The sequence below is a fragment of the Mus musculus genome, chromosome 19 (genome assembly GCF_000001635.26).
Source record: "Mus musculus strain C57BL/6J chromosome 19, GRCm38.p6 C57BL/6J".
Lineage (NCBI taxonomy): Eukaryota > Metazoa > Chordata > Mammalia > Rodentia > Muridae > Mus > Mus musculus.
Genome location: NC_000085.6, coordinates 39,094,206 through 39,238,384, shown reverse-complemented (window position 1 = coordinate 39,238,384; position 144,179 = coordinate 39,094,206). Strand labels below are relative to the sequence as shown.

Sequence of the window (144,179 nt, the reverse complement as noted above, 5' to 3'; positions counted from 1 at the left end):
CTTCTATAAGGCAAAGGAAACTATCAATAGGACAAAACAGCAACCAACAGATAGGGAAAAGATCTTTACTAATCCTACATCTGATGGAGAGCTAATATCCAATATATTCAAAGAACTGAAGAAGTTAGACTTCAGATAACCAAATAACCCTGTTAAAAATGGGTTACAGATCTAAACAAAGAATTCTCAACTGAGAGATACTGAATGGCTGAGAAGCACCTTTAAAAAGTTCAACATCCTTAATCATCAGGGAAATGCAAATCAAAACAACCCTAAGATTTCACCTCACAGCAGTCAGAATGGCTAAGATCAAAAACTCAGGTGCCAGCAGATGCTGGTGAGGATGTGGAGAAAAAGGAGCACTCCTCCACTGCTGGTGGGATTGCAAGCTGATACAACCACTCTGGAAATCACTTTGGTGGTTCATAAGAAAATGGACATAGTACTACCTGAGGACATAGATGTTTTATTTTAATAAAATATCAATTATTCAGAGAAATTCATTAACAAATGCTAATGCCAATAAAAAATACATCTCTAAATTATTACCTCACTTGGTGGAAGATGTGATGTGCCCTTTCCCAGAGACTTATGGCCAAAAACTGTTGGAAGCAGGAATAAAATAAATATGGGAAGAAGTATACACAAGTTTGGAATTTTGCATATTATTATAGTCAAAGAACCAAAATTTCTCTAATTCACAATAGAAATAGCTTTTTCCTGAATTTCTGATGTAGGCAACAAAAACAACTTTACAGGTTTTAACTTTATGATCATTGATGACAATACTGTTTTGGCCAGTCCTGAAAATGTATGCAGAAATAACATTATATAGACTATACAGGTTATATCTAAGAACATATGTATATAAATGTACATAAATGCATATAATAACAATTAATAAATAATAGGCCATACATTTTTAAAAAAGAACCAGAGGGACTATATGAGAGGGTTTGGAGAGAGAAGAGGGAAGGATGAATATATTATAATCTCAAAATAATAATTATGTAATTATAACCTCAATATTGTCAAGAGCCATAATGGGGCAAGCTAATAATGAGCAGGTTATCTTCCTGAGATGGTCTGCTTCAGATTATTATATAATCTACAACAGATTCATTCTTATTGGGCAAGGCAATAAGAGAATTTAGTTTAGGAAAGATTCCTGCTATTAATATGCTTTTCCTGTTACTATTAAATATGCATAACAATACCTATGTGTTAGCCCACCACTTTGGAGCAACTGTCTCCATATCTATGAAGATGTACTGTCTAGCAGTGATGCTACATAGACAAATAGATGACTTAAGTCTTAATGGTGATCCTATAGCATTCCTAAAATTATATCAGTGATTATTAGGCTCTTTTATAGTGAGACTACTATTAGGTACTTTTCTGATAGTCAAAATTGCAATGAGAACTCTGCCAATTTCCCTAGTATTTCCAGTTAATTGCACTTAGATACTAACCAGACTTTCTCCTACTCAGAGCACATTCCAAGAGGTTGTAAAACAATTAACCAAAGGTCATAAAAAGGGAACTAACCATTTATTATAGGTGCTAGAACAGAAGATAAAATATTGACTGATTTTATTTGTATAAAACTTCACGGTATTCTTTACAGGCCCCAGACATCCGGCCACCTTCCTGGACAGAGGAAAGGGGTCCGAGCGGAGAGGGAGCGCTTTGCCTGAGCATCGGCAGTAGACATCTTGGTTCTGAGACCCCGTTGAGTGTATTCTGCACAGGTGAGAGTACAGAATACATGAGCTAAAAGCTTCTGGGACAAGGGGGAGCCACAGAGCTTCTAAGGTAGCCCCCTTTTCAGGTGCCAGACAGCTGGCCACTTTCCCAGCCAGATGTTAGGGATCCAACCCGCCCGGGAAAGATTTGCCTGAGCATCAGCAGCAGACATCTTGGTTCCAGACCCCGCCGAGTATATTCTGCACAGGCCCCAGAGATTACCAGATGGCAAAAGGCAAATGCAAGAATCCTACTAACAGAAATCAAGACTACTCACCATCATCAGAACTCAGCACACCCACCCCACCTACTCCTGGGCACCCCAACACAACTGAAAAGCTACACCCGGATTTAAAAGCATATCTCATGATGATGGTAGAGTACATCAAAAAGGACTTTAATAACTCACTTAAAGAAATACAGGAGAACACTGCTAAAGAGTTACAAATCCTCAAAGAAAAACAGGAAAACACATCCAAACAGGTGATGGAAATGAACAAAACTATACTAGACCTAAAAAGGGAAGTAGACACAATAAAGAAAATCCAAAGTGAGGCAATGCTGGAGATAGAAACCCTAGGAAAGAAATCTGGAACCATAGATGCGAGCATCAGCAACAGAATACAAGAGATAGAAGAGACAATCTCAGGTGCAGAAGATTCCATAGAGAACATCGGCACAACAATCAAAGAAAATACAAAATGCAAAAGGATCCTAACTCAAAACATCCAAAAAATACAGGACACAATGAGAAGACCAAACCTACGGATAATAGGAATTGATGAGAATAAAGATTTTCAACTTAAAGGGCCAGCAAATATCTTCAACAACATTTTAGAAGAAAACTTCCCAAACCTAAAGAAAGAGATGCTCATGAACATACAAGAAGTGACAGAACTCCAAATAGACTGGACCAGAAAAGAAATGCCTCCCGACACATAATAATCAGAACAACAAATGCACTAAAAAAAGATAGAATATTAAAAGCAGTAAGGGAGAAAGGTCAAGTAACATATAAAGGCAGGCCTATCAGAATTACACCAGACTTTTCACCAGAGACTATGAAAGCCAGAAGAGCCTAGACAGATGTTATACAGACACTAAGAGAACACAAATGCCAGCCTAGGCTACTATACCCGGCCAAACTCTCAATTACCATAGATGGAGAAACCAAAGTATTCCATGACAAAACCAAATTCACACATTAACTTTCCACGAATCCAGCCCTTCAAAGGATAATAATAGAAAGAAAAAACAAAACAAAACAAAACAATACAAGGACAGAAATCACACCCTAGAAAAAGCAAGAGAGTAATCCCTCAATAAATCAAAAAGAAGACAGCCACAAGAACAGAATGCCAAATCTTACAACAAAAATAAAAGGAAGCAACAATTACTTTTCATTAATATTTCTTAATATCAATGGACGCAATTCCCCAATAAAAAGACATTGACTAACAGACTGGCTACACAAACAGGACCCAACATTATGCTACTTACAGGAAACCCATCTCAGGGAAAAAGACAGACACTACCTCAGAGTGAAAGGCTGGAAAACAATTTTCCAAGCAAATGGTCTGAAGAAACAAGCTGGAGTAGCCATTCTAATATCGAATAAAACCGACTTCCAACTCAAAGTTATCAAAAAAGACATGGCAGGACACTTCATACTCATCAAAGTTAAACTCTTCCAAGAGGAACTCTCAATTCTAAATATCTATGCTCCAAATGCAAGGGCAGACACATTCATTAAAGACACTTTAGTAAAGCTCAAAGCACACATTGCACCTCAAACAATAATAGTGGGAGACTTCAACATACCACTTTCATCAATGGACATATCATGGAAACAGAAACTAAACAGGGACACAGTGAAACTAACAGAAGTCATGAAACAAATGGACTTATCAGATATCTATAGAACGTTTTATCCTAAAACAAAAGGATATACCTTCTTCTCAGCACCTCACGGGACCCTCTCCAAAATTGACCATATAATTGGTCACAAAACAGGCCTCAACAGATACAAAAATATTGAAATTGTCCCATGCATCCTATCAGACCACCATGGACTAAGGCTGATCTTCAATAACAATATAAATAATGGAAAGCCAACATTCACGTGGAAACTGAACAACACACTTCTCAATGATACCTTGATCAAGGAAAGAATAAAGAAAGAAATTAAAGACTTTTTAGAGTTTAATGAAAATGAAGCCACAACATACCCAAACCTATGGGACACAATGAAAGCATTTCTAAGACGGAAACTCAGCTCTGAGTGCCTCCAAAAAGAAACTGGAGAGAGCACACACTAGCTGCCTGACACAACATCTAAAAGCTCTAGAAAAAAAGGAAGCAAATACACTGAAGAGGAGTAGACAGCAGTAAATAATCAAACTCAGGTATGAAATCAACCAAGTAGAAACAAGAAGAACTATTCAAAGAATTGACCAAAGGAGGAGTTGGTTCTTTGAGAAAATCAACAAGATAGATAAACCCTTAGCTAGGCTCACTAGAAGGCACAGGGACAGCATCCTAATTAACAAAATCAGAATTGAAAAGGGAGACATAGCAACAGATCCTGAAGAAATCCAAAACACCATCAGATCCTTCTGGAAAAGGCTATACTCAACAAAACTGGAAAACCTGAACAACATAGACAAATTTCTAGACAGATACCAGGTACCAAAATTAAGTCAGGAACAAGTTAATGATCTAAACCGTCCCATATCCCCCAAAGAAATAGAAGCAGTCATTAATAGTCTCCCAGCCAAAAAAAAAAAAAAAAAAAAAGGCCAGGACCAGATGGGTTTAGTACAGAGTTCTACCAGAATTTCAAAGAAGATCTAATTCCAGTTCTGCACAAACTATTCCACAAAATAGAAGTAGAACGAACTCTACCCAACTCATTCTATGAAGCCACAGTTACTCTCATACCTGAACCACAGAAAGATCCAACAAAGATAGAGAACTTCAGACCAATTTCCCTTATGAATATCGATGCAAAAATACTCAATAAAATTCTCCCTAACAGAATCCAAGAACACATTAAAGCAATCATCCATCCTGACCAAATAGGTTTCATTCCAGGGATGCAGGGATGGTTTAATATACGGAAATCCATCAACATAATCCATTATATAAACAAACTCAAAGACAAAAACAACATGATCATCTCGTTAGATGCAGAAAAAGCATTCGACAAGATCCAATACCCATTCATGATAAAAGTCTTGGAAAGATCAGGAATTCAAGGCCCATACCTAACCATAATAAAAGCAATCTACAGCAAACCAGTAGCCAACATCAAAGTAAATGGTGAGAAGCTTGAAGCAATCCCACTAAAATCAGGGACTAGACAAGGCTCTCCACTCTCTCCATACCTATTCAACATTGCATTTGAAGTCCTAGCCAGAGCAATTAGACAACAAAAGGAGATCAAGGGGACACAAATTGGAAAAGATGAAGTTAAAATATCACTTTTTGCAGATGATATGATAGTATATATAAGTGACCTTAAAAATTCCACCAGAGAACTCCTAAACCTGATAAACAGCTTCAGTGAAGTAGGTGGATATAAAATTAACTCAAACAAGTCAATGGCCTTTCTCTACACCAAGAATAAACAGGCTGAGAAAGAAATTAAGGAAACAACACCCTTCTCAATAATCACAAATAATATAAAATATCTTAGCATGACTCTAACTAAGGAAGTGAAAGATCTATATGATAAAAACTTCAAGTCTCTGAAGAAAGAAATTAAAGAAGATCTCAGAAGATGGAGAGATCTCCCATGCTCATGGATCGGCAGGATTAACATTGTAATAATGGCTATCTTGCCAAAACCAATCTACAGATTCAATGCAATCCCCATCAAAATTCCAACTCAATTCTTCAACGAATTAGAAAGAGCAATTTGCAAATTCATCTGGAATAACAAAAAACCTAGGATAGCAAAAACTCTTCTAAGGATAAAAGAACCTCTGGTGGATTCACCATGCCGGACCTAAAGCTTTACTACAGAGCAATTGTGATAAAAACAGCATGGTACTGGTATACTGACAGACAAGTCAAAATGGAATAGAATTGAAGACCCAGAAATGAACCCACACACCTATGGTCACTTGATCTTCCACAAGGGAGCTAAAACCATCCAGTGGAAGAAAGACAGCATTTCGACAACTGGTGCTGGCACAACTGGTTGTTATCATGTAGAAGAATGTGAATTGATCCATTCCTATCTCCTGATACTAAGGTCAAATCTAAGTGGATCAAGGAACTTCACATAAAACCAGAGACACTGAAACTTATAGAGGAGAAAGTGGGGAAAAGCCTTGAAGATATGGGCACAGGGGAAAAATTCCTGAATAGAACAGCAATGGCTTGCACAGTAAGATCAAGAAGATCATGAAACTGCAAAGCTTCTGCAAGGCAAAAGACACCCTCAATAAGACAAAAAGTGCACCAACAGATTGGGAAAGAATCTTTTCCTATCCTAAATCAGATAGGGGACTAATAACCAACATATATAAAGAACTCAAGAAGGTGGACTTCAGAAAATCAAATAACCCCATTAAAAAATGGGGCCCAGAACTGAACAAAGAATTCTTACCTGAGGAATACCAAATGGCAGAGAAGCACCTGAAAAGAATGTTCAACATCCTTAATCATCAGGGAAATGCAATCAAAACAACCCTGAGGTTCCACCTCACACCAGTCAGAATGGCTAAGATCAAAAATTCAGGTGACAGCAGATGCTGGCGAGGATGTGGAGAAAGAGGAACACTCCTCCATTTTTGGTGGGATTGCAGGCTTGTACATCCACTCTGGAAATCAGTCTGGTGGTTCCTTAGAAAATTGGACATAGTACTACCGGAGGATCCACCAATACCTCTCCTGAGCATATATCCAGAAGATGTCCCAACCAGTAAGAAGGACACATGCTCCACTATGTTCATAGCAGCCTTATTTATAATAGCCAGAAGCTGGAAAGAACCCAGATGCCCCTCAACAGAGGAATGGATACAGAAAATGTGGTACATTTACACAATGGAGTACTACTCAGCTATTAAAAAGAATGAATTTATGAAATTCCTAGGCAAATGGTTGGACCTGGAGGGCATCATCATGAGTGAGGTAACACAATCACAAAGGAACTCACACAATATGTACTCACTGATACGTGGATATTAGCCAAAAACTTAGGATATCCAAGTTATAAGATACAATTTGCTAAACGCATGAAACTCAAGAAGAATGAAGACCAAAGTGTGGACACTGTGCCCCTTCTTAGAATTGGGAACAAAACACCCATGGAAGGAGTTACAGAGACAAAGTTTGGAGCTGTGACGAAAGAATGGACCATCTAAAGACTCTCATATCCAGGGATCCACCCCATAATCAGCTTCCAAACGCTGACACCATTGCATACACTAGCAAGATTTTGCTGAAAGGACCCTGATATAGCTCACTTCTGAGACTATGCCGGGGCCTATCAAACACAGAAGTGGATGCTCACAGTCAGCTAATGGATTGGATCACAGGGCCCTCAATGGAGGAGCTAGAGAAAGTACCCAAGGAGCTAAAGGGATCTGCAACCCTATAGGTGGAACAACATTATGAACTAACCAGTACCCCAGAACTCTTGACTCTAGCTGCATATGTATCAAAAGATGGCCTAGTCGGCCATCACTGGAAAGAGAGGCCCATTGGACACGCAAACTTTATATGCCCCAGTACAGGGGAACGCCAGGGCCAAAAAGGGGGAGTGGGTGGGTAGGGGAGTGGCGGTGAGTGGGTATGGGGGACTTTTGATATAGCATTGGAAATGTAAATGAGCTAAATACCTAATAAAAAAATGGAAAAAAAAGACTGTCATATCCAGGGATCCACCTTATAATCAGCTTCCAAACGCTGACACCATTGCATACACTAGCAAGATTTTGCTGAAAGGACCCAGATATAGCTGTCTCTTGAGAGACTATGCCGGGGCCTATCAAACACAGAAGTGGATGCTCACAGTCAGCTATTGGATGGATCACAGACCTCCCAATGGAGGAGCTAGAGAAAGTACCCAAGGAGCTAAAGGGATCTGCAATCCTATAGGTGGAACAACATTATGAACTAACCAGTACCCTGGTGCTCTTGACTCTAGCTGCATATGTATCAAAAGATGGCCTAGTCGGCCATCACTGGAAAGAGAGGCCCATTGGACACACAAACTTTATATGCCCCAGTACAGGGGAACGCCAGGGCCAAAAAATAGGAATGGGTGGGTAGGGAAGTGGGGGGGGGGGTATGGGGGACTTTTGGGAGAGCATTGGAAATGTAATTGAGGAAAATATGTAATAAAAAAATATAGAAAAAAAAACTTCACTAATAACTTAGTTATGGCTTTAAACCCTCAGTGAACCCATGGAGCTAAGACAGGTGGTGGATGTTTAGCCAGATAATTACTCCTAATGGATATGCATGTAAACATTCTCTATTGTAAACTTCTATTTCAATCTATGATTTGATATTTTTGTGTGAACTTGTGATAAACTTTGTTGCATGTGATCAAGCATCTTGAAAGATGTATAAGTACTGAGGTCAAAGAGATGAGAAGAACTATTTTTCCCTTTCTCCAATTAGCACCTTTCCACTTTTTCCCTTAGATAGGTTTCATAGGAAACTTTTTACAACTTATTATTAAGTCCTGCAATCACTTTTCTAAGTACCCCTTTTTCTTCCTGTGAGTTCTGACTGACAAACTGTAAGTTAGAGCTGTGCAATTCCTACTGAGATAGTGCAAAGGCTATTTACTTAATACTTTGCTGTTTGAGGAAGAGGTGCTAAAGGCCAGAAACTGCAGTTTCTGGCCTCAGAAGATCACAGAAGGCAAGTCAGCTACAGAAGCATAATAACTTGGGTGTAGATAAGTAAATCAGCTACAGTAGCAAGGTAACTTCAACTTAGATAAGTAAACCTTTTATTATACAGCAACCCTAAATATCTCATAAGACCAAGTTTTACCCTCCACCAACACTCTTCCACCTCTGCTGCCTCAAGAAGAACTGGCAAGAACGAAGAACCCTGCTGAAGCTGTCCAACAGCACAATATGAAAACAACTTTAAAATAAATTTTATATTTATCTTTCTTTGCAGGGTGCTAGAAGAGCATAAGGGATACTTACACATATTTACATTGGTTGAGGATTGGGTGATGTTCTTCACATCTAGCTGGAGTAAACTGACAATATCGGAACAGGAGTGGGGCCAGGAGGGAGCTTCCCTCTCCCAGAGCTCTGACTCCAGAGTGAGAGGAGAATAAGACAGAAGAGAGTGAGCATCAGGAATGAGATCAGATCCATTGAGATCCTCTTAGTTTCACAGCTATGATCAGAAAGCACAGAGCTTTTATCTTGTGGCTGCAGAATCAATATTACAGCATAATTGACTAATCAGCTAACTGCTACTCTTTAATCTGTCTTTTACATGGACTTTATCCTAGTGATAATGACAAAAATAAGCTGTTCTTCATGATTAAATGTCTCATGATGTAGCTCAAACTATCTACTCATCTGCTTTATCTTCCCAAGTTTAGGAGTCTATACATGAGCAACCATGTCCAGGTGTAACTATATATTTAACTGTATACTTTACTGTACATTTAAAACATTTGTTACCTTAAACATTTACATATGCATTCGCAAAAAATGTAGCTTTATAAGTATTTAATAGACTCTGACAAATATAACTAAGTAAATAAAGTGTGTTTAGTGTTAATCAGACATCTTGAATAAGAGATTATATATTATCCTGTCCTGTAACACGTTATGGAAAATCAAGACTATCGTTATTTATTCTAACAGTAAAAAGACTAACAGAATATCTGTAAGTATCAAACAGTTCATACAAAGAAAATATAAATTCAATGAGATTTTCTTGTTGCCGAAGTAATTCATCGTGGTTTTATTACAAGATTTTTATTTAAAATAGATTTTTGTCTGATACTGTATATCCAGGGCACTCCTCCATCCAATCCTCCCTGTTCTTCCCATCTCTCCTTGCTCACACCCCAGGTTTACTTCTCCTTCTGATTTCTGTTCAACAAAGTACAGGCCTCCAAGAGATGACAGTCAAACTGGGCAAATCAAGATACAGTAAGACAAGAGCCCTCATATTGAGGCTCGATAAAACAACACAGTAGGAAGGAAAAGATTATCAAGATCAAGCAAAAGAGACACTTTCACTGTTAGGAGTTCCACAAAAACATCAAGCTAACAGCTACATGACTACATAAGAAAAGGATTGGAATTGCCCTCCTCATATTACTCTAGAAGTGAATCTATCTCAGTATAACTGACCACAGAGAAATCACATAACTGAGCATAAAGTGTTTGAGGAACTGTGAGTCCTTGACTGTATTGTCTTCGCAGAAAAGGTGTTTTGTATTTTTTTATTCTTGTCTAAATTAGAGTTACTATTGTTTTGATGAAATAGCATGACCAAAAGCCAATTGGTGAAGAAAAGCTTTAATTGGTTTACAATTCCACATTGTTCATTATTGGAAGAAGTTAAAAAAAGAAACTCAAGCAGGACAGAGTTCAGGAAGCAGGAACTGATGCAGGGGTCATGGAGAGGTGCTACTTACTGGTTTGTTTCCCATGGCTTGCTCATCCTGCTTTTTCCTAAATCCTAGGACCACCATCCCACTGAAGGCCCCAGCAGTCATGAGCTGGTGGTCTCTCTTCAATGAATCACTAATTAAGGATAGGGACCTCATGAAACTGGAAAGCTTCTGTAAGGCAAAGAACATAGTTAATAAGAAGATTGGACAACTTACAGATTGGGCAAAATCTTCACTAACCCCACATCTGATAGAGGACTAATATACAAAATATTAAAAAATTCAAAAAGGTAATAGCCAAAAACTCCAAACAACCCAATCAAAAAAATGGAGTATAGAACTAAACTGAGAATTCACAACTGAGGAATCTTGAATGGCTGAGAAGCACCTAAAGAAATGTTCAGCCCACTCAGGAGTGCACAGGCCACAGAAGCGCAGAGCAGCTGGAACAGGGTCCTATGGGCCAATATCTGCAGCCAGGAGGTGTGGCTGCTTGGCAGCCCTCTGTGCAATGGTCTTGCCAGGAGAGAGCCAATGTTCCAGGAATGCTGAAAGAGGCTAGCATAATCAAAGAAGGAACAAGTACCAGCCACAGACAGCTAGAACATCTAACAGCACAGATTACCACAGGGTGAAAGGAAAATGCAAGAATCTTACTAACAGAAACCAAGACCACTCAGCATCATAGGAACACAGTACTCCCACCACAGCAAGTCCTGGATACCTCAACACACCCAAAAAGCAACATTGGGATTTAAACTCATATCTCATGATGCTGGTAGAGGATCTTAAGAAGGACATTAGTAACTCACTTAAAGAAATACAGAGAACACTGCAAAAGAGGTAGAAGTCCTAAAAGAGGAAGCACAAAACTCCATTAAAGAATTACAGGAAAACACTGCTAAACAGGTAGAAGTCCTTAAAGAGGAAACACAAAAATCCTTTAAAGAATTACAGGAAAACACAACCAAACAGGTGATGGAATTGAACAAAACCATCCAAGATCTGAAAATGAAAGTAGAAACAATAAAGAAAACCCAAAAGGAGACAACTCTGGAAATAGAAATCCTAGGAAAGAAATCAGGAACCAGAGATGTGAACATCACCAACAGAATATAAGAGATAGAAGAAAGAATCTCAGGTGCAGAAGATTCCATTGAAAACATGGACACAATAATCAAAGAAAATGCAGTAACAAAGAAAATAAGTAACAAAGAGAATAAAGATTTTCAACTTAAAGAGCCAGTAAATATCTTCAACAAAATTATAGAAGAAAACTTCCCAAACCTAAAGAAAGAGATGCCCATGAACATATAAGAAGCCTGCAGAACACAAGATTTACTGGCCCAGAAAAGGAATTCTTCCCGCCACATAATAATCAAAACACAAAATTAACTGAACAAAGATAGAATATTAAAAGCAGTAAGAGAAAAAGGTCAAGTAAAATATAAAGGCAGACCTATGAGAATTACACCAGACTTCTCACTAAAGTCTGTGAAAGCCAGTAGATCCTAGACAGGTGACATACAGACCCTAAGAGAACACAAATGCCAGACCAGGCTACTATACCTAGAGAAACTCTAAATTACCATAGCTGAAGAAACCAAAGTATTACATGACAAAACCAAATTTACACAGTATCTTTCCATAAATGCAGCTCATCAAAAGAGTAAAGAGAAAAGTCCAAAACAAAGAGGGAAACTATGCCATAAAAAAGGCAAGAAAGTAATCTTTCAAAAAAACCTAGAGAAAGATAGCCACAAAAACAGAATCGCAACTCTAATAACAAGAAATAACAGAAAGCAACAATTACTTTTCCTTAATTTCTCTTAATATCAATGGACTCAATTCCCAATAAAAAGACATAGACTAACAGACTGGCTACGTAAACAAGACCCAACATTTTGCTCACACAGGAAACCTACCTGAGGGACAAAGACACTACCTCAGAGTAAAAATCTGGAAAACAATTTTTCAATTAAATGGTCCAAAGAAACAAGATGGAGTAGCCATTCTAATATCGAATGAAATCAACTAACAACCTAAAGTTATCAAAAAAGACAAGGAGAGACACTTCATACTCATCAAAGGTAAAATATACCAAGATGAACAGTCAATTCGGAACGTTGATGCTCCAAATCGCAAGGGTATCCACATTCATTAAAGAAACTTTACTAAAGTTCAAAGCACATATTGCACCACACAAAATAAGAGTAGGAGACTTCAACACCCCAATCTCATCAATGGACAGATCATGGAAACAGAAACTAAACAAAGACACAGTGAAACTAACAAAAGTTATGAAACACCTGGATTTAACACATATCTACAAAACATTTTATCCTAAAACAAAAGGATATATCTTCTTCTAAGCAACTCATGGTACCTTCTCCAAAACTGACCATATAATAAGTAAAAAATCAGGCCTCAACAGATACAAAAATATTGACATAACCCTATGCACCCTATCACATCACCATAGACTAAGGCTGATCTTCAATAACAATATAAGTAATAGAAAGCCCCCATATACAAGGAAGATGAACACTCTACTCAGTGATAACTTGGTCAAGGAAGAAATGAAAAAAGGAATTAAAGACTTTTTAGACTTTAATGAAAATGAAGCCACAATATAACCAAACTTATGGGACACTATGAAAGCAGTCCTAAGAGGAAAACAAATACTTCTGAATGCCTCTGAAAAGAAACTGGAGAGAGCATACACTAGCATCTTAACAGCACACATAAAAGCTCCATAAAAAAAAAAGCAAATTAGCCCAAGAGGAGTAGATGGGAGAAAAAATTCAAACTCAGGGCTAAAATCAACCAAGTGGAAAAAAAAAAAGAACTATTCAAAGAATCAACCAAACCAGGAGCTGGTTCTTTGATAAAATCGTCAAAATAAACAAACCTTTAGCCAGACTAACTAGAGGGCACAGGGACAGTATCCTAATTAACAAAATCAGAAATGAAAAGGGAGACATAACAACAGAATGTGAGAAAACCAAAAAATTATCAGATCCTACTACAAAAGCCTATACTCAACAAAACTGGAAAACCTGAATGAAATGGACAAATTTCCAGACAGATACCAGGTACCAAAGTTAAATCAGGATCAGATTGACAATCTAAACAGTCCCATTTACCCGAAAGAAGTAGAACCCATCATCAATAGTCTCCCAACCAAAAAAAGCCCAGGACCAGATGGGTTTAGTGCAGAGTTCTATCAGACCTCAAAGAAGACCTAATTCCAACTCTTCTCAAACTATTCCACAAAATAGAAACAGAAGATACTCTGCCCAATTCATTCTATGAAGCCACAATTACTCTGACACCTAAACCACACAAAGACTCAACAAAGAAAGAGAAATTCAGAACAATTACACTTCTGAATATCGATGAAAAAATACTCAATAAAATTCTTGCAAACCGAATCCAATAACACATCAAAATTATCATCAATCATGATCAAGTAGGCTTCAATGCAAGGATGCAGGGATCATTCAATACACAGAAATCAATCAATGTAATCCACTATATAAACAAACTCAAAGATAAAAACCACATGATCATCTATTTAGATGCTGAGAAATCATTTGACAAAATCCAACACTCGTTCATGATAAAAGTCTTGGAAAGATCAGGAATTCAAGACCCACACTTAAACATAATAAAAATCATTATACAGAAAACGTGTAGCCAACATCAAACTACATGGAGAGAAACTTAAAACAATCCCACTAAAATCAGGGACTAGGCAAGGCTACCCTCTCTCTTCTTCCCTAATACTTGAAGTACTAGCCAGAGCAAATTGACAACAAAAGGAGATGAAAGGAAATCAAATTGGAAAGGAAGAAGTCAAAATGTCACTATTTGCAGAGGATATGAAAGTATACATAAGTGACCCCAAAAATTCCACCAGAGAACTTCTAAACCTGATAAACAACTTCAGTGTAGTAGCTGGATATACAATAAACTCAAACAAATAAATGGCCTTACTCTACACAAAGGAACAGCAGACTGAGGAAGAAATTAGGAAACAACACGCTTTACAATAGACACAAATAATATAAAATGCCTTGGTATGACTCTCATAAAGCAAGTAAAAGTTCTGTATGCTAAGAACTTCAAGTTTCTGAAGAAAGAAATAGAAGATCTCAGAAGATGGAAAGATCTCCCATGCTCGTGGATTGGCAGGATTAATATAGGAAAAGTGACCATTTTACTGAAAGCAATCTGCAGAATCAATGCAATCCCTATCTAAATTCCAACTCAATTTTTCACAGTTAGAAAGGACAATTTGCAAATTTAACTGGAATAACAAAAAAAAAAAAACCTAGAAAGGCAAGAACTATTCTCAACAATAAAAGAACCTCTGGGGGAATCACCATGCCTGACCTCAAGCTGTAGTACAGAGCAATTGTGATAAAAACAAAAACAAAAACAAAAAAACCTGCATGGTACTGGTACAGCAACAGACAGGTAGATCAGTGGAATAGAATTGAAGACCCATAAATGAACCCACTCACCTATGGTCACTTGATCTTTGACAAAGGAGCTAAAACCATCCTGTAGGAAAAAAGACAGCATTTTCAACAAATGGTGCTGGCTCAACAAGTGGTTAGCTTGTACAAGAATGCAAAGTGATCCATTCTTTTCTCCTTGTACAAAGCTCAAGTCTAAGTGGATCAAGGACCTCTACATAAAACCAGAGACACTGAAACTTATACAGGAGAAAGTGGGGAAGATCCTCAAACATATAGGAAAAGAGGAAATTTTCATGAACAGAACAGCAATGGCTTGTGCTATAAGATCAAGAATCACCAAATGGAACCTCATAAAATTGCAAAGCTCTGTAAGACAAAGAACACCGTCAATAAGACAAAAAGGCAACAAACAGATTAGGAAAACATCTTTACCAATCCCACATCTGATACAGGGCCAATATCCAGTATACAAAGAACTCAAGAAGTCAGACTCCAGAAAACCGAATAAAACTATTAAAATTGGGGTACAGATCTAAATGAAGGATTCTCAACTGAGGAATACCGAAGATCAGAGAAGCACCTAAAAAATTGTTCCTAGGTCCCGGAGCCCTCAGAGACTAATCTGCGCAGGTGAGAGTGCAGTCTACAGAAGCAACACAGCTTCGGGGACAGGCAGAAGTGATACAGCTACTGGGACAGGCCCCATTTTGGTGTCCAGATAGTCTGGCACCTTCCCCACCAGAGGAGAGGTATCTGCCTGGGAGGGCTCTGACCACCAGAGCAGGTGAGAAAGCCATCTTGTGTCCCCTGTCACTCAGAGACCAGTCTGTGCAGGTAAGCATGAATACTGAGAGGCAACACATCATCTGGGACGGTCCATGTTTTGGGCCTTCATCTTCAGCCAGGAGGCAGGTCTGAATGCCAGATGTCTATGCACATTCCCTGCAAGAGGAGAGTTTGCCTGCAGAGAATACTCTGACCACTGAGACTCAGGAGAGATCTAGACTCCCAGGTCTGCTGAGAGAGGCTAGCAAAATCACAGGAGTACCAAGCTCCAACCAGAGACAACTATAACAACTAACTCCAGAGATTACCAGATGGCAAAAGGCAAATGTAAGAATCTTACTAACAAAAACCAAGACCACTCACCATCATCAGAACTCAGCACTCGCACCTCAGCCAGTCCTGGATACACCAACAAACCCAAAAAGAAAGACTCGGATTTAAAATCATATCTCATGATGCTGGTAGAGGACATCAAGAAGGGCTTTAATAACTCATTTAAAGAAATACAGGAGGGCAGGAGCATCCGCGGGAGGCATCATCCTTCCCGGATCCCACCAAGACTAGTCTGAAGAGGTGAGAGTGTGGACTACAGAAACTAACAGCTTCTGGAACAGGCGGGAGCCACAGAGCTTCTGTGGCAGACCCCGTTTCACGCTCCAGACATCCAGGCACCTTCCCTGCCAGAGGAGAGGCGTCCGCACGGCCCAGAAAGCTGTTGCCTGAACATCTGCCAGAGACATCTTGGTTCCCGGATACTGCCAAGACTAGTCTGCACAAGTGAGATTATGGACCACAGAAGCTAACAGCTTCTGAGACAGACCTTGTTAAAGGCCTTCATTATCTGTAGGGAGGCAGATCAAACAACAGATGTCTGTGCACCTTCTCTGCAAGAGGAGAGCTTGCCTGCAGAGAGTGCTCTAACCACTGAAACTCAGGAGAGATCTAGTCTCCCAGGTCTGCTGGTAGAGGCTAACAGAATCATGAGAGGAACAAGATCTAACCAGAGACAAATATGACAACTGACTCCAGAAATTACCAGATGGCGAAAGGCAGACATAAAAATCTTATTAACAGAAACCAAGACCACTCACCATCATCAGAACCCAGCACTCACAATTGAGCCAGTTCTGGGTACCTCAACACGCATGAAAAGCTAGACACGGATTTAAAGGCATATCTCATGGTAGAGGACATCAAGAAGGACTTTAATAACACACTTAAAGAAATTCAAGAGAACACTGCTAAAGAGTTACAAGTCCTTAAAGAAAAACAGGACAACACATCCAAACAGATGACATAAATGAAAAAAACCATACTAGACCTAAAAAGGGAAGTGGACACAATAAAGAAAACCCAAGGTGAAGCAACGCTGGAGATAGAAACACAAGAAAATAATCTGGAAATGTAGATGACAGCATCAGCAACAGAATACAAGAGATGGAAGAATCTCAGGTGCAGAAGATTCCATAGAGAACATCGGCACAACAATCAAAGAAAAATTGAAAATGCAAAAAGATCCTAACTCAAAATATCCAGGAAATCCAGGACACAATGAGAAGACCAAACCTACGGATAATAGGAGTAGATGAGAATGAAGATTTTCAACTTAAAGGAACAGCAAATATCTTCAACAAAATTATAGAAGAAAACTTCTCAAATCTAAAGAAAGAGATGCCCATGAACATACAAGAAGCCTACAGAATTCCAAATAGACTGGACCAGAAAAGAAATTCCTGCTGACACTTAATAATCAGAACAACAAATGCACTAAATAAAGAGAGAATATTTAAAGCAGTAAGGGGAAAAAGTCAAGTAACATATAAAGGCAAGCCAATCAGAATTACACAAGATTTTTCACCAAAGACTATGAAAGCCAGAAGATCCTGGACAGATGTTATACAGACACAAAGAGAACAAAAATGCCAGCCCAGGCTAGTATACCCAGCCAAACTTTCAATTACCATAGATGGAGAAACCAAAGTATTCCACGACAAAACCAAATTCACCTATTATCTTTCCATGAATCGAGAACATCAAAGAATAATAACAGAAAAAAACCAATACAAGGACGGAAACCACCTCCTAGAAAAAGCAAGAAGGTAATCCCTCAACAAACCTAAAAGAAGACAGCCACAAGAAAGGAATGCCACCTTTAACAACAAAAGTAATAGGAAGAAACAATTACTTTTCCTTAATATCAATGGACTCAACTCCCCAATAAAAAGGCATAGACTAACAAACTGGCTACACAAACAGAACCCAACATTTTGCTGCTTACAGGAAACCCATCTCAGGGAAAAAGATAGACACTACCTCAGAATGAAAGGCTGGAAAACAATTTTCCAAGTAAATGGTCTGAAGAAACAACCTGGAGTAACCATTCTAATATCGAATAAAATTGACTTCCAACCCAAAGTCATCAAAAAAGAAAAGGAGGGGCACTTCATACTCATCAAAGGTAAAATCTTCCAAGAGGAACTCTCAATTCTGAATTTCTATGCTCCAAATACAAGGGCAGCCACATTCATTAAAGAAACTTTAGTAATGCTCAAAGCACACATTGCACCTAAAACAATAAGTGTGGGAGACTTCAACACATCACTTTCATCAATGAACAGATCATGGAAACAGAAACAAAATAGGGTCACAGTGAAACTAACAGACTTATGAAACAAATGGATCTAACAGATATCTACAGAACATTTTATCCTAAAACAAAAGGATATACATTCTTCTCAGGACCTCATGGTACCTTCTCCAAAATTGACCACATACTTGGTCACAAAAAAAGCCTCAACATATAGAAAAATATTGAAATTGTCCCATGCATCCTATCAGATCACCATGGACTAAAGCTGATCTTCAATAACAAAATAAATAATAGAAAGCCAACTTTCACGTGGAAACTGAATGACACTCTTCTCAAAGATAACTTAGTCAAGGAAGAAATAAAGAAAGAAATTAAGGACTTTTTGGAGTTTAATGAAAATGAAGCCACAACATACCCAAACTTATGGGACATAATGAAAGTATTTCAAAGAGGAAAACTCATAGCTCTGAGTGCCTCCAAAAAGAAACTAGAGAGAGCACTCATTAGCATCTTGACAACACACCTAAAAGCTCTAGAACAAAAAAAAGCAAATTCAGCCAAGAGGAGTAGATGGCAGGAAATAATCAAACTCAGGGGTGAAATCAACCAAGTGGAAACAAGAACTATTCAAAGAATCAACCAAAGGAGGAGCTGGTTCTTTGAGAAAATCAACAAGATAGATAAACCCTTAGCCAGACTCACTAGAGGGCACAGGGAAAGCATCCTAATTGACAAAATCAGAACTGAAAAGGGAGACATAACAACAGATCCTGAAGAAATCCAAAACGCCATCATATCCTTCAACAAAAGGCTATACTCAAAAAAACTGGAGAACCTAGATGAAATGGACAAGTTTCTAGACAGATACCAGGTATCAAAGTTAGATCAAGATCAGATTAATGATCTAAATAGTCCTATATCCCCTAAAGAAATAGAAGCAGTCATTAATTGTCTCCCAACCAAAACAAAGCCCAGGACTAGATGGGTTTAGTGCAGAGTTCTATCAAACCTTCACAGAAGATCTAATCCCAGTTCTTCACAAACTATTCCACAAAAGAAACAAAAGGTACTCTACCCAACTTATTCTATGAAGCCACAATTACTCTGATACCTAAACCACAAAAAGACCCAACAAAGATACAGAACTTCAGACCAATTTCTCTTATGAATATTGATGCATAAATACTCAATAAAGTTCTTGCTAACAGAATACAAGAACACATCAAAACAATCATCCATCCTGACCAAGTAGGTTGCATCCCAGAGAGGCAGGCATGGTTCAATATACAGAAATCCATCAACGTAATCCATTATATGAACAAACTCAAAGACAAAAACCACGTGATCATCTTGTTGGATGCAGAGAAAGCATTTGACAAAATCCAACACCCATTCATGATAAAAGTCTTGGAAAGATCAGGAATGCAAGGCCCATACCTAAACATGATAAAAGCAAACTACAACAAACCAGTAGCCAACATCAAAGTAAATGGTGAGAACCTGGAAGCAATCCACAAAAATCAGGGACTAGACAAGGCTGCCCACTTTATCCCTACCTATTCAACATTGTACTTGAAGTCCTAGCCAGAGCAATTCGACAACAAAAGGAGATCAAGGGGATACAAATTGGAAAGGAAGAAGTCAAAATATCACTTTCTGCAGATGATGTGATAGTATAAATAAGTGACCCTAAAAATTCCACCAGAGAATTTTTTTTATCTAAACCAGAGAATGTTTATCCTAAACCTGATAAACAGCATCAATGAAGTACCTGGATATAAAATTAACTCAAACAAGTCAATGGCTGAGAATGAAATTAAGGAAACAACACCCTTCTCAATAGTCACAAATAATATCAAATACCTTAGCATGACTCTAACTAAGGAAGTGAAAGATCTGTATGATAATAACTGCAAGTCTCTGAAGAACGAAATTAAAGATCTCAGAAGATGGAAAGATCTCCCAAGCTCTTGGATTGGGGCGAACAATATAGTAAAAATGGCAATCTTGCCAAAAGCAATCTACAGATTCAACACAATCCCCATCAAAATTCCAACTCAATTCTTCAACGAATTAGAAAGAGCAATCTGCAAATTCATCTGGAATAACAAAAAACCTAGGATAGCAAAAACGCTTCTCAAGGATAAAAGAACCTCTGGTGGATTCACCATGCCTGACCTAAACCTTTACTACAGAGCAATTGTGATAAAATTTGCATGGTATTGGTATAGTGACAGACAAGTAGACCAATGGAATAGAATTGAAGACCCAGAAATGAACCCACACACCTATGGCCACTTGATCTTCCACAAGGGAGCTAAAACCATCCAGTGGAAGAAAGACAGCATTTTCAACAAATGGTGCTGGCACAACTGTCGGTTATCATGTAGAAGAATTCGAATTGATCCATTCCTATCTCCTGGTACTAAGGTCAAATCTAAGTGGATCAAGGAACTCCACATAAAACCCGAGACACTGAAACTTATAGAGGAGAAAATGAGGAAAAGCCTCGAAGATATGGGCACAGGGGAAAAATTCCTGAATAGAACAGCCATGGCTTGTGCTGTAAGATCGAGAATCAACAAATGGGACCTTATAAAATTGCAAAGCTTCTGTATGGCAAAAGACACTATCAATAAGACAAAAAGGCTACCAACAGATTGGGAAAGGATCTTTACCTATCCTAAATCAGATAGGGGACTAATATCCAATATATATAAAGAACTCAAGAAGGTGGAGTCCAGAAAATAAAATAACCTCACTAAAAAATGGGGCCCAGAGCTAAACAAAGAATTCTCACCTGAGGAATACCGAATGGTTGAGAAGCACCTGAAAAAATGCTTAGCATCCTTAATCATCAGGGAAATGCAAATCAAAACAACCCTGAGATTCCACCTCACACCAGTCAAAATGGCTAAGATCAAAAATTTGGGTGACAGCAGATGCTGGCGAGGATGTGGAGAAAGAGGAACACTCCTCCATTGTTGTTGGAATTGCAAGCTTGTACAACCACTCTGGAAATCAGTCTGGAGGTTCCTCAGAAAATTGGACATAATACTACTGGAGGATCCACCAATACCTCTCCTGGGCATATATCCAGAAGATGTTCCAACCGGCAAGAACGACACATGCTCCACTATGTTCATAGCAGCCTTATTTATAATAGCCAGAAGCTGGAAAGAACCCAGATGCCCCTCAACAGAGGAATGGATACAGAAAATGTGGCACATTTACACCATGGAGTACTATTCAGCTATTAAAAAGAATGAATTTATGAAATTCCTAGGCAAATGGATGGACCTGAAGGGCATCATCCTGAGAAAGGTAACCCAATCACAAAAGAACTCACATGACATGTACTCACTGATAAGTGGATTTTAGTCCAGAAACTTAAAGACCCAAGGTACAATATACAATTTGCAAAACACATGAAACTCAAGATTGAAGACCAAAGTGTGGACACTTTGCCCTTTCTTAGAACTGAGAACAAACAACCATGGAAGGAGTTACAGAGACAAAGCTTGGAGCTGAGACGAAAGAATGGACCATCTAGAGACTGCCATACCCGGGATCCATCCCATAATCAGCTGACACCATTACATACTCTAGCAAGATTTTGCTGAAAGGTCCCTGATATAGCTGTCTCTTGTGAGGCTATCCCAGGCCCTAGCAAACACATAAGTGGATGCTCACAGTCAGCTATTAGATGGATCCGAGGGCCCCCAAAGGAGGAGCTAGAGAAAGTACCCAAGGAGCTAAAGGGGTCTGCAACTGTATAGGTGGAACAACAATATTAACTAACCTTTACCCCCAGAGCTCAAGTCTCTAGCTGCATATGTATCAGAAGATGGCCTAGTCGGTCATCATTGGAAAGAGAGGCCCATTGGTCTTGCAAACTTTATATGCCCCAGTATAGGGGAATGCCAGGGCCAAGAAGTGGGAGTGGGGGTTGGAGGGGAGGAGTGGGTAGGGAGGGGCACTTTTGTGATAGCATTGGATATGTAAATGAAGGAAATATCTAATTAAAAAGATACAAAATAAGAAGGGGGAACAAAGTACCCATGGAAAGAGTTATAGAGACAAAGTTCAGAATAGAGACTGAAGGAAAGGCCATCCATAGACTGCCCTACCTGGGGAAACATTCCATATACAACCACCAAAATCTGACACTATTGTGGATGCCAACAAAGGGTTGCTGAAAGGAGCCTGATATAGCTGTCTCCTGAGAGGCTCTGTCAGTGCCTGACAAATACAGAAATAGATGCTCACAGCAATCTTTTGGATGGAGCACAGGGTCCCCAATGTAGGAGCTAAAGAAAGTACACAAGGAGCTAAAGGGTTTTGCAGCCCCATATGAGGAACAATATGAACTAATCAGTACCCCCAGAGCTCCCTGGGACTAAACCACAAATCAAACACATGATGGGACTCATGGCTCTAGCTGAATATGCAGCATAGGATGCCTTAGTCGGTCATCAATGGGAGGAGAGGCCCTTGGTCCTGTGAATATTATATGCCCCTGTATAGGGGAATGCAAGGGCCAGGAAGTAGGAGTGGGTGGTTTGGTGAGCGGGCGGGGGTAGGGGGGTGGGATAGGAGATTTTCACATGGGAAACTAAGAAAGGGTATAACATTCGAAATGTAAACAAAGAAAATATATAATAAAAAATTCTCTAAAAAAATAAATGTTCAAAATCCTTTATGATCAGAGAAATGCAAATCAAAAGGACCCTGAGATTCCACTTTACACCAACTAGAATAGCTAAGATCAGAACCTCAATTGACTATAGATGTTCGAGAGGATGTGGAGAAAGAGGACATTCCCCCATTACTAGTGGGATTGCAAACTGGTACAACCACTCTGGAAATCAATCTGGAAGTTCCTCAGAAAACTGGAAATATATCTACCTGAAGACCCAGTTATACCACTCTTGGGAATCTACTCAAAAGATGTCCTACAATGCCTCAAGGGCATGTATTTCACTATGTTCATAGACTTATTTGTGATAGACAGAAGCTGGAAACAGCCTAGATGTCCCACGACAGAAGAATGGATACAGAAAATGTGGTTCATTTACGCAATGGAATTCTACTCAGTTATGAAGAATGAGGACATCCTGAGTTTTTCAGGCAAATGGATGGAACTAGAAAATATAATCCTGAGTGTGGTAACTCAGACACAAAAGGACATGCATGGTATGTACTAATTAATAAGTGGATATTAGCAAAAAACAAAAAGCAAACAAACAAAAAGCAACAACAACAACAAAAACTACAGAATACCCAAGATACAGTCCACAAAACTCAAAAAGGTCACCAAGATGAAGTGCCTATGCCAGGATACTTCAGTCCACTTGGGAGAGAGAAGAAAGCAATCACAAGTGGGGAGGGAGGAAGGGACCTTGGTGGAAAAGTGGATGGGGCAGGGGAGAGGGGAGTAGAGGGGAGCCTGATCTGGTATTGAGTGAGGGAAAAGGACTGAAGCCCTGATGGCCAGCAGAAAGAATGGAAACAGGCAACCTTGGGAGTTTGGGGGGACCTTCCAGAATGTGCCAGAGACATAGGAGTTGAGAGTCTCTCAGGAATTAAAGAGAGGAACCTTAGATGGAACGCCCGACAGTAGGGAGAGGGAACTTATATAGTCCACCTCCAGCAGGAAGACAGGACATCAAATGGGGGAGGGGGGATGCATCCCAAAGTCACAACTCTGACCAATAATTATTTCTGTCTGAAAGAATTTCAGGGATGGAAATGGAAAGGACCCTGAGGAAAAGAAGGTCATGTGACAGGCCCAAAGGAGGACCCAGCTCAAGGGAAGGTCCCAAGGTCTGATATTATCACTGAGGCTATGGAGCACTCACAAAAAAGGGGCCTAGCATGACTGCAATCCAGAAGACCCAACAAGCAGCTGAAAGAGTCAGAAGCAGATAGTTGCACCCAACCAATGGACAGAAGCAGCTGACCCTGTTGTTGAATTAGGGAAAGACTGAAAGAAGCTGAGGAGGAGGGCAACCCTGTAGGAGGACCAGCAGTCTCAATTAATCTGGACTCCTGAAATCTCTCAAACACTGGACTACCCAAACAGGCAGCATACACCAGCTGATATGAGGCCACCAACACATACAGCAGAGGATGGCCGGATCTGTGTTCACTCACATGAAGCACCAAACCCTCAAGAGACTGGAAACCCCAGGGAATTTAAAGGTCAGGTGCCATGGGGGATGGGGACATTCACATGGAGACTGAACTGGGGAGGAGGTACGAGAGGGGAAAGCAGTAGAAGGGTGGATGGGGGTGAGTATAAAATATGAAGTGTTAAATAAATAAATAAATAAATATTTTTTTAAAAGAATATGCCTACAGCCAGATTTAGGGAGACATTTTCTCAATTGAGGCTTACTGTTTTTAAATGACTCCAGATTGGGTCAAGTTGACATAAAACTAGTCATAATTCTGTAATTGATAAGAATAAAAAATACTATATAATAAATAAGGAAGGCTAAATACAGAGCAGTTTCTGTGGCTTTAGTAAATCATCAGTGCTTGGGGAGGTTAGAAATCATAGTGTAAAATGACAAGACTGCTCCGAATGGAATGTGAGGACACAGACATCATAAAAATCCAAATATTAATGGAATAATGTGTGCTATTCTACTTATAATGGCAAAACTCTAGAAAGGGCTTGATTTGTACAAATAGCCTCATAGATGTAAATTGACTAAGCAGATATTACTATGCTCACGTAGCACAGAAAATTGTACTTTAAGACTATGTTATATAGTATTTCATAAATTATATTATATAAATTCTATATATATTGTCTTAAAAGGCTCACGTCAGTATTTCTTATGATTCCCTCTACTTTCTTTGTCTAAACCCAAATTATTCCCACTGGCGAGTGAAAGCTGAGCCTTGGAGATTCTGTCCTTTGGCTAGGCAGACAGAGACTATAGGTAATAGAGCCAGGGTTTGAGTCCTTATTTTGCCCTTTTGTCCTCCATATAGACATTCAGTTCTATTGCATTCACCAACCTTTACAGACTGTGCACTGTGATTCATTATCAATCTTAATCAGTCCTACTCAAAACAAACATGACTTTAGTTAATAATTCCATCACCATTTTTTTTACATAGAGGTCAGAAAAGATTGATCATAATGATCTTTCAAAACTAGTTAATAATTAGATCATCATTTTCTGACATGGGGGTCAGAAAAGTTCTATTTTAATAATCTTTAGACCTTTAGTGACTCAAAGACATCTTGTCCTGTTATCTTGTGTAAGGTAAACAGAGTTTATTGCCTGATTCATGTTCACCTAAAATCCCAAAGAAACAAAGTTCCATTTACTGAACATAGGCTAGACTAAAAAGCATGAGATTTATACTGAAATTAATATAGGAAATTGGAAAGCTCTTAAATTGGTGAGATCCTAATGTCGTCAATGCCCAGGGAACAGAACCTATGTAATAATTAGCGACATATGTCATAATATGTTGTATTTCCCACCAGAATGTGGGTGGCTGATAAAAACCTTGAGCTACACGTCACACTGGGAAGAATCAATAGTAGCATGAATTTGGTCCTTCCCCTTTACTGAACTGGTCTCAGAACTGGTCTGACCTATGGGTTCAGAATGAGGTGCAACATAAAGCATTGGTTTTCAAAGGGTTACCAATACCACCCTTCCCCCCAACATCAAGAAGCACAATAGAGAGTAATTGTCTTTATAGGAAAGAATATGGGAAGCAGGTAACAAGATGTACCATACAAGATTACTTTTGTAGTATATCTACCAAGGAAGACTTCTCAGACATAGGTTTAATCCAATAGAAAGATTATTAGCCAGCTGGTAAGTACATTGGTTGTTCTGGATTCCAGTGTAGCCCTGAGCCGTTCTCATGATGAGCTTTTAAGCATAAAATTCATATTCTATGTTGACATATTTCAGTTAAAAAGAATGATTAGCTAGAAGCAGAACTGGAGAAGACAAAATGCAAGGTTAGTACATTTAGAGACTTTCCCAGAACTGGACATTGATTACTAAGGACTTTTTTGCTTTTTGTTTTTTATAGTTTTGTTTTCATTTTGGCAGATAGTATTCTCTGAGCTCTGAGTTTTATATCCTAAATGGTACTTCTATCCTGAAGTCAGTTGTACTAAGCTGTGTGGACTTCAATTGAACAAACAGACCAATTCTATTTGCACACACACAAACATAAATGGGCTTCATGCCAGAAACCCCTACTTCCCCCTGGCTCAATTCAAAGGATAATAAAAACATGCTTCTCTTGTGCATTGTTTATTACCGTCATAGTTTTACAAACAAAGACACCAACCCTTGAGGACTCAAATCTAATGCCTTATTGCAAATTGATATTACCCACGTTTCTCAATTTGGTAGACAAAAGTATCGTTTTGCTACAACAGATACATACTCATATTTTATATAGGCTACAGCCCAAACAAGGGAAAACTCAAAAAGGTTAATTCACCATAGGATCTCCACCTTTGCCAACGTGATAATGGTCTTGCCTTCACTGGCTCTCAATTCAAAACCTTCTACACATACTGGGGAATCGTCCACCATACACGGATTCCTAACAACACTCAAGGAATAATAGAAAAAATACACCAAACCCTAAAAGTCCAACTGATAAAACAAAAGACAACCACCTAATGTACAACTAATAATATCTCTATCTACACTAAACATATTTAACATCTACAAAACCTACAAACACCCTCCTATCTCCCTCCATTGACACACACCAAAATTAACTCCCCCTACCCTAATAAGAGGGTATAATCTTTTGGATGGAATTTGGTAGGGACCAGACCCTCTCCTTACAACTAGAAGTGGCTTCACTTAGGTTTTTCCACAGGACCAGCCTAAGCCTATCTGAGTCCCTGCCAGAAAAGTCTGACACTACCCCACCAACCAAGAAGACTTCACCTCTCACAGGCAGATCAAGGACAAAGAAAGAGGCAGAGGAAACACCAAGCCCAGGGGAACAACGTGATCTCCTGGAAGGACATCCATGGTATGGTGACTGCTGCCCAGACCATGTTACCTCCACAAGCTCCTTCTCCTCTATTCTCTTGGCTCCTTTTGTCATTCTTCATACTAGCTCTGCTACTGTCCAGCCTCCCCCAAGCCTTCCCAACACCCACCACCAAAGATTCTTCACTAAGGAAACCTACAATAGACACAACAAATTCATAGGAATTCAAGATTGCCCACTTGAAGGATGCTGGATCAGGATTGAGATTCTCCCACACCTGGATTCCATCTCCACTACCCCCAGCCTGTGGGACAGTAAAACTATGCCAGAAATCTTGCTAAGGTAGAGCAGATTTGAGTCCTGAAGACTTGATGGGCACATCTGGAACTTAGGCAACTCCCCATTTCCTGCCAGATTTCCAGCCTGGAACACATGCCACACTCAGAGCATAACCAGTGATCATGTAAGCCCAAAACAGAGTTCTCCATGCTACTGAGATATCTAGGGACCTGAGGTGAAGGCTCAGCCAAAAAACTCCCCTCCCCAGATAGTCCTCCCTCCAAAAGGGAGGAATCTTGGATCGACCCTGAGAAGACAGTATGGTATGGTACAGTACGGTATGGTACAGTATGGTATGCTATGCATCTAGTTTCTGCCATGAACAGTCAATAAGAGTTTAGAACCATGAACTGTCTCCTTCATCGAGATCCACTGTGGGGAGCGATGAAGATGGTATTCAACTATTGAACCATGCCATGGACCACACCAGTTAGGTGTGGCGGTCCCTGGGATGAGGGTCCTCAAAGACTAGGTTGGTGAGGATTCAAACCAAAAACAAACACAGAGGCAGTTTGATTCTGAGTATATGTTGCAGCTCTCAAGCAAGAGTTTTTATACATAAAAAACAAGTATTACAACTCTGAAAAGATGTAGTCAGTGAAACAATCACGAATATAACAGATAACATAATTTTGCACAGTGAAGCACAAAAACCATCCAAGTAGTGCAATTCTAAAAAGATCTATTCAGTAAAGCAATCAAAATAGAACAAGTAGCATCATTGTTATTTGGCACAATAAGAGTCATCCAGCTAGTCGGTGCTACCCCAGCACCATCTTGGGCACTATCACTGCAGAGGGTCCCAAGGTCCCCAGAGGACTCTCCACCCTGCAGGCACCCTAGCACACCCAGGATCTTGAGATCACTGGTGAGTGGAATGCAACATCCGTTCCAAAAAAACCCAGAGGGTCTTGTGCTAGCGACAACAGGGTCCAAGGTCAAGGGCAGTCCTTAGCACACCCAGAATCTTGGGATCACTGAGACCAGTCTATGGAAGAGAGCAAGTGGGTGACAGAAGCAAAAGAGCTTCTTGGACAGGCCTTTGGACCTTCATCCTCAGCCAGGAGACAGAGCTGAGACTCAGACCCCTGGGCACGTTCACTGCCATAGGAGAATCAGCCTCCAGGGAGGGCTCTGACTCCAGGACTCAAGAGGTAGAACTTTCACTTCCTTAGTTAGAGTCACAAAAAGGTATTTTATATTATTTGTGACTATTGTGAAGAGTGTTGTTTCCCTAATTTCTTTCTCAGCCTGTTTATCCTTTGTGTAGAAAAAGGCCATTGACTTGTTTGAGTTTATTTTATTTTATTTTTTTATTAGGTATTTTCTTCATTTACATTTCCAATGTTATCCCAAAAGTCCCCCATACCCACCCCCCACTCCCCTACCCACCCACTCCCACTTCTAGGCCCTGTTGTTCCCCTGTACTGAGGCATATAAAGTTTGCAAGACCAATGGGCCTCTCTTTCCAATGATGGCCGACTAGACCATCTTCTGATCCATATGCAGCTAGAGACACAAGCTCTGGGGGGTACTGGTTAGTTCCTATTGTTGTTCCACCTATAGGGTTGCAGACCCCTTTAGCTCCCTTGGATACTTTCTCCATCTCCTCCATTGGAGGTCCTGTGATCCATCCAATAGCTGACTGTTAGCATCAACTTCTGTGTTTGCTAGACCCTCGCATAGCCTCACAAGAGACAGATACATCTGTGTCTTCTCACCAAAATCTTGCTAGTGTATGCAATGATATCAGCATTTGGAGGCTGATTATGGGATGAAACCCCAGGTATGGCAGTCTGTAGATGGTCCATCCTTTCGTCTCAGCTCCAAACTTTGTCTCTGTAACTCTTTCAATGGGTGTTTTGTTCCCAATTCTAAGAAGGAGCAAAGTATCCACACTTTGGTCTTCCAGGCAATGTCAATAAGACAAAAAGGCCACCAACATCTTGAGAAAGGATCTTTACCTATCCTAAATCAGATATGGGACTAATATCCAATATATATAAAGAATTCAAGAAGGTGGACTCCAGAAAATCAGATAACCCCATTGAAAAATGGGGTTCAGAGTTAAACAAAGAATTCTCACCTGAGAAATACTGAATGGCTGAGAAGCACCTGAAAAAATGTTCAGCATCCTTAATCATCAGTGAAATGCAAATCAAAGCAACCCTGAGATTCCACCTAACACCAGTCAGAATGGCTAAGATAAAAAAATTCAGGTGACAGCAGATGCTGGCAAGGATGAGCAGATGCTGGCAAGGATGAGCAGATGCTGGCAAGGATGTGGAGAAAGAGGAACACACCTCCATTGTTGGTGGGGATTGCAAGCTTGTACAACCACTCTGGAAATCAGTTGCTTGTTCCTCAGAAAATTGGATATAGTACTACCAGAGGATCCCTCAATACCTCTCCTAGGCATATTCCCAAAAGACGTTCCAACTGGTAATAAGGACACATGCTCTACTATGTTCAGAGCATTCTTATTTATAATAGCCAGAAGATGAAAAAAACCCAGATGCCCCTCAACAGAAGAATGGATACAGAAAATGTGGTGCATTTACAAAATGGAGCACTACTCAGCTATTAAAAAGAATGAATTTATGAAATTCCTAGGCATATGGATGGACCTGGAGGGCATCATCCTGAGTAAGGTAACCCAATCACAAAAGAACTCACATGATATATACTCACCGATTTCTGGATATTAGACCAGAAACTTAGAATACTCAAGATACAAGATACAATTTGAGTTAATTTTATATCCAGCTACATCACTGAAGCTGTTTATCAGGTTTAGGAGTTCTCTGGTGGAATTTTTAGGGTCACTTATATATACTATCTTATCATCTGCAAATAGTGATATTTTGACTTCATCTTTTCCAATTTGTATCCCCCTGGTCTCCATTTGTTGTCGAATTGCTCTGGCTAGGACTTCAAGTACTATATTGAATAAGTAGGAAGAATGTGGGCAGCCTTGTCTAGTCCCTGATTTAGTGGGATTGTTTCAGCTTCTCACCATTTACTTTGATGTTGGCTACTGGTTTGCTGTAGATTGCTTTTATCATGTTTAGGTATGGGCCTTGAATTCCTGATCTTTCCAAGACTTTTATCATGAATGAGTGTTGGATTTGTCAAATGCTTTTTCAGCATATAATAAGATGATCACGTGGTTTTTGTCTTTGAGTTTGTTTATATGGTGGATTACGTTGATGGATTTCCATATATTAAACCATCCCTGCATCCCAGGAATGAAACCTACTTGGTCAGGAAGGATGATTGTTTTGATATGTTCTTGGATTCGGTTAACGAGAATTTTATGGAGGATTTTTGCATCGATATTCATAAGGGGAACTGGCCTGAAATACTCTATCTTTGTTGGATCTTTCTGTGGTTTAGGTATCAGGGTAATTGTGGCTTCATAGAATGAATTGGGTAGAGTACCTTCTGTTTCTATTTTGTGGAATAGTTTTGAGAAGAACTGGAATTAGATCTTCTTTAAAGGTCTGATAGAAATCTGCACTAAACCCATCTGGTCCTGGGCTTTTTTTTTTTTTTGGTTGGGAGACTATTAATGATTGCTTCTATTTCTTTAGGGAATATAGGACCATGTAGATCATTAACCTGATCCTGATTTAACTTTGGTACCTGGTGTCTGTCTAGAGATTTGTCCATTTCATCTACGTTCCCCAGTTTTGTTGAGCACAGCATTTTGTACAAGGATCTGATGGTGTTTTGGATTTCTTCAGGATCTGTTGTTATGTCTCCCTTTTCATTTTCTGATTTTGTTAATTAGGATGCTGTCCCAGTGCCCTCCAGTGAGTGTGGCTAAGGGTGAATCTATCTTGTTGATTTTCTCGAAGAACCAGCTCCTCTTTGGTTGATTCTTTGAATAGTTCTTGTTTCCACTTGGTTGATTTTGCCCCTGAGTTTGCTTATTTCCTGCCCTCTACTCCTCTTGGCTGAATTTGCTTCCTTTTGTTCTAGAGCTTTTAGGTGTTTTGTCAAGCTGCTAGTGTGTGGTGTGCTCTCTCTAGTTTCTTTTGGGAGGTACTCAGAGCTTTGAATTTTCCTCTTAGGACTGCTTTCATTGTGTCCCATAAGTTTGGGTATGTTGTAGCTTCATTTTCATTAAACTCTAAAAATTTTTAATTTCTTTCTTTATTCCTTCCTTGACCAAGATATCATTGAGGAGTTTCTTGTTGAGTTTCCACGTGAATATTGGCTTTCTATTATTTATTTTGTTATTGAAGATCAGCCTTAGTCCATGATGATCTGATAGGATGCATGGGACAATTTCAATATTTTTGTATCTGTTGAGGCCTGTTTTGTGACCAATTATACGGTCAATTTTGGAGAAGGTAGCATGTGGTGCTGAGAAGAAAGTATATCCTTTTCTTTAGGATAAAATGTTCTGTAGATGTCAATTAACTCCATTTCTTTCATAACTTCTATTAATGTCCATGTTTCTTTCTTTAGTTTCTGTTTCTAGAATCTGTCCATTGATGAAAGTGGGGTATTGAAGTATCCCACTATTATTGTTTGAGGTGCAGTGTATGCTTTGAGCTTTACTAAAGTTTCTTTAATGAATGTGGCTGCCCTTGCATTTGGAGCATAGATATTCAGAATTGAGAGTTCCTCTTGGAAGATTTTACCTTTGAAGAGTATGAAGTGCCCCCTCATTGTCTTTTTGGATAACTTTGAATTGGAAGTCGATTTTATTCGATATTAGAATGGCTACTCCAGCTTGTTTCTTCAGACCGTTTGCTTGGAATATTGTTTTCCAGCCTTTTGCTCTGAGGTAGTGTCTGTCTTTTTCCCTGAGATGGGTTTCCTGTAAGCAGCAAAATGTTGTGTCCTGTTTGTGTAGCCAGTCTGTTAGTCTATGTCTTTTTATTGAGGAATTGAGTCCATTGATATTAAGAGATATTAAGGAAAAGTAATTATTGCTTCCTATTATTTTTGTTGTTAGTTGGCATTCTGTTCTTGTGGCTGTCTTCTTTTAGGTTTGTTGAAGAATTACTTTCTTGCTTTTTCTGGGGCATAGTTTCCATGCTTGTATTGTTTTTTTTTTTTCTGTTATTATCCTTTGAAGGGCTGGGTTCGTGGAAAGATATTCTGTGAATTGGTTTTGTCGTGGAATACTTTGGTTTCTCCATCTATGGTAATTGAGAGTTTTGTTGGGTATAGTAGCCTGGGCTGGCATTTGTGTTCCCTTAGTATCTGTATAACATCTATCCAGGATCTTCTGGCTTCATAGTATCTGATGAGTAGTCTTGAAGAATTTTAATAGGCCTGCCTATATATGTTACTTGATCTTTTTCCCTTGCTGCTCTTAATATTTTCTCTTTATTTAGTGCATTTGTTGTTCTGATTATTATGTGTTAGGAGGAATTTCTTTTCTGGTCCAGTCTATTTGGAGTTCTGTAGGCTTCTTGTATGTTCATGGACATCTCCTTCTTTAGGTATGGAAAGTTTTCTTCTATAATTTTGTTGAAGATATTTGCTGACCCTTTAAGTTGAAAATCTTCATTCTCATCTACTCCTAATATCCGTAAGTGTGGTCTTCTCATTGTGTCCTGGATTTCCTGGATGTTTTCAGTTAGGACCTTTTTGTATTTTGCATTTTCTGTGATTATTGTGTTCATGTTTTCTGTGGAATCTTCTGCACTTGAGATTCTCTCTTCCATCTCTTGTATTCTGTTGCTGATGCTTGTATCTGTAGTTCCTGATTTCTTTCCTAGGGTTTCTATCTCCAGAGTTGTCTCCTTTTGGGTTTTCTTTATTGTTTCTATTTCCCTTTTTAGATCCTGGATGGTTTTGTTCAATTCCATCTTCTGTTTGGTATTGTTTTCCTGTAACTCTCTAAGGCATTTTTTGTTTCCTCTCTAAAGGCTTCTAGCTGTTTACCTATGTTTTCCTGTATTTCCTTCTAAAAGTCCTCCATCATCATCATAAGAAGTGACTTTAGATCCATATCTTGCTTTTCTGGTGTGATGGTGTATCCAGGAATTGCTATGGTGGGAGAGTTTGGTTCTGCTGATGCCAAGTAACCTTGGTTTCTGTTGCTTCTGTTCTTATGCTTGCCTCCTGCCAACTGATTATCTCAAGTATTTGCTGTCCTCAATATATCTGATTGGAGCCTGTCCTTCCTATAATCCCAGTTGATTCAGGACTCCTCAGAGTCCAGCTTTCTCTGTGATTCTTTCCTTGTGGGGTCCTATGAACCTGAGATTCTGGGTGTGTCATCGTTCTTGGCAGTCAAGTTCCTCTGAGACCCTGAAATACTGGTGTGACCAAGCTCCTTTTATCCTGGGATCCTATTGTCAAAGATCCTGGGCATGTTACAGTGCCTGGAAGAGGTGTCTCCTTTGAGGATCGTGAAGCTATCTGGTCCGTGGTCCTAAGATCCTGTGGAGAGTCCTCTAGAGACCATGCAGGTGTCTGCCAACTCTGTGCGCAAGGTGCACAGGTACTGGCACCAAACGGAAGGGACTTGCGACCCTGGTCAGACCAGTTTTCTGCTTCCCTAATGCTGTCTCAGGTCTCACACAATTGGATTGAAACAGAAGTTGTGTTCCACTCACCAGTGGTCCTAAGATCGCATGGAGAGTCCTCTAGGGACCTTGGGGGTGTCGGCTGACTTCATGCCCAAGGTGACCCGGTGCTGGCACCGACTGGAAGGGACTTGTGACCCTGGTCAGGCCTGGTTTTGTGCTTCCCAAATGCTCGCTGGTAGAGAATTTTAAGAAGGGCATTAATAACTCCCTTGAAGAAACACAGGAGAACACTGCTAAACAGGTAGAAGCCTTTAAAGAGGAAACACAATCCCTCAAGGAATTACAGAAAAGTACTGCTAAATATATAGAAGACCTTAAAAAGAAAACACAAAAATCCCTTAAAGAATTACAGAAAAACACAACCAAACAGGTGATGGAAATGAACAAAACCATCCAAGATCTAAAAATGAAAGTAGAAACAATGAAGAAAACCCAAAGGGAGACAACTCTGGAGATAGAATCTCTAGGAAAGAAATCAGGAAACATAGATGCAAACATAAGCAACAGAATACAAGAGATGGAAGAGATAATCTCAGGTGCAGAAGATTCCATAGAGAAGATGGACACAACAATCAAAAACAATGCAAAATGCAAAATGATCCTAACTCAAAACACTCAGGAAACCCAGGACACAATGAGAAGACCAATCCTAAGGAAAATAGGTATAAATGAGAAGGAAGATTTTCAACTTAAAGGGCCAGTAAATATCTTCAACAAAATTAGATAAGAAAAAAATCTCCTATAGGATTTAGGATTGGGAAAAATTCTTTCCCAATCTCTTGGTGGCCTTTTTGCTTATTGATAGTATCTTTTGCCGTACAGAAGCTTTACAATTTTATAAGGTCCCATTTGCCGATTCTTGATCTTTACAGCACAAGCCATTGCTGTTCTATTCAGGAATTTTTCTCCTGTGCCCATATCTTCGAGGCTTCTCCCAACTTTCTCTATAAATTTCAGTGTCTCTGGTTTTATGTGGAGGTATTTGATCCACTTAGACTTGAGCTTTGTAAAAGGAGATAAGAATGGATCAATTTACATTCTTCTATATAATAACCACCAGTTCTGCCAGCACCATTTGTTGAAAATGCTGTCATTTTCCCACTGAATGGTTTTAGCTCCCTTGTCAAATATCAAGTGACCATAGGTGTGTGGGTTCATTTCTGGGTCTTCAATTCTATTCCATTAATCTACCTGTCTGCTGCTGTACCAGTACAATGCAGTTTTTATCACAATTGCTCTGTAGTACAGCTTGAGGTCAGGCATGGTGATTCCACCAGAGGTTCTTTTATCATTGAGAATAGTTTTTTTGCTATCCTAGGCTTTTTTGTTATTCCAGGTGTATTTGCAAATTGCCCTTTCTAACTCAGTAAAGAATTGAGTTGGAATTTTGATGGGGGTTGCATTGAATCTGTAGATTGCTTTTGGCAAGATAGCCATTTTGACTATATTAATCCTGCCAATTCATGAGCAGGGGAGATCTTTCCATCTTCTGAGATCTTCTTCAATTTGTTTCTTCAGAGACTTGAAGTTCTTATCATACAGATTTTTCACTTCCTTAGTTAGAGTAAGGTTTTTTTATATTATTTGTGACTATCCTGAAGGGTGTTGTTTCAATAATTTCTTTCTCATTCTGTTTATCATTTGTGTAGAGAATGGCCACTGGTATGTTTGAGTTAATTTTATATCGAGCTACTGCACTGAAGCTGTTTATCAGGTTTAGGAGTTCTCTGGTGGAATTTTTAGGGTCACTAATATATACTATCATCTGCAAATAGTGATATTTTCACGTCTTCCTATTCAATTTGTGTCCCTTTGATTTCCTTTGATCTCCTTTTGTTGTCTATTTGCTCTGGTTAGTATCCATGGAAGGAATTACAGAGACAAAGTTTGGAGCTAAGATGAAAGGATGGACCAACCAAGGACAACTCCACCCGAGGATCCATCCCATAATCAGCCACCAAACCCAGAAACTATTGCCGGCAAGATTTTATTGAAAGGACCCTGATATAGCTGTCTCATGTGAAGCTATGCCAGGGCCTGGCAAATACAGAAGCAGATGCTCACAGTCATATATTGGATGGAACACAGGGCCCCCAATGTAGGAGCTAGAGAAAGTACTCAAGGAGCTGAAGGGGTCTGCAACCCTATAGGTGGAACAACAATATAAACTAACCAGTACCTCCAGAGCTCATGTCTCTAGCTGCATATGTAGAAGAAGATAGCCTAATCTGCCATAATGGGGAAGAGAGGCCCCTTGCTCTTGCAAACTTTATATGCCCCAGTACAGGGGAATGTCAGGGCCAAGAAGTGGGAGTGGGTGGGTAGGAGAGCATGGCAGGGGGAGGGTATAGGGGGCTTTCAGGATATCATTTGAAATGTAAATGAAGAAAATATCTAATAAATTATTGGGAAAAAAAGGAAAAACAACAATATCAACCAACCAGACCAGTCCCCATCGCTCCCAGGGACTAAACCACCAACCAAAGAGAATATATGGAGGGACCCATAGCTCTAGCCACATATGTAGCAGAGGATGGCCTTGTCAAGCATCAATTAGAGGAGATGTCCTTGGTCCTGTGAAGGCTCAATGCCCCAGTGTAGGGGAATGCCAGAGTGGGGAGGTAGGAGTGAGTGGTTGGGTCAGGGAGCACCCTCATAGAATCAGGGGGAGGAGGAATGGGACAGGGAGTTTCCAGATGGTAACCAGTTAAGGGGATAACATTTGAAATGTCAATAAAGAAAACATCCAATAAAATAAAAGAAAGAATAAATGATTAAACTTAATTCAAACAAATCAGTTGCCTTCCTTTATACAAATGACAAATTGGCTAAGAATGAAATGAAGGAAACAACACCCTTCACAATAGTCACAAATAAATAAAATATCTTGGGGTAACTCTAACCAAACAAGTGAAAGATCTGTATGATAACAACTTCAAGCCTCTCAAGAACAAATTGAAGAAGACATCAGAAAATGAAGAGATCTCACATGCTCATGAAGTGGTAAGCTTAACACAGGAAAAAAATGGCCATCCCACCAAAATCAATCCACAGTCTCAAGGCAATCGCCATCAAAATTCCAACACAATTATTCACAGACATGGAAAATGCAATTCTCAATTTCATGTGGAAAAAAAAAACATGTATAGTAAAAACAATTCTGAACAACAAAGGAACTTCTAGGGAAACACCATCCCTAACCTCAAGCTGTACTACAAAGCAATAGTAATTTTTAAAAACTGCATGGGATTGGTACAAAAACAGTGAGATCGATCAATGGAATAAATTGAAGACCCAGAAATAAACACAAACACTTCTAGACACATGATCTTTGACAAAGATGCCAAACATACAATGGAAAAAAGAGAGAGAGAGAGAGAGAGAGAGAGAGAGAGAGAGAGAGAGAGAGAGAGAGAGAAGGAAGGAAGGAAGGAAGGAAGGAAGGAAGGAAGGAAGGAAGGAAGGAAGGAAGGAAGGAAGCATCTTCAATAAATGATACTGGTCTAATGCGCAGCTGGTGTGTAAAAAAAATGAAAATAGATCCATATGTGTCAGCTTACACAAAGCTAAATACTAAGTAGATCAAGGACCACAGCATACAATCAGATACACTGAATCCAATAAAAGAGATAGAGGGAACGAACCTTGAACACATCTACACAGAAAAAAATTGCCTGAACAGAACTGTAATAACTAAGGCACTAAGATCAAGAATTGATAAATAGGACCTCATGAAACCAAAAATCCTCTGTTGTCTGAAAAGAACAAATCAGCAAACTACAGATCGGAAAATATCTTCCCTAACCCGACAACTGATATTTCGCTTATATCCAAAACATATAAAGAATTCAAGAAGCTTACCTTCAAAAAAGAACTAAACAATTCAATCAAAAAAAAAAAAACTGAGGTATACATCTAAACAGGGTTTTCACAGAAGAGGGGTCTTGAATGGTTTGAATGGCCCTAGAAGCACACAGAGAAATGTTTAAGTACTTTTTTTTAATTTTTAATATTTTTTATTACGTATTTCCCTCAATTATATTTCCAATGCTATCCCAAAAGTCCCCCATACCCCCCCCCACTTCCCTACCCATCCATTCCCATTTTTTTGACCCTGGCATTCCCCTGTACTGGGGCATACAAAGTTTGTGTGTCCAATGGGTCTCTCTTTCCAGTGATGGCCGACTAGGCCATCTTTTGATACATATGCAGCTTGAGTCAAGAGCTCCAGGGTACTGGTTAGTTCATAATGTTGTTCCAACTATAGGGTTGCAGATCCCTTTAGCTCCTTGGGTACTTTCTCTAGCTCCTCCATTAGGAGCCCTGTGATCGATCCAATAGCTGACTGTGAGCATCCACTTCTGTGTTTGCTAGGCCCCTGCATAGTCTCTCAAGAGACAGCTATATCTGGGTCCTTTCAGCAAAATCTTGCTAGTGTATGCAATGGTGTCAGCGTTTGGAAGCTGATTATGGGGTGGATCCCTAGATATGGCAGTCTCTAGATGGTCTATCCTTTGCTCACAGCTCCAAACTTTGTCTCTGTAACTCCTTCCATGGATGTTTTGTGCCCAATTCTAAGAAGGGGCACAGTGTCCACAGTTTGGTCTTCATTCTTCTAGAGTTTCATGCATTTGGCAAATTGTATCTTATATCTTGAGCATACTAAGGTTTGGGCTAATATCCACTTATCAGTGAGTACATTTTGTGTGAGTTCCTTTGTGATTGGGTTACCTCACTCAGGATGATGCCCTCCAGGTCCATCCATTTGCCTAGGAATTTCATAAATTCATTCTTTTTAATAGCTGAGTAGTACTCCATTGTGTAAATGTACCACATTTTCTGTATCCATTCCTCTGTTGAGGGGCATCTGGGTTCTTTCCAGCTTCTGGCTAAATAAGGCTGCTATGAACATAGTGGAGCATGTGTCCTTCATACCGGTTCGGACATCTTCTGGATCTATGCCCAGAAGAGGTATTGCTGGATCCTCCAGTAGAACTATGTCCAATTTTCTAAGGAACCGCCGGACTGATTTCCAGAGTGGTTGTACAAGCTTGCAATCCCACCAACAATGGAGGAGTGTTCCTCTTTTGCACATCCTCGCCAGCATCTGCTGTCACCTGAATTTTTAATCTTAGCCATTCTGACTGGTGTGAGGTGGAATCTCAGGGTTGTATTGATTTGCATTTCCCTGATGATTAAGGATGTTGAATATTTTTTCAGGTGCTTATCTGCCATTTGGTATTCCTCAGGTGAGAATTCTTTGTTCATTTCTGAGCCCCATTTTTTAATGGGGTTATTTGATTTTCTGGAGTCCACCCTCTTCAGTTCTTTATATATATTGGATATTAGTCCCCTATCTGATTTAGGATAGGTAAAGATTCTTTCCCAAACTGTTGGTGGTCTTTTTGTCTTAATGAGGGTGTCTTTTGCCTTGCAGAAGCTTTGCAGTTTCATGAGGTCCCATTTGTCAATTCTCGATCTTAGTGAGCAAGCCATTGCTGTTCTATTCAGGAATTTTTCCCCTGTGCCCATATCTTCAAGGCTTTTCCCCACTTTCTCCTCTATAAGTTTCAGTGTCTCTGGTTTTATGTGAAGTTCCTTGATCCACTTAGATATGACCTTAATACAAGGAGATAGGAATGGATTGATTCGAATTCTTCTACATTATAACAGCCAGATGTGCCAGCACCATCTGTTGAAAATGCTGTCTTTCTTCCACTGGATGGTTTTAGCTCCCTTGTCGAAGATCAAGTGACCATAGGTGTGTGGGTTCATTTCTGGGTCTTCAATTCTATTCCATTGGTCTACTTGTCTGTCACTATACCAGTACCATGCAGCTTTTATCATAATTGCTCTGTAGTAAAGCTTTAGATCAGGCATGGTGATTCCACCAGAGGTTCTTTTATCCTTGAGAAGAGTTTTTGCTATCCTAGGTTTTTTGTTATTCCAGATGAATTTGCAAATTGCTCCTTCTAATTCGTTGAAGAATTGAGTTGGAATTTTGATGGGGATTGCATTGAATCTGTAGATAGCTTTTGGCAAGATAGCCATTTTTACAATGTTAATCCTGCCAATCCATGAGCATTGGAGATATTTCCATCTTCTGAGATCTTTAATTTCTTTCTTCAGAGACTTGAATTTCTTATCATACAGATCTTTCACTTCCTTAGTTAGAGTCATGCCAAGATATTTTATATTATTTGTGACTATTGAGAAGGATGTTGTTTCCCTAATTTTTTTCTCAGCCTGTTTATTCTTTGTGTAGAGAAAGGCCATTGACTTGTTTGAGTTAATTTTATATCCAGCTACTTCACCGAAGCTGTTTATCAGGTTTAGGAGTTCTCTGGTGGAATTTTTAGGGTCACTTATATATACTATCATATCATCTGCAAAAAGTGATATTTTTACTTCATCTTTTCCAATTTGTATCCCCTTGATCTCCTTTTGTTGTCGAATTGCTCTGGCTAGGAATTCAAGTACAATGTTGAGTAGGTATAGAGAGAGTGGAAAGCCTTGTCTAGTCCCTGATTTTAGTGGAATTGCTTCAAGCTTCTCACCATTTACTTTGATGTTGGCTACTGGTTTGCTGTAGATTGCTTTTATCATGTTTAGGTATGGGCCTTGAATTCCTGATCTTTCCAAGGCTTTTATCATGAATGGGTGTTGGATCTTGTCGAATGCTTTTTCCGCATCTAAGGAGATGATCATGTGGTTTTTGTCTTTGAGTTTGTTTATATAATGGATTATGTTGATGGATTTCTGTATATTAAACCATCCCTGCATCCCTGGAATAAAACCTACTTGGTCAGGATGGATGATTACTTTAATGTGTTCTTGTATTCGGTTAGCAAGAATTTTATTGAGGATTTTTGCATGTATATTCATAAGGGAAATTGGTCTGAAGTTCTCTATCTTGTTGGATCTTTCTGTGGTTTAGGTACCAGAGTAATTGGGAATTCATAGAATGAGTTGGGTAGAGTTCCTTCTACTTCTATTTTGTGGAATAGTTTGTGAGGAACTGGAATTAGATCTTCTTTGAAGGTCTGGTAGTACTCTGCACTAAACCCATCTGGTCCTGGGCTTTTGTTGGCTGGGAGACTATTAATGACTGCTTCTATTTCTTTAGGAGATATGGGACTGTTTAGATCGTTAATTTGATCCTGATTTAACTTTGGTACCTGGTATCTGTCTAGAAACTTGTCCATTTCATCCAGGTTTTCTAGTTTTGTTGAGTATAGCCTTTTGTATAAAAATCTGATGGTGTTTTGGATTTTTTCAGGATCTGTTGTTATGTCTCCCTTTTCATTTCTGATTTTGTTGATTAGGATGTTGTCCATGTGCCCTCTAGTGAGTCTAGATAAGGGTTTATCTATCTTGTTGATTTCACAAAGAACCAACTCCTCCTTTGGTTAATTCTTTGAATAGTTCTTTTTGTTTCCACTTGGTTGATTTCACCCCTGATTTTGATTATTTCCTGCCATCTACTCCTCTTTGGGTGAATTTTCTTCCTTTTTTTCTAGAGCTTTTAGATGTGTTGTCAAGCTGCTAATGTGTGCTCTTTCCAGTTTCTTTTTGGAGGCACTCAGAGCTATGAGTTTCCCTGTTAGAAATGTTTTCATTGTGTCCCATAGGTTTGGGTATGTTGTGGCTTCATTTTCATTAAACTATAAAAAGTCTTTAATTTCTTTCTTTATTCCTTCCTTGACCAAGGTATCATTGAGAAGAGTGTTGTTCAGTTTCCATGTGAATGTTGGCTTTCCATTATTTATGTTCTTATTGAAGATCAGCCTTAGTCCATGGTGATCTGATAGGATGCATGGGACAATTTCAATATTTTTGTATCTGTTGAGGCCTGTTTTGTGACCAATTATATGGTCAATTTTGGAGAAGATCCCATGAGGTGATGAGAAGAAGGTATATACTTTTGTACTAGGATAAAATGTTCTGTAGATATCTGTTAAGTCCATTTGTTTCATAACTTCTATTAGATTCACTGTGTCCCTGTTTAGTTTCTGTTTCCACGATCTGTCCATTGATGAAAGTGGTGTGTTGAAGTCTCCCACTATTATTGTGTGAGGTGCAATGTGTGCTTTGAGCTTTACTAAAGTGTCTTTAATGAATGTGGCTGTCCTTGCATTTGGAGCATAGATATTCAGAATTGAGAGTTCCTCTTGGGGGATTTTACCTTTGATGAGTATGAAGTGTCCCTCCTTGTCTTTTTTGATAACTTTGGGTTGGAAGTCGATCTTATCGATATTAGAATGGCTACTCCAACTTGTTTCTTCAGACCGTTTGCTTGGAAAATTGTTTTCCAGCCTTTCACTCTGAGGTAGTGTCTGTCTTTTTCCCTGAGATGGGTTTCCTGTAAGCATCAGAATGTTGTGTCCTGTTTGTGTAGCCAGTCTGTTGGTCTATGTCTTTTTATTGGGGAATTGAGTCCATTGATATTAAGAGATATTAAGGAAAAGTAATTGTTGCTTCCTCTTATTTTTGTTGTTAGAGTTGGCATTCTGTTCTTGTGGCTGTCTTCTTTTAGGTTTATTGAGGGATTACTTTCTTGCTTTTTCTAGGGCGTGATTTCCAACCTTGTATTGTTTTTTTTTCTGTTATTATCCTTTGAAGGGCTGGATTCTTGGAAAGATAATGTGTGAATTTGGTTTTGTCATGGAATACTTTGGTTTCTCCATCTATGGTAATTGAGAGTTTGGCCAGGTATAGTAGCCTGGGCTTGCATTTGTGTTCCCTTACTGTCTGTATAACATCTGTCCAGGCTCTTCTGGCTTTCATAGTCTCTGGTGAAAAGTCTGGTGTAATTCTGATAAGCCTGCCTTTATATGTTACTTGACCTTTCTCCCTTACTGCTTTTAATATTCTATATTTATTTAGTGCATTTGTTGTTCTGATTATTATGTGTCGGGAGGAATTTCTTTTCTGGTCCAGTCTATTTGGAGTTCTGTAGGCTTCCTGTACGTTAACGGGCATTTCTTTCTTTAGGTTTGGGAAGTTTTCTTCTAAAATTTTGTTGAAGATATTTGCTGGCCCTTTAAGTTGAAAATCTTCATTCTTATCAACTCCTATTATCCGTAGGTTTGGTCTTCTCATTGTGTCCTGTATTTCCTGGATGTTTTGAGTTAGGATCCTTCTGCATTTTGTATTTTCTTTGATTGTTGTGCCGATGTTCTCTATGGAATCTTCTGCACCTGAGATTCTCTCTTCTATCTCTTGTATTCTGTTGCTGATGCTTGCATCTATGGTTTCAGATTTCCTTCCTAGGGTTTCTATCTCCAGCGTTGCCTCACTTTGGGTTTTCTTTATTGTGTCTACTTCCCTTTTTAGGTCTAGTATGGTTTTGTTCATTTCCATCACCTGTTTGGATGTGTTTTCCTGTTTTTCTTTAAGGACTTCTACCTGTTTGGTTGTGTTTTCCTGTTTTTCTTTAAGGACTTGTAACTCTTTAGCAGTGTTCTCCTGTATTTCTTTAAGTGAGTTATTAAAGTCCTTCTTGATGTCCTCTACCGTCATCATGAGATATGCTTTTAAATCCGGGTCTAGATTTTCGGTTGTGTTGGGGTGCCCAGGACTAGGTGGGGTGGGAGTGCTGGTTTCTGATGATGGTGAGTGGTCTTGATTTCTGTTAGTAGGATTCTTACGTTTGCCTTTCGCCATTTGGTATTCTCTGGAGCTGTGCAGGATACACTCAGCAGGGTCCTGGAACCAAGATGTCTGCTGCTGATGCTCAGGCAAAGCGCTCCTGCGCCGGGCAGATCCCTATCCTTGGCCGGGAAAGTGGCCAGCTGCCTGTGCAGGTTACACTCGGCGGGGTCCCCATGTTTAAAGTTCTTAATTGGAGCCTTCTCAACTTTGAGCAGACCTTTCCCAACCTTGAAAAGACTGAGCAGTTTTCCCAGCCTTGAGCAGGCTAAGCAGACCTCAAATATAAACCATGACAGGTCTTATCAACCTAGACAGAGACATCTGTCTTGGCTGCAGTTGCAGGTTCTCATGGGAACTTTGATGTTTTGGCTGCCTCCACTGACCTTGATGCTACAACATACTCCATCTGAAGAAGGGGATAGATTTTGTGGGGTTTTTTCCTTTATATACACAAAGATTATTATTAAACTTTGAACCTTGATCAAAATTTTTTCTTGGCTTCATCCTTCTCTAGCCCACTTACCTTATTTCCAGCACCCCTTTCAAGTAAATGAAGTTTGCCCATGGCTGCTGGATGGCTACACTAAGTCATCACAGAAATGTGAATCAAAATGATCCTGAGATTCCACCTTACACAAATCAGAATCGCTAAGATTAAAACCTCATGTTGGTAAGGATGTGGAGAAAGAGGAACACTACTCCATTGCTGGTGCAATTGCCAGCTGGTACAACCACTCTGGAAATCAATCTGAAGGTTCCTCAGAAAACTGGAAATAGACCTACCTGAAGACCCAGCAATACCTCTCTTTGGCATACCCCCCAAAAGATGCCCTACCATACACAGGGGCACATGCTCCACTATGTTCATAGACACTTAACTTGTGATGTACAGAAGCTAGAAACAACTCAGATGTCCCACAACAGAATGAATCCACTAAAGGTGGTCATTTACACAATGGAGTACTACTCAGCTATTGAAAAGAGTGACTTCATGAAATTCTTAGGCAAATAGATGGAACTAGAAAATATCATCCTGAGTAAAGTACCTCAGATCCAAAAAGACATGAATGGCATATACTCACTAATAAGTGGATATCAGCCAAGAAAAGCACAGAATACCCAGGATAAAATCCACAGAACTCAAGAAGGTTAACAAGCAGTAGGCCTCCAATGAGGATGCTTCAATCCCACTTGAGAGAGAGATAACATGCACAGGAGGCAGAGGGAGGGAGAGGGAAAAAGAATACAGGATCATGTATGGAGTGGGGAGTCAGGAGAGGAGCCCTGAAGGACAATAGAATGAATAAAAATATGCAACCTCAGGGGGTTGGAGTTGGGGTTACCCTCTAGAATGTACCAGAGACCTGGGAGGTGAGAGACTCTCAGTACTCAAAAGGAGGGACCTTTGATGAAATGACCAACAGTGGGGAGAGGCAACTTGTAGAGTCTACCTCCAGTAGAAAGACAGGGCATCAAGTGGAGGGATAAGGTTGCCAACCCAGAGTCAAAAATTCTGATCCAGAATTGTCCCTGTAAAAAAGAACTTCAGGAACAAAAATCGAGAACAGACTGAGGGAAAGGAGATACAGTGACCTGCCTAACTTGGGATCCATCTCAAGGGGAAGCTCCAAGGTCTGACACTTACTAATGCTATGGTGTGCTTACAGACAAGAGCCTAGCATGGCTGTCCTCTGAGAGTCCCAACAAGCAACTGATGGAGACAAATGCAATACTTAAATCCAACCAATGAAGTTAAGTCAGGGACCCTTGTGGTTGATTTAGGAAAAGGCTGGAAGAAGCTGAGGAGGTGGGTGTCCCCATAGGAAGACCAGCAGTCTCAGCTAACCTAGACCCCTGATATCTCTCTTTCACTGAGTTAGCATACATGAACTAGTTTGAAGCCCATATATACAGCACAACATATATACAGCAGAGGACTCCCTGCTTTGTGAGTGCATCAGCCTCACAAAGGCCTCAGTGGGAAAAGTGCCTAACCCTGGAGAGACTTGAGGCCCTAGGAAGTGTGAAGGCCTGGTGAAGAGAAGGGTGGACAGAACATCCTCTTGGAGACAGGGGGAAGAAGTATGGAGTGAGTAACTGTGGGAGAGTGAACCAGGAAGGGGACAATGACTGGACTATAAAAAATTAATAATAAAAAACAAATAAGTAAATACATAAAATACATAAAGTAAAACATAAAATCCTGTTATTGAAGCTATAGTCTACCACAATGTGTCCCACAGTACACCCTTTTATTCATAAATCTTTACTTACAAATGTTCATTGCAATGAGTCATTGATCTGGTTGACGGCCTGTGCCTTCTGCTACAGCATCAATAATGGATCCTGACAGGCATTCTCAGACACCCTGTTGTTGCCATGTGTCCTAGAGATCCTGCAACTTTGGATGAGCAGGACCTGCCCTTTCACATACTCCAGCAGTTCATTGATGAGTTAGATGTTGGGGTAGGCCAATTCAAAGCCCTATATTTGGGCCTAGATGGTAGCTAAATTTCTTGTTTCACAAGCTCTCCTGAGCCCATGCCACTGGGGCTAGCTCTACAGCACTGCTCCAGCTAACTCACCCAATGCTCTAGTCAACAAGGCCAGCTCTCACAGTCTCACACTATAGAAGCTGGCTCACCCATGCCATTGCCATCAGAGCCAGCTCTACTGTGTTACAGCTAGGGTGGGGTAGACCAGCTTTCATAACCCTAGAGCCAGCTCTCTCAACTGTGTCAGGTGGAGAGGGCATCTCCCCAGTGCCTACTCCACCTCATGGTAGGCAAGTGGCAGGGTCAGCTTTCCCACTTTAACAAACTCAAGGCTGATACACTCACAAACAACCAGGCCCAGCTCTTCTGTGCCTCCTGTATGAGGTACAGAGCCTATTCTCAGAGTTCTACAGCTGGAGAACACTGGGGCCAGCTCTCCTGCTCTGATACCTTTAGAGCAAGATCTTCCTCAAGACCCCACCAAAGAATGAAGCTAGATCTGCACAACTCTCAGACATCAACATGGCCCCAAATGGCAGCCCAGACTAGGGACATCCTCTTGTCCTTTGGTAATAACAGAGCCCACCCCCCCACACACACACACACGGATGCACGCACAAACACATATGCATGCACGCACACACATGTACACACATCATATCAGGGCCATGAACCCAGACACAGTCTTTAGTAGCAGCACAGGAGGTCAGGACCTCACTTTGACATCTCAGCTAATGCCATCCAGATTTACTCCTGGGAGCCTCCCCCATCCCAGGTCTCTGGGACTTCCTAGAGATTCTCTTCCACTCTCCATTCCCCACTCACCAACCCCAGCACCTGCAAATTTCAATTCATTCTTCTGGCCCTCTTGGACTCTCTCCTGTCTCTCCCCATAACCGATCCTGTCTCCCCATCCCCCTTCCCCTCCTCTCTCCCTCCCCCTCTCTCCTATGACTATTTTGTTTCTCCTTCTATGTATGATTCAAATATCCTTTCTTGGCCCTTCCTCCTTGTTTAACTTCTTTGTGTCTGTGGGTGTATCAAGGGTATGTCTACTTTATGACTAATATCCACTTATCAGTGAGTACATACCATGCATTTCATTAGATGCTGAAAATACCTTTGATATCACAAGCGAGACATGCTAATGGTGCAAAATAAGTCAAGGATAGTCACTGTCATAACTAGTAAAATGTCAGTTGGGTGGTGGTGGCATGTGCCTTGATCCATGCACTCAGGAGATAGAGGCAAGTTAGTGAGTTCCAGGCCATCCTGATCTACAGAGAGAGTTCCAAACATCCAGAACTACAAAGAAAGATCCTGTCTTGAAAAATAATATAATATAACACAATATAATACAGTACAATATAATACAATATAAAAAATAAAGTGGAGAGGCATTTTCAGATCATCATTCTGTTATCCTGAGGCTTTTCCTGGAATACTGTTTTGTAGAAGTATAGAAGGATAGAGCAAGGGACCATATCCAAAGACCTAGGTCTGTGTGATCTGAATGAAATGCAGACACACCATAGATCTTAAATCCCCTTGGTTGGAATACAAACATACCCAGGTTGGCCTAATGCTGCTTGTATTCTAATCCTAAAACTGGTTCCTCAAGACCTGGTTAACCCAGAGATGAGAGAGTCCACATGTAGACCCAAATGACACTATGTTACCTCACCCCCAAGGTTTTTTTCTGATTAGTAAATAAAGATGCCAACAACCAATAGCTGAGCAGAAGAAACATAGGCAGGGATGAGGATTCCAGAGCTTGGAGTTGGGGAAGAACTATGAGGAAGAGAAGGGAATGGTGGAGAAGCCACCATGGATTAGGTGGGTCATCAAAATGTGGCCCTGAGGGTTGGCAATTGGATTTAAAAGCAGACCAGATGAAATATAGTAAGTAATTACTCAATGTTATCAATAGGAAAGTAAATTCTAATAGCATAGAGGGTGATATCTGCCCAGCTCTTGTGCTATTTAAGGTTTATTGTAAATAATAAAAGGTGAGTGTCTTTTATTCAGAAACTGAAAGATCGAGGCAGGGTAGAAACTCTATGTTGGTATTAAAATTTTCTACAATGCAAGTTTACTATGTACTTTTAAGGTAAAATTAGTTTGTGGAAGGAAACAGCCATGTTTGAAAGTGACATCCAGTTGAGGGGCAGACAAAGTGAAGCATCAGAGAAAGATTTCAAACAAAGAATCAGATAGGATTCACCCAACTCTCACGAGAATGGGACAAGAAAGAGAAGCTATTTAAGAGCAGTGCAAGAAGAGAAAGTCAGTCAGCTCTGTGTAGAACAGTTGAGTGAGTTTGGAGGCAGTGCATTGAGTGCAGTGCAGTGGAGTTGAGCTCGTTCATGAGTTCATGAAGTTCAGTGCAGATCATCAGAGGCAACTGAAGCCAGAGAGTAAGAAGCCAGAAGTTTAGAACACATTTCCAGAGTTAGTTTCAGTTTAAGCAGAACCATTCAGAAAGAAGCTGAGAGAAGACAGATTGAGTTAATCAGCTAGGAGAGAACTTTGGGTCAGAATAGGTGATTTGAACCAGCCAGCCAGAATTCAGAAAGGAATAGAAAGGGTAAGCTTCTTCAACAGTAAGCCTCCAAAACAGCAATTACATCTGATGAATAAAAGTTACATTTATATAAAAAATAGCAAAAGGCAAGATACATGCTACATAAGTTCAGTTTAACAATGAATCATAGTTAATTCCATACAAGTGCATATGTATATATGGTATGTATTGGAAGTAAATTGTAAATGTGCCCGCATATATGTACAGGTATATAAGTTTCTAAGCATTAATATCTTACATTAATGAGTGGTATCAAGTTCTTGTGGATCAACAGATTTCAGGTTAAAATTCTATAAAATGGTAGTAAGGAATAAAAATAACTTCATTTGAGCCAGGTTATCTCTGACACAAATACATTTTCCTGAAAAAAAAAATGTAATTATCTTCTTGTATTCGACTGGAACAGGCACTGTGTTTGCAGCTATAACAAAGAGAATGTCAAGTAGCTTCCTTTGAGAAATGAACTTTAAAAAGATAATGACTGTGTTAGAGTGATGGCTTAGTGGTTAAGAACACTGAATGTTCTTTCAGAAGGTCCTGAGTTCAAACTCCAGCAGGGTGGCACACAACTGTCTATAATAAGATCTGATGCCCTCTTTTGGCATGCAAGTACACATGGTAATACAGCATTTAAATTTTTAACTTCAAAGGTCAATGGTTGACATAAGGCTGAAAGAAATAAAAATGCTAACTAGAATTTAATGATATCTGAATATATATTTGTGTGCTTTCTAGTGATCCAATGATGCTAATGACTTTAGAGTCATAAAATCAAGTTACCGTAGTTCTTATGAATGTAACAAAATGTGTGGAAATTAGAAAAAGTAACTGATGAAACTCCAAGAACTCTGGTCTTGTTTGGGAGAAAATGATGATACACACAGCACACGATTTCCAGGGTGGAAGCATTGATTCATACTTGGTTATAGCGAAGAGTCACAAACTGAAAAGACCATGAGAAGTGTTTATGTTCAGAATAACGCCATCTCAGTGACAGGAATCATGACAGTTAATGTGCCATCCTCCCTAAGTTGGGCCCTTTCTGTATGTTCTCTTATAGAATCATTTTTCTCATTCTGATCCAACCCTGCACTTATTATTAGTGAGACTTGATTAAAAATCCTTGCTACCATTCTTCCTTTCTTTGTATGTATTATTATAAAGAAACAAAACCATCTTAGAACATTATTTTAACTTATTACTACTTGCTTTATGTACAAAGAAGGACAATGGATTAGTTTGTGAGATAGATAGATAGATAGATAGATAGATAGATAGATAGATAGATAGACAGACAGACAGATAGATAGAGATAGAGATAGAGATACATATATAGATACATATATAGATATAGATATATGCCACAGACTGGGCCTAGATGCCCCCCCTCAATCAGCGGGAATCAGGGGTTCGGACAGATGGGCATAGAGTTGGGGAGAATTGACAGACAGATGCAGACACGAGAGAGTGTGTTGGATCTGAATGCAATGTCCAAAGGAACACCAGACTTTTTTATACAGAAGAAAACCAAAACACCAGGTGAACACATCCTCCAAGTTACAGTGACACAAAACAAAAGGAATGCATACGCCAAATGATGGTGAGGACGAGGCCTCGTTTATCACTTAAAATGGAGCCTGGTGAATGCTCTGATGAAATGCTAGTCTATTGCTAAACCCACCACCAGAGGTTCTTTAGTAAATACCTGATTAATGTTATTCCTCTGGGCCTAGCGAAAAAACCTGTACCAGGGGAATCCCCTTCCGCTAACTCTTTCAAGGGACAACCCACCTATTTGCTGGGCCATTGTGTATTCCTGTGTTTGAGTATGACTCAGCTATTGCCCTAAGTAATCACTATGCAGACTAGCCCAGAGCTTTTCTAGCTCTGTTCTTTGTAATTGGTTTCACTGTCTCTACTAGCAGTGAATTTGAATGTTACTGAATAGTTAACATTCTTACTGAACTCCAAGCTCACCATCGGCTTCAAGGATTTTCTAGGAACCATTGGAACACTAGTGGAGGCTTAGCTATATGTCAAAAATCAACCCTTAAAGGTACTTATAATAAAACAATACTGAAAGAGAGCACATGTATCCAAACACCAGACTAACGAAGAGACAAGGTTTGAGTATACAGGCTATGGGAATGTCCAGGACGGTTCCAGGAAGCATAGTTTTCTTGAAACTCTTTGCTTTGTGGGTGCTTCCAGGCCTTTCAGCCTGTCAAGCAGACTTCACTGGAGTGGGCATAGCATACACACACACACACACACACACACACACACACACACACACACACACACACATACACACACACACACACATATATATACATATATACTCTCTCAGAACTCAGGTGCTAGAGCAGGTGATTTGAAACTTAAATTTACCTTCAGCTGCATAATGCTTGAACTACATGAGACCATACCAAAAAAGAAAAAATCTTTGCAAACAGACCAGAATTGTAATACTTTTATTTAAAACACACAGTGCTTTAAAAACTGTCATATTTCTCAGTTTTAAAATAATATGTTAGTAATTCACCATCAGATAAGAACATGGCTGAAATCAATAAATCATTGAATAGCATAGGGAATTGCAGACTTGTTTTGCAGTAACCCTAAAAATTGCCTTAAATAGAAGATAGGAATTTTCTGTACCTTTAAGAGATAGACGGTCAGAGATGTCATGCTTTCTTTGTGTGTATTATGTTGAAGAAACATCTTGATATATTATTTTAGCTTAGTACTACTTGCCTTATAAATAAAGAAGGACATAGATCAGTTTGTGCAGGGATATATATGGAATCCCAGAACTCTGGTGATAGGGTCAGAGAGACATGCCTGACAGAAGAGATAAGCTATACCCTCAAGGAAAGGGCTTTAGGGGGAAATCCATTTAGATGGAAATGAAGCATATCTGGAACTTGGGTGGCACAGAAACAAATCCATTGGCAACTGGAGTAGTATCAAGGTCTTTCAGATCAACTGGAGATTTCAAGTTAAAGTTCTGTAAAATGGTGGTCAAGAATAAAAATAATTCTGTTCGAGCCAGACCCTCTCCCACACAAATCCGTTTTCCTGCAAATAAAAAACAAAGAAAGTAATAAACTCCTTGTGCTTATTGGGTTAAGGACTGTGTTGACAACTGTAATAAAAGAAAACCTATGTCACTCTTTGATATGGATGGATGGATAGTCATTTGGATGGGTAAATTTAAAAATGATTGACATACATTTCTCCATGGCTAATACTAGGAAATACCGTATTAAAGTAGGTGTATAAAAAGCTTTAGAAGGTGAAATAACAGCACTGAACACTGGACTTCCCATCCCCACAATTAAAATAAAGGAACATTTATTACTGCTCATGGAGGTGGGTAGCTGTGATAAACCCTGTTATTTAATGGGGCACAAAAGGATAGATGGTGTACTCCAGAGAATATGAATAATACATCAGAAGAGACAGAATACTACTTCTTTGGAACCAAATATCAGGATAATGTGAAAGACTACCATCAGAGAGGGGAAAGGGAGAACAGACAGTGGGGCAACATGGACAGAAGGTTCCACCCAGACCAAAAAAAAAATCATCTAAAGAAGCAGATAATCATGACACCTCATAAGTAGGGAACTTTAAAGAAAACCTTCTCGTATCTCTTAACAAATACTCAGAGTACTACAGCCAGTAACCATCTTGAGAATAGTCTTAAATTGTAAAAATTAAACAACTCTGGGGACTGAAAAACCTGACATCTTTGCAAACTGAGTCACCACAGATGCAAATCCACATCTACAAATGGACAGGCAGTAGTCAGCAGAAACAGTTGCTTACAAAAGAATATGTGATGTGTACCAAATACAATATGTCCTAAATTGGCTCATGTATTTAATTAAATATGTAGTCCACAGTTGGCAATGCTGTTTATAATGTTCTGGAAACTTTAGTAGGTGGAAGCTTAGAATGAAACTCAGTCACTGGAGATGTGTCTTGAAGGTTTATAGTCTCTCTAGCTTTTAGCCTGCCATCTGTTTCATGTTAAGCCAAGATGTGAAATGAATCTTTCCAGCTACCCCAGAGCTATATATTGCTCTTTCCCTAAGCCTCTCACCAAATAACAAGGGCTGGCTTCAGCCCTTCTGCAGTTCCAGCAGCAGGCAGTGTGCAGTTACTAGGGAACCATCATTTCCCTGCCCAAACTGGGGCTTCTGTGTCATGTCTCTTCCTCCATTATAGACGATCTTCCCTCAAACCATAAGCAGAAATAAACCTTTAAGGTGCTTCTTAACAAGAATTTGTACACAAAATCAAGAAAAGTAACTTGTACAGAAGACTGGTACCAAGGAGTGGGCTATCATGACACTGGCTACCTTCCTCACAGACAGCAACATGCCCTACTATCAAGGAAAACTTCTATAGTAGCTTAATGATATATCTAGACACACAGTCCAACCACGCTATGGTTTAGGTTGGTGAGTTTGGAAAGGATAAGTCAACATTCTAAAGTCCCACTAATGTGGATCAGCAGATACGTTTTGTCTCAGAGAAAGTGCATAGGCATTGGGAATAATGACTAGATCAAAGCTAGTCTGCTATTCTAAAAGAAAATACAAGTTGGAAAGTTTCAAGAGATACATACAAATTATTCTGTTGCCTGGAATTTTTTTTGAAATTCAAATATAATTACATCATTTAATCCTTGCCTTTACTTTCTGTAAATTTTCCCATACCCTGCTTGCTCCCTCTAAAATTTGTGATCTTTCTCTATTATTATTTCATATAAATTACAAATATATGTGTGTGAATGTGTCTATGTATATATACATGTAATTAAATGTATATGTAATATGTGTATATAGATATAAAAATACACCATGGTAAGTCCGTTAATGTTACTTGTATGCATATGAATTAAAAGTTAACAACATAGTATTGTAAAAACAATGAAGAGGCTCATCAATGGGGAGAAAGAAATTTTTTCTGCTCTTAGCATTCTTTAGTTGCCTGTAGTTCTTGGTTTAGGAATGGATCTCCATGAGACTTCCCTATTTCATGTTACCTATTGGTGCTGTACATGCTCAAGTCTTGTTTAGGCAGCAATATATCATGGGTCAAGTTTCCCTGTCACCTCTAGGAGACACAATTTCATGAAGAAAGTTGGCAATCAATATTCCTACCTTGCTGTGATATTGATGAGCCACAATAATGCCAAGCATGTCAAAATGTCCCTAAGGGTTCGATAATGACACACATGCATCTTGTTGGTAAACAGTGGCTGTCTAATTGGGCTTAAAGCCCCCTCAGCAGGTACTGGAAACCTACTCAACTTCTCTGACATAATGAGGTCATGGTTCTACTTATCAATATTTGCAGGCAAGTGTCTAACATTCATCAAAGAAACTTGTCTTTGAAACAAAGAGAAACCCTTAGAGAAATCCATAACTGATAAAAATGCAAAGAGCAGTTGAACATTTTGTGCACAGCTCCAGCAGACACATCTCTAGCACAGCTCCTGAAGCTAGGGCTTAGGGAGCATTGTGGAAGATGGGGTGGAAATATTGTAAGATTCAAAAGACCAGGAAATAATTTTGATTACCTGTTGAGAAAGGAAAAAAGTAGTCACTTTTCTTAAACTTGCCACTCTCATCCAGAAAGTGACTAGGATCAAACCTCTCTGGGTTGAGGAATTCTTTATCATCATATAGCACAGAAGTCAGTGATGCTATGACAGTGGTGCCCTGGAAACAAGAAGAATAAACAAGTCACGTAATATAAAGGTTTAAGAAGTAAGAGGGCCAGGCATGGTGGCACACACCTTTAATTCCAGCACTTGGGAGGAAGAGGCAGGCGGATTTCTGAGTTTGAGGCCAGGCTGGTCTACAAAGTGAGTTCCAGGACAGCCAGAGCTATACAGAGAAACCCTGTCTCCCCAAAGAAGAAGAAGGAGGAGGAGGAGGAGGAGGAGGAGGAGGAGGAGAAGGAGAAGAAAGAAGAAGAAGAAGAGAAGAAGAAGAAGAAGAAGAAGAAGAAGAAGAAGAAGAAGAAGAAGAAGAAGAAGAAGAAGAAGAAGAAGAAGAAGAAGAAAAGAAGAAAAAAGAAAGAAAGAAAGAAAGAAAGAAAGAAAGAAAGAAAGAAAGAAAGAAAGAAAGAAAGAAAGAAAGAAAGGAGAAGAGAAACGGTTCCGGGAATCCAAAGAAAGTAGTCTGCACAGGTGAAAGTGTGCACCACAGAAGCTGACAGCTTCTGGGACAGGCAGGAGCCACAGAGCTTCTGAGGCACCACCCTTTTGGGGCTCCGGGCATCTGGCCACCCTCCCGGCCAGAGGACAGGTGTCCGCCCGGTTCGGGAGGCTTTTGCCTCAGGATCAGCGGTAGCCATCTTGGTTCCGGGACTCTGCCCAAAGTAGTCTGCACAGGTGAGAGTGTGCACCACAGAAACTGACAGCTTCTGTGACAGGACAAAGCAACACAGCTTCTGGAAAAGGTCCTTTTTTTGGCCTACATCTTCGGCCAGGAGAAGGTCCAAACGCCAGATATCTGTGCACCTTCCCTGTAAGAGGAGAGCTTGCCTGGAGAGAGTGCTCTAACCACTGAAACTCAAGAGAGAGCTAGTCTCCCAGGTCTGCTGATAGATGGTAACTGAATCACCAGAGGAACAATCTCTAAACAGAGAAAAATATAACAACTAACTCCAAAGATTAACAGATGGTGAAAGGTAAACATAAGAATCTTACTAACAGAAACCAAGAAAACTCACCATCATCAGAACCCAGCACTCCCACTTCGCCCAGTCCAGGGCACCCCAACACACCCGAAAAGTTAGACCCGGATTTAAAAGCATATCTCATGATGACGGTAGAGGACATCAAGAGCACATTAATAACTCACTTAAAGAAATACAGGGGAGCACTGCTAAACAAGTAGAAGACATTAAAGAGGAAGCACAAAAATCCCTTAAAGAATTGCATGAAAACACAACCAAACAGGTGATGGAATTGAAAAAAACCATCCAAGACCTAAAAAGGGAAGTATACACAATAAAGAAAACCCAAACGGAGGAAACGCTGGAGATAGAAACCCTAAAAAAGAAATCTGGAACCATAGATGCCAGCATCAGCAAGAGAATACAAGAGATGGAAGAGAGAATCTCAGGTGCAGAAGATTCCATAGAGAACATCGGCACAACAATCAAAGACAATAAAAAATGCAAAACGATCCTAACTGAAAACATCCAGGAAATCCAGGACACAATGAGAAGACCAAACCTACGGGGACACAGTGAAACTAACAGAAGTTATGAAACAAATGGATCTGACAGAGAACTACAGAACATTTTATCCTAAAACAAAAGGATATACCTTCTTCTCAGCACCTCATGGTACCTTCTCCATAACTGACCACATAATTGGACACAAAATAAGCCTCAACATATACAAAAATATAGAAATTGTCAAATCACCATGGACTAAGGCTGATCTTCAATAATAGAAAGTCAACATTCACATGGAAACTGAACAACACTCTTCTCAATGATAACTTGGTCAAGGAAGGAAGAAAGAAAGAAATTAAGGACTTTTTGGAGTTTAATGAAAATGAAGCCAAAACATACCCAAACTTACGGGACACAATGAAAGCATTTCTAAGAGGAAAACTCATAGCTCTGAGTGCCTCCAAAAAGAAACTAGAGAGAGCACTCATTAGCAGCTTGACAACACACCTAAAAGCTCTAGAACAAAAGGAAGCAAATTCACCCAAGAGTAGACGGCAGGAAATAATCAAACTCAGGGGTGAAATCAACCAAGTGGAAACAAGAAAAACTATTCAAAGAATCAACCAATCTAGGAGCTGGTTCTTTGAGAAAATCAACAAGCTAGATGAACACTTAGCCAGACTCACTAGAGGACACAGGGAAAGCATCCTAATTAAGAAAATCAGAAATGAAAAGGGAGACATAACAACAGATCCTGAAGAAATCCAAAACACCATCAGATCCTTCTGGAAAAGGCTATACTCAACCAAACAGGAGAACCTGGATGAAATGGACAAGTTTCTAGACAGATACCAGGTACCGATGTTAAATCAAGATCAGGTTAATGATCTAAACAGTCCTATATCCCCTAAAGAAATAGAAGCAGTCATTAATAGTCACCCAACCAAAAAAAAAAAAAAGCCCCGGACGAGATGGGTTTAGTGCAGAGTTCTACCAGACCTTCAAAGAAGATCTGATCCCGGTTCTTCTTAAACTATTCCACAAAATAGAAACAGAAGGTACTCTACCCCACTCATTCTATGAAGCCACAATTACTCTGATACCTAAACCACAAAAAGACCCAACAAAGATAGAGAACTTCAGACGAATTTCCCTTATGAATATCGATGCAAAAATTCTCAATAAAGTTCTCGCTAACAGAATCCAAGAACACATAAAAACAATCATGCACCCTGACCAAGTAGGGTTCATCCCAGGGATGCTAGGATGGTTCAATATACAGAAATCCATCAATGTAATCCAGTATATAAACAAACTCAAAGACAAAAAACACATGATCATCTCGTTGGATGCGGAGAAAGCATTTGACAAAATCCAACACCCATTCATGATAAAAGTCTTGGAAAGATCAGGAATGCAAGGCCCATACCTAAACATGATAAAATAAATCTACAGCAAACCAGTAGCCAACATCAAAGTAAATGGTGAAAAGCTGGAAGAAATCCCACTGAAATCAGGGACTAGACAAGGCTGTCCACTCTCTCCATACCTATTCAACATTGTACTTGAAGTCCTAGCCAGAGCAATTAGACAACAAAAGGAGATCAAGGGGATACAAATTGGAAAGGAAGAAGTCAAAATATCACTTTTTGCAGATGATAAGATAGTATATATAAGTGACCCTAAAAATTCCACCAGACAACTCCTAAGCCTGATAAACAGCTTCAGTGAAGTAGCTGGATATAAAATTAACTCTAAACAAGTCAATGGCCTTTCTGTACACAAAGGATAAACAGGCTGAGAAAGAAATTAGGGAAACAACACCCTTCTCAATAGACAAAAATAATATTAAATACTTTGGCGTGACTCTAACTAAGGAAGTGAAAGATCTGTATGATAAGAACTTCAAGTCCCTAAAGAAAGAAATTAAAGAAGATCTCAGAAGATGGAAAGATCTCCCGTGCTCATGGATTCGCAGGATCAATATAGAAAAAATGGCTATCTTGCCAAAAGCAATCTACAGATTCAATGCAATCCCCCAACAAAATTCCAACTCAATTCTTCAACGAATTAGAAACGGCAATCTACAAATTCATCTGGAATAACAAAAGACCTAGGATAGCAAAAACTCTTCTGAAGGATAAAAGAACCTCTGGTGGAATCACCATGCCTGACCTAAAGCTTTACTACAGAGCAATAGTGATAAAAACTGCATGGTACTGGTATAGTGACAGACAAGTAGACCAATGGAACAGAATTGAAGACCCTGTGATGAACCCACACAACTATGGTCACTTGATCTTCGACAAGGGAGCTAAAACCATCCAGTGGAAAAAAGACAGCATTTTCAACAAATGGTGCTGGCACAACTGGCTGTTATCATGTAGAAGATTGCGAATTGATCCATTCCTATCTCCTTGTACTAAGGTCAAATCTAAGTGGATCAAGGAACTCCACATAAAACCAGAGACACTGAAACTTATAGAGGAGAAAGTAGGGAAAAGCCTCGAAGATATGGGTACAGGGGAAAGTTTCCTGAATAGAACAGCAATGGCTTGTGCTGTAAGGTCAAGAACGGATAAATGGGACCTCATGAAGTTGCAAAGCTTCTGCAAGGCAAAAGACACCCTCAATAAGACAAAAAGACCACCAACAGATTGGGTAAGGATCTTTACCTATCCTAAATCAGATAGGGGACTAATATCCAATATATATAAAGAACTGAAGAGGGTGGACTCCAGAAAATCAAATAACCCCACTAAAAAATGGGGCTCAGAACTGAACAAAGAAGTCTCACCTGAGGAATACCGAATGGCAGAAAAGCACCTGAAAAAAATGTCCAACATCCTTAATCATCAGGGAAATGCAAATCAAAACAACCCTGAGATTCCACCTCACACCAGTCAGAATGTCTAAGATCAAAAATTCAGGTGACAGCAGATGCTGGCGAGGATGTGGAGAAAGAGGAACACTCCTCCATTGTTGGTGGGATTGCAGGCTTGTATAACCACTCTGGAAATCAGTCTGGCGGTTCCTCAGAAAATTGTACATAGTACTACCGGAGGATCCAGCAATACCTCTCCTGGGCATATATCCAGAAGATGTCCCAACTGGTAAGAAGGACACGTGCTCCACTATGTTCATAGCAGCCTTATTTATAATAGCCAGAAGCTGGAAAGAACCCAGATGCCCCTCAACAGAGGAATGGTTACAGAAAATGTGGTACATTTACACAATGGAGTACTACTCAGCTATTAAAAAGAATGAATTTATGAAATTCCTAGCCAAATGGATGGACCTGGATGGCATCATCCTGAGTAAGGTAACACATTCACAAATGAACTCACACAATATGTACTCACTGATAAGTGGATATTAGCCCAGAGACTTTGAATACCCAAGATATAAGTTACAATTTGCAAAACACATGAAACTCAAGAAGAACAAAGACCAAAGTGTGGACACTGTGCCCCTTCTTAGAATTGGGAACAAAACATCCATGGAAGGAGTTACAGAGACAAAGTTTGGAGCCATGACAAAAGGATGGACCATCTAGAAACTGCCATATCCAGGGATCCATTCCATAATCTGCTTCCAAACGCTGACACCATTGCATACCCTAGCAAGATTTTGCTGATAGGACCCAGATATAGCTCTCTCTTGTGAGACTATGCCGGGGCCTAGCAAACACAGAAGTGGATGCTCACAGTCAGCTATTGGATGGATCACAGGGCCCTCAATGGAGGAGCTAGAGAAAGTACCCAAGGAGCTAAAGGGATCTGCAACCCTATAGGTGGAACAGCATTATGAACTAACCAGTACCCCGGAGCTCTTGACTCTAGCTGCATATGTATCAAAAGATGGCCTAGTCGGCCATCACTGAAAAGAGAAGCCCATTAGACTTGCAAACTTTATATGCTCCAGTACATGGGAATGCCAGGGCCAAAAAGTGGGGGTGGGTGGGTGGGAGGGTATGGGGGACTTTTGGGATAGCATTGGAAATGTAAATGAGGAAAATACCTAATTAAAAAAATTTAAAATAAAAGAAGTAAGAGAAACAATGGTTATGGCATAGTCAAAGCTTATGAGGAAATAATGTCCAAACAAGAGCAGAGGCATATATAGACACACAGGTCATGTAACACATGGGGATTGGTTGGCAGTAGTCCAGTGGCAGTGTTCTTGATACAGTGTCCTCCAAATAAGTAATTTGATATTCTGTTATCAACAAGCTTAACACTGTTATGCATCACGACCCATTTGTCTACTTCACCCCTGTTATTATTGAATCATGCATAGTTGAAATGTGGCTTCCAATGTAAGGTTTTACATGAAAAATCAGAATTATCTGCTCATAGTAATGTTACCTGAATAATGTCTGATAAAAATAACAATGTCTTGTGGAATAACGTGGTCAAAACCAAATTATTGAGAGTTTTTCCCTGTCATACAGTTTATTTGCCTTAATTTTAAAATATACATGATGTCTGTTCACAGTTAGAGCAGCTGGACAAAACCTAAAGAGAGGACAGACTTAGAAATTTGCAAATTTTCTAAGAATTCCAGTAAGGGCCATCACTTTACTTGAGTATAAACATTGAAATTTTGAAATTGACCAGATAATTCACAAAAATGGATATTCATAAGGTGTCAATGAGCCATACCATAGATTTTATTAATTAGGAAAAGGGTAGAACCTTAAGACAAGAAGTAGCCATATCCACTAGCAGCATAGTTAACATGCTTCAGCCCACCTTACAACAAGTGACCCCTGTGAGATCTACATTGTCCATTTTTATGCCACAGTTATAACTGGGAGCAAACTATTAGAGGACACTGACATATAAACCAACCCTGAAACAGAGAACATTATATGAACTGGAATATTTAATAGGTTAATATATGAATTATGATAAATGTGCCAATGTACTTCTTAGCATTCTGGTAAAATACTAGAAGGGCCTTTTCAAAGACTAACAATATGAACTTTTAATTTTATTTGAAAGTAAAAACAGCCAAGAGAAAATGTGAAAGGTCTACAGTGTCACAAACCAAGATGTGATCTAAAAATTTATAAGCTTTTATTGGAAATAGCATAAAATGTATCCAGGTTCCATATTTAAAGTGTTTACATTTTTCTTATATTGTAGGGACAAAAAAATTGCCACCAACCACTCAGTAAATTCTTAAGAAGGTAAAAAAAATTTAAATAAAGAGAAGGAATATATAAAAAAAAGAAGGTAAACAATATACACTGAGTATCTCTATGTTATTTGAAATAAAGGAAAAGTAAATTACTCAGATAAAGACATGTTTAGTATTGCTGGAAAGTTATGAAGAATTTTCAATAATTTTCAATAAAGACCTCTAATTACTTCTAAAACAAAAATTCTAGTACAGCCTGGTTTTGAATATACTGTGTGTGGTTTGGTTGGCTTAATCTCCTAATTTCTCTGAAGGTTTTGCATAACTTTCTCTTTAATATTGGTAATCTGGAAATTGCAAGACTCAGTATCTTGGGCAAGTGATCTAGTTTCACTCACTCTAATTTGAGATCAAGAGCATTAAGGCACAGTGTAGAAGAAGGACGCTTACCTTGGGAATGAGATACTCTCTGAATTTCACGTCACGGGTCACGGCATGGGGAAGGCTGGTGGGAAGGAGATCAATGTATCTCTGGATCTCATGCAACACAGCATCAGTGTAGGGCATGCTATGCCTGTCCTGCATGCAGGGGCTCCTGTGTCTGCCAATCACACAGTCGATCTCTGCCTGGACTTTGGCTGTTTTAACACAGTGGGAAATGACAGAAATGGAATGAATTGGCACACTGGCCCCAACTCGGGGTCACTTGTAGCAAGATGAAGATGCTTGACAGTATTCTGAAAGCATAATATTTGCTAATGAAGTGACAGTTGCTGTGATATGCATACTAATATCCTATCTATTAGGTGTAACAATATAGAGCCCTTACATATAAATTAGCATATGTAAAAATCAATATCAGTATTGATTTCAAATAATAAACAGAAGAATATTGAGTAAAGAAAACAGCTCTTACAGAAGAAAACTATTAAACAAATATTATATTTATACAAAAACAATGCAATACATTTTAAAATAAATTTCAATGGTGTTGTGTGAATGTCTGCGTGTAGTTTCCAAATATGGCCACATTCCAACAATTTCTCCTGAAATTTATAATTATGTGGAATGACTACTTCATTCTTATCTATCATTGGAGAAATTTAATTCTTCTTCATGTGGGAATAGGAGTTTCATATTTGGTAGATGTATTAAATATAAACTAATTTCCCTGAGTCCAAAAGGGCAACTGTGTTGTATTTATTGGTTAAATATTCATTACTACATAAAATCTGTGTCCTACTACCAGCCAGAAAGTATGCAAGAGTTGACTTAGACCCCCTCCCATATATTTGTAGAAATTTACAAGTTAGCCTTCATATGGGGCCCTTAACAAGTGGAGTATGGGGTGTTTTGGTCTCTGTTTCCTGTCATTGGATTCCCTTCCCCCTACATGGACTGTCTGGTTGTGCCTCAGTGAAAGAGGGTGTGTCTAGTCTTGCTGGGACTAGATGGACCAGGATGGGGTGGTACCCAAGGGGACTCATCTTTTCTAAGAAGGGGAGGGTGAATGGGGCAGACACCTACAGAGGTGGGACCGGGAAGAGAGGAGGGATGACAGTACAACCTATGCCCTGTTTTTTTTTTTTTAAATGACTATTTTCATTGTTAATGATATCTTGGATTTAACTCCATTTCTCTCTACCAGTTTAGACTTTTTTTCATTTTATTGGAATTATTTTGAAATATGTAGGTAGATGTTTCAAAGTTCTGCTTAAACATGTCCAATTAGGGGAAGTTTCATACTATCAACCACTTATTTCTGTTTACTTCCTGGTTCTGGTCTCACATTTTTCTTATCTATCAGTCCATTCTGAACTGGAAAGTGAGATTTTAAGTGTGACGCCCAGCAGCCTCCCTTATGGTTCAATCTCCCCCATGAGTACTCTGGATTCCTGTATCCCATTACTTAGCATGAATTGTATCACATATTTGAATGCAGTATGTTCCAATATTTTTGGAAAAAAAAGAAAACATTAAACTCCATAACAAACAAGGAAGGCTTGAAAATTCCCTTTTTTCTAGGAGTATATATAACAATAAGCTTTCAGAATTCTGGTAAAATCTGACTACTAATTCACTGTATATGACATGGTTTATTACCTAAAGGTTTCTCTTCCACACTGGTAATCTGAAACTACAAGACATGACATCTTGGTCAATTATTTCATTTTATTCATTGTTATGGATATTATATGACCATTATCTAAAAAGATAGTAACACATGGAGGTGTGTACATCACAGTTACTCTATAGAAGTTATATATTGCTACTTAAATTGAAGAAGCTGAAAGAAGAGATATAGAAGGTTTGAAAGCACAGATTATTCTTCTTCCTTATTGAATCTTCCTCCTATGTCATCCTCCCTTCTTCATTAATTGTCCATCTTTATTCCCCTTCTTATTGTTTGAGGTCTAGTGAATACTACATTTTCACTGTTCAATTTTATTAGGCAATATCAAATCCTCTGAACTTAAAAGGACTAATTGGACTTTGAAATTATCATCATCAAGGACCTCCCACCCTGCTGGAGCCAAATCTTCATTCAGATATCCAACTGTGCCTGGAAGTAGATCCTGTGCTCCAGCTCCCCCCCCCCCACATATCCAGAAACAGATTGACTTCCAGGAGTTCTGACACACCCAGGCTTACAGGTATGTCCCCTACCCCTGGCCTAATACCTGGCCTAACTGGGACCCCCTATGGCCCAGAGGATGTAGAACCTCCCACCTTGCCAGAGACACAAGTTCCTTAAAGCTTGCATCTATGCCCAGGAGCAGATACTGTGCTCCAACTGCCCTCCACCCCACCTAAACCCAGAGAAAGCTTGATGCCCAGGAGTTATGATACCCCCAGGCTCAAAGGTGAGTCCACCACTACTGCCCCAATACCTGGCATAACTGGGACCATCCCCAAGAGATCAGAGTATGCAAGACCTCCTGCTCTGCCGGAGATATCTGAGACTGGGAGCAGCTCTTGTACTCCAGACCCTTACTCCACCCTGTGCACATCCAGAGTCATCTTGAATCCTAGGAGTTCTGACATAGACAGGCTCACAGATCAGGCTCTCCAGACCCCCATCCATATCTAGAGTCAGCCTGAGCCAAGAAGGCTCAACATAACTAGGTTCATAGGAAGGATGGGCTCAAGTCAGAAACATCAAGGCCACTTAACACAAGAGATAACCAGATGCTGAGAGGCAAGTGCAAGAATATAAGCAACAGATTCCAATGTGACTTGGCAATATCAGAACCCAGTTCTCCTACCATAGCAAGTCCTGGATACACTAATACACCTGAAAAGCAAGATTCTGATCTAAAGTCACATCTCATGAAGATGATAGAGAAGTTTAAGGAGGATATAAATAGCTCCCTTAAAGAAATACAGGAGAGCACAGGAAAACAGGTAGAAGCCCTTAAAGAGGAAACACATAAATCTCTTAAAGAAATACAGGAAAACATAATACAGTTGAAGGAATTGAAGAAAACTGTGCAGGATCTAAAAATTGAAATAGCAACAATAAAGAAAAAAATCAGAAAGGGAGACAACCCTGGAGATGGAAAATCTAGGAAAGAGGTGAGGAATAACAAATGCAAGCATCACCAACAGAATACAAGAGAGAAAAGAGAGAGTCTCAGGTGTAGAAGATAGCATAGAAGGCATTGACACAACAGTCCAAGAAAATGCAAAGTGCATAATGCTCCTAATCCAAAACATCCAAGAAATTCAGGACATAATGAAAAGACCAAACCAAAGAATAGTAAGTAAAAAAGAGAGCAAATATTTCCAACTAAAAGACTCCCCAACTAAATATCTTCAAGAAAATCATAGAAGAAAACTTCCCTAACCTAAAGAAAGGGATGCCCATAAGCATACAAGAAGCCTACACAATGCCAAATAGATTGGACCAGTAAAAAAAAAAATTCCCCCTGTCATATAATAATCAAAACACCAAATAAATGAACAAAGAAAGACTATTAAAAGTGGTAAGGGTAAAAGGCCAAGTAATATATAAAGGGAGATCTATCAGATTACACCAGACTTATTAACAGAGACTGTAAAAGTCTCTTGGACAGATGATCTTGGACAGATCTTGGACAGATGTCATATAGAGCCTAAGAGAACAAAAATGTCAGCGCAGGCTACTATACCCAGCAAAACTCTCATAGATGGAAATCAAATTTAAACAATATCTTTCCACTAATCCAGCCCTACAGAGTATAATATAAAGAAAACTCCAACCCAAGGAGGGACACTACACCCAAGAAAAAACAAGAAATTAATCGTCTCACAACAAACCAAGAAGGGAACCAGACAAACATAATTCCACCTGTAACAACAAAAATAACAAGAAGCAACAATCTCAACATCAATAGACCCAATTCCCCAATAAAAACACATACACTAACAGAATGAGTACATAAACAGGACACAGAATTTTGATGTATACAGGAAACAAATATCAGTGACAAAGACAGACATTACCTCAGAGTAATAGGATGGAAATTTTTTCCAATATTTGAAATGTAATAAATAAAATAATCAATTAATAAAAAAGAAAGGAAAAAGAAATTATGGTTATCACTTGAGTGGATTTGTGGCACAGTTGCAACGTCTTTTTCACCTTTGTGGGCAGAGCTGAGTTACTTTCTTACAATTTTTTTATTCTCTGTGTGTGTGTGTGTGTGTGTGTGTGTGTGTGTACGCGCGCGTGCATGCGCGCGCGCGTGCACACACTTACTTGAGAACATGACTGTGGACATGTGGTTCTGCAGTTTTGAATGTGCCATAGTGTATATATGAGGATAATATACAACATCAAGGAGTCTGTTCTCTCCTTCCACCATGTACCTGAGAACAAGGAATATAGATTTTGAGCAAGAACCTTGCTCATTGAGGCATCTGATTGCTCATGTTTGGTTCTCTTTAAGGAAAATTATAAAGATGTTATTAAAAGACAAAAATTATAGGACTACCTTGTCTGGCCTGAGTGGGAGAATGCATCTAATCTGGAAGAGACTTGATGTGCCAGGGTTGTGGGATATCCTGGGGACCCCACCCTCTCAAAGGAGAATGTAAGGTTAGAGGGACTCTGTGAGGGAAGGACTGAAATGGGGAGCAGTGTTTGGGATGTTAATTGATTAATTACAGAATTAAAATGAAAAAGGGCCAGGAGTGGTGGCACATGCCTTTAATCCCAGCACTCGGGAGGCAGAGGCAGGCGGATTTCTGAGTTCGAGGCCAGCCTGGTCTACAGAGTGAGTTCCAGGACAGCCAGGGCTACACAAAGAAACCCTGGCTTGAAAAACAAAAACAAAAATAAAAAATAATAAATTAATTAATCAATTAATTAATTTAATTAAATAAAAAAGAATTGGTTCAGAGCTTAAGAGCACTTGTTGCTACTACAGAGGACCTGGATTCAATTCCTATTCTTTATACACTGGCTCATAACCATGTATCAACTACAGTTCTATATATTTCATTCTGTCTTCTAATCTCTGTGGATACTAGGTATGTGCATGGTACACAAAGATAATGTAGGCAAACATTCATATACATAGAAACATTTTAATTTAAAAAATATATAGTCCCTCAATAATTAGATCTATGTTAAATGCTACTGTAGTGAAGCAGATTTCTAACATAACAGATATGGGGATTTTTTCTTTCAGAAATTCTCCCTAAATTGAAATGTCCTCTCATTAAATTCTAAGGTTGATATTTTTTCTGAAAAAAAAGTTTCTATATCACAAATTTTAAGAAATAGAAAAGTACCTTCAAGAATATATCTGCTATTCAGTATGGTTTTTTTTTCCAATTTAAACTAACTTGTATTTTTAAAACAATTTGTGTGTTCAAATCACTTGCTATGAAATCCATGCAATAGAACAGGACTTTATTAGTCTTTTTTACTCCTGCCTTGTGTCTTCACTTCTCTGCTATGGACTAAGATATCTTACTTCAGTCCTACTGATAAATATAGCAGATTGTAGTGCCACAAAAGGTTAAATTCTGAGGTTTCCCTTAGACAAACAAAATGAAGGACTCCAGGAGTGTCTTCTAATTTCTTTCTGAAACTCATTTTCTTCCAAACTGTGTCCTTACCTGTGACTTCTGGATACTTGAGCAGGAGCAGCAGAGAGTACCTCAGGGTTGTGCTTGTTGTCTCTGTCCCAGCAGCAAACAGATCAGATGCTGTGAAGATCAAGTTCTCACAAGTAAACTCCGTCTTTGGGTTGTGCTTTTCCTAGGAATAGTTTGACTATGTTATCCAAAAAAATCATTTGTCAATGTACTTATTAAAGTGAATAAAATTACTTATGTGTGATAAGTTTGACCTGACAGACCTTGGAAAGTGTAGCAGGAGAAGAAACTGACCTATGTTCAGGAGATACGTGTACCCCCTACCTCATCATGCAATCCTATACCCAGTTTCTTGTGTGGAAAACTCTTTCATGAGACTCTTCAGCTAGGTGAGACATGCAAATTATGGACCCCCTTCCCCCCCCCCAAAAAAAAGAGGAAAGAAAAACTGGTGCCCCATTTCCCTATTGTAAAAAACATATTTTACTCAAAACCTACATAAGAAGGAAAAAAAAAGAAACAGCAAGTGATATGATGACCAGTCATTAAGATAAAGGTCACAATTGTAAATGTAATTAAAAAAAAAAAAAAAAAAAAGGACGGCCCCTGACTCATCAGGCAAGTATACTCCGTGAATAAGGATAGTAAATCTGGGTCTCCATCTGCCCTTGAGAGCTAAGGCTGTCCCAAAACCCTCTTTACCCAACCCACCAGAAGAATGTTAGTCTCCAAGGAGTGCTTTCACTAATAAGCTCAAAGGTGAGACCACAACTTTTGCACCAATATCTTGCCAAAGAGGGACCTGACAGGAGTGCACAGGGCACAGGAAATACAGAGTAGCTGAGGACAGGATCCTCCTTGTCTCTATCTGTGCCCTGGAGCTAAGGCTTTCTGTCCTACAGTTGTCCATGACCAAATCCTGCCCAGAGAGAGCTGATCTCCCAGGGGCACAGTTCACACGTGAGACAACTATTGCTCTAATAACTGGCCAAAGAGGGACAGGAGTGCACAGGGCACAGGAATCATGAAACAGCCAGGGACAGGACCCTTCCAATATCCAACCACACCCTGGAGCTAACCATGTGACACAACTATCCATACCAAATCCTGCCTGGAGTGAACTGGTCTCCCAAGAGTGTTGACACACCTAAGGTCACTGCTCCCTGCACCTCATTACCACCAGAAGAGAGCTGGAATCCCAGAAATGCTGACACAGGCTCACAGGCTCACAGGCCCATAAGAGAGACAAGCTCCTGGCAGACACAGCAAGAACAACACTAGAAATAACCATATGGTAAGATGCAAGTGCAAGAACCTAAACAATATAAACCGAGGCTATTTGGCATTATCAGAACCCAGTTTTCACACCGCAGCAAGTTCTACATACTCCAACAAACCAGAAAAGCAAGATTTGAATTTAATATCACATCTTGATGATGATGATGATGATGATGATGATGATGATGATGATGATGATGATGATGATAGAGGACTTTAAGAAGGGCATAAATAACTTTCCTAGAAATTAGAGAACACAGGTAAACAGGTAGAAGCCCTTAAAGAGGAAACACAAAAATCTCTTAAAGAATTACAAGAAAACACAACCAAACCGACCAAGAAATTGAACAAAACCAATCAGGATGGAAAAAAAATGGAAATAAAACCAATAAATAAATCACATGGGAGACAACCCTGGATTTAGAAAACCTAGGGAAGAGATCAGGAGTCATAGATGCAAGCATCACCAACAGAATACAAGAGATAGAAGAGAGAAACTCAGGTGCAGAAGATAACACAGAAACCATTGACTCAACAGTCGAAGGAAATACAAAATGCAAAAAGTTCCTAACCCAAAACAAGCAGGAAATTCAGGACACAATGAGAATAGCAAACCTAAGGATAATAGGTATAGAAGAGAGCAAAGATTCCCAACTTAAAGGGCCAGTAGAGATCTTCAACAAAATTATACAAGAAAACTTCCCTGACCTGAAGAATGAGATGCCCATGAACATACAAGAAGCCTACAAAACTCCAAATAGACTGTACCAGAAAACAAATTCCTCCCATCATATAATAATCAAAACACCAAATGCACAAAATGAAGAACATTAAAGGCAGTAAGGGAAAAAGGTCAAGTAACATACAAAGGCAGACCTATCAGAATAACACCAATCTTCTCAATAGAAACTATGAATGCCAGAAGATCCTGGGCAAATGTCATACAGACCCTAAGAGAACCCAAAAGTCAGACCAGGCTACTTACTATACTCAACAAAACTCTCAATTAACATAGAAAAAAGAAACAAATATATTCCATGACAAAAACAATTTTACACAATATCTTTCCACAAATCCAACCATACAAAAGAATAACAAATGGAAAACTCCAACACAAGGAGGGAAACTGCACCCAAGAAAAACAAAAAAAATAATCTTCTTACAACAAACCCAAAAGAAAATAGCCACACAAACATAATTCTACCTGTAACAATGAAAATAACAGGAACAATCACTTTTCCTTAATATCTCTTACCATCAATGCACTCAATTCCTAAATAGAAAGACATAGACTAACAGATTGGATAAGTAAACAAAACCCAGCATTTTGCTGCATACAGGAAACAAACCTCAGTGTCATGTCAAAGACAGACACTACTTCGGAGTAAAAGGCTGGAAAAAATTTTTCCATGCAAATTGCCCCAAGAAACAAGCTGGAGTAGCCATTCTAATATAGAATAAAATCGACTTTAGACCAAAAAAATATGAAAAAAGATAAGGAAGTGATATTTCATACTCATCAAAGAAAGAAATGTACTGAGAAGAACTCTCAATTCTGAACATCTATGCTCCAAAAGCAAGGACACTCACATTCATAAAAGAAACTTTACTAAAGCTTAAAGCATATATTGCACCTCACACAATAATAGTGGCAGACTTTAACACTCATCTCTCATCAATGGACAGATCATGGAAACAGAAACAAAACAAAGACACAGTGCATGGCTGTGAGTGTAGGGAAAGAGGGGGGAGGGAGAGAGCCTGCATCCTGCCAGAATTCCTGTGCTCTGGGGCAGGCAGATGCAGGAGGACTGCCAGATGCTTTCCACATGGCCCCGGGTGGGCATCTGGCTGTGTGAAGCCTCTGACCCCACACGGCAGGGGGTGGACAAGGGCCAGCCCCCGGTACCAGGTTCTCAGTCTCTGGCATCCCACCCTGGATATGGCAGAGGAGCAGAGAACAGAATAGGGGCCCCAGGGCAACACTCTCAGCCCTGAAGATATGGGAAGAGGGCAGAGGGAGAGAGGTTCCCACGAATGCAAGAGTCCTTAGTCCAGGCCTTGATGAACAGAGACAGTCTATGGTTTTAGAGATTTATCGTAGAAAGTCAAAGGGAAAGAGAAAGGGTAGAAAGAGAGAGAGAGACCAGCCATGACCAAGAGGAGAGAAGGGGGGAAAGGAAAGAGAGAAGAAAGGCTAGAGAGTAAGAAAGTTTAAAAACAGAGAGGTAAAAGCTTAGAGAGTAAGAGAGAGAGTAAGAGGGAGAGAGTGAGGTGGGGACAAGCAGACCCTCTTATAGTAGGCTTGTTATCTTTCTGTTGCTAGGTAACTAGGAGGCGTCTAATCTGAAGGTCGGGAGCTTGGGACATTGTGTACAGGAGTGCTAACGATGAGCCTCTCCTGTGGAGGTTGTGGGGGCAGTAACTTCGACAGGAGCCATGAGGGACCACCTTCTGTCCCATGCAGGTGAAAACTAACACCACCAGATCCTACCGGATTTCACGACCTCAGCTCAACTGGAGACCAAGCTGTCTATACATAGCCCATTGTCCCACAACACAGTGAAACTAACAGAAGTTATTAACCAAATGGATTTGACAGATATCTATAGAACATTTCATCCTAAAACATAAGAATATACCTTCTTCTCAGCACCTCATAATACCTTCTGCAAAATTGACAACATAACCAGTCACATAAAACCAGAGACACTGAAATTTATAGAGGAGAAAGTAGGAGAAAGCCTCAAAGATATGGGCACAGGGGAAAAATTCCTAAACAGAACAGCAATGGCTTGTGCTATAGATCAAAAATTGACAAATAGAACCTCATAATATTCCAAAGCTTCTGTAAGGCAAAAGACACTGTCAATAAGACAAAAAGGCCACCAACAGATTGGGAAAGGATCTTTACCAATCGTAAATCTGATAGAGAACTAATATCCAATATATACAAAGAGCTCAAGAAGCTGGACTCCAGAAATTCAAATAACCCCATTAAAAATTGGGGTACAGAGCTAAACAAAGAATTCTCAACTGAGGAATACCAAAGGGCTGAGAAGCATTTGAAAAAATGTTCAACATCCTTAATCATCAGAGAAAAGCAAATCAAACCAACCCTGAGTTTCGACCTCACACCAGTCAGAATGGCTAAGATCAAAAATTCAGGTGACAGAAGATGCTGACGAGAATATGGAGAAAGATGAACACTCCTCCATTGCTGGTGGGATTGCAAGCTTGTACAACCACTCTGGAAGTCAGTCTGGTGGTTCTTCTCAAAATTGGACATAGTACTACCAAAAGATCCAGCAATACCTCTCCTGGGCATATATCCAGAAGATGTTCCAACTGGTAATAAGGACACATGCTACGCTATGTTCATAGCAGCCTTATTTATAAGAGCCAGAAGCTGGAAAGAACCCAGATGTCCATCAACAGAGGAATAGACAGAAAATGTGGTACATTTACACAATGGAGTACTACTCAGCTATTAAAAACAATGAATTTAAGAAATTCTTAGGCAAATGGATGTATCTGGAGGATATCATCCTGAGTAAGGTAACCCAATCACAAAAGAAGTCACTTGGTATGCACTCACTGATAAGTGGATATTAGCCCAAAAACTTAGAATACCCAAGATACAATTTGCAAAACACAAGAAAATCAAGAATTACGAAGGCCAAAGTGTGGCTACTTCATTCCTCCTTAGACTAGGGAACAAATTACCCATAGAATGAGTTACAGAGACAAAGTTTGGAGCTAAGACAAAAAGATGGACCATCCAGAGACTACCCTAACCAGGGATCCATCCCATAATCAGCCACCAAACCCAGACACTATTGCACATGCCAGCAAGATTTTGCTGAAAGGACCCTGATATAGCTGTCTTGTGTGAGGCTATGCCAATGCCTGGCAAATACAGAAGTGGATGCTCACATTCATCTATTGTATGGAACACAGGGCCCCCAATGGAGGAGCTAGAGAAAGTACCCAAGGAGCTGAAGGGATCTGCAACCCTATAGGTGGAACAACAATACGAACTAACCAGTACCTACAGAGCTCTTGTCTCTAGCTGCATATGTAGCAGAAGATGGCCTAGTCAGCCATCATTGGGGAGAGAGGCCCCTTGGTCTTGCAAACTTGATAGGCCCCAGTACAGGGGAACTCCAGGACCAAGAAGTGGGAGTTGGTGGGTAGGGTAGCAGGGTGAGGGGAGGGTATAGGGAACTTTTGGTAGCATTTGAAATGTAAATAAAGAGAATATCTAATAAAAAATGAAAAAAAAGAAATGTAAATACATAAAATATCGGATGGATAGATAGATAGATAGATAGATAGATAGATAGATAGATAGATAGATAGATAGATAGATAGATAGATAGATAGATGGTAAATCCATTGCACGGCAAGCATACGGGTAAAGTTCAGTTGATCAGAATGGAAACCTAACAACAACAAAAAAGACCTTACATTTATGATGAGTGCCAACAGTGTTCAGTGAAAGTAAGTGGCTTTTCTACAAAATCGAGCTATGACAGAAGCATTTATTCATATAGATGCCTGAGAGACATCAATCTATACTTCCACATTCACATCAACTCACTTGAAGTTACACTCAGTTAAGGCGTCATTCATCCATGGCACTAATCATTCCTTCTCACACTGCAGCCTACACCTTAGAATTCACCTGAAAACTCCTCAGCTGTGCACAGCTAAGATTTTAAGATTTGATTCAATCTGCAGATGTTGTAGGTAGTCTGGCTATCTTGAGCTCTTTTATAAGTTTCCATACATTGTCTACAAAGACAGCATTCATCTTTATATTATGGCATGACATTTTTTTCTGAGAATTTTGGAAATCTTTCCACGTGATGGACCCATTGCATTATATGACTCTTTATCCAGGTTATTTTGTTTAAAAATAGAGTCAATATATTCAAATTACTGAACTGAATACTATATTACTGAAATTCTTACTGTAAATCCATGTACATATTAAGCACATGAAGTACTTGTCAAACAGTGCTGGTCTGAGCCATTTAAATGTCCCTGTAAATACAAACAATTCATGGGTCAAAAAATGCTCAAGCAGTCAAATAACTAAATTGGAGTTTTATTAAAATTTTACCTGCTCCATTTTGATCAGGAAACAATCAATAAAGTCCCGAGGATTGTTAATATCCAGTGACTCTTTATGCTGTATTACTTTTGCCAAAAAGTAATGTTTTGCAAAATCAAAATTTTTAAGTAATTTTCTGTGTCTTCCTGGTAGATAATCAATGATAGCGGGAAAATTATTGCAAACCTACAAGATAAAAGGGTAGAAGCTTAAAACACGGAATGTATGTATATGTACCTTATAGTATACGTTAGCCAGGAAGAGTAAATATAAATGTATATAATAGTTGTCTATCTTAATGAATGACTTTATGTTTTATATAGAAATTCTTTTTGCTTGTTAAAATGTCTATGGGAGAATGAAATAAGAATTTTACCAGGGAAAGTCTCAAGGATTCTTGAATTACAACTGTAAACCTGTGCAGACCAGCTAGATGATTTCTTCAAGATCATACAGTGTTGACAAATTTTAAGATATATCAACTCAGCATGGGGATAATTTGATGGGATCCAGACACACCACTCAAATATTTTTTCACTCCCATGCCAAATGTATGGCTAGTTAAGATGTCAACTGTTGATAAAATACCAGTGCTGTACCCAGGGTTCCTAGCAGTTTCAATCCCAAACACTGTCTCCACATGAAAAAAATACTCTTATTGCAAATTTTGATGTTTCTGCTAAGTGTTTTGATGTCCAGGTCTCTAAAATATTTAATGGTGTATAAGCCTTGTGGCTAACAGGTGTCAACAATGAAATAAATGTCCAGAGTTATGTAGTCATCTTCTAACCATTGACCTGATGATGTATAGAGAAGGTGATTTGAGGTTTGGCTTAGTTGGCCATCATTTGGAAGAGAGGCCCCTTGGTCTAGCAAACTTTATATGACCCAGTACAGGGAAAAGCCAGGGCCAAGAAGTGGGAGTGAGTAGGCATGGGGAGGGTATAGGGGACTTTTGGGATAGCATTTGAAATGTAAAAGAAGAAAATATCTAAAAAAGAAATATATATTCCAAAAAAAGAAAATCAGTGAACAGTGTTCTAACAGCCTTCATTTCTCTAAAGAATTTTTTGGAGTTTCATGGAACCTATATATCTGAGTAGTTGTTGGGTTTTGTTTTGTTTTGTTTTGTTTTGTTTTGTTTTGTTTTGTTTTGTTTTGTTTTGTATTGTTTTCTTTTGTTTTAAAGAAAGAAACTTGAACTCACCTGAATCCAAGGGGAACTCAGAATCTCTACATTTTCATTTAAGATGTCTATAAAGGTAAGAAATTCCTGATCTTTATAATCAAAACGATTCTGGAAAACAATGGAGCAGATGACATTGCAAGGAGCACAGCCGAGAATGAAGGTGGGATCACAGGGTACACCTAAAGAATTGGGAACGATTGTAAAATGCAACTGAAATATATAAGTGTATATAAAATGATATCTCAACAGATAAAGAAACTGGTCACAATTTAAGCAAGTCTTGCCCACACATGGCCTGATAGACACAACAGTATGGACTATACCTGTGCATCATTTTTTTTTCTTTTTCCTTTTCTTTTTTTTTCTTTTTTTTTTTATTACGTATTTTCTTCAATTACATTTCCAATGCTATCCCAAAAGCCCCCCCCCCACTCCCCTACCCACCCATTCCCATTTTTTGGCCCTGGCATTTCCCTGTACTGGGGCATATAACGTTTGCCTGACCAATGGGCCTCTCTTTCCAGTGATGGCCGACTAGGTCATCTTTTGATACATATGCAGCTAGAGTCAAGAGCTCTGGGGTACTGGTTAGTTCATAATGTTGTTCCTCTGATAGGGTTGCAGATCTCTTTAGCTCCTTGGATACTTTCTCTAGCTCCTCCATTGGGGGCCCTGTGATACATCCAATAGTTGACTGTGAGCATCCACTTCTGTGTTTGCTAGGCCCCAGCCTAGTCTCACAAGGGACAGCTACATCACCGTCCTTGCAAAAAAGGCTTGCTAGTGTATGCAATGGTGTCATCGCTTGGAGGCTAATTATGGGATGGATCCCTGGATTATGGCAGTCTCTAGATGGACCATCCTTTTGTCTCAGCTCCAAACTTTGTCTCTGTAACTCCTTCCATAGGTGATTGTTTCCAATTCTAAGAATGAGCAAAGTGTCCACACTTTGGTCTTCGTTCTTCTTCAGTTTCATATGTTTTACATATTGTACCTTATATCTCGCTATACTACGTTTCTGGGTTAATATCCACTTATCAGTGAGTACATTTCATTTGAGTTCTTTTGTGATTGGGTTACCTCACTCAGGATGATGCCCTCCAGGTCCAACCATTTGCCTAGGAATTTCGTGAATTCATTCTTTTTAATAGCTGAGTAGTACTCCATTGTGTAAATGTACCACATTTTTTGTATCCATTCCTCTGTTGAGGGACATCTGGGTTCTTTCCAGCTTCTGGCTATTATAAATAAGGTTACTATGAACATAGTAGAGCATGTGTCCTTCTTACCAGTTGGGACATCTTCTGGATATATGCCCAGGAGAGGTATTGCAGGATCCTCCGGTAGTACTATGTCCAATTTTCTGAGGAACAGCCAGACTGATTTCCAGAGTGGTTGTACAAGCTTGCAATCCCACCAACAATGGAGGAGTGTTCCTCTTTCTCCACATCCTCACCAGCATCTTCTGTCACCTGAATTTTTGATCTCAGCCATTCTGACTGGTGTGAGATGGAATCTCAGGGTTGTTTTGATTTGCATTTCTCTGATGATTAAGGATATTGAACATTTTTTAAGGTGTTTCTCAGCCTTTCGGTATTCCTCGGGTGAGAATTCTTTGTTCAGCTCTGAGCCCGATCTTTTAAGGGGGCTATTTGATTTTCTGGAGTCCACCCTCTTGAGTTCTTCATATATATATTGGATATTAGACCCCTATTTGATTTAAGATAGGTAAAGATCCTTTCCCAATCTGTTGGTGGTCTTTTTGTCTTATTTACGGTGTCTTTTGCCTTGCAGAAGCTTTGCAGTTTCATGAGGTCCCATTTGTCAATCCTCGATCTTAAAGCACAAGCCATTGCTGTTCTATTCAGGAATATTTTCCCTGTGCCCATATCTTCAAGGCTTTCCCCCACTTTCTCCTCTATAAGTTTCAGTGTCTCTGGTTTTATGTGGAGTTCCTTGATCCACTTAGATTTGACCTTAGTACAAGGAGAGAGGAATGGGTCGATTCGCATTCTTCTACATGATAACCACCAGTTGTGCCAGCACCATTTGTTGAAAAGGCTGTCTTTTTTCCACTGGATGGTTTTAGCTCCCTTGTTGAAGATCAAGTGACCATAGGTGTGTGGGTTCATTTCTGGGTCTTCAATTCTATTCCATTGGTCTACTTGTCTGTCACTATACCAGTACCATGCAGTTTTTATCACAATTGTTCTGTAGTAAAGCTTTAGGTCAGGCATGGTGATTCCACCAGAGGTACTTTTATCCTTGAGTAGAGCTTTTGCTATCCTAGGTTTTTTGTTATTCCAGATGAATTTGCAGATTGCTCTTTCTAATTCGTTGAAGAATTGAGTTGGAATTTTGATGGGGATTGCATTGAATCTGAAGATTGCTTTTGTCAAGATAGCCATTTTTACAATGTGGATCCTGCCAATCCATGAGCATGGGAGATCTTTCCATCTTCTGAGATCTTCTTTAATTTCTTTCTTCAGAGACTTGAAGTTTTTATCTTACATATCTTTCACTTCCTTAGTTAGAGTCACGCCAAGATATTTTATATTATTTGTGACTATTGAGAAGGGTGTTGTTTCCCTAATTTCTTTCTCAGCCTGTTTATTCTTTGTATAGAGAAAGGCCATTGACTTGTTTGAGTTTATTTTATATCCAGCTACTTCACCGAAGCTGTTTATCAGGTTTAGGAGTTCTCTGGTAGAATTTTTAGGGTCACTTATATATACTATCATCTGCAAAAAGTGATATTTTGACTTCCTCTTTTCCAATTTGTATCCCCTTGATCTCCTTTTGTTGTCGAATTGCTCTGGCTAATACTTCAAGTACTATGTTGAAAAGGTAGGGAGAAAGTGGGCAGCCTTGTCTAGTCCCTGATTTTAGTGGGATTGCTTCCAGCTTCTCTCCATTTACTTTGATATTGGCTACTGGTTTGCTGTAGATTGCTTTTATCATGTTTAGGTATGGGCCTTGAATTCCTGATCTTTCCAGAACTTTTATCATGAATGGGTGTTGGATCTTGTCAAATGCTTTTTCTGCATCTAACGAGATGATCATGTGGTTTTTGTCTTTGTGTTTGTTTATATAATGGATTACATTGATGGATTTTCGTATATTAAACCATCCCTGCATCCCTGGAATAAAACCTACTTGGTCAGGATGGATGATTGCTTTAATGTGTTCTTGGATTCGGTTAGTGAGAATTTTATTGAGGATTTTTGCATCGATATTCATAAGAGAAATTGGTCTGAAGTTCTCTATCTTTGTTGGATCTTTCTGTGGTTTAGGTATCAGAGTAATAGTGGCTTCATAAAATGAGTTGGGTAGAGTACCTTCTACTTCTATCTTGTGAAAAAGTTTGTGCAGAACTGGAATTAGATCTTCTTTGAAGGTCTGATAGAACTCTGGACTAAACCCGTCTGGTCCTGGGCTTTTTTTGGCTGGGAGACTATTAATAACTGCTTCTATTTCTTTAGGGGATATGGGACTGTTTAGAAGGTCAACTTGATCCTGATTCAACTTCGGTGCCTGGTATCTGTCCAGAAATTTGTCCATTTCGTCCAGTTTTTCCAGTTTTGTTGAGTATAGCCTTTTGTAGAAGGATCTGATGGTGTTTTGGATTTCTTCAGGATCTGTTGTTATGTCTCCCTTTTCAGTTCTGATTTTGTTAATTAGGATTTTGTCCCTGTGCCCTCTAGTGAGTCTAGCTAAGGGTTTATCTATCTTGTTGATTTTCTCAAAGAACCAACTCCTCATTTGGTTAATTCTTTGAATAGTTCTTCTTGTTTCCACTTGGTTGATTTCACCCATGAGTTTTATTATTTACTGCCGACTACTCCTCTTGGGTGAATTTGCTTCCTTTTTTTCTAGAGCTTTTAGATGTGTTGTCAAGCTGCTAGTATGTGCTCTCTCCCGTTTCTTCTTGGAGGCACTCAGAGCTATGAGTTTCCCTCTTAGAAATGCTTTCATTGTGTCCCATAGGTTTGGGTATGTTGTGGCTTCATTTTCATTAAACTCTAAAAAGTCTTTCATTTCTTTCTTTATTCCTTCCTTGACCAATGTATCATTGAGAAGAGTGTTGTTCAGTTTCCACGTGAATGTTGGCTTTCCATTATTTATGTTGTTTTTGAAGATCTGCCTTAGGTCATAGTAGTCTGATAGGATGCATGGGATAATTTCAATATTTTTTTATCTGTTGAGGCCTGTTTTGTAACCAATTACATGGTCAATTTTGGAGAAGGTACTGTGAGGTGCTGAGAAGAAGGTATATCGTTTTGTTTTAGGATAAAATATTCTGCCGATATCTGTCAGATCCATTTGTTTCATAACTTTTGTTAGTTTCACTGTGTCCCTGTTTAGTTTCTGTTTCCACGATCTGTCCATTGATGAAAGTGGTGTGTTGAAGTCTCCCACTATTATTGTGTGAGGTGCAATGTGTGCTTTGAACTTTACTAAAGTGTCTTTAATGAATGTGGCTGCCCTTGCATTTGGAGCATAGATATTCAGAATTGAGAGTTCCTCTTAGAGGATTTTACCTTTGATGAGTATGAAGTGTCCCTTCATGTCTTTTTTGATAACTTTGGGTTGGAAGTCGATTTTATCCGGTATTAGAATGGCTACTCCAGCTTGTTTCTTCAGACCATTTGCTTGGAAAATTGTTTTCCAACCTTTCACTCTGAGGTACTGTCTGTCTTTTTCCCAGAGATGGGTTTCCTGTGAGCAGCAGAATGTTGGGTCCTGTTTGTGTAGCCAGTCTGCTAGCCTATGTCTTTTTATTGGGGAGTTGAGTCCATTGATCTTAAGAGATATTAAGGAAAAGTAATTGTTGCTTCCTTTTATTTTTGTTGTTAGAGTTGGCATTCTGTTTTTGTGGCTGTCTTCTTTTTGTTTTGTTGAGGGATTACTTTCTTGCTTGTTCTAGGGCATGATTTCCATCCTTGTATTGCTTCTTTTCTTTTATTATCCTTTGAAGGGCTGGATTCATGGAAAGATAATGTGTGAATTTGGTTTTGTTGTGGAATACTTTGGTTTCTCCATCTATGGTAATTGAGAGTTTGGCCGGGTATAGTAGCCTGTGCTGGCATTTGTGTTCTCTTAGTGTCTGTATAACATCTGTCCAGGCTCTTCTGGCTTTCATAGTCTCTGGTGAAAAGTCTGGTGTAATTCTGATAGGCCTGCCTTTATATGTTACTTGACCTTTCTCCCTTACTGCTTTTAATATTCTATCTTTATTTAGTGCATTTGTTGTTCTGATTATTATGTGTCAGGAGGAATTTCTTTTCTGGTCCAGTCTATTTGGAGTTCTGTAGGCTTCTTTTATCTTCATGGGCATGTCATTCTTTATGTTTGGGAAGTTTTCTTCTATTATTTTGTTGAAGATATTTGCTGGCCCTTTAAGTTGAAAATCTTCATTCTCATCAACTCCTATTATCTGTAGGTTTGGTCTTCTCATTGTGTCCTGGATTTCCTGGATGTTTTGAGTTAGGATCTTTTTGCATTTTGTATTTTCTTTGATTGTTGTGCCGATGTTCTCTATGGAATCTTCTGCACCTGAGATTCTCTCTTCCATCTCTTGTATTCTGTTGCTGATGCTCGCGTCTATGGTTCCAGATTTCTTTCCTAGGGTTTCTATCTCCAGCATTGCCTCACTTTCGTTTTCTTTATTGTGTCTACTTCCCTTTTTAGGTCTAGTATGGTTTTGTTCATTTCCATCACCTGTTTGGATGTGTTTTCCTGTTTTTCTATAAGGACTTCTACCTGTTTGGTTGTGTTTTCCTGCTTTTCATTAAGGACTTGTAACTCTTTAGCAGTGTTCTCCTGTATTTCTTTACGTGAGTTATTAAAGTCCTTCTTGTTGTCCTCTACCATCATCATGAGATATGCTTTTAAATCCGGGTCTAGCTTTTCGGTTGTGTTGGGGTCCCCAGGACTAGGTGGCGTGGGAGTGCTGCGTTCTGATGATGGTGAGTGGTCTTGATTTCTGTTAGTAGGATTCTTACGTTTGCCTTTCGCCATCTGGTATTCTCTGGAGCTGTGCATGATACACTCGGCGGGGTCCTGGAACTAAGATGTCTGTGCAGGGTACACTCGGCATGGTCCCGGAACTAAGATGTCTGCTGCCAATGCTCAGGCAGAGCGGTCCGGCGCCGGGCAGGTCCCTATCCTCTGGCCGGGAAAATGGTCACCTGCCTGTACAGGATACACTCGGCGGGATCCCGGAACCAAGATGTCTGCTGCTGATGCTCAGGCAAAATGCTCCCACGCCGGGCAGATCCCTATCCTCTGGCCGGGAAAATGGCCAGCTGTATGTGCAGGATACACTCGGCAAGGTCCCGGAACCAAGATGTCTGCTGCTGATGCTCAGGCAAAGTGTTCTCGCGCCGGGCAGATCCCAATCCTCAGAATTCTTATGATCGCGTTGCTGGTGTTGTGGGTATCTGGCAGTAGTCAGCCGACTGTGCGCCCTAGCTACCAGGTGCTGCTCAGAACGGAAGGGGCTTGTGCCCCTACTCAGACCGGGTTTTTGCTTCCCTGACTAATGCTGTCTCAAGTCCCGTGGGATTGGATTGGAGCAGATGCTGTGTTCCACTCACCAGAAGTCTTAAGATCGCTTGGCGGGTGTTGTGGGTAGCTGGAGGTAGTCAGACGACTGTGCGCCCTAGCTACCAGGTGCTGCTCGGACCGGAAGGGTGTGCATCATTTTTATATTTAATGTAAGTTCACTGATCTGGCCTTCTACCTAAATCATGAATTTAAGTATGCTCAGTTTTCATCTCATACCTCTATTGACTGCCCTTTTACACTAGGTGTCTACTATTTTGTAAGGGGAAAAGGACTTTGCAAGTCTTCAACAGTCCAAGGCTGTTAGACATGTCTGTTTGTGAAGCCTCTAAAACAAAACAGTAAAAAAGATGAATGAGGGTAGAAGGCAGTATGAATCTGGGAGTAGTTTGGGGATGAGTATGATCAAATGCAGTGTACAAACTTCTCAAAGAACTAATAAAAATGAAAGGGAAAAAGCATCCGCCTCCATAAAAGTGGGAGAAATTATAGGAATGTTGTGGATACTCCTGGAACTAATTATATTTGATGTTAATTCCGTTCTCCTGTGAGTGGTTGCTAACAAGGAATGAGGCAGCACTCAGGTGATTTCTTTTTTTTTTTTTTTCCATTTTTTATTAGGTATTTCGCTCATTTACATTTGCAATGCTATACCAAAAGTCCCCCATAGCCACCCACCCCCTCTCCCCTACCCACCCACTCCCCTTTTATGGCCCTGGCGTTCCCCTGTACTGGGGCATATAAAGTTTGCGTGTCCAATGGGCCTCTCTTTCGAGTGATGGCCGACTAGGCCATCTTTTGATGCATATGCAGCTAGAGTCAAGAGCTCCGGGGTACTGGTTAGTTCATAATGTTGTTCCACCTATAGGGTTGCAGATCCCTTTAGCTTCTTGGGAACTTTCTCTAGCTCCTTCATTGGGGGCCATGTGATCCATCCAATAGCCGACTGTGAGCATCCACTTCTATGTTTGCTAGGCCCAGGCATACTCTGACAAGAGACAGCTATATCAGGGTCCTTTCAGCATAATCTTGCTAGTGTATGCAATGGTGTCAGCATTTGGAAGCTGATTATGGGATGGATCCCCGGATATGCTAGTGTCTACATGGTCCATCCTTTTATCTCAGCTCCAAACTTTGTCTCTGTAACTCCTTCCAAGGGTGTTTTGTTCCCACTTCTAAGGAGGGGCATAGTGTTCACACTTCAGTCTTCATTTTTCTTGAGTTTCATGTGTTTAGGAAATTGTATCTTATATCTTGGGTATCTTAGGTTTTGGGCTAATATCCACTTATCAGTGAGTACATATTGTGTGAGTTCCTTTGTGAATGTGTTACCTCACTCAGGATGATGCCCTCCAGGTCCATCCATTTGGCTAGGAATTTCATAAATTCATTCTTTTTAATAGCTGAGTAGTACTCCATTGTGTAGATGTACCACATTTTCTGTATCCATTCCTCTGTTGAGGGGCATCTGGGTTCCTTCCAGCTTCTGGCTATTATAAATAAGGCTGCTATGAACATAGTGGAGCATGTGTCCTTCTTACCAGTTGGGGCATCTTCTGGATATATGCCCAGGAGAGGTATTGCTGGATCCTCCGGTAGTACTATATCCAGTTTTCTGAGGAACCGCCAGACTGATTTCCATAGTGGTTGTACAAGCCTGCAATCCCACCAACAATGGAGGAGTGTTCCTCTTTCTCCACATCCACGCCAGCATCTGCTGTCACCTGAATTTTTGATCTTAGCCATTCTGACTGGTGTGAGGTGGAATCTCAGGGTTGTTTTGATTTGCATTTCCCTGATGATTAAGGATGTTGAGCATTTTTTCAGGTGCTTCTCTGCCATTCGGTATTCCTCAGGTGAGAATTCTTTGTTCAGTTCTGAGCCCCATTTTTTAATGGGGTTATTTGATTTTCTGAAGTCCACCTTCTTGAGTTCTTTATATATGTTGGATATTAGTCCCCTATCTGATTTAGGATAGGTAAACATCCTTTCCCAATCTGTTGGTGGTCTTTTTGTCTTATTGACGGTGTCTTTTGCCTTGCAGAAACTTTGGAGTTTCATTAGGTCCCATTTGTCAATTCTCGATCTTACAGAGCAAGCCATTGCTGTTCTGTTCAGGAATTTTCCCCCTGTACCCATATCTTCAAGGCTTTTCCCCACTTTCTCCTCTATAAGTTTCAGTGTCTCTGGTTTTATGTGAAGTTCCTTGATCCACTTAGATTTGACCTTAGTACAAGGAGATAAGTATGGATCGATTCGCATTCTTCTACATGATAACAACCAGTTGTGCCAGCACCAATTGTTGAAAATGCTGTCTTTCTTCCACTGGATGGTTTTAGCTCCCTTGTCGAAGATCAAGTGACCATAGGTGTGTGGGTTCATTTCTGGGTCTTCAATTCTATTCCATTGGTCTACTTGTCTGTCTCTATACCAGTACCATGCAGTTTTTATCACAATTGCCCTGTAGTAAAGCTTTAGGTCAGGCATGGTGATTCCACCAGAGGTTCTTTTATCCTTGAGAAGAGTTTTTGCTATCCTAGGTCTTTTGTTATTCCAGATGAATTTGCAAATTGCTCCTTCTAATTCGTTGAAGAATTGAGTTGGAATTTTGATGGGGATTGCATTGAATCTGTAGATTGCTTTTGGCAAGATAGCCATTTTTACAATGTTGATCCTGCCAATCCATGAGCATGGGAGATCTTTCCATCTTCTGAGATCTTCTTTAATTTCTTTCTTCAGAGACTTGAAGTTTTTATCATACAGATCTTTTACTTCCTTAGTTAGAGTCACGCCGAGATATTTTATATTATTTTTGACTATCGAGAAGGGTGTTGTTTCCCTAATTTCTTTCTCAGCCTGTTTATTCTTTGTGTAGAGAAAGGCCATTGACTTGTTTGAGTTAATTTTATATCCAGCTACTTCACCAAAGCTGTTTATCAGGTTTAGGAGTTCTCTGGTGGAATTTTTAGGGTCACTTATATATACTATCATATCATCTGCAAAAAGTGATATTTTGACTTCCTCTTTTCCAATTTGTATCCCCTTGATCTCCTTTTGTTGTCGAATTGCTCTGGATAATACTTCAAGTACTATGTTGAAAAGGTAGGGAGAAAGTGGGCAACCTTGTCTAGTCCCTGATTTTAGTGGGATTGCTTCCAGCTTCTCTCCATTTACTTTGATGTTGGCTACTGGTTTGCTGTAGATTGCTTTTATTATGTTTAGGTATGGGCCTTGAATTCCTGATCTTTCCAAAACTTTTATCATGAATGGGTGTTGGATCTTGTCAAATGCTTTTTCTGCATCTAACGAGATGATCATGTGGTTTTTGTCTTTGAGTTTGTTTATATAATGGATTACATTGATGGATTTTCGTATATTAAACCATCCCTGCATCCCTGGAATAAAACCTACTTGGTCAGGATGGATGATTTCTTTAATGTGTTCTTGGATTCGGTTAGCGAGAATTTTATTAAGGATTTTTGCATCGATATTCATAAGAGAAATTGGTCTGAAGTTCTCTATCTTTGTTGGATCTTTCTGTGGTTTAGGTATCAGAGTAATAGTGGCTTCATAAAATGAGTTGGGTAGAGTACCTTCTACTTCTATCTTGTGAAATAGTTTGTGCAGAACTGGAATTAGATCTTCTTTGAATGTCTGATAGAACTCTGCACTAAACCCATCTGGTCCTGGGCTTTTTTTGGCTGGGAGACTATTAATAACTGCTTCTATTTCTTTAGGGGATATGGGACTGTTTAGAAGGTCAACTTGATCCTGATTCAACTTTGGTACCTGGTATCTGTCCAGAAATTTGTCCATTTCGTCCAGGTTTTCCAGTTTTGTTGAGTATAAGCTTTTGTAGAAGGATCTGATGGTGTTTTGGATTTCTTCAGGATCTGTTGTTATGTCTCCCTTTTCATTTCTGATTTTGTTGATTAGGATTTTGTCCCTTTGCCCTCTAGTGAGTCTAGGTAAGGGCTTATCTATCTTGTTGATTTTCTCAAAGAACCAACTCCTCGTTTGGTTAATTCTTTGAATAGTTCTTCTTGTTTCCACTTGGTTAATTTCACCCCTGAGTTTGATTATTTCCTGCCGTCTACTCCTCTTGGGTGAATTTGCTTCCTTTTTTTCTAGAGCTTTTAGATGTGTTGTCAAGCTGCTAGTATGTGCTCTCTCCCGTTTCTTCTTGGAGGTACTCAGAGCTATGAGTTTCCCTCTTAGAAATGCTTTCATTGTGTCCCAAAGGTTTGGGTACGTTGTGGCTTCATTTTCATTAAACTCTAAAAAGTCTTTAATTTCTTTCTTTTTTTTTTTTTTTTTTTATGTTCATAGCACCTTTACTTATTTTTTTTCCATTTTTTATTAGGTATTTAACTCATTTACATTTCCAATGCTATACCAAAAGTCCCCCATATCCACCCACCCCCACTCCCCTGCCCACCCACTCCCCCTTTTTGGCCCTGGGATTCCCCTGTACTGGGGCATATAAAGTTTGCAAGTCCAATGGGCCTCTCTTTCCAGTGATGGCCGACTAGGCCATCTTTTGATATATATGCAGCTAGAGTCAAGAGCTCCGGGGTACTGGTTAGCTCATAATGTTGTTCCACCTATAGGGTTGCAGATCCCTTTAGCTCCTTGGCTACTTTCTCTAGCTCCTCCATTGGGAGCCCTATGATCCATCCATTAGCTGACTGTGAGCATCCACTTCTGTGTTTGCTGGGCCCCGGCATAGTCTCACAAGAGACAGCTACATCTGCGTCCTTTCAATAAAATCTTGCTAGTGTATGCAATGGTGTCAGCGTTTGGATGCTGATTATGGGGTGGATCCCTGGCTATGGCAGTCTCTACATGGTCCATCCTTTCATCTCAGCTCCAAACTCCATCTCTGTAACTCCTTCCATGGGTGTTTTGTTCCCAAATCTAAGGAGGGGCATAGTGTCCACACTTCAGTCTTCATTCTCCTTGAGTTTCATGTGTTTAGCAAATTATATCTTATATCTTGGGTATCCTAGGTTTGGGGCTAATATCCACTTATCAGTGAATACATATTGTGTGAGTTTCTTTGTGAATGTGTTACCTCACTCAGGATGATGCCCTCCAGGTCCATCCATTTGGCTAGGAATTTCATAAATTCATTCTTTTTAATAGCTGAGTAGTACTCCATTGTGTAGATGTACCACATTTTCTGTATCCATTCCTCTGTTGAGGGGCATCTAGGTTCTTTCCAGCTTCTGGCTATTATAAATAAGGCTGCTATGAACATAGTGGAGCATGTGTCCTTCTTACCTGTTGGGGCATCTTCTGGATATATGCCCAGGAGAGGTATTGCTGGATCCTCCGGTAGTACTATGTCCAGTTTTCTGAGGAACCGCCAGACTGATTTCCAGAGTGGTTGTACAAGCCTGCACTCCCACCAACAATGGAGGAGTGTTCCTCTTTCTCCACATCCTCGCCAGCATCTGCTGTCACCTGAATTTTTGATCTTAGCCATTCTGACTGGTGTGAGGTGGAATCTCAGGGTTGTTTTGATTTGCATTTCCCTGATGATTAAGGATGTTGAACATTTTTTCAAGTGCTTCTCTGCCATTCGGTATTCCTCAGGTGAGAATTCTTTGTTCAGTTCTGAGCCCCATTTTTTAATGGGGTTATTTGATTTTCTGAAGTCCACCTTCTTGAGTTCTTTATATATGTTGGATATTAGTCCCCTATCTGATTTAGGATAGGTAAAGATCCTTTCCCAATCTGTTGGTGGTCTTTTTGTCTTATTGACGGTGTCTTTTGCCTTGCAGAAACTTTGGAGTTTCATTAGGTCCCATTTGTCGATTCTCGATCTTACAGCACAAGCCATTGCTGTTCTGTTCAGGAATTTTTCCCCTGTGCCCATATCTTCAAGGCTTTTCCCCACTTTCTCCTCTATAAGTTTCAGTGTCTCTGGTTTTATGTGAAGTTCCTTGATCCACTTAGATTTGACCTTAGTACAAGGAGATAAGTATGGATCGATTCGCATTCTTCTACACGATAACAACCAGTTGTGCCAGCACCAATTGTTGAAAATGCTGTCTTTCTTCCACTGGATGGTTTTAGCTCCCTTGTCGAAGATCAAGTGACCATAGGTGTGTGGGTTCATTTCTGGGTCTTCAATTCTATTCCATTGGTCTACTTGTCTGTCTCTATACCAGTACCATGCAGTTTTTATCACAATTGCTCTGTAGTAAAGCTTTAGGTCTGGCATGGTGATTGCGCCAGAAGTTCTTTTATCCTTGAGAAGACTTTTTGCTATCCTAGGTTTTTTGTTATTCCATACAAATTTGCAAATTGCTCCTTCCAATTCGTTGAAGAATTGAGTTGGAATTTTGATGGGGATTGCATTGAATCTGTAGATTGCTTTTGGCAAGATAGCCATTTTTACAATGTTGATCCTGCCAATCCATGAGCATGGGAGATCTTTCCATCTTCTGAGATCTTCTTTAATTTCTTTCTTCAGAGATTTGAAGTTTTTATCATACAGATCTTTCACCTCCTTAGTTAGAGTCACGCCAAGATATTTTATATTATTTGTGACTATTGAGAAGGGTGTTGTTTCCCTAATTTCTTTCTCAGCCTGTTTATTCTTTGTATAGAGAAAGGCCATTGACTTGTTTGAGTTTATTTTATATCCAGCTACTTCACCGAAGCTGTTTATCAGGTTTAGGAGTTCTCTGGTAGAATTTTTAGGGTCACTTATATATACTATCATATCATCTGCAAAAAGTGATATTTTGACTTCCTCTTTTCCAATTTGTATCCCCTTGATCTCCTTTTGTTGTCGAATTGCTCTGGCTAATACTTCAAGTACTATGTTGAAAAGGTAGGGAGAAAGTGGGCAGCCTTGTCTAGTCCCTGATTTTAGTGGGATTGCTTCCAGCTTCTCTCCATTTACTTTGATGTTGGCTACTGGTTTGCTGTAGATTGCTTTTATCATGTTTAGGTATGGGCCTTGAATTCCTGATCTTTCCAAAACTTTTATCATGAATGGGTGTTGGATCTTGTCAAATGCTTTTTCTGCATCTAACGAGATGATCATGTGGTTTTTGTCTTTGAGTTTGTTTATATAATGGATTACATTGATGGATTTTCGTATATTAAACCATCCCTGCATCCCTGGAATAAAACCTACTTGGTCAGGATGGATGATTGCTTTAATGTGTTCTTGGATTCGGTTAGCGAGAATTTTATTGAGGATTTTTGCATCGATATTCATAAGAGAAATTGGTCTGAAGTTCTCTATCTTTGTTGGATCTTTCTGTGGTTTAGGTATCAGAGTAATAGTGGCTTCATAAAATGAGTTGGGTAGAGTACCTTCTACTTCTATTTTGTGAAATAGTTTGTGCAGAATTGGAATTAGATCTTCTTTGAAGGTCTGATAGAACTCTGCACTAAACCCATCTGGTCCTGGGCTTTTTTTGGTTGGGAGACTATTAATAACTGCTTCTATTTCTTTAGGTGATATGGGACTGTTTAGATGGTCAACTTGATCCTGATTCAACTTTGGTACCTGGTATCTGTCCAGAAATTTGTCCATTTCGTCCAGGTTTTCCAGTTTTGTTGAGTATAGCCTTTTGTAGAAGGATCTGATGGTGTTTTGGATTTCTTCAGGATCTGTTGTTATGTCTCCCTTTTCATTTCTGATTTTGTTGATTAGGATTTTGTCCCTTTGCCCTCTAGTGAGTCTAGGTAAGGGCTTATCTATCTTGTTGATTTTCTCAAAGAACCAACTCCTCGTTTGGTTAATTCTTTGAATAGTTCTTCTTGTTTCCACTTGGTTGATTTCACCCCTGAGTTTGATTATTTCCTGCCGTCTACTCCTCTTGGGTGAATTTGCTTCCTTTTTTTCTAGGGCTTTTAGATGTGTTGTCAAGCTGCTAGTATGTGCTGTCTCCCGTTTCTTCTTGGAGGCACTCAGCGCTATGAGTTTCCCTCTTAGAAATGCTTTCATTGTGTCCCATAGGTTTGGGTACGTTGTGGCTTCATTTTCATTAAACTCTAAAAAGTCTTTAATTTCTTTCTTTATTCCTTCCTTGACCAAGGTATCATTGAGAAGAGTGTTATTCAGTTTCCACGTGAATGTTGGCTTTCCATTATTTATGTTGTTATTGAAGATCAGTCTTAGGCCATGGTGGTCTGATAGGATACATGGGACAATTTCAATATTTTTGTATCTATTGAGGCCTGTTTTGTGACCAATTATATGGTCAATTTTTGAGAAGGTCCCGTGAGGTGCTGAGAAGAAGGTATATCCTTTTGTTTTAGGATAAAATGTTCTGTAGATATCTGTCAGGTCCATTTGTTTCATAACTTCTGTTAGTTTCACTGTGTCCCTGTTTAGTTTCTGTTTCCACGATCTGTCCTTTGAAGAAAGTGGTGTGTTGAAGTCTCCCACTATTATTGTGTGAGGTGCAATGTATGCTTTGAGCTTTACTAAAGTGTCTCTAATGAATGTGGCTGCCCTTGCATTTGGTGCGTAGATATTCAGAATTGAGAGTTCCTCTTGGAGGATTTTACCTTTAATGAGTATGAAGTGTCCCTCCTTGTCTTTTTTGATAACTTTGGGTTGGAAGTCGATTTTATCCGATATTAAAATGGCTACTCCAGCTTGTTTCTTCAGTCCATTTGCTTGGAAAATTGTTTTCCAGCCTTTCACTCTGAGGTAGTGTCTGTCTTTTTCCCTGAGATGGGTTTCCTGTAAGCAGCAGAATGTTGGGTCCTGTTTGTGTAGCCAGTCTGTTAGTCTATGTCTTTTTATTGGGGAATTGAGTCCATTGATATTAAGAGATATTAAGGAAAAGTAATTGTTGCTCCCTTTTATTTTTGTTGTTAGAGTTGGCATTCTGTTCTTGTGGCTGTCTTCTTTTTGGTTTGTTGAATAATTACTTTCTTGGTTGTTCTAGGGCGTGATTTCCGTCCTTGTATTGGTTTTTTCTATTATTATCCTTTGAAGGGCTGGATTCGTGGAGAGATAATGGGTGAATTTAGTTTTGTTGTGGAATACTTTGGTTTCTCCATCTATGGTAATTGAGAGTTTGGCTGGGTATAGTAGCCTGGGCTGGCATTTGTGTTCTCTTAGTGTCTGTATAACATCTGTCCAGGCTCTTCTGGCTTTCATAGTCTCTGGTGAAAAATCTGGTGTAATTCTGATAGGCTTGCCTTTATATGTTACTTGACCTTTTTCCCTTACTGCTTTTAGTATTCTATCTTTATTTGGTGCATTTGGTGTTCTGATTATTATGTGTCGGGAGGAATTTCTTTTCTGGTCCAGTCTATTTGGAGTTCTGTAGGCTTCTTGTATGTTCATGGGCATCTCTTTCTTTAGATTTGGGAAGTTTTCTTCAATAATTTTGTTGAAGATGTTTGCTGGTCCTTTGAGTTGAAAATCTTCATTCTCATCCACTCCTATTATCTGTAGGTTTGGTCTTCTCATTGTGTCCTGGATTTCCTGGATGTTTTGAGTTAGGATCTTTTTGCATTTTCCATTTTCTTTGATTGTTGTGCCGATGTTCTCTATGGAGTCTTCTGCACCTGAGATTCTCTCTTCCATCCCTTGTATTCTGTTGCTGATGCTGGCATCTATGGTTCCAGATTTCTTTCCTAGGGTTTCTATCTCCAGCGTCGCCTCACTTTGGGTTTTCTTTATTGTGTCTACTTCCCTTTTTAGGTCTAGTATGGTTTTGTTCATTTCCATCACCTGTTTGGATGTGTTTTCCTGTTTTTCTATAAGGACTTCTACCTGTTTGGTTGTGTTTTCCTGTTTTTCTTTAAGGACTTGTAACTCTTTAGCAGTGTTTTCCTGTTTTTCTTTAAGGACTTGTAACTCTTTAGCAGTGTTTTCCTGTATTTCTTTAAGTGAGTTATTGAATTCCTTCTTTATGTCCTCTACCATCATCATGAGATATGCTTTTAAATCCAGGTCTACCTTTTCAGGTGGGTTAGGGTGTCCTGGATTGGGCGAAGTGGGCGTTCTGGGTTCTGATAATGGTGAGTGGTCCTGGCTTCTGTTAGTAGGATTCTTACGTTTACCTTTCGCCATCTGGCAATCTCTGGAGTTAGTTGTTATAGTTGTCTTTGTTAAGAGATTGTTCCTCTGTTGATTTTGTTACCCTCTATCAGCAGGCGTGGGAGACAAGCTCTCTTCTCTGAGTTTCAGTGGTCAGAGCAGTCTCTGTAGGCAAGCTCTCCTCTTTCAGGGAAGGTGTACAGTTATCTGGTGTTTGGACCTCCTCCTGGCTGAAGGTGAAGGCCCAAAACAGGATCTTTCCCAGGAGCTGTGTTGCTTTGGCCAGGAAGGTGGCCAGTTGTCTGGAGTCGAAGATGTCGCCGCCTGAGAAGCTCTGTGGCTCTTGTCCGGAAGGAGGCCGGCCGTCTGGAGCTGAGGATGGCGTTGCCTCAGAAGCTCTGTGGCTCTTGCCGGGAAGGTGGCTGGTTGTCTGGAGCTGAAGATGGCGCCACCCAGAAGCTCTGCGACTCTCGCCCATCCCAGAAACGGCTGGCACTCTGTATTCCACACGGTCACCTGTGCAGCCTGCCCTCCGCGGAGTCCCGGAGCCAAGAAGGCTCCCGCCGGCGCCTGTGCCACAAACCTCTCAGGCCGGGCAGACCCCCGTGCTCTCACCAGGAAGGTGGCCGGCTGTCTGGAGCTGAAGATGGCGCCGCCCAGAAGCTCTGCGACTCTCGCCCGTCCCAGAAACGGCTGGCACTCTGTATTCCACACGGTCACCCGTGCAGCCTGCCCTCCGCGGAGTCCCGGAGCCAAGAAGGCTCCCGCCAGCGCCTGTGCCACAAACCTCTCAGGCCTGGCAGACCCCCGTGCTCTCACCAGGAAGGTGGCCGGCTATCTGGAGCTGAAGATGGCGCCGCCCAGAAGCTCTGCGACTCTCGCCCGTCCCAGAAACGGCTGGCACTCTGTATTCCACACGGTCACCCGTGCAGCCTGCCCTCCGCGGAGTCCCGGAGCCAAGAAGGCTCCCGCCGGCACCTGTGCCACAAACCTCTCAGGCCGGGCAGACCCCTGTGCTCTCACCAGGAAGGTGGCCGGCTGTCTGGAGCTGAAGATGGCGCCGCCCAGAAGCTCTGCGACTCTCGCCCGTCCCCGAAACGGCTGGCACTCTGTATTCCACACGGTCACCCGTGCAGCCTGCCCTCCGCGGAGTCCCGGAGCCAAGAAGGCTCCCGCCAGCGCCTGTGCCACAAACCTCTCAGGCCTGGCAGACCCCCGTGCTCTCACCAGGAAGGTGGCCGGCTATCTCTCAGGTGATTTCTTGTAGACATACTTCCCACTTTAATTTGTAAAATAAAGGAGAGCTGATGATTGGGCAGATAAAAGGGAAGGTGGAGTGGAAGGTAGGTAGAGAAAAGAAGGAGAAAACAGAAGAGGGAAAGGATGCAGAGGAGGAGGAAGAAGAAGAAAAGCAGAATAACTGCAAGTTCTAAGGGGTCTCATAAGCTGTAGAAGATAGTAGTATAGCGGTAGATCTGCCCAATCTAGGCACACAGCATATAATCATTTTAACTGTATTGTTTTCTCATTGCCGGGGTATATTGGGAGGAGATTTACTGCAACAGGAAATACTTATATGTAGCAGTTAAAAGATTCATGTCTTTAGCCAGTAGAATACAATGAATACAGATTGTATCAAGTTCATGTATTGGGAAAACTAACATGAAACTGCAATACATCCATGTTATATGACATGAAAATTGTATAAATAAGCATAAAATGTAAAATTGATTTACTAGAGCAAAATTAAGATGGAAACCTTTGTTATTTCCCCAGCCCTCAAAACTTTTTGGGCAATTCCTTCATCTACCCCATACCCTGAGCAGACACTTCATGATTTCGGTCACCATAAAACATTTTCCTTGCACTTTACTGTAATTCTACAGTAAATAATCATTTGTGTTCCCTGACTTGTTTAGAATGATTGGAGGAACAACCATGCTGTTGTATGTATTGGTCATTTGCTGTTTTATTACTAAGTCTAGTTGCATCGTATAAACATACTACAATTTGTGTATCCATTCTCCTAATGATGGGCATTTGTGTTCTTTCCATTTGGGGCTATAATAAATAAGATTGTGATGGACATTCTTGTGTAAAGCACTGTGAGAAGGTATGTGTTTATTTCTTCTGGGTAAGTACCTGAAAATAAAATTGCTTATCAAAAGATAAAAAAAATAAAAATAAAAAAATAAAAAATAAAAAAGAAATTAAAAAAAAAAGAAATACTTCCTCAAAAGAAAGCAAAAAGGGTAAGAAATAGATAAAGTTTTAATTCTTTCTTCTATGTCTAAAAGCCCGCTATTATTTTCCCCCCTTTTTTTATTAGGTATTTTCCTCATTTACATTTCGAATGCTATACCAAAAGTCCCCCATACCCTCCCCCCCACTCCCCTACCCACCGACTCCCACCTTTTGGCCCTGGCGTTCCCCTGTACTGGCGCATATAAAGTTTTCAAGTCCAATGGGCCTCTCTTTCCAGTGATGGCCCCCTTTTAAAATGTCTAAATGAACTAAATGTCTGAGGTGCTTAATATTGATTATCAATGTGACAGGCTCTCATATCACCAGTAACAGGAGCTTCTGGACATGTCAGTGGAGTGAGAAGACCCATCTCATTGGTTAGCACCACTCCATAGGCTTAGGTGTTAGACTGCATAAACTGAAGGGAGTTGGCCAAGCAGGGGCATTTTTTCATTATTGTACTTCATATTTATTTATTTTTACAAATTATTTTGCTTATTTACATTCCAAATATTACTCCCCTTCCCATCCTCTCTCCCAAAGTTCTTCACTCCATCCCCACATCCCCTTTGCCTCTAAGATGGTGCCCCCCTACCCATCTACCCTTCCCTCATATATACCCACCCAACCCAACTTCACCCCCCTCAGCATCCCCCTTCCCTCAAGCATCAAGTCTCTACAGGTTTAAGCCTATCCTCTCCCACTGAGGCCAGACAAGACAGTCCTCTGCTAAATAAGTACCAGGAACCATGGAGTAACCAGGAGCAATTCAAGTTCCCTTCAGTGAAATTCTATCATGATAAATCTATAACCAAAAACTATAACCCCAAATTTTCCCTCTTCAGATGCTTTTCTTGGGTGTTTTATTACAGCAACAGAAGTAACTAACATGTCCATCATTCCTTAACATTATTACATTTTAACATCCGTGTATTCTTTGAGGAGGACTCTATAATCAAATCACTAAGGCACTTAGAAAACTCAAAACCTAAAATAAAAATAACTTGAATCAAAAGTACTTCGAATAAATACTGGGACATTAGATAATAAGAAACTGAGTCATTCGAATTTCATGTGCTTGAAACACTATAGCATTGCTGGAAATATATCAATAAATATTTTGTTATGTCAAAAAACAAAGTAAACTTTCCTTAAGAAGCATGGATTTATGTGTGACTCAGAAAAGAAATCTGATTTTTTTTCTCTTCTATCACTTAATGTGAATGGCAGCATTTAAAAATAAGGTCATGTTTCATTGTGACAAGTACTTCAAAATCTTTGTAGGGAAAGAAAACAATTATTGCTTTAAATTTGTAATCCCTAATACATCAAATAAAGGGAAATGAGATAAATAAATGAAGATGGAGCCAATAATCAAGCCTAGTTATATACATCACTGATAATTGAACATTAACATTAAACTCATGTAATAACATGTTTATTCAAAAATATAAATCAATAGCATAAAATTAAGTAGTTTATTCTATCTTTTATAAATTATGCTATTCTTTCTAAAGATCATGAACTGATGAATCTTTATTAAGATAAAGCCAAATAAAACATGTGTTACACAGCAACATTCTGTCAGAATTTTTTGCATGGATATAACATATGTCAGTTGTAAAATATAGCCCAATTAAAGACAATTCCACTATACAGTTATTTTCTTTTTTTTTTTTTTTTTTTTTTTTGGTTTTTCGAGACAGGGTTTCTCTGTATAGCCCCGGCTGTCCTGGAACTCACTCTGTAGACCAGGCTGGCCTCGAACTCAAGAGATCCACCTGCCTCTGCCTCCCGAGTGCTGGGATTAAAGGCGTGCGCCACCACACCCGGCTAGGTTTTTCTTTTTTTTTTTTTTTTGGTTCAGTTATTTTCTATATGAGTGATGCTGTGATTACATGCAAGATGTTTGCTAGTGAACTTAATATTTATACTTATAGAAATTATTGTCCTTAAATAGTCAGAAAATAAGCTCAGAACAAAAATCATATAATCATTTCGTTATTTGCAAACAAAACAGTTGGAAAAGATTGACATTAAATGATGGCTTAGACTCTCTATAACAGACACAATCCCACCATAAGACAAGCATCACAGATATATAAGCTCTCTTATTTTCTCTACAAATCGCACTTTCCATGTGAAGAATGAGGTTTAACATGGAATGAAAGCTCTAGTCAGCCTCAAAATTTCTGGAAGATCTCATAAAATGAGAGAAGTCTAAGATGAGTGACACCCACCTTTGGTTTTCCTCAATTCATCCACAAGACAGCGAGCCTCCTCTTGAACTCGGTCCTCAATGCTCCTCTTCCCCATCCCAAAATTTCGCAGAGTCATGAGTGAGAAGCGTCTCATCTCTTTCCAGGTCCTCCCACTGCTGAAAACAACCCCTAAAAGGAAGAGAAGAAATGTATAGGGAGTTCTCAGAAAAGGAAGCGGGCTGATGGTTGTCTGCCATACAAAAATCCTAGATGGGATTGAACAAGTTTCAAGTATGCTTTCCATCCTCATATTTCCTATGACCACAATACAACATGAACACATAGGTGCATAGGCACAACGGATTCATGGACACTTAGGCACATGGACATATTGGTACATGGACATTTACCACATCTTCTGATAAACTTGTCAGCCACTGGAAAGGTTCCTCTTCCAGCAAACTCCTCCCCATGATCAATCAAGGCTTCTTTCACAGCTTTATATCCATGTAACACCACAGCAGGCTTTTTGCCCAAGTACAGAGTAAACACAGGGCCATAGACTTTTGAAAACTTAAAAGCAGAAAACAAACAAACAAACAAAGAGATTAAAATGTGGTATGAAGATGTCAATATGTGACAGGAAACATCTGCCAGAAGACAAAGTAGGCTGTCCAGAGACGTTCCCAACTCTGTCTCTTTACTGCAAACACAATTTTTATGGTGAACCCTAGCACAGCAGCAGAATACAGGCTGCATCTCCTCTTCCTACTCTTCATGCCTCTCATGGATTCCAGAGACTACCCCAGTCTTGGCATCCCTCACCATGCCTCTGCTGTTTCCCAGTCCCCAACTCAAGCACAGGACATGCCTTCCAGGAGATTGGGTAGGCTTCCCTACTCTCTACTATCCAGACATAATACTCAGGGTCTTACCTATCACAATAACAGACACTCTCTCCCTTACCTCCCTTTCCCAGGCCTCCAACACCAGCATGCACTCTCCCTAAGTCCAACAGATTAGCAAGCTGGAAAATCAGGCAACACATAACAAAAATCTCTCCAGTAAAATTCCACAGTAGAATCAGAAACCAAGGAACAAAACATTCACCCAGCCAAAACAAGCTCAGAAATTCACACCTAGACCTATAATCACCCCAAATTCAGATAGCTATGTGCCCTGTAAGAATGCAATCTATTACAGCTAAGCCAAAATGTCTTCACAGAAGCCCAGTTATCCTACTACAAAAGGACCTCAGTATTCCAGCATAGCTGAAGCATACACATAAATAAATAAATAAATAAATAAATAAATAAGTAAGTAAATAAAATAAAGATGATGAAGATCCTTAGAGAGAAATAAAGCATTTAAGAAAATCCAGGGGAACAAAAACAAAAACAAAAAATAATGGGAGGAAATGAATAAATCCCTCAAAGCAAGAAAGGAAACACAAACCATTGGAGAAAATCAATACACATAAAGAAAGCCAAGAAAAAACAGAAACCAAACAAGGTAAAGTTAAAAAGATGTTTGAGAATTGAAAATGAAAATCAAAAATAAAGGAAACACACACTGAAGGAAATCTAGAAACAAAAATTTTAGAATTGCAAACAGGAACTGCAGAGGTAAGCTTCACAAACAGAATATAAGAGATGACACAGAGAATCTCAGGCATTGAAGATACAATAGAAGAAATGATTACATTGGTCAAAGTAAATGAAAAATCTAAAAAAAGAAAAAGAAATTCCTGACAGAAAAAAAAATCCAGAAAATCTATGAAAAGTTCAACTCTAAAATAAAAGAATAAAGGGAGGAGAATAATCCCAACTGAAAGGCCCAGAAAATATTTTCAACAAAATCAGAAAAAAAATTAACCCGAAGAAAGAGATGCCTATAAAAGAAGCACACAGAACACAAAATAAATTGGACCAGAAAAGAAAGTCCCTGTGCCACTTAATAATCAAAACACTACATATAAAGAACAAAGAACGAATATTAAAAGATGCAAAGGAGATTCTCGGTGGTGGTGGTGCACACCTTTAATCCCACCATGCATAAGGCAGAGGAGTGGAGATCTTTGATTTTGAGGACAGCCTAGTCTACAGATTGAGTTCCAGGACAGCAGGGGCCACACAGAGAAACCCTGTCTCAAAAGAACATACCATGAGGACACTTGTTGTAGTATGTTCATAGCAACTTTATCCATAATAACCAGAAACTGGAAACAACCAAGATGTTCCTCAACTGAAGAATGGATAAAGAAAATGTGGTACATTTATACAATAAAATACTAGTAGTCTATTAAAAACAAGGACATCATGAAATTTTCAAGCACATGAATGCAACTAGAAAATATTATCCTAAGTGAGATAACTCAAACCCAGAAAGATGCATGGTATGTACTTACTTATAAATGGATATTAGCAATAACGTAAAGGATAACCATCCTACAATCCACAGACCCATAGAAGCTAAGTAACAAGGAGGGCACAAGAGAGGGTGCTTGAATCTCATTCAGAAAGGGAAATAAAATAGACATCAAAAGTGGATGGAGAGAGGTAACTGAGAAGATGGAGAGGGGACCAGGTCTGGCGATCTGATATGCATAGAGCAGGGTTGGGATGAGAGGGCTGGGGAAAAGAAGAGAAATAGGAGGGAGCACCTCCAGGACAAACCACAGATTTGGAGTGGGAGGGGCACCTGGGGATACCTCCTCCTGCAGTCAGGTAGGACCCCCAGTGGAGGGATAAGGACAGAAACCCACTATCAAAACCTTTGACCTAAATTTTTTTCTGTCTATAAGAGGTACAGGAACAACATTATGAACTAACCAGTACCCCGGAGCTCTTGACTCTAGCTGCATATGTATCAAAAGATGGCCTAGTCAGCCATCACTGGAAAGAGAGGCCCATTGGACACGCAAACTTTATATGCCCCAGTACAGGGGAACGCCAGGGCCAAAAAGGGGGAGTGGGTGGGTAGGGGAGTGGGGGTGGGTGGGTATGGGGGGCTTTTGGTATATCATTGGAAATGTAAATGAGCTAAATACCTAATAAAAAATGGAGAAAAAAAAAGAGGTACAGGAACAAACATGGAATAGAGACAAAGTGAACAGACAACCAAATGACTGGCCCAAGCTGAAACCTATTCCATGAGAAAGAATCAATCTCTGCTACCATGGCAAAGACCACCACTGTCCAGCTCCTTTGTATCTTTTAGTAGTCGTTCTTTGTTCTGTGTGTTCAATGTTTTGATTATTAAGTGGCAAGGGGGCTTTCTTTTATGATCCAATTTATTTGGTGTTCTGTATGCTTCTTTTACTTTTATAGGCATCTCATTCAGGTTAATATTTTTTCTGGTTTTGTTGAAAATATTTTCTGGGCCTTTTAGTTGGGATTATTCTCCTTCCTTTACTCTTTTATTTTAGAGTTGAACTTTTCATAGTGTCCCAGATTTTCTGGATTTTTTTTTCCTGTCAAGAATTATTGATACTCTGTTATCCTTGCAGACAGGAGCCTAGCCTTTTCAGGTGTGCTGCTAAATTGTCAGTATGATATCACTCCATTTTTTTAAATATAAGTACTTAGTGCTATGAACTTTCCTCTTAGTACTGCTTTCAGCATGTCCCATGAGTTTGGATATGTTGTGCTTTCATTTCCATTGAGGTACAGGAACAACATTATGAACAAACCAAAATAAGTGCAAAATAACTGTCCTCGGAGAGGCTCCACCCATCAGCTGACGAAACAAATGCAGAGACCCTCAACCAAACATTAGACGGAACTCAGAGAGTCTTGGAGAAAAATTGGGGTAAGGATCGAACAACCTAGAGGGGATATAACCTCCACAGGAAGAACAACACTGTCATCCAGCCTGGACCCTTGGGGACTTTCAGAAACTAAACTACCAACTAAAGAGCATACATAGCCTGGACGTAGGCCTCCACACATATGTAGCAGATGTGCATCTCAGTCTTCACGCAGGTCTCCAACAACTAGAGCAGGAACTGCCCCTAAATCTGTTCCCTGTTTGTGGATCCTGTTCACTTAACTGGGTCTCCTTGCCTGGCCTCAATGGGAGAGGACATGCAGTGACCCCTGATGTACCGGGGGGTGGGAAGAGTGATACGGGGGTCTTCCCCTTCTCAGAAGGGGAGAGGAAGAAAAATCAGCTGTGTGAGGGGACACTGGAGGAGGTAGAGGCTGTGATAGGGATGTAAAGTGAATAAATAAATGAATTGATGTAATTAAAAATAAAAATAAACCAAATAAACCGAACATATTTAGGTAATTACAGAACATCCTGCCCCAAAACAAAATAATATACCTCCTTCTCATCGCCTCATGAAACTTTCTCAAAACATGACCACATACTCTTTCACAAAGCAAATTTTAATAGAGACAAGAAAATTGAAATAACCCACTGCATCTTATCAGGCCACCACATTAAGCCTGGATATAAACAACAGAAAGAACAAAAAGTTTACAAATTCATGAAGACACAACTCACTACTGAATGAAAAATGGGTCAAGACAGAAATAAAGAGAGAAATTAAAGACTTTCTAGAATTCAATGGAAATGAAAACACAACATATCCAAACTCATGGGACATGCTGAAAGCAGTACTAAGAGGAAAGTTCATAGCACTAAGTACTTATATTTAAAAAAAAATGGAGTGATATCATACTGACAATTTAGCAGCACGCCTGAAAAGGCCAGAACAAACCAAAATAAGTGCATACAAGAGAAATAGACAAGAAATAAACTGAGGGCTAAAATCAATAAAATATGAACAGAGAGAACAATAAAAATAATCAATGAAACAGAGTTGATTCTTTGAGAAAATGAGCAAGACACACAAACAGTTGTTTAAACTAACTAAAAGCCAGTGAAAGAATATGCAAAGTAATGAAATCAGAAACAAAAAGGTGGACATAACAACAGATACAGAGGAAATACAGAAAATCATTAGGTCTTATTTCAAAATCTTGTACTTTACCAAATTAGAAAATCTAAAAGAAATGGACCTTTTTCTCCATTGGTGCAATTTCTCAAAGTTAAACCAAGATCAGACAAACAATTTAAATTTTGTAATCCCTGGTGAAACAGAAGCAGTCTTTAAAAGTTTCCCACCCCTACCCCCAGCCTCAATAAAAGGCCAAGGCCAGTCAATCAAAAATACATAGAGAAGATCATCCAACATGATCAACTAGGCTTGATCCCAGAGATGCAGAGATGATTCAACACATGAAAAATCTACCCAATAATTAAAATGAGAGAAAGAAAAACATAATCATCTCATTAAATGCAAAAGGGGGCACTGACTAAATGCAACACTCCTTCATGATAAAAAGACTTACAGAGATTAGGATTACAAGGGACAAAGAGCCAGCAATTTACCACAAGCCTATAGCCAACATTCAATTAAATGGAGAGAAACTCAAACTATTTCCACTAAACTCAAGAACAAGATAATTTGCTCCCTGTCTCCGATCTATACAATATAGTAGTTGAAGTTTTAGCTAGAGCATTACACGACTAAAGCAGATCCATTGGAAATAAAGTCAAAGTATTATCATTTTCAGATGCTATGACAGTATACATGACTGATTATGAAAACTCCACTAGGGAACTTCTACAGCTGATAAACACTTTCAACAAAGTGACTGGAAAGAAGATTAATGCAAACAATGACAACATAACAAAGACAGTAGCCTCTCTATATACAAATGTCAAATAGACTGAGAAAAGAATCAGGGAAACAACACTCTCCACAATAGGATCAAATAATATAAAATATTTTGGGGCTAGTTATAACTAACGAAGCAAGTGAAAGAATTCTATAATGAAAACTTCCAAGTCTTTGAAGAAAGAAGTTGAGAAAGAACAGTCTGCAAAGGAGAGCCTGTGGGCTGCAGAAGCAACACAGCTTCTGGGACAGGCCCCATTCAGGGCATTCCTCTTCAGCCAGAAAGTCGATCTGTGCTCCAGAGTTCTGTGTTCCTTCCCTGTCAGAGGAGAGGTGGCCTGCAGAGAGAACTCTGAAAACTGGGACACAGGAGAGACTTGGACTCCCAGGAGTACTGACAGAAGATAACAGAATCACAGAAGAAACAAGTTCCAGCAGGAGACAGCTATAACAACTAATGCCAGAGATTACCAGCTGGCAAAAGGCAAACATAAGAATCTTACTAATACAAACCAAGAACTCTCACCATCATCAGAACCCAGCACAGCCACCTCAGCGAATCCTGGATACCCCAACACACCCAAAAAGCAAGATTCAGATTTTAAACCGTATCTCATAATGCTGGTAGAGGATTTTAAGAAGAAGATTAATGACTCACCTAAAAAAATACAGGAGAACACAGCTAAACAGGTAGAAGGCCTTAAAGAGGAAACAAACAAAAAAATCCCTTAAAGAATTACAGGAGAGAGTATTCTACTAGCAGCCTTTAGATGAAGATGTAGAACTCTCAGCTCTGCCTGCATGCACCATGCCTGCCTGGATATTGCCATGCTTCTGCCTTGATGATAATGGACTGAACCTCTGAACCTTGTGAAGTGAGGATAAGACCTATCTTTTCACCTTGAAACCAAAAGAATCTACACATAACACATAGAGTGTCCCTGGCCCGGGGAGTCTCCAGACACCCGCAAGGACCCACACAGGATCTGCCATGGGATCCTAAGACCTCTGGTGAGTGGAAGACAGCGTCTGCTCCAATCCAATCGCACGGGACCTGTGACTGCATTAATTAGGGAAGCAGAAAACCCAGCCTGATCAGGGTCATAAGTCCTTTCCAGTCATCGCTAGCACCGGAATTCCTTGCCCGCAGAGTCTCCGGACACCCGCAAGGACCCCCACAGGACCCTCCACAGGATCTTAAAACCTATGGTGAGTGGAACACAACTTCTGCCGGGAGACAGGTTCAAACACCAGATATCTGGGTACCTTCACTGCAAGAGGAGAGCTTGCCTGCAGAGAGTACTCTGACCACTGAAACTAAGGATAGAGCTAGTCTCCTGGGTCTGCTGATAGAGGCTAACATAATCACCTGAGGAACAAGCTCTAACCAGAGACAACTATAACAACTAGCTCCAGAGAATACCAGATGGCGAAAGGCAAACATAAGAATCCTACTAACAGACTCGAGACTCGAGCCCCGGGCTACCTTGCCAGCAGAGTCTTGCCCAACACCCGCAAGGGTCCACAAGGGACTCCCCACGGGACCCTAAGACCTCTGGTCTGCTCATAGAGGCTAACAGAGTCACCTGAAGAACAAGCTCTTAACAGTGACAACTAAAACAGCTAGCTTCAGAGATTACCAGATGGCGAAAGGCAAACGTAAGAATCCTACTAACAGAAATCAAGACCACTCACCATCATCAGAACGCAGCACTCCCACCCCACCTAGTCCTGGGCACCCCAACACAACCGAAAATCTAGACCCAGATTTAAAAACATTTCTCATGATGATGATAGAGGACATCAAGAAGGACTTTCATAAGTCACTTAAAGATTTACAGGAGAGCACTGCTAAAGAGTTACAGGCTCTTAAAGAAAAGCAGGAAAACACAGCCAAACAGGGGATGGAAATGAACAAAACCATACTAGAACTAAAAGGGGAAGTAGACAGACTCACTAAAGGGCACAGGGACAAAATCCTAATTAACAAAATCAGAAATGAAAAGGGAGACATAACAACAGATCCTGAAGAAATCCAAAACACCATCAGATCCTTCTACAAAAGGCTATACTCAACAAAACTGGAAAACCTGGACGAAATGGACAAATTTCTGGACAGATACCAGGTACCAAAGTTGAATCAGGATCAAGTTGACCATCTAAACAGTCCCATATCACCTAAAGAAATAGAAGCAGTTATTAATAGTCTCCCAACCAAAAAAAGCCCAGGACCAGATGGGTTTAGTGCAGAGTTCTATCAGACCTTCAAAGAAGATCTAATTCCAATTCTGCACAAACTATTTCACAAAATAGAAGTAGAAGGTACTCTACCCAACTCATTTTATGAAGCCACTATTACTCTGATACCTAAACCACAGAAAGATCCAACAAAGATAGAGAACTTCAGACCAATTTCTCTTATGAATATCGATGCAAAAATCCTCAATAAAATTCTCGCTAACCGAATCCAAGAACACATTAAAGCAATCATCCATCCTGACCAAGTAGGTTTTATTCCAGGGATGCAGGGATGGTTTAATATACGAAAATCCATCAATGTAATCCATTATATAAACAAACTCAAAGACAAAAACCACATGATCATCTCGTTAGATGCAGAAAAAGCATTTGACAAGATCCAACACCCATTCATGATAAAAGTTTTGGAAAGATCAGGAATTCAAGGCCCATACCTAAACATGATAAAAGCAATCTACAGCAAACCAGTAGCCAACATCAAAGTAAATGGAGAGAAGCTGGAAGCAATCCCACTAAAATCAGGGACTAGACAAGGCTGCCCACTTTCTCCCTACCTTTTCAACATAGTACTTGAAGTATTAGCCAGAGCAATTCGACAACAAAAGGAGATCAAGGGGATACAAATTGGAAAAGAGGAAGTCAAAATATCACTTTTTGCAGATGATATGATAGTATATATAAGTGACCCTAAAAATTCTACCAGAGAACTCCTAAACCTGATAAACAGCTTCGGTGAAGTAGCTGGATATAAAATAAACTCAAACAAGTCAATGGCCTTTCTCTATACAAAGAATAAACAGGCTGAGAAAGAAATTAGGGAAACAACACCCTTCTCAATAGTCACAAATAATATAAAATATCTTGGCGTGACTCTAACTAAGGAGGTGAAAGATCTGTATGATAAAAACTTCAAATCTCTGAAGAAAGAAATTAAAGAAGATCTCAGAAGATGGAAAGATCTCCCATGCTCATGGATTGGCAGGATCAACATTGTAAAAATGGCTATCTTGCCAAAAGCAATCTACAGATTCAATGCAATCCCCATCAAAATTCCAACTCAATTCTTCAACGAATTGGAAGGAGCAATTTGCAAATTTGTATGGAATAACAAAAAACCTAGGATAGCAAAAAGTCTTCTCAAGGATAAAAGAACTTCTGGCGCAATCACCATGCCAGACCTAAAGCTTTACTACAGAGCAATTGTGATAAAAACTGCATGGTACTGGTATAGAGACAGACAAGTAGACCAATGGAATAGAATTGAAGATCCAGAAATGAACCCACACACCTATGGTCACTTGATCTTCGACAAGGGAGCTAAAACCATCCAGTGGAAGAAAGACAGCATTTTCAACAATTGGTGCTGGCACAACTGGTTGTTATCGTGTAGAAGAATGCGAATCGATCCATACTTATCTCCTTGTACTAAGGTCAAATCTAAGTGGATCAAGGAACTTCACATAAAACCAGAGACACTGAAACTTATAGAGGAGAAAGTGGGGAAAAGCCTTGAAGATATGGGCACAGGGGAAAAATTCCTGAACAGAACAGCAATGGCTTGTGCTGTAAGATCGAGAATCGACAAATGGGACCTAATGAAACTCCAAAGTTTCTGCAAGGCAAAAGACACCGTCAATAAGACAAAAAGACCACCAACAGATTGGGAAAGGATCTTTACCTATCCTAAATCAGATAGGGGACTAATATCCAACATATATAAAGAACTCAAGAAGGTGGACTTCAGAAAATCAAATAACCCCATTAAAAAATGGGGCTCAGAACTGAACAAAGAATTCTCACCTGAGGAATACCGAATGGCAGAGAAGCACTTGAAAAAATGTTCAACATCCTTAATCATCAGGGAAATGCAAATCAAAACAACCCTGAGATTCCACCTCACACCAGTCAGAATGGCTAAGATCAAAAATTCAGGTGACAGCAGATGCTGGCGAGGATGTGGAGAAAGAGGAACACTCCTCCATTGTTGGTGGGAGTGCAGGCTTGTACAACCACTCTGGAAATCAGTCTGGCGGTTCCTCAGAAAACTGGACATAGTACTACCGGAGGATCCAGCAATACCTCTCCTGGGCATATATCCAGAAGATGCCCCAACAGGTAAGAAGGACACATGCTCCACTATGTTCATAGCAGCCTTATTTATAATAGCCAGAAGCTGGAAAGAACCTAGATGCCCCTCAACAGAGGAATGGATACAGAAAATGTGGTACATCTACACAATGGAGTACTACTCAGCTATTAAAAAGAATGAATTTATGAAATTCCTAGCCAAATGGATGGACCTGGAGGGCATCATCCTGAGTGAGGTAACACATTCACAAAGAAACTCACACAATATGTATTCACTGATAAGTGGATATTAGCCCCAAACCTAGGATACCCAAGATATAAGATATAATTTGCTAAACACATGAAACTCAAGGAGAATGAAGACTGAAGTGTGGACACTATGCCCCTCCTTAGATTTGGGAACAAAACACCCATGGAAGGAGTTACAGAGACGGAGTTTGGAGCTGAGATGAAAGGATGGACCATGTAGAGACTGCCATAGCCAGGGATCCACCCCATAATCAGCATCCAAACGCTGACACCATTGCATACACTAGCAAGATTTTATTGAAAGGACGCAGATGTAGCTGTCTCTTGTGAGACTATGCCGGGGCCCAGCAAACACAGAAGTGGATGCTCACAGTCAGCTAATGGATGGATCATAGGGCTCCCAATGGAGGAGCTAGAGAAAGTAGCCAAGGAGCTAAAGGGATCTGCAACCCTATAGGTGGAACAACATTATGAGCTAACCAGTACCCCGGAGCTCTTGACTCTAGCTGCATATATATCAAAAGATGGCCTAGTCGGCCATCACTGGAAAGAGAGGCCCATTGGACTTGCAAACTTTATATGCCCCAGTACAGGGGAATCCCAGGGCCAAAAAGGGGGAGTGGGTGGGCAGGGGAGTGGGGGTGGGTGGATATGGGGGACTTTTGGTATAGCATTGGAAATGTAAATGAGTTAAATACCTAATAAAAAATGGAAAAAAAAAAAGAATCCTACTAACAGAAATCAAGACCACTCACTATCATCAGAATGCAGCACTCCCACCCCATCTAGTGTGAGGAGCGGGTGTGGCAGCAGTCCCAAAGGCACCAGGGACTGCAGCTAAGTCGTATGACTTGCACCTGACTTCCTCATATAAGCCACAAACATCTTGAGAGCTGCGCAGGTGTACCAGGATACTGGTGAATCCATTTTGATGGAGATATGCCCCTGCTGCCCTGATTAGCTGAAGCTGCGTGCCTGGTGAGGTGGTGTGGCCTGCTGTGCGTGGATGGAAACTGAGAGTATAAAAGAGTGAGAGGCCCAGGGTTTGGGGGAGATATAAACAAGGGAGATATAAACAAGGGAGATATAAACAAGGGAGATATAAACAAGAAGAAACAGGACTGAATAAACGTGTGCAGAAGGATCCTGTGGCAGCGTTGTTCTTCCTGGCCAGTTGAGCACGCTTGAGAAGTGGTGCCGAAACCCGGGAAAAGAAACATCTTCAGGCAAGAGCGAAGACCCCCTGCTACAGGGAGGATTCAGAACTGCATCACGGGGAAGGAGTGGTTAATAAAGGTTCCTGCAAAACAGACTGTTGAGAAGGGTCCGGCGTGGATTCAGAACTCTTCAGCTGGGGAACAGTGGTAATGAAGTGTGCCTGCAAAACAGACTGTTGAGAAGGATCTGGCGTGGATTCAGAACTCTTCAGCTGGAGAACGGTACTGATGAAGAGAAAGAAGAAAGATGAAGACTGAATAAACTGCTGTTGGAAGGACTGGTGGTTGTGTCGTTCTTGCTGGTCGAGAGTGGACGCAACAATTGGTGGCCCGTACGGGGAACTGACTCCCCCACTGAGTTCAGAACTTTCAGCAGACAGTGGTTGCAGGCAGGGTAAGTTCACGGTAAGTGAAACTTGCGACCCCAGGAGTTTGGGAACAACCTTGGATAAAATAGAGGCAAGTATATATAAAGTTGCCAGGAAGCAGGCACAAGGTAATGAAAGGTTCCAGGTTTTGGGACAAGTCAAGGAACTATGATAACCTCAGTGTAGTGATCAATAGATCCTCGCTGTGTAGTTATGCTTTTTTCTCCCATTGACCCTTTGTGGGTAGGTCTTATAGTTTTGGTCTTGTTTGTTCTGATATATGGACTCTGTTACTGTTTGAAACTGTGTGTAGAGGCAGTCAAGACAGGTCAGAAAATCCTTACAGAGCAACAAGAGAGTATGTCAGAAAAGGAGAAGGGCTTAAAAAGAAAAAGGAAAAAGAAAGAAAGACACAGTGTTATCAGGTGGACAGGAAGGACAAAATAAAAGAGCCGAGGCGGAGGAGGAAGGCGAATTAGCTTCTGCGCCTCCTCCCTATGCCACCTCAACAGCCACCTATAGGCAGACCTTCTGTCTGGAGATTTGGAGAGAGGTTAGATTCTCCTTGCTGGGATGTCCTGTTTTCACTGACCAAGCAGGGCAGAGATATCATGAGCCTCTAGATTTCAAAGTAGTCAGGAATTTGGCTGAGTCCGTGCGGACATACGGCTTAACTGCCTCCTATACTGTGGCTCAAGTAGAGGCCTTGAATAGACACTGCATGATGCAGTCAGATTGGACAGGCTTAGTGAAAGCATGCCTTTCACCTGGGCAGTATTTAGATTGGAAAGCCTTCCTCATTGAATTTACAAATGAACAGGCAGTGGCTAACTCTGCTGCAGGAAATCCAGCATGGGATAGGGATATGCTGCTTGGTCAAGGTCAATTTGCACAACAACAAACAGGATATCCACTGCAGGTGTTTGAGCAGGTGAATTAGATTGCCATAAGGGCGTGGAAATCATTGCCCAACAGAGGGGAAGTTAATGAAAACTTGACTCTCATATTGACTCCCCAGATGGACACACAGGTGATTGAGGTTATGGTCTCATCACCACGAGGTATTGTGTCCATCCCTCCTGGGGATCGACCAGATCTGGTGTTGATGTGGACGAGAGGGTCTGTTTGTGTGTTTCCACAGGACCAGACGGAACCTCTTTGGGTGCCAGAGAGATTGGTGAGATGCTGCAAGAATGAGGCTCCTGATCCAGTTGCCCCTGTGGATGTGGTGGATGGTCCCACAAGCACAAACGATGGAGCAGAGATGGGAGATCCTTTCGGTGTTCCAGAAGCCGATTCCAGCTCGACATGACATTCAAATTTTTCCATGCCTTTTTGATCCCTGAATTCCCCTTAAAGAGATAGCCCCTCTGGCTATCTATCCCTTGCTTCAGGGAAGACGAGCGGGGATGAGAACCCTGGGATGTATGCTTGTTATAGTGTGTGTGTGTTGTGTGTTTGGCACATGTGTTAGGTGCAAAATGTGCGGGCCCGCACTTTCGCCATGGTAGCGTAGGCTTTTGCTGCAGTGGAGGCGGGACAATCTCCTCAGATTCGGTTTGCCGCTCTAAAAGAAATTATGCTGCATTAAGCCGTGGTGTGAGAGGCTAAGCACTGCACAGAGGATAGCTTGCTGTTGGCATCCTGTGGAAGGCATGTCTGATTGCATGAAGGTTCAGTGTCCTAGTTCCCTTCCCCCAGGAAAAACGACACGGGAGCTGGCCAAGAACTCTATGGGTGATGAGCCCAAGGGATGGTTTTGTGTAGGGCCCCTATGCTTGCACACTGGGGATCAGACCTCTACCTGCACCCATGAGGCTTGCTTGCAGCAATCAAGATCTGGCCATAGATTAATCAACATCCTGGCCTTTTGATGCACCTGCTGCAAGCAAAACACAATCTCCCCAGGTGTGGCTTGGCATGATAGAGAAGTAGTCAGTGATAAGACTCCCTGGGCATGTCACCAACCTAAAACAGGGATCAAACCAATGCTGTTTGTCTCCCAAGGACGGGTAAGGGGCATTGCAGCAGGGGGAAATCTACAGACATTCTCTCTGCCAAAAAGAAAAAAGGGGGAGATGTGAGGAGCGGGTGTGGCAGCAGTCCCAAAGGCACCAGGGACTGCAGCTAAGTCGTATGACTTGCACCTGACTTCCTCATATAAGCCACAAACATCTTGAGAGCTGTGCAGGTGTACCAGGATACTGGTGAATCCATTTTGATGGAGATATGCCCCTGCTGCCCTGATTAGCGGAAGCTGCGTGCCTGGTGAGGTGGTGTGGCCTGCTGTGCGTGGATGGGAACTGAGAGTATAAAAGAGAGAGAGGCCCAGGGTTCGGGGAAGATATAAACAAGGGAGATATAAACAAGGGAGATATAAATAAGGGAGATATAAACAAGAAGAAACAGGACTGAATAAACGTGTGCAGAAGGATCCTTTTGCAGCGCCATTCTTCCTGGCCAGTTGAGCACGCGTGAGAATCTACTCCTGAGCACACCAACAAAACCGAAAAGCTAGACCCCAATTTAAAAGCATACCTCATGATGATGGTAGAGGACATCAAGAAGGACTTTAATAACTCGCTTAAAGAAATACAGGAGAACACATCAAAAACAGGTAGAAGTCCTTATAGAAAAACAGAAAAAAACATCCAAACAGGTGATGGAAATGAACAAAACCATACTAGACCTAAAAAGGGAAGTAGACACAATAAAGAAAACCCAAAGTGAGGCAACGCTGGAGATAGAAACCCTAGGAAAGAAATCTGGAACCATAGACGCGAGCATCAGCAACAGAATACAAGAGATGGAACAGAGAATCTCAGGTGCAGAAGATTCCATAGAGAACATCGGCAAAACAATCAAAGATAATACAAAATGCAAAAAGATCCTAACTCAAAACATCCAGGAAATCCAGGACACAATGAGAAGACCAAACCTACTGATAATAGGAGTTGATGAGAATGAAGATTTTCAACTTAAAGGGCCAGCAAATATCTTCAACAAAATTATAGAAGAAAACTTCCCAAACCTAAAGAATGGCATGCCCATGAACATAGAAGAAGGCTACAGAACTCCAAATAGACTGGACCAGAAAAGAAATTCCTCCAGACACATAATAATCAGAACAACAAATGCACTAAATAAAGATAGAATATTAAAAGCAGTAAGGGAGAAAGGTCAAGTAACATATAAAGGCAGGCCTATCAGAATTACACCAGACTTTTCACCAGAGACTATGAAAGCCAGAAGAGCCTGGACAGATGTTATACAGACACTAAGAGAACAAGAATGCCAGCCCAGGCTACTATACCCGGCCAAACTCTCAATTACCATAGATGGAGAAACCAAAGTATTCCACAACAAAACCAAATTCACACATTATCTTTCCACGAATCCAGCCCTTAAAATAATAATAACAAAAAAAACCAATACAAGGAAGGAAATCACACCCAGAAAAAGCAAGAAACTAATCCCTCAACAATCCAAAAAGAAAACAGCCACAAGAACAAATTGCCAACTCTAACAACAACAAAAAAAAAAAAAAATAGGAAGCAACAATTACTTTTACTTAATATCTCTTAATATCAATGGACTCAATTCCCCAATAAAAAGACATAGACTAACAGACTGGCTACACAAACAGGAACCAACATTCTGCTGCTTACAGGAAACCCATCTTGGGGAAAAAGACAGACACTACCTCAGAGTGAAAGGCTGGAAAACAATTTTCCAAGCAAATGGTCTGAAGAAACAAGCTGGAGTAGCCATTCTAATATCGGATAAAATCGACTTCCAATCCAAAGTTATCAAAAAAGACAAGAAGAGACACTTCATACTCATTAAAGGTAAAATCCTCCAAGAGGAAATCTCAATTCTGAATATCTATGCTCCAAATGCAAGGGCAGCCACATTCATTAAAGACACTTTAGTAAAGCTCAAAGCACACATTACACCTCACACAATAATAGTGGGAGACTTCAACACACCACTTTCATCAATGGACAGATCGTGGAAACAGAAACTAAACAGGGACACAGTGAAACTAACAGACGTTATGAAACAAATGGATCTGGCAGATATCGACAGAACATTGTATCCTAAAACAAAAGGATATACATTCTTCTCAGCACCTCACGGGACCTTCTCCAAAATTGACCATATCATTGGTTACAAAACAGGCCTCAACAGATACAAAAATGTTGAAATTGTCCCATGCATCCTATCAGCCCACCATGGCCTAAGGCTGATCTTCAATAACAACATAAATAATATAAAGCCAACATTCACGTGGAAACTGAACAACACTCTTCTCAATGATACCTTGGTCAAGGAAGGAATAAAGAAAGAAATTAAAGACTTTTTAGAGTTTAATGAAAATGAAGCCACAACATACCCAAACCTATGGGACACAATGAAAGCATTTCTAAGAGGGAAACTCATAGCTCTGAGTGCCTCCAAGAAGAAACTGGAGAGAGCACACACTAGCAGCTTGACAACACATCTAAAAGCTCTTGAAAAAAAGGAAGAAAATTCACCCAAGAGGAGTAGACAGCAGTAAATAATCAAACTCATGGGTGAAATCAACCAAGTGGAAACAAGAACTATTCAAAGAATTAACCAAATGAGGAGTTGGTTCTTTGAGAAAATCAACAAGATAGATAAACCCTTAGCTAGACTCACTAGAGGGCACAGAGACAACATCCTAATTAACAAAATCAGAAATAAAAAGGGAGACATAACAACAGATCCTGAAGAAATCCAAAACACCATCAGATCCTTCTACAAAAGGCTATACTCAACAAAACTGGAAAACCTGGACGAAATGGACAAATTTCTAGACAGATACCAGGTGCCAAAGTTAAATCAGGATCAAGTTAACAATCTAAACAGTCCCATATCCCCTAAAGAAATAGAAGCAGTCATTAATAGTCTCCCAGCCAAAAAAAGCCCAGGACAAGATGGGTTTAGTGCAGAGTTCTACCAGACCTTCAAAGAAGATCTAATTCCAGTTCTGCACAAACTATTCCACAAAATAGAAGTAGAGGGAACTCTACCCAACTCACTCTATGAAGTCACAGTTACTCTGATACCTAAACCACAGAAAGATCCAACAAAGATAGAAAACTTCAGAACAATTTCCCTTATGAATATCAATGCAAAAATACTCAATAAAATTCTCACTAACCGAATCCAAGAACACATTAAAACAATCATCCATCCTGACCAAGTAGGTTTATCCCAGAAATGCAAGGATAGTTTAATATACAAAAATCCATCAATATGATCCATTATATAAACAAACTCAAAGACAAAAACCACATAATCATCTCATTAGATGCGGAAAAAGCATTCAACAAGATCCAACACCCATTCATGATAAAAGTTTTGGAAAGATCAGGAATTCAAGGCCCATACCTAAACATGATAAAAGCAATCTACAGCAAAACAGTAGCCAACATCAAAGTAAATGGTGAGAAGCTTGAAGCAATCCCACTAAAATCAGGGACTAGACAAGGCTGCCCACTTTCTCCCTACCTATTCAACATAATACTTGAAGTCCTAGCCAGAGCAATTTGACAACAAAAGGAGATCAAGGGGATACAAATTGGAAAAGATGAAGTCAAAATATCACTTTTTGCAGATGATATGATAGTATATATAAGTGACCCTAAAAATTCCACCAGAGAACTCCTAAACCTGATAAACAGCTTCAGTGAAGTAGCCGGATATAAAAGTAACTCAAACAAGTCAATGGCCTTTCTCTACACAAAGAATAAACAGGCTGAGAAAGAAATTAGGGAAACAACACCCTTCTCAATAGTCACAAATAATATAAAATATCTTGGCGTGACTCTAACTAAGGAAGTGAAAAATCTGTATGATAAAAACTTCAAGTCTCTGAAGAAAGAAATTAAAGAAGATCTCAGAAGATGGAAAGATCTCCCATGCTCTTGGTTTGGCAGGATCAACATTGTAAAAATGGCTATCTTCACAAAAACAATCTACAGATTCAATGCAATCCCCATCAAAATTCCAACTCAATTGTTCAACGAATTAGAAAGAGCAATCTGCAAATTCATCTGGAATAACAAAAAACCTAGGATAGCAAAAACTCTTCTCAAGGATAAAGGTACCTCTGGTGGAATCACCATGCCTGACCTAAAGCTTTACTACAGAGCAATTGTGATAAAAACTGCATGGTACTGGTATAGTGACAGACAAGTAGATCAATGGAACAGAATTGAAGACCCAGAAATGAACCCACACACCTATGGCCACTTGATCTTTGACAAGGGAGCTAAAACCATCCAGTGGAAAAAAGACAGCATTTTCAACAAATGGTGCTGGCACAACTGGTTGTTATCATGTAGAAGAATTCGAATTGATCCATTCCTATCTCCTTGTACTAAGGTCAAATCTAAGTGGATCAAGGAACTTCACATAAAACCAGAGACACTGAAACTTATAGAGGAGAACGTGGGGAAAAGCCTCAAAGATATGGGCACAGGGGAAAAATTCCTGAATAGAACAGCAATGGCTTGTGCTGTAAGATTGAGGATTGACAAATGGGACCTCATGAAACTGCAAAGCTTCTGCAAGGCAAAAGACACCCTCAATAAGACAAAAAGGCCAACAACAGATTGGGAAAGGATCTTTACCTATCTTAAATCAGATAGGGGACTAATATCCAATATATGTAAAGAACTCAAGAGGGTGGACTCCAGAAAATCAAATAACCCCATTAAAAGATGGGGCTCAGGGCTATACAAAGAATTCTCACCCGAGGAATACCGAATTGCTGAGAAGCACCTGAAAAAATATTCAACATCCTTAATCATCAGAGAAATGCAAATCAAAACAACCCTGAGGTTCCATCTTACAGCAGACAGAATGGCTAAGATCAAAAATTCAGGTGACAGCTGATGCTGGCGAGGATGTGGACAAAGAGGAACACTCCTCCATTGTTGGTGGGATTGCAAGCTTGTACAGCCTCTCTGGAAATCAATCTAGTTGTTCCTCAGAAAATTAGACATAGTACTACCAGAGGATCCAGCAATACCTCTCCTGGGCATATATCCAGAAGATGTCCCAACCAGTAAGAAGGACACATGCTCCACTATATTCATAGAAGCCTTATTTACAATAGCCAGAAGCTGGAAAGAACCCAGATGCCCCTCAACAGAGGAATGGATACAAAAATGTGGTACATTTACACAATGGAGTACTACTCAGCTATTAAAAAGAATGAATTTATGAAATTCCTAGGCAAATGGTTGGACCTGGAGGGCATCATCCTGAGTGAGGTAACACAATCACAAAGAAACTCAAATAATATGTACTCACTGATAAGTGGATATTAGCCCAGAAACTTAGTATAGCGAGATATAAGGTATAATTTGCAAAACACATGAAACTGAAGAAGAACGAAGACCAAAGTGTGGACATTTTGCCCCTTCTTAGAATTGGAAACAATCACCCATGGAAGGAGTTACAGAGACAAAGTTTGGACCTGAGACAAAAGGATGGACCATCTAGAGACTGCCATATCCAGGGATCCATCCTATAATTAGCCTCCAAACTATGACACCATTGCATACACTAGCAAGCGTTTGTTGCAAAGACCGTGATATAGCTGTCTCTTGTGAGACTAGGCCGGGGCCTAGCAAACACAGAAGTGGATGCTCACAGTCAGCTATTGGATGGATCACAGGGCCCCCAATGGAGGAGCTAGAGAAAGTATCCAAGGAGCTAAAGAGATCTGCAACCCTGTAGGTGCAATAGTATGAACTAACCAGTACCCCGGAGCTCTTGACTCTAGCTGCATATGTATCAAAAGATGGCCTAGTCGGCCATCACTGGAAAGAGAGGCCCATTGGATAGTCAAACCTTATATGCCCCAGTACAGGGGAACGCCAGGTCCAAAAATGGGAATGGGTGGGTAGGGGAGTGGGGGGGAGGATGTGGGGGACTTTTGGGATAGCATTGGAAATGTAATTCAGGAAAATACGTAATAAAAAAAAAAAGAATTACAGGAGAGGGCATTGCCCATCTTGGTTCCTGGATCCCACCAAGACTAGTCTGTGGGAGAGTGTGGACTGCAGAAGCTAACAGCTTCTGTGACAGGCAGCAGCCACAGAGCTTCTGAGACAGACCCCGTTTCAGGCTCCAGACATCCGGGCACCTTCCCTGCCAGAGAAGAGGTGTCTGCTCTGCCCGGGAGGACTTTGCTGGAGCACCTGAGGGAGCCATCTTGGATCCTGGATCTCGCAGAGACTAGTCTGCACAGGAGAGAGTGTGGACAACAGAAGCTAACAGCTTCTGGGACAGACCCTGTTTTGGGCCTTCAACTTCTGCCAGGAAGCAAGTCCAAACACCAGATATCTGTGCACCTTCCCTGCAAGGGTGAGCTTGCCTGCAGAGAGTGCTCTAACCATTGAAACTCAGGAGAGAGGTAGTCTCCCAGGTCTGCTGGTAGAGGCTAAGGGAATCACAAGAGGAACAAGCTCTAACCAGAGACAACTATAACTGACTCCAGAGATTACCAGATGGTGAAAGGCAGACATAAGAAACTTACTAACAGAAACCAAGACCACTCACCATCATCAGAACCCAGCACTCCCACCTCAGCCAGTCCTGGGCACCCCAACACACCCAAAAACCTAGACCCGGATTTAAAGGCATATCTCATGATGATGGTAGAGGACATCAAGAAGGACTTTAATAACTCACTTAAAGAAATTCATAAGAACACTGCTAAAGAGTTACAAGTCCTTAAAGAAAAACAGGAAAATACAACCAAACAGGTAGAAGTCCTTAAAGAAAAACAGAAAAACACATCTAAACAGGTGATGGAAATGAACAAAACCATACTAGACCTAAAAAGGGAAGTAGACACTATGAAGAAAACCCAAAGTGAGGCAACACTGGAAATAGAGACCCTAGGAAAGAAATCTGGAACCATAGATGTGAGCATCAGCAACAGAATACAAGAGATGGAAGAGAGAATCTCAGGTGCAGTAGATTCCATGGAGAACATTGGCACAACAATCAAAGAAAATGCAAAATGCAAAAAGAATTACAGGAAAACACAATGAAACAGGTGATGGAATTGAACAAAACCATCCAAGATCTAAAAAGGGAAGTAGAAAGGATAAAGAAAACCCAAAGGGAGACAACTCTAGAGACAGAAAACCTAGAAAAGAAAGCAGGAACTATAGATGTGAGAATCAGCAACAGAATATAAGAGATGGAATAGAGAATCTCAGGTGCAGAAGATTCCATAGAAAACGGCACAACAATCAAAGAAAGTGCAAAAAGATCCTAACTCAAAACATCCAGAGAATCTAAGACACAATGAGAAGACCAAACCTACAGATAATAGGAATAAATGAGAATGAAGATTTTCAAATTAAAGGGCCAGCAAATATCTTCATCAAAATTATAGAAGAAAACTTCCATAACCTAAAGAAAGAGATGCCCATTAACATACAAGAAGGCTACAGAACTCCAAACAGACTGGACCAGAAAACAAACTCTTCCTGAAACATTATAATCAGAAAAACAAATGCAGTAAATAAAGATAGAATATTAAAAGCAATTAGGGGAAAAAGGTCAAGTAACCTATAAAGGCAGGCCTATTAGAATTACACTAGACTTCTCACCAGAGACTATGAAAGCCAGAAGATCCTAAACAGATATTATACAGACCATAAGAGAACACAAATGCCAGCATAGGCTACTATCCCCAATAAAAATCTCAATTACCATAGAAGGAGAAACCAAAGTATTCCATGACAAAAACAAATTCACACATTATCTTTCTACGAAGACATCAACACAAGGATGGAAACTACACCCTAGAAAAAGCAAGAAAGTAATCCTTCAACAGACCAAAAAGAAGACATCCACATGAACAGAATACCAAGTTAAAAACAAAAATAACAGGAAGCAACAATTACTTTTCTTTAATATCTCAATATCAATGGAATCAATTCCCCAATAAAAAGACATAGACTAACAGACTGGCTACACAAACAGGAACAACATTTTGCTGCTTAAAGGAAACCTACCACAGGGAAAAAGACAGACACTACCTAAGAGTGAAAGGCTGGGAAACACCTTTCCAAGCAAATGGTCCAAAGGAACAAGCTAGAGTAGCCATTCTAATATTGAGTAAAATTGACTTCCAACCCAAAGTTGTCAAAAAAAGACAAGGAGGGGCATTTCATTCTCTTTAAAGCTAAAATCTACAAGATGAATCTCAATCCTGAATATCTATGTGCCAAATGCAACGGCAGCCACATTCATTAAAGAAACTTTAGTAAAGCTCAAAGCACACGTTGTACATCACAATAATAATGGGAGGCTTCAACACCCCATTCTCATCAATGGACAGATCCTGGAAACAGAAACTAAACAGAGACACATGGACACTAACAGAAGTTATGAAACAAATGGATTTAACAGAAATCTACAAAACATTTTATTCTAAAACAAAAGGATATTCCTTCTGCTCAGTGTCACATGGTGCCACCTTCAAAATTGACCATATAATCTGTGGGAAGCCACATGTGCCGTTGCAGAGTGGCACTGACTACTGCTGGCCACCATGCATAAGTTTGGACAAACAACCAATGTGTACATATGCAGTAAAGTTTTTTGCAAAGACACTGCCTGGCCCGGGCATGATAATGAGGTTCTGTAAGGTACTGAGAGTATAACCAATCAGATGTGAGACATGCAAATGAGGTATGATAATGAGGTTCTGTAAGGTACTGAGAGAGAGTAACCAATCAGATGTGAGACATGCAAATGAGGTATGATAATGAGGCTCTGTGAGGTACTGAGAGAGTAGCCAATCAGATGAGGAACATGCAAATGAGGCGTAGTGCATAACCAATCCGGGTGTGAGACACGCCTCTCCTAGGCCTATAAAAGCAGCACCAGTTCTGGGCTCCGGGTCTTTTCGACTCTGCAATCAAGCTCTCCCAATAAACGTGTGTAGAAGGATCCTGTTGCAGCGTCATTCTTGCTGGTCGAGTCCGGTGCGTGCAAGATAATCGGTCAAAAAACAGGCCTCAACAGATATGAAAATATTGAAATTATCCCATGCATTCTATCAGATCACCATGGACTAAGGCTGATCTTCAGTAACAACATAAGTAATAAAAAGCCAACATTCACATGGAAACTAAACAACACTCTACTCAATGATACCTTGATCAAGGAAGAAATAAAGAAATTTAAAACTTTTTAGAGTTTAATGAAAATGAAGCCACAACATACCCAAACTTATGGGACACAATGAAAGCAGTCCTAAGAGGAAATTCCATAGCCCTGAGTGCCTCCAGAAAGAAACTAGAGAGAGCATACACTAGCAGCCTGACAGCACAACTAGAAGCTCGAAAACTAAAGGGAGCAAATTCACCCAAGAGGAATAGATGGCAGAAAATAATCAAACTTAGGGCGGAAATCAACCAAGTAGAAACAAAAAGACATATTCAAAGAATCAACCAAAGGAACTGGTTCTTGGAGAAAATCAACAAGATAGATAAACCCTTAGCCAGACTAACTAGAGGGCACAGGGACAGTATCCTAATTAACAAAGTCAGGAATGAAAAGGGAGACATAACAACAGAACCTGAGGAAATCCAAAGCATCTTCAGACTCTAATACAAAAGGCTATACCCAACAAAACTGGAAAACCTTGATGAAATGTACAACTTCCTAGACAGACACCAGGTACCAAAATTAAATCAGGATCCGTTTAACAATCTAAACAATCCCATTTCCCCTAAAGAAATAAAAGCAGTCATTAATAGTCTCCCAACCAAAAAAAAAAAAAAAAAAAGCCAAGGACCAGATGGGTTTAGTGCAGAGTTCTATCAGACCTTCAAAGAAGACCTAATTCCAAATCTCCTCAAACTATTCCACAAAATAGAAACAGAAGGTACTCTACCCAATTCATTCTATGAAGCCACAATGATACCTAAACCACACAAAGATCCAACAAAAAAAGAGAATGTCAGACCAATTTCCCTTATGAATATCGATGCAAAAATCCTCAACTGAATCCAAGAACACATCAAAACAATCATCCATCATGATGAAATAGGCTTCATCCCAGGATACAGGGATGGTTTAATATATAGAAATCCATCGACATAATCCACTATATAAACAGATTCAAAGACAAAAAACACATGATCATCTCGTAAGATGCAGAGGAAGCATTTGACAAAGTCCAACACCCCCTCCTGATAAAAGTCTTTGAAAGATCAGTAATTCAAGGCCCATACCTAAACATAAAAAAAAGCAATATACAGCAAACCAATAGCTAACCTCAAACAAAATGGAGAGAAACTTGAAGTAATCCAACTAAAATCAGGGACTAGACAAGGCTGCCCACTTTCTCCCTACTTATTCAATATAGTACTTGAAGTCCTAGCCAGAGCAATTTGACAACAAAAAGAGATCAAGGGGATACAAATTGGAAAGGAAGACGTCAAAATATCACTATTTGCAGATGATATGATAGTATGTATATGTAGCCCTAAAAATGCCACCAGAGAACTCCTAAACCTAAAGCTTCAGTACAGTAGCTGAATATAAAATTAACTCAAACAAATCAATGCCCTTTCGCTACACAAAGGATAAACAGGAGGAGAAAGAAATAAGGGGGGAAAACTCCCTTAACAATAGTAACAAAAAAATATAAAATACTTTGGCATGTCTCTAACTAAGAAAGTAAAAGAGCTGTATGACAAGAACTTCAAGTGTCTGAAGAAAGAAATTAAAGTATTTCTCAGGAGATGGAAAGATCTCCCATGCTCATGGATTGGCAGGATTAATATAGTAAAAACTGGCTATTCTGCCAAAAGCAATCTACAGATTCAATGTAATCCCCATCAAAATTCCAACTCAATTCTTCACTGAGTTAGAAAGGGGAATTTGTAAATTCATCTGGAAAAACAAAAAACCTAGGATAGCAAAAACTATTCTCAACAGTAAAAGAACTTCGGGGGAATCACCATGCCTGACCACAAGCTGTACTACAGAGCAAATGTGATTTTTAAAAAACCACATGGTACTGGTACAGCAACAGGAAGGTAGATCAGTGGAATAGAATTGAATAACCAGAAATTAACTCACACACCTATGGTCACTTGATCTTTGACAAGGGAGCTAAAACCATCCAGAGGAAAAAAGACAGCATTTTCAACAAATGGTGCTGGCACAACTGGTGGTTATCATGTAGAAGTATGTGAATAGATCCATTCTTATCTTCTTGTACAAAGTTCAAGTCTAAGTGGATCAAAGACCTACACATAAAACCAGAGACACTGAAATTTATAGAGGAGAAAGTGGGGAAAAGCCTTGAATATATGGGCACATGAGGAAAATTCCTGAACAGAACAGCAATGACTTGTGCTGTAAGATCAAGAATGGACAAATGGGACCTCATAAAATTGCAAAGCTTCTGTAAGGTGAAAGATGCTGTCAATAAGACAAAAAGGCAACCTGCAGATTGGGAAAGTGTTTTTAACAATCCTAAATCTGATTGGGGACTACTACCCAATATATACAAAGAGCTCAAGAAGCTGGACTCCAAATATTCAAATAACCTCATTTAAAAATGGGGTACAGAAGCTGTCTCTTGTGAGACTATGCCGGGGCCTGGCAAACACAGAAGTGGATGCTCACAGTCAGCTAATGGATGGATCACAGGGCTCCCAATGGAGGAGCTAGAGAAAGTACCCAAGGAGCTAAAGGGATCTGCAACCCTATAGGTGGAACAACATTATGAACTAACCAGTACCCCGGAGCTCTTGACTCTAGCTGCATATGTATCAAAAGATGGCCTAGTCGGCCATCACTGGAAAGAGAGGCCCATTGGACTTGTAAACTTTATATGCCCCAGTACAGGGGAACGCCAGGGCCAAAAAGGGGGAGTGGGTGGGTAGGGGAGTGGGGGTGGGTGGGTATGGGGGACTTTTGGTATAGCATTGGAAATGTAAATGAGCTAAATACCTAATAAAAAAAAGAAAAAAATGGGGTACAGAGCTAAACAAAAAATTCTCAACTGAGGAATACCGAAAGGCTGAGAACCATTTGAAAAAAAAAAAATGTTCAACATACTTAAACATCAAGGAAATGCAAACAAAACAGTTCTGAGATTCTACCTCACACCAGTCAGAATGGCTAAGATCAAAAAGTCAGATAACAGCAGTTGCTGGCAAGGATGTGGAGAAAGAGGAACACTCCATTGTTGGTGGGATTGCAAGCTTGTACAGCCACTCTGGAAATCAGTCTGGCAGTTCCTCAGAAAATTGGACATAGTACTACCAGGAGATCCAGCAATACCTCTCCTGGGCATATACTCAGAAGATATTCCAACTGGTAATAAGGACACATGCTCCACTATGTTCATAGCAGCCTTATTTATAACAACCAAAAGCTGGAAAGAACCCAGATGTCCCTCAACAGAGGAATAGATACAGAAAATGTGGTATATTTACACAACGGACTACTACTCAGATATTAAAAACAATGAATTTATGAAATTCTTGTGCAAATGGATGTATCTGCAGCATATCGTCCTGAGTGAGGTAACCCAATCACAAAAGAAGTTACTTGATATGCACTCACTGGTAAGTGGATATTAGCCTAGAAACATAGAATACCCAAGATACAATTTGCAAAACACATGAAATTCAAGAAGAACGAAGACCAAAGTTTGGACACTTTGCCCCTTCTTAGAATTGGGAACAAAACACCCATGGAAGGAGTTACAGAGACAAAGTTTGGAGCTGTGACGAAAGGATGGACCATCTAGAGACTGCCATACCAGGGGATGCATCCCATAATCAGCCTCCAAATTCTGACACCATTGCATACACTTGCAAGATTTTGCTGAAAGGACCCAGATATAGCTGTCTCTTGTGAGGCTATGCAGGGGCCTAGCAAACACAAAAGTGGATGCTCACAGTCTTCTATAGGATGGAACACGGGGCCCCCAATGGAGGAGCTAGAGAAAGTACCAAAGGAGCTGAAGGGGTCTGCAACCCTATAGGTGGAACAAAAGTATGAACTAACCAATACCCCCCCCCCCAGAGCTAGTGTCTCTAGCTGCATATGTAGCAGAAGATGGCCTAGTCAGCCATATTGGGAAGAGAGGCCCCTTGGTCTTGCAAACTTTATATGCTCCAGTACAGGTGAATGCCAGGGCCAAGAAGTGAGAGTGGGTTGGTAGGGGAACAGGGTGGGTGGAGGGTATAGGAGATTTTTGGGATAGCATTGGAAATGTAAATGAAGAAAATATCTAATAAAAGATGAAAAAAACAAGAAGTGGAAGATCAGAAGATGGAAAGAACTCTAATGCATATAGATTGCTAACATTAACTAAGTAAAATATCTATACTACCAAAAGCAATCTACAGATTCAATGCAATTTCCTTCAAATTTTCAACAAAAGGGCTCTCAGGCTTTGAAAAGACAATTATTAACTTCATATGGAAAAACAAAAACTCCAATATAGCTACAACAATCCTGTAGAATGTCTGGTTGCATCAGCATCCCTGATTTCGAGCACTAAGACACACATATAGTAATACAATGGTATTGTAATAAAAACAGACAGGTGTATCAATAGAATTGAATTAAAGACCCCCAAAAATATATTCACACACCTATGGACATTTTTATTATTTTTTATTTTTATAGAAGACAGTAATATGAAATGAAAAAAAGAAAGCATCTTCAACAAATATTGCTGGTGTAACAATGTGTCTGAATACAAAAGGATACAAGTTAAACTATACCCTCTAGCTTTAGATATTCTGTATTTTAAGTGATACCAATATTTCTTCATCATCGAGGCTGCTTTGCTGACTACAAGCATTATGAACAAATAGAAAATCTGTACAAGGTGCAGCATTTTCCAGAAGCAAGTTCTAACACATGTCACATTCTTGTTCCCAGAAAAGGGTGTGTTAGGACTGAAAAGACTTCTAATTGCTACTACTAAGTCCTGAATGACTACTTAGTCCTATCATTTTTTTGTTGTTGTTGTTCAGACACACAGCTACTTTCTGGATAGCAGATGAATGTTAATTCTTCACAGAATTTGTTTTGCACATTTGTTTGCACATTCTATGTAACATGCATGGCTAAAATAGGTGAAGGAAATCTCTATTTCCTTTGTTTTTCCTTCAGCCATTAACTGAAGGTATTAAGAAGGAAAAACTGCAACTTTACTACACAGTGATTCTCATTCTACTAAACAGCCTTTAATATTTAACTAGTCATACCACATTGCCTTGTATTATAATTTCTGAGAGTGACATGATGAAAAATACAACTAGCCCATCAAGCTTAGGTAACAGTTTTCTAATCTTCTATTGTATAGAGCATGCCCAGCCATATTTTTCACTTAAACATTGGCCCCATTTACTTCCCTTTGAGTGCTTCTGGGAAAACCAAATGTATACTTACATTCCTCAGAGATTTGCTGATGTCCTTAAGATCTAGCTGAAGAATATTTCCAATGATGGGAAGAGGTGTGGGGCCAGGAGGAAGGTTTCTTCTCTGAGAATTCTGCTTCCATAGTGAAAGGAGAAGCAGACATGTGAGAAGAAGCCCCAGAAACACACCTAGAACCATTGCTTGCTTCTCAAGATATGACTGTGCACATAACCAAAAGCTTATATAAGGAAGTCTGCTAACACATATGTGAGTCTCTGATACAAAACAGACCAACCAGAAACAACACTTAATCTCTCCTCGCAGGGGACTTTGTTCCAACATAGTGATTAAAGTGCTGGCTCCTTTGCTCTCATTTATACAACAGCATATCCTTATAATGGATTGGGTTTGAAAAATTTAGGTGAAAGGGTTTCCTGCTTTGTAGCCACAATTGAAAAAGAAACAGTAAAGGTACTTCATGACAGAAAATTGGAAGTTGTAAAAAATTCAGAGGTCTTAATTTAATGAACACTAGAGGACTTATAATATTATAGAAGTTTAATATTTTATATAACTGGCAAATAAAAAGGAATTTTATATTGTATAAAACATTAACTGTTCTCTCACAAATAACACAACAGAGTTTTCAAAAAATATACTAACATTACAAAGACACTAACATAAAATATCAAACAACATATACTGTGAATGATAATACAATAAGCTTTTAATTAAAATAATGAGGATAATTTTTATCATAAGATAAATTTTAAGATTGAAACATAGACGATAACATTTTATATTTCAAATATGGAAGGGAACTTTCTGTCAGGAACCTGTCGTCCTGACACTTACTCGTAGATGTCGAGTAAATCTGATAACCACTGTTATACACTATTACTTACACATCAGAATAATCCCATCAACTAAAACATATACCACATTAGAAATTGCCCTAATATAAATCCTCTGCACTTCTTATAAAGCCAGAAGTACCACATTAAATGAACACCTTCCATTACTTCAAGGTTAATACAGTAGGATATTCTCACAAAGAAACAATAAAAAAAATCTATTTTCTTCTCCATAATGAAGAAAGACTGAACCTCAGAGAACTTGGTTACAACAACTCAGAAAATTATAGGTTTCAGAATGTTATTAATGTATTTTAATTTGTCATTTTCCCAAAAAAATTAAATGATACACAACAGAAAGCAAACTCATGAGCAGAACAACTGTGTGTGATAGAAGATGAGTGTTGATGGGCAGTGGTGGTGCAGAGGAGGAGGACGAGGAGGACAAGGAGGTGAGAAGGACAAGGAGGATGAGGACAAGGAGGACGAGGACGAGGACGAGGACAAGGAGGAGAAGGAAGGAGAAAAGAAGAAAAAGAAGGAGGAGGAGGAGGAGGAGGAGGAGGAAGAGGAGGAGGAGGAGGATGAGAAGGACGAGGAGGACGAGGACAAGGAAGAGAAGGAAGGAGAAGGAAGGAGAAGGAAGGAGAAGGAAGAAGAAGAAGAAGAAGAAGAAGAGGAGGAGGAGGAGGAGGAGGAGAGGGAGGAGGAGAAAAGGAAAGAAAGAAAGAAAGAAAGAAAGAAAGAAAGAAAGAAAGAAAGAAAGAAAGAAAGAAAGAAAGAAAGAAAGAGAGAGAGAGAGAGGGAGGGAGGGAGGGAGGGAGGGAGGGAGGGAGGGAGGGAGAGAGAGAGAGAGAGAGAGAGAGAGAGAAAGAAAGAAAGAAAGAAAGAAAGAAAGAAAGAAAGAAAGAAAGAAAGAAAGAAAGAAAGAAAGAAAGAAAGAAAGAAAGAAAGAAAGAAAGAAAGAAAGAAAGGCGGGCGGGTTCTGGTTGGGGCCAGCCCAGCCATCTTCCCCCTGAACCCTGCAGAGGCTGCCAAGGACCCCAGAGTACTCTTCATGTTGTGGGACCTTGGGATCATCTCAGAATCACAGGTGAGTGGAACTCAACATCAGCTCCAAAGAATCTTGGCCAGCAGGATCAGGGACAAAGAAACCCTGCCCAACCAGAGGCTGGTATTCATTCTGGTAGGGTCCAGCCCCGCTATCTTCCATGTGAACCCTGCTGAGGGTGCCAAGGGCCCCAGAGGACTCTCCACACCCCAGGACCCCTACCACACCCAGGACCTCCTGATCACTGGAGAGCACGTGGGCAACAGAAGCAACAGAGCTTCTTGGACAGGATCCCTTCCAAACTTCATCCTTAGCCAGGAGGCAGAGCTGAGACCCAGACCCCTGGGCACCTTCCTTGCCAAAGGAGAGTCAGCCTACAGGGAGGGCTCTGACCCCAGGACTCAGGAGGTGGATCAGAGCTCCAGATTTCTGGACACCTGCCCTGCAAGAGGAGAGCTTGCCTGCAGAGAGTGCTCTGACCACTGGGACTCAGGTGAGAGTTGGACACCCAGGAGTGCTGACAGAGGCTAATAGAATCACAGGAGGATCAAGCTCCAGCAAGAGACAACTAGACCATTAACACCAGAGATTACCAGATGGCGAAAGGCAAACGTAAGAATCTTACTAACAGAAACCAAGAACACTGGGCATCATCAGGACCCAGTACACCCACCACAGCGAGTACTGGATACCACAACACACCCGAAAAGCAAGAATAGCATTTAAAATCAGATCTCATGATGGTAGTAGAAGATTTTAAGAAGGGCATAATAACTCACTTAAAGAAATACAGAACACTGCTAAACAGGTAGGAGTCCTTAAAGAGGAAACACAAAAATCCCTTAAAGAATTACAAGAACACTTCTCCATTGCTGGTGGGATTGCAAGTTTGTACAACTACTCTAGTAATCAGTTTGGTGGTTCCTCAAAAAATTGGACATAGTTCTACAGGAAGATCCAGCCATACCACTCCTGGGCATACACACAGAAGATGCTCCAACATGTAATAAGGACGTATGCTCCACTATGCTCATAGCATCCTTATTTATAATGGCCAGAAGCTGGAAACAACCCAGATGTCCCTCAACAGAGGAATAGATAAAGAAAATGTGGTACATTTACACAATGGAGTACTACTCAACTATTAAAAACAATGAATTTATGAAATTCTTAGGCAAATGGATGGATCTGGATGATATCATCCTAAGTGAGGTAACCCAGTCACAAAAGAACACACATGATGTGCACTCACTGATAAATGGATATTAGCACAGAAGCTCAGAATACTCAAGATACAATTTGCAAAACACATGAAACTCAAGAAGAAGGAAGACCAAAGTGTGAATACTTTGATCCTTCTTACAAAGGGGAACAAAATACCGATGGGAGGACATACAGAGACAAAGTGTGTAGCAGAGACTGAAGGAATGACCATCAAGAGACTGCCCTACCTGGGGATCCATCCCATAAACAACCACCAAAACCAGACACTATTGTGGATGCCAGCAAGATTTTGCTGACAGGAGACTGATATATCTGCCTCCTGAGAGGCTCTGTCAGTGCCTGACAAATACAGACGTAGATGCTCAGAGACATCAACTGGATGGAGCACAGGGTCCCCAATGAAGGAGCTATAGAAAGTACCCAAGGAGCTGAAGGGGTTTGTAGCCCCATAGGAATAACAACAACATGAACTAACCAGTACCCCCAGATCTCCCTTGGACAAAACCACCAATCAAAGAAAACACATGGTGGGACTTGTGGTTCTAGCTGCATATGTAGCAGAGGACAGCCTAGTCAGTCATCAATGAGAGGAGAGGCCCTTGGTTTTGTGAAGGTTCTATTCCCCAGTAGAGGGGAATGCCAGGGCCAGGAAGCAGGAGTGGGTAGGTTGGGGAGCAGAGGGAGGGGGAAGGATTGGGGATTTTTGGAGAGGAAACTGTGTAATGGGATAACATTTGAAATGTAAATAAAGAAAATATCTAATTAAAAAGAGAGAGAAAAGAAAGAATGGAAACAGGCAACCTCAGGAGGTAGGAGGCTTTGGGGACCCTCCAGAATGCACCAGAAACATGGGAGGTGAGAGACTCAGGAATCAAAGGGAAGGACCTTAGAGGAAATGCCAGACAGTAGGGAGAGGGAATTATAGAGCCCACCTCCAGCAGGAAGACAGGGCATTAAATGAGGGTCAGGGGAGGGGTGCATCCCAAAGTCACAACTCTGACCCATAATTATTCCTGTCTGAAAGAATTCCAGGGATGGAAATGGAGAGGAGCCTGAGGAAAAGTAGGTCATGTGGCAAGCACAAAGAGGGATCCAGCTCAAGGAGAGGGCCCAAGACCTGACACTATCACTGAAGCTATGGAGTGCTCACAAAAAGGGACCTAACATGTCTGCATTCTGGAAGACCCAACAAGAAGCTGAAAGAGTCAGAGGCAGTGTTGCACCCAACCAATGGACAGAAGCAGCTGACCTTATTGTTGAATTAGGGAAAGTCTGAAAGAAGCTGAGAAGAAGGGCAACCCTGTAGGAGGACCAGCAGTCTCAATTAATCTTGACCCCCAAGATCTTTTAAACACTGGACCACCATACAGGCAGCATACACCAGCTGATATGAGACCACCAACACACATACAGCAGAGGACTGCCAAGTTTATGTTCCTTCAGAAATGATGCACCAAACCCTCAAGAGACAGGATCCCACAGGGAATTTAGAGGTCAGGTGGCATGGAGGATGGGGACATTCACATGGAGACAGGGGACTGGGGAGGAGGATTAATTAATTTAGTTAATTAATTAATTAATTTTTTAAAAAAGTTTATGCCTACTGCCAGACTTAGGGAGACATTTTCTCAGTGTAGGTTCACTGTTTCCAATGACTCCAGCTTGTGACTAGTTGACATAAAACTAGTCATCATAATTCTGTAATTGATAAGAATAAAAAATACTATATAATAAATAAGGAAGGCTAAATACAGAGGAGTTTCTATGGCTTTAGTAAACCATCAGTGCTTGGGGATGTTAGAAATTATAGTGTAAAAGGACCAGACTGCTCAGAATGGAATGTGAGGTCTCAAACATCATAAAAATCCAAATATTAATGGAATAATGTGTGCTCTTCTAGTTATAATGGCAAAGCTTAAGCACTGGCTTGATATGTACAGAGAGCCTCATATGTGTTGTAAATTGATTGAACTCACGTAGCACAGAAAACTGTCCTTTAAGACTATGTTATACAATATTTCATAAAATATATTATACAAATTCTATATATTGTCTTAAAATGCTCACATCAATATTTCTTATGATTCCATCTACTTTCTTTGTCTAAACCAAAATTATTCCCACTGGGGAGTGAAAGCTGAGCCTTGGAGATTCTGTCCTTTAATTAGAGACATATGTCATTAGAGACAGAGACAGGTAGTAGAACCAGGATTTGAGTCTTTATCCTGCCCATTTTTCCTCCATGTAAACATCCAGTTTTATTGCATTCATCAACCTTTACTGACTGTGCACTGTGATTCATTATCAATCTTAATTAGTCCTACTCAAAACAAACATGACTTTAGTTAATAATTACATCATCATTTTTTTACATACAGGTCAGAAAAGTTTGATTATATTGATCTTTCAAATCTAGTTAATAATTAGATCATCATTTTCTGATGTGGAGGTCAGAAAAGTTCTATTTTAATAATCTTTAGACCTTTAGTGACCCAAAGTCATCTTGCCCTGATATCTTGTGTAAGGTTAACAGAGTTTATTGCCTGATTCATGTTCACCTAAAATCCCAAAGAAACAAAGTTCCATTTACTGAACATACGCTAGACTAAAAAGCATGAGATTTATATTGGAATTAATATTGGAAATTGGTAACCTCTTTTTTTTCCATTTTTATTAGGTATTTAGCTCATTTACATTTCCAATGCTATATCAAAGGTCCCCCATACCCACCCATCCCCACTCCCCTACCCATCCACTCCCCCTTTTTGGCCCTGGTGTTCCCCTGTACTGGGGCATATAAAGTTTGCAAGTCCAATGGGCCTCTCTTTCCAGTGATGGCCGACTAGGCCATCTTTTGATACATATGCAACTAGAGTCAAGAGCTCCGGGGTACTGGTTAGTTCATAATGTTGTTCCACCTATAGGGTTGCAGATCCCTTTAGCTCCTTGGCTACTTTCTCTAGCTCCTCCATTGGGAGCCCTGTGATCCATCCATTAGCTGACTGTGAGCATCCACTTCTGTGTTTGCTAGGCCCCGGCATAGTCTCACAAGAGACAGCTACATCTGGGTCCTTTCAATAAAATCTTGCTAGTGTATGCAATGATGTCAGCGTTTGGATGCTGATTATGGGGTGGATCCCTGGATATGGCAGTCTCTACATGGTCCATCCTTTCATCTCAGCTCCAAACTTTGTCTCTGTAACTCCTTCCATGGGTGTTTTGTTCCCACTTCTAAGGAGGGGCATAGTGTCCACACTTCAGTCTTCATTCTTCTTGAGTTTCATGTGTTTAGCAAATTGTATCTTATATCTTGGGTATCCTAGGGTTGGGGCTAATATCCACTTATCAGTGAGTACATATTGTGTGAGTTCCTTTGTGAATGTGTTACCTCACTCAGGATGATGCCCTCCAGGTCCATCCATTTGCCTAGGAATTTCATAAATTCATTCTTTTTAATAGCTGAGTAGTACTCCATTGTGTAGATGTACCACATTTTCTGTATCCATTCCTCTGTTGAGGGGCATCTGGGTTCTTTCCAGCTTCTGGCTATTATAAATAAGGCTGCTATGAACATAGTGGAGCATGTGTCCTTCTTACCCGTTGGGGCATCTTCTGGATATATGCCCAGGAGAGGTATTGCTGGATCCTCCGGTAGTACTATGTCCAATTTTCTGAGGAACCGCCAGACTGATTTCCAGAGTGGTTGTACAAGCCTGCAATCCCACCAACAATGGAGGAGTGTTCCTCTTTCTCCACATCCACGCCAGCATCTGCTGTCACCTGAATTTTTGATCTTAGCCATTCTGACTGGTGTGAGGTGGAATCTCAGGGTTGCTTTGATTTGCATTTCCCTGATGATTAAGGATGTTGAACATTTTTTCAGGTGCTTCTCTGCCATTCGGTATTCCTCAGGTGAGAATTCTTTGTTCAGTTCTGAGCCCCATTTTTTAATGGGGTTATTTGATTTTCTGAAGTCCACCTTCTTGAGTTCTTTATATATGTTGGATATTAGTCCCCTATCTGATTTAGGATAGGTAAAGATCCTTTCCCAATCTGTTGGTAGTCTTTTTGTCTTACTGACGGTGTCTTTTGCCTTGCAGAAACTTTGGAGTTTCATTAGGTCCCATTTGTCAATTCTCGATCTTACAATACAAGCCATTGCTGTTCTGTTCAGGAATTTTTCCCCTGTGCCCATATCTTCAAGGCTTTTCCCCACTTTCTCCTCTATAAGTTTCAGTGTCTCTGGTTTTATGTGAAGTTTCTTGATCCACTTAGATTTGACCTTAGTACAAGGAGATAAGTATGGATCGATTCGCATTCTTCTACACGATAACAACCAGTTGTGCCAGCAATTGGTAACCTCTTAAACTGGTGATATCCTAATGTCTTCAATGCCCAGGATACTGACTAGGAACATAACCTGTATAATAATTAGCAACATATGTCATAACCTGTTGTATTTCCCACCAGAATGTGGGTGGCTGATAAAAACCTTGAGCTACACGTCACACTGGGATGTATCAATACTTAAGGAGCATGCCTTTGGTCCTTCCCCTTTACTGAACTGGTCTCAGAACTGGGTTCAGGATGGGGTGCAACATAGAGCATTGGGTTTTTGTTTTGGTTTGGTTTGGGGGATTGTACTGTTTTTATTAGATATTTTCTTCATTTACATTTCAAATGCTATCCCCAAAGCCCCCTATACTCTCCCCCTGCCCTGCTCCCCAACTGACCCACTCCTGATTCCTGGCTCTGGCATTCCCCTACTGGGGCATATGATTGTCACAAGACCAATGGGAGGCGAGCATTGGTTTTCAAAGGGTTGCCCACACCAGCCTTCCCCCAACATCGGGAAGCACAATAGAGAGTAATTGTCTTTATAGGAAAAAATATGGGAAGCAGGTAACAAGATGTAACATAAAAGATTACTTTTGTAGGATACCAAGGAAGACTTCTCAGACATAGGTTTAATCCAATAGAAAGTCTATTAGCCAGCTGGTAAGTACACTGGTTGTTCTGGATTCCAATGTAGCCCTGAGCCTTTCTCATGATAAGTTATTAAGCACAAAATTTATATTCTATGTTGACATACTTCAGTTAAAACGAATGATTAGCTAGAAGCAGAACTGCAGAAGCCAAAAAGCAAGGTTAGTACATTTAGAGACTTTTCCAGAACTGGACTTTGATTACTAAGGTCTTTTTTGGTTTTTGTTTATTTGGTTTTTGTTTCATTTTGTTTTCATTTTGTCAGATAGTATTGTCTGTGCTCTGAGTTTTATGTCCTAAATGGTACTTCTATCCAGAAGTCAGTTGTGCTAAGCTGTGTGGACTTCTATTGAACAAAAAGACCAATTCTATTTGCACACACACAAATATAAAGGGATTTCATGACAGCCACTCCTACATCCCCCTTGCCAATTCCAAAGGATAATGAAAACATGCTTCTCTTGTGCATTGCTTATTGCCATCATAGTTTCACAAATGGTGACACCAACCCCTGAGGACTCAAATCCAATGCCTTATGGCAAATTGATACCACCCATGTTTATGAATTTGGTAGACAAATGTATCTTTTTGCTACAATAGACACATACTCATATTTTATATGGGCTACAGCCCAAACAAGGGAAAACTCAAAAAGGTTAATTCACCATATGATCTCTACCTTTGCCAATGTGATAATGGTCTTGTCTTCACTAGCTCTCAATTCAAAACCTTCTACACATACTTGGGAATTGCCCACCATACAGGGATTCCTAAAAACACTCAGGGTCAAGGAATATTAGAAAAAATACACCAAACCCTAAAAGCCCATCTGGTAAAACAAAAGACAACCACCAATCCCCCTAGTGTACAATTAATAATATCTCTATCAACACTAAATATATTTAACATCTACAAAACCTACAAACACCCTCCTATCTCCCTCCATTGACACACACCAAAATTAACTCCCATTACCTTAGTAAGAGGACATAATCTTTTGTATGGAATTTGGTAGGGACCAGACCCTCTCCTAACTAGGAGTGGTTCACTTAGGTTTTTCCACAGAACCAGCCTAAGCCTATCTGAGTTCCTGCCAGAAAAGTCTGACACTACCCCACCAACCAAGAAGACCTCACCTCTCACAGGCAGATCAAGGACAAAGAACGAGGCAGAGGAAACACCAAGCCCAGAGGAACAACGTGATCTCCTGGAAGGACATCCATGGTATGGTGACTGCTGCCCAGACCATGTTTCCTCCACAAGCTCCTTCTCCTCTATTCTCTTGGCTCCTTTTGTCATTCTTCATACTAACTCTGCTACTGTCCAGCCTCCCCCAAGCCTTCCCAACACCCACCACCAAAGATTCTTCACTAGGGAAACCTACAATAGACACAACAAATTCATAGGAATTCAGGATTGCCCACTTGAAGGATGCTAGATCAGGATTGAGATCCCCCTACACCTGGATTCCACCTCCACTAGCCCTAGCCTGTGGTACAGTAAAACCATGCCAGAAAGTTTGGTAAGGTAGTGCAGATTTGAGACCTGAAGGCTTGATGGGCACATCTGGAACTTAGGCAACTCCCCATTCCCTGCCAGATTTCCATCCTGGAACACGTGCCATACTCCCCACATTACCTGTGATCATGTAGGACCAGAACAGAGTTCTCTGTGCTAATGAGGTACATAGGGGCCTGAGTTGAGGGCTTAGCCAATAAACTCACCTTCCTAGATGTTCCTCCCTTCAAAAGGTAATTAATCTTGGATCGACCCTGAGAAGTTGGTATGGTATGGTATGGTATGGTATGGTATGGTATGGTATGGTATGGTATGGCATGCATCTAGCTTCTGCCATGAACAGTCAATAACAGTTTAGAACCATGGACTGTCTTTCTTCAAGATCCACTGTGGGGAGCAATGAAGAAGGCATTCAACTATTTAGCCATGCTATGGACCATACCAGTTGGATGTGAGGGTCTCTGGGACGATGGTAAGGATTCAGCAGCGACAAACAGAAACAAACACAGAGGCAGTTTGATTCTGAGAATATTTTGCAGCTCTCAAGCAAGAGTTTTTATACATAAAAAAAACAAGTATTACTACTCTGAAAAGATGTATTCAGTGAAACAATCATAAATAGAACAGATAACATAATTTTGCACAGTAAAGTACAAAAATCATTCAAGTACGACTCTAAAAAGATGTATTCAGTAAAGCAATCACAAATAGAACAGGTAACATCATTGTTATTTGTCGCAGTAAGAATCATCCAAGTATTAAAACTCTGAAAGGATGTATTCAGTGGGGCAGTCATCCAAGGCTAGTGGCTATTTCCAAGAGTAGGTTAACAGATTTTTATGGTCAGTTGTTGGTTAACATCTAGTGCCTAATTTTTTTGTAAACCTTTCAAGCCTAAATTTAAACTATTTTAATTCTTTTTATTTAAGCCTTTCTTTACCACATACCAAAGCCCAATGCTGATGACAAATGTGTAGCCATATGGAATTTGATTGTTCAAAAGTTTTTATCTATCATAATACTATTTTTTAATTTTATAAATGATTTATGAAGTAAAACTCTGGTTTCCCAGAGATAAGGTCATGGCTAGTAACCCCATCTCAAGTGATGGTTTCTTACCAATTTTTCTCACTTAAGATCTTAGCCTAGGCTATCAAGAACACATAGTAAATAAGAAAAGGAATTTTTTTAAAAGCTACAGCTCAGTATTTTGCTCTGACCAAGAAATTTCACAACCAGTTCCAGGAGGCCTCCTTCTTTTGAAGTTTTTGCCTTAGTCTGTGGAAGTTATCACACAGATCCTACTGGGGTTGGTGTTGCAGATCCACAGCTTAATTCTTCTGTAGAAGGCCTCTCTACACTCCCAGCTGCAACCACCACCAAACTAAGGACAATCATCTTCGAAACAAGCCAGAGCTCTCTTTTCTCCCAGGAGATTTCAATTCATTCTCCTGGCCCTCTGGGCCTCTCGCCTGTCTCTCCCCATACACAATCCTGTCTGCCCATTCCCCTTTCCCTCCCTCCCCTCTTACCCAGTTCTCTCCCTCCCTCTGCCTCCTATGACAATTTTGTTTCCCTTCTAAGTATGATTCAAACATCTTTGCTTGGGCCTTCCCTCTTATTTAACTTCTTTGGGTATGTGGGTGTGTCAAGGGTATGTCTACTTTATGGCTAATATCCACTTATCAGTGAGTACATACCATGCATGTCACTAGATGCTGAAAATATCTTTGATATCCCAAGCAAGACATTTTAATAGTACAAAGTAAGTCAAGGATGTTCATTGCCACAACAAGTAAACTGTCAGTTGGGTAGTGGTGGTATGTGCATGCAGAGGCAGGTAGTGAGTTCCAGACCAGCCTGGTATACAAAGAGAGTTCCAGAACAGTGAGAACCACAAAGAGAAATCCTGTCTCAAAACAATAAAATAAAATATATAATTTAAAAATAAAATTAAAATAAAAATAAAGTGGAGAGGAATTTTCAAATCATCATTCTGTTATCTGAGGCTGTTCCTGGAATACTGTTTTGTAGAAGTATAGAGGGTTTTTAACTCAGCAACATGACTGCTTTGGCAAGGGACCATATCCAAAGACCTAGGTCTGTGTGATCTGAATGAAATGCAGACACACCACAGATCTTTAATCCCCTTGGTTGGAATACAAACATACCCAGGTTGACCTAATTCTGCTTGTATTCTAATCCTAACACTGGTTCCTCAAGAACTGGTTATCCCAGAGACGAGAGAATCCACACATAGACACAAATGACACTATATATGACCTTACCCCCAAGTTTTTTTCTAATTAGTAAATAAAGATAAACAACCAATAGCTGGGCAGAAGAAACATAGGTAGAGGTGAGGATTCCAGGACTTGGGGTTAGAGGAGAACCATGAGGAAGAAAGGTGAATAGTGGAAAAGCCACCATGAGTTAGATGAGTCATGAAAATATGGGTCTGAAGGTTGGCCAATTGGATTTAAAAGCAGCCCAGATGAAATATAGTAAGTAATTACTCAATGTTATCCATAGGAAAGTAAATTCTAATAGCATAGAGGGTAGATATCTGCCAAGCTCTTATGCTGTTTAAGGTTTATAGCAAAATAATAAAAGTTGAGTGTCTTATCCAGGAACTGAATGATCAAGGCTGGATAGAAACTCTGGGTTGGGATTAAAATTTTCTACAACACATGCTTACTATGTACCTTTAAGGTAAAATTAGTTTGTGGAAGAAAACAGCCATGTTTGAAAGTGACATCCAGTTGAGGGGTAGACAAAGTGAAGCCATCAGAAAAGATTTCACAGAAAGAGTCAGAGATAGGATGCACCCAACTCTCACGAGAATGGGACAGGAAAGAGAAGCTATTTAAGAGCAGTTCAAGAAGAGTCAGTCAGTTCTCTGTAGAACAGTTGAGGGAGTTTGGAGGCAGTGCATTGAGTGCAGTGCAGTGGAGTTGTGTTTGTTCATGCAGTTCATGTAGTTCAGTGCATGTGGGAACTAAAAGGGGGCCCTTGGGAAAAGGGGGGTGGGAAAAGACCCACACCCTGGCAGAGTTTTCCCTATTCTCTGGTCTGTCAGGCATGGGAGAGCTCCCATACACTTTCCACTCAGCCCTGGGTGGGTATTAAAGCCTCTGACTCACTCTTCATGGGGTGGCCAAGGGGCAGCCCTAGCTGGGAACCCTGGAGCTACTTCACTAAAGCCACCAGGGTTATAGGAGAGAGGGATGAGGACAGAGGTTCCCAACACCTGCGAGAGTGCGTGCAGCCTTGATGAGCAGAGACTCTCTATGGTTTTAGAGCTTTATTATAGAAATGCAGGGGGAAAGAGAGAAGGGAGAGAGGGGGAGAGAAAGAGGAAGAGAGAGAGAGAAAGGCTAGAGAGAAAGAGTAAGAAGGAGAAGAGAGAGGAGAGGAGAAGACAAAGAGAAAGGAGAGAGGTGAAAAAACAAAGAGGAGGGAGAGAGGGTGAGAGTGAGGGGTAAGAATTAGTAGAGTGAGGTGGGGCTGAACAGCCATTTTATGGTCTTTACTGTTGCTAGGTAACTGGGGAGGAGTTTAGCCTGAAGGTCAGAAGCTTGGGCCATTGCCTATGTGACTACTGACCATGCTTCTCTTGTGGCGCTGTGGGGGGCAGCAACTTAGGCAGGGGTCAGAGTTCCAGGAGCATGAGGGAACGCGTACCATGTCATGAAGGTGAATTATCACCATTCCAAGGGTTCAGACCTCAGCTCAACTGGAGACCAGCCTGCAATTCCCCACAACTCCCCCTCTGTTTTTATTAGAGAGAAAAAAAGGGGGGTCACTGATGTGACTGTATCATTAGTAGTGATAATTTAGAGTGGAGTGGAATTATCAGAAGAAAATACATAACCTAGAGAAGCAGCAGAACAAAGCCAGAGTAGTAAGGAGAATTAAGGGTAAGAGATGAGAAGGCAAGAGATTGTACAATCAATTAATTGTTTCATAGGTAGTAGAATTTGAGGGTAATAACATCCATTTTGAACATCAATTAATCAATCTAGATAGACATTATGCTTTCCTCACTATCATATAACTTTCCCCAAAGTTCATCAGCCATTTGGATTTGGCAAAAGAGTCCATCTGTAGCTGGAAGGTCCCAAGTCTGTCTTCTGTGGTTCAGCACTTGTCTCAGGAGTTCTCAGTCAGATGAGATTTTTGAAGGAAGGCAGCTTTTGTCTGTAGGTCCCAGGAGATGGTGCTGTCTCAGATGGATCTGTGGCAGCAGGCCCTGTGTGGAGATAGACCTGTATAGTAATTATAACAAAGGAGCAGAACACCAGCAGAGGATATGTGCATAGGGTAAATACCAAAAGTTATGCCTGCAATGGCTTGCTTAGGAGCACATTACATTCCGTTGTAGACGGCTAAGGAAGAAAATATCGTGTTAACTGTGTGACTGGGGTAGGCAGTTAACAGTTCTTCTGTAAAAGAAAACCGGTTATTAATTAAAGATTGGATGATTTTGAACTTTAAAGGAAATTTTAAACAAGTTGAGAGAAATTTTCGACTTATATTGTGAGACCCCGACTTAGAGTGTTTCTCCCTGGAAGGTAAAGCCCCTGGACATTCCCCAAGCTTGTTTTCCCTGATCTCTAAAAATACAGCCAGAAAGAAGCTCTTTGTTCTCTATAGCCAGCAAAAAGCCTTTTTGTTTCTGAGCCTTACAGCCAGAGATGCAATAATTGTAATTTTACCAAGGACATCCAGCAAAGAAGAACTCTCCTCCCAACTCCTCTGAATTCCTCAGCTAGCTGTTAAAAGCCCCCTACTGTTACCGCTCGAGGTCGAACTCCCCTGCCCTGTGCTGCACGAGGAGTTTGTCCCCAGCAAGCTGATAATAAAACCTCTTGCAGTTTGCATCAGGTGTGGTTTTCTCTTGAGTCATTGGGGTGCTGGCCAGCTCATCCTGGGACTTGAGCAGAGGCCCAGCTTCGGGGGCCTTACATGTGAGAGCTCGTCCGCCAAGATTTGTGGCCTACCCCAATTCTCAGAGACCCCACTTGGAGGTAGGATTCTGTCTTTGTCTATGTCTTTGTCTGCCTTCTGTGTTTGAATTCGGTATTCTTGGTTTGCAGTTGTCCGTGCTCGTGAGAGCAACGAACACCCTGTCCAGGACGAAGGGGAGGGTTACTGACAGACCTATCAGGAGTAACCGGCTGCCACCCTGGGAGATGTCCCAAGAGGTCTGAGGGAGCTCCAGGGACACCTGGAGATCTCCCATCAGGGTGCCAAGTGAGAGTGTGCTCACTTGGCCGTCTGATTGTGTCCTGGTCTCAGTTATTGTAATCTTTTTGTGTGTGTATCTTGTTTGTTTCCCTGTATGTGACTCTGACGATGGGACAGACTATTAGCACTCCCCTTGGACTGACTCTCGAGCATTGGAATGAAATTAAGACTAGGACTCACAATCTGTCTGTAGATGTCAGAAAGAAATTTTGGAGAGCTTTCTGCTCTATGAAATGGCCAGCTTTTGATGTTAGTTGGCCACCAGAGGGCACTCTTGATCTGATTGTGATTTCTGCCATTAAAGATGTTGTTATGCAAAAGAGACCAGGGTCTCAACCAGATCAAGTACCCTACATTCTCATCTGGGAACCCCCATCCTGGTTGAAGCCTTGGGTTCAGAAGAACAAGCTGGACTCCTGAGTCCTAGCTCTCAGTGACTCAGAGAAAAAAAACTAAGATAAAAATGGCGGGGGCTGAACCGCAACCCTCGGCTCCTCCCAAGATCTATCCAGACATAGAAGAACTCCAGAATGGCGTAACACCCCACCCCCATATCCCCAACCGGTCCCCTCCCAAATCTCTCAACAGGGTACCTCTAGAGACTCAGCAAAGGGACCAGCTGCTGGAACCTGAAGCCAGCGAGCTCAGGGACCAGAGGGACCAAACCTTTATGTACTTATGGCACCCCTTCAGTACTGGCCTTTTCCCTCCTCTGATCTCTATAATTAAAAGGCAAATCATGCCCCCCTTCTCTGAAAACCCCATCTAGCCTTACTAATCTAATGGAATCTCTCATGTTCTCTCATCATCCCACTTGGGATGATTGTCAGCAGCGTTTACAGGTTTTTTCCACCACAGAAGAGAAGGAGAGGATTCTGCTAGAAGAAAAAAAAAGAATTGCTGGGGGCCAATGGACTACCGACAAAACTTCTGAATGACATAGATGCAGGCTTCCCTCTGACACGTCCTGACTGGGACCCTAACAGGCCTGAAGGTAGGGAGTGGTTGATAATTTTCCACCGGGCTCTGGTGATAGGTCTGAGAAGAGCTGACAGGCACCCTACCAATTTGGTCAAGGTAAGAGAGATCCTACAAGAGGAAAAGGAGCCCCCAGCAGTGTTTTTATAGCGCCTCTTAGAAGCATACAGGCGTTACACTCCCTTTGACACTATGTCAGAGGGCCAGCAGGCAGCAGTTGCCATGGCTTTCATTGGGCAGTCTGCTTCTGACATTAGGAGAAGGTTACAGTGTCTAGAGGGTCTACAAATATTATCTTTGCAAGATCTGGTTAAGGAGGCAGAGAAAGTGTACCATAAGAGAGAGACTGAAAAAGAAAAAGAAAAGAAAAATGAAAGAGGCTGAGGCAAGAGAAAGCAGATGAGATAGAAGGCAGGAAAGAAATTTAACTAGGATTTTGGCTACATTTGCAGGTGATAAGGAAGTTTATAGAAAAGGTAGAGGAAGTAGGCAGACAGGGTACCTGGGCAACACAGGGCCGAGAAGACCTCAGAACTCCAGAGGACCTTCACAACCACCTCTAGATAAGGACCAATGTGCATACTGTAATGAAAAGGGACACTGGGCAAGAGACTGCCCCAAGAAAAAGACAGACATCAGATCACCCAAGGTCCTTACCCTAGAGGATGATGACTAGGGGAGACAGTGCTCAGAACCCCTTCTCCGAGCCTAGGGTAACCCTAACTGTGGAGGAGACCCCCACGGATTTCCTTGTTGATACCGGAGCAGAGTTTTCAGTCCTGAAAGAGCCACTGGAGAAATTGAGGAACAAGAAAACCGTGGTAATCAGGGCTACTGGTCAGAAACCATACTCTTAGACCACTGATAGGAAAGTTAATCTAAGAAGAAGCCAAGTAACTCATTCCTTCCTCACCATTCCTGAATACCCTACCCCATTGTTGGGGAGAGACTTACTATCAAAATTAAAAACCCAAATAAACTTCTCTTCGGAAACAACTTCAGTCTCTTGGCAAGCCTCTATCTCTATAATTTTAGCTTTAAAATTAAAAAGAAGAATATAGATTACATGAGCCTCAAGCCCCATTGAGAAAAGTACTAGAAGGGACCTGGTTAGAGAGATATCCTCAAGCCTGGGCAGAGACTGTGGGTATGAGAGAGATAAAGAGAGTGCCCCCCATCGTTGTGATGCTGAAAACTGGTGCGACTCCTATCGGGGTATGACAATACCCCATGAGCAAAGAGGCCCGAGAGGGCATCAGACCTCACATTCAAAGGCTCTTAGAACTGGGTGTTTTGGTCCCTTGTCAGTCTTCCTGGAATACTCCGTTGCTACCAGTTAAAAAGCCAGGCTTTGTCACCCTGGGAGCCCTACTCTACTCCCTTGCTAAAGAGACTGAGACTTTCTCATGGACCCCCATACACCAGGAAGCCTTTAAAGAGATTAAAAGGCCTTGCTTAGTGCACCAGCCCTAGCCCTGCTGGACCTGACTAAGCCTTTCACTCTCTATGTAGACGAAAGAGCAGGAATAGCGAGAGGGGTTCTGACCCAAGCTCTGGGGCCATGGAAATGACCTGTGGCCTACTTGTCAAAAAAAAAAAAATTAGACCCAGTGGCCATTAGATGGCCATCTTGCTTAAAAGCTATGGCTGCTGTGGCACTACTTCTCAAAGATGCTGACAAAGTGACTCTAGGTCAACGAACTATAATAGTAACCCCCCATGCCTTAGAAAGCATAGTTAGACAACCACCTGATTGCTGGATGATTAATGCTCACATGACCCATTATCAGAGTCTCTTACTGACTGAGAGAGTGCAGTTTGCACCCCCTGCTATCCTGAATCCTGCCACCTTGCTGCCGGAAGCCAACGACTCCCTACCAATGCACCAGTGTATGGACATCCTGGCAGAAGAAACCGGAACTAAGAAAGAACTCGCTAAACAGCCATGGCCAGGCTGCTTCAACTGGTACATGGATGGTAGCAGCTTTTTGGTTGAAGGAAGTGAAAAGCGGGGGGCAGCAGTGGTCAATGGAAAACAAACCATCTGGGCCAGCAGCTTGCCTGAAGGGACAACAGCCCAGAGAGCAGTTTTCAAGGGCTTATCTGGATGAGGGGGAAGGGTACATTGTACCCTGCAACCTTTCTTTCTTCCCCGTTTTTTTTTTCTAGGAACTGGAGAATAAAGGGTTAAGTGAAAGTGCTTTTCGGCTTGCTGCAGCAGTGCATCACTTCGCCCCACCCATACAGGGACTGCCTTAGCTCTTTTGCACCCCCCCCCTCACCTGTTGTCCGCTTCTATCTGCCCACCTCGAGTTATTTTGCCCACCCCTGCCCCACCTTGTTTGCCAGACTGCAGCCTGTCCTGAGTCACTGCCTAGCTTGGCCATAAACACAGCTCAAAGCCAAGAGCAAAGAGGGGCTACAGAGCTGGGGAGGAAACCCAGCTGCTTGTAGCTAAAACAGAGAGAGAGAGAGAGAGAGAGAGAGAGAGAGAGAGAGAGAGAGAGAGAGAGAGAGAGAGAGAGAGAGAGAGAGAGAAGCTTGCCAGGAACACTTGGGAAAGAGAGAGAGAAAGTAAAAAGTCAAGTTTTTTAACTCGATCATTCATGGTCTCTTTTAGAGATCTCCTGTAGGTCTCTGTGTGAAGTGTTCTTTAGCTGGTTCTGTCTGTGTGGATGGCGTAACCATAGTTTGTTCATGAGTTCACGTAGTTCAGTGAAGATCATCAGAGGTAATTGAAGCCAGAGAATAAGAAGAAGCCAGAAAATTAGAACACATTTCCAGAGTTATTTTCAGGCTAAGCAGAGCCATTCAGAAAGACGCTGAGAGAAGACAAATTGAATGAATCAGCTAGGAGAGAAATTTGGGTCAGAATAGCTGGGTTGAACCAGCCAGCCAGAGTTCAGAGGGAAATAGAAATGGTAAGTTTCTTCAACAGTAAGTCTCCAAGACAACTATTACATCTGATGAATAAATGTCACATTTACATAGAAAACAGCAAAAGGCTAGATACATGCTACATGAGTTTAATTTAACAATGAATCATAGTTAATTCCTTATAAATGCATACGTATATATGGTATGTGTTTAAAATAAATTGCAAATGTGCCCATGAATATGTATAGATATATCTGTTTCTAAGCATTAATATCTTACATTGATGAGTGGTATCAAGTTCTTGTGGGTCAACAGATTTCAGGTTAAAGTTATATAAAATGGTGGTGAGGAATAAAAATAACTTCATTTGAGCTAGGTTATCTCTCACACAGATACATTTTCCTGGGGTGGGGGGGATATATAACTAACTTCTTGTATTGGATTGGAACCGGCACTGTGTTTGCACCTATAACAAAGAATGTCAAGTAGCTTCCTTTGAGAAATGAACTTTAAAAAGATAATGACTGTGTTGGAATGATGGCTCAGTGCTTAGAGCACTGGCTGTTCTTTCAGAAGATTCTGAGTTCAATCTCCAACATGGTGGCTCACAACTATCTATAATAAGATCTGATACTCTCTTCTGGCATGCAAGCACACATACTAATAGAACATTTAAAATTTTAATTTCAAAGGCCAATGGCTGATATAAGGCTGAAAGAAATAAAAATGTTAACCAGAATTTGGTATCTGAATATATATATATATTCATATATATATGGTTTTTTTATTGATCCAATGGTGCTAATGACTTCAGAGTCATAAAATCAAGTTACCATAGTTCTTTTAGATGTAACACAATGTATGGAAATTAGAAAAAGTAACTGATGAGACTGCAAGAACTCTGGTCTTGTTTGGAAGAGAAGGATGTTACACACAGCACATGATTTCCAGTGTGGTAGCATGGATTCATACTTGGTTATAGCTAAGAGTCACAAATTGAAGAAACCATGCAAAGTGTGTATGTTTAGAGTAACGCCATCTCAGGGACAGGAATCATGACAGTTAATGTGCCAACCTCCCTGAGTTGGGCCCTTTCTGTATGTTCATTTACACCATCATTTTTCTCATTCTGATCCAACCCTGCAATTACTATTAGTGAGACTTGGTTAAAAAGGCTTCCTAT

General features: G+C 40.3%; 1 protein-coding gene and 1 pseudogene across 2 annotated transcripts in view; both read right to left on the bottom strand.

Annotated features, from left to right (window-relative positions):
• Positions 1 to 9,131, bottom strand: part of Cyp2c53-ps (cytochrome P450, family 2, subfamily c, polypeptide 53-ps) — a 45,484-nt pseudogene extending 36,353 nt beyond the window's left edge. Inside the window, exon 1 of the transcript NR_033614.2 lies at positions 8,925 to 9,131. The product of NR_033614.2 is annotated as a cytochrome P450, family 2, subfamily c, polypeptide 53-ps (transcript). The remainder of the gene's footprint in view (positions 1 to 8,924) is intronic.
• A 42,497-nt stretch (positions 9,132 to 51,628) lies between these two features.
• On the bottom strand, positions 51,629 to 124,487 carry Cyp2c66 (cytochrome P450, family 2, subfamily c, polypeptide 66). The gene is made up of 9 exons (NM_001011707.1): positions 124,289 to 124,487; positions 96,332 to 96,494; positions 95,961 to 96,110; positions 74,901 to 75,061; positions 73,703 to 73,879; positions 67,318 to 67,459; positions 61,660 to 61,847; positions 54,452 to 54,593; positions 51,629 to 51,936 (listed from the first exon to the last, which is right to left on the bottom strand). Exons 1-9 carry the CDS (start codon positions 124,454 to 124,456, stop codon positions 51,755 to 51,757), a joined length of 1,473 nt encoding a protein of 490 aa, NP_001011707.1. The 5' UTR covers positions 124,457 to 124,487; the 3' UTR covers positions 51,629 to 51,754.
• Between the last annotated feature and the right edge of the window lie 19,692 nt (positions 124,488 to 144,179).

What these genes read in the sequence shown, in the direction of transcription:
- Cyp2c66 (NM_001011707.1), bottom strand. Translation starts at nt 124,456, where the DNA reads ATGGTTCTAGGTGTGTTTCTGGGGCTTCTTCTCACATGTCTGCTTCTC. An exon ending in TGAGTTCCCCTTGGATTCAG is followed by an intron (nt 73,880 to 74,900) that starts GTGAGTTCAAGT and finishes TTTATCTTGTAG; the next exon opens with GTTTGCAATAATTTTCCCGC. An exon ending in CTTTTTTCCTTTCTCAACAG is followed by an intron (nt 51,937 to 54,451) that starts GTAATCAAAATT and finishes TTTTATTTGCAG; the next exon opens with GAAAACGGATTTGTGTGGGA.